A 144179-nucleotide genomic window follows, 5' to 3' on the forward strand; every position below is an offset into this window, starting at 1 on the left:
CAGGTTAGTTAATTGTGAACAGTCACTTTTTCTATGATCATGTTTTTTTCAGGGAGAGGCGAAAAAAAGGAAAAAAGAAAAAAAGGCCGAAAATCTGTAGGGATCAGTGTTTGACAGTTTGGCGGTTTCTTCAAAAGACAGATAGGAGTTCACTGGGGGAGGTCGTTTCTTTGTTGTCTAATATGAATAATATCGGGGTCTTTATGCAAATTTATCTTCGGTTGTTATTTTCTAATTGTTATTCATTGTGAACAAAATGCCGTGAATGTTTTGGTTTCTCCGTACGTACGAGGAAATATTTTGACACAGACCTCCGCAACAAAACAATCTAGAACACTTTACACAGCATAATATACCTGTAAATTTCCGAATAAGGGAACGCTGCGCAAGGCCGCGCGACTACAAGTTACTACGCTATTGGTGTGATCTGAGGACATATTTGGAAGTAAGAACTAAACTGTTTGTTTTTACAGTAGATTTCTTGTACTCTGATCTTCTGATGACGGTCGATGCTGTTGACAGTTTGTAGCACTTTCTTTGTTATTGTTTCTTGATATGTTTTGTTACGTTTGGCGAGAGAGCGACAGTCACTCGAGAATATGATGATTTATCAACCTGCGTTGCGTAGCAAGAAGAAATCACGTCGCGTTCCTCACTAAACTCAACAAATCGCACAAACTTGGAGTCACATAACGTTGATTTCATTCGCTTGTCAGCGATTTTTACACACAATGAGCCCAAATACCAGCATTACACCTTGCCTATTCTTTAGAAAGTTTAATTTACTCGTGATGTTTACTCGGCCATTTAGGAAAGGTGTACCAGTTTGCGATTGACGTCTCGTGTCAATAAGTAACATACGTCATGCGAACCCACTTTCCGGATGAGTTGGAAACATTTCGTTTGATCTCTAAACGAACCACCTAAATAGATCATCGCTTTCCAGTCCTACCGCTGTCTTTAAACAGAATTTAGTTTGATTTTCAAGGGGCGCCGGTAAGACTGATCAAAATGCACCGTCGAGTGAGAGGTAACATTGTTGACTCATGTATGAAATTTACTTGCGAAATTGAATTGTATGCTGGTATCATTTGGCAGTGAAATGGGTTCCTTCGGGTGTAATGGGTTTTCATTTGCCAAGATGTTTTACTTTGATATCAGCTTTTGAGACAGGGAGATAATTTGTTATCCAACATCCACAACTGGTCAATAGAAGGAATATTTGGGTAGCTGAAGAACAACTACAATTGTTCAATATTTTGTAAATGAATAACTCGCAAACATAAAGCTTTATGTTTCATTGGATTGTAATGATCGATGCAAAAGATTGTTGGGTGATAAACGAATTTTGATCAAGTGTTAGCGATCAGGTGATTTGATTTATGTTCAATGCCAATCAAGGAAAGATTTTATTCTTGAAAACCGCACCGTGATTGAATAATTTATCGTTCATTTATTGCATAATTTAGCGGTTTTATCGCGTTTTAAACGAATTTCTGCAGGATTTAACGTTTTGAAGTAAATTTAATTGCTAGTGCAGACAGAATTCAGTCTGGAAAACTTCGTGATATGTTTATTTGTCTTGAAAATCTCGAATGTTGACATTTGTAATGAACTCGCTACGATTTGCATTTCTATCCGTTTCTATTGTTTTGATCGGATAGTACAAAAGAAATGGAAAGACGTTTATCTTTATACACGAAAAACAGGGAAATTGAAAATAGGAAAAACAAATTAAATCGCGTTTGACAACTTTACTTTATTAGTAGTTTTAACTTATTAGTTTACATTTGACGCTCAGTCTAGCAAGTGAAATAACGTTTGGATTTGTTAGAGGATCGATTCGTGGCTATGGTAATCGGAACAAACACGGTTTTAAAAGGACCGCCTGCGATGTCAGGTAGTTTCTTAAAAATTAGATTTTTAAATTTTCTTTAAAGATTTTCTAGATCAGATCTAAGGACTCGAGATACGATACAAGAAATTAAATAAATACAAAAAATATAAAATTCAGCTCTTTTTTTCTGTCAATATTCCTTCGGGTTTCACAGCAGATTTACCGAAAACTGACTAGGTGTCTCTGTTTTCCAGCACATCCACTGTAAATTTGATCAACCTCTTTTGGCAATATTTTAAACGAATTTCAACCTGTTTACTTTACAAAAATTGAATTTTACATTTGATGAAAGGGATAGTTACCCTGCCAGAAGCTTTTTTTGCAGAAAGGCTACTATTTGTGAGCGGCGAAAATAGTGTCTTTTCTGAAAAAAAAAAAAAAAGATCCCTCTGGCACCCAGGGTAAGGGTGGATTTCCACTAACGCGTATTTTTTTTACGTGCGTTTACGTGCGTGAAAAATGTAGAGAAAATGTATAAACGACTTGCGTAAACGTGTACGCAGGTGGTTCATTCATTGTCTCTAATTTTTTTTACGCACGTAAAAAATTACGCGTCAGTGGAAATCCAGCATAAGGGAAATTAGCCCCCGCCCCCTAAGTGGGGTCAAACAGAGAGGAGGGCGTGAGGAAAGAGGACTCAAGATCAAGTTATGGTTTTGGTTTAACATATTTTTACCATTTTCTAATCTTAATACGTTATTTATTTGCAGGATCTAGCAGGATCACCTCCATGCAGACATGTTTCGATTCCTGTTCGCTAAAAGAGGCAAAGGAAACATCTCCCTGCCTGTAGAAACACAACAGCGCAACGCTCAGCTAGCGACAGAGAACATTGACATGCCAGCTACAAAAACATTCCAGGTCTTAAGACCTGTGCTTCTTGTATCAGCAGCCTTAACAGGCTACACACATCAAAGGTATCGAGTTCAAGGGATTATTGGAGGGTTTCTCTGGCTCTCCATGCTCCTTGCACATGGGGCATTAGACTTTCTAGCCGCGCGGCAGGTTTATACCTATGGATGGGCTTCGGTGTCGATAAGTCTTTTTCTTCTGTGTTTCGTGTGCACGGTTTTCTCCAACAGAAAAATGTTACCGTGGCTAGAAAAGGGAATGTCGGTGTTGGAGGAAGAGAAAAGGTATCCGAAAACGCTGGAAAGATCCGCCAAGGTTTTCAAGGTAAGGACATGAAGTTCTTGTTATCATAATTTCCATTAGTTAAGGTAAAAGGTAAAGTCTGCATTCGGGCCTACTAGCCCATCAGGTCGCAGCTATCCTGGTTTTCCTAGGCTTTTAAAGCAACTAGGAGTATTTTTACTCCCCCTGGATGAGGGGATTGTATTTTTAATAAGCAATTCCATTAGCCTAACTATCTACATCGTTTTCCCTACAGTGGATACCACTATTTACTGTTATGTTTGGTTTAATTTGCGGCTCGGGTATCTACGTCTGCCTGCACTTTGACAACACACTAGACGTCAAGATCGACCTCAGCAGGGACAAAACTGAGTTCCCGGATTACGCGCTCGTCATACTCAAAGTGGTGCGATTCCTGTCAGGTTGTTACGTCATGGCCAGCTTGGCGCTGTTTTGGAGCATCTCGGTGTGTGTCATGCACATTACTGGTTACTCTATGATAGAGTTTCACGGTATGTATGCAATGGGCCTTTTGCCGCTTACGGTCACATAGCACAGAAGTGACACCTTGTTGGAGGGCAAGCTACGCTCTTTGATATGCAAAAAAAGGAAAGTCAAGCATGACCGGTTGAAGTAGCTTTGTTTTGGATGTTTCATCGCGTCGGTTGCCCTTCAGCAAGGTTTATTTTTGTACCATGTGGCCGTTAGCTGCAAAAGAGGACAGCATCAATCATCAGCCGGGGGGAGAGGGGACAGAAAAGTGCATGGGGGTGCTCCCGGTTTAAGGAACCCACCCCGTCTCATACATCTGCTATTACCTTTATTTTTGCACATTCTAAAGCGACCATAGATAAGCAGAAAGATAATTTGACATAATTTTTCCCCATTCGGAGACCCTTTCTCAGACTAGGTCAAAACTGAAGCCCCATCGTAGACCTGGAAGGTCAAATACGGGACCCCATCCAGAAGCACATACCTGCACGGCGTACATAAGGTAGTGCGTCCTCGTTCATCTATCCTTGTAATGACATTACATTATCAATGGCGAATCCAGAGGCACAAGGGGGGATAAAAATGGGTGGGAGAGGGAAAGGGAGGACGGAAAAGGTTTGGTCCTAATAATTTTCAGCAAGAAGGCTTATTGAGAAAGAACCAAGGACGTTAAAACGCTCAACAAACCACCCAAAATTAAACAGATTTTCAGATTGAAATGTTCAAAACCGTTTGACAGATGGCGGTAAATTACGAACCCTCTGTACGAACCTGTACCTTCGAAATGGCCGGTGCCACTGAGCACGTTCGTTTGTCCGTTGTGTTAGGGTTGCACTGCACTGTACTTTGTTTTACCGGTGGACGTTGGTATCTCAGTTTTTGCTGTTGCTGGAGTCGAATCTCGGTACTTTTGGTAAGCGTTAATACTTTTGTCCCTTAGATGAGATAACATCGCATCTGATCAACAAAGATTCACCAATCACGTTCAGACAAGGAGTGGTGTCATTCTCGGAGAGAGGAAAATTTGTGAAAAAGTCTGCGTCTGCATGCAGGGTAAGACAAATGTAGTAAATAATAAAGATGGTAAATTTTAAGCTCGGTAATAAATAATGAAGATGAAGTGTTCAACATGACTCGAGCATGGGACAAAGAAAAATTCTGAGTCCCCGACGGGAATTGAACCCATGGCCTCCCAGATACCGGTTGGGCGCTCTAACTCACTGAGCTACGAGAGACTCGTTGTGAGCTGGGCCATTTTACTAGGTTGATAAGTGACACGCGTCCAATGTAATACTAACATTGGTTGATGATTAAATCCTTGACAGAATAAATGTCTAAAAAGCGAGTGAGTAAGCGAACAGGCGTGATTACAATAATCGCCCACAGCAGAATATTCATTGGAGTTATTTAGGTTAAGTAATTATTATAGGTTAAATATATGGGCAGTTCTACCAGACAGATATGGGAAATGATGCACGGTTTTGAACATGGGGCGTTATTTGAACCCTTTTAGTTTACGCTGAGTACAAAAGGGTACTCAAACTTCGCGTATGGGACCGTTCAACAGTACTGACTCTCGTGTGGTAGTGAAGCTATTCAATAATAAGTACATAAATATTTCGGCCTTTCTGTGCTTCTACCTAGTATGTGACCATTCAAATGAAAACCATTGAGCAGTGCTTTCATTTTGCGCAGTTCTTATTTGGTTTAACTTCTGAACTTTTGGAAGCGAAGCGGTTATTATAGGTTGTAGGCCGCTTTTTAAATCAATCTATTTGACTGTTGTTATTATTGTACTCACCATACAGGTTACCCTGGCGGTTCTTTTGGTGTACAGCATCGCTTCCCTGGCAGTGAATGCATTTCTCTTTCTGTATAAGGAGCGGCATATAGTGTTTGCTATCTACGCATTGCTTCCCAGTATCGCAGCTATCTACCCACTATGCATGGCTGCTTGGGTCACAAAGCAATACTCGTGGTAAGGAGAAATTTTTTATACATACATACATAGATTTTATTTTCACTCGAATTTTTTAGTTTTTTTAAATTTAATATTTTTTTTTTAGTTAATATTTTCGAAAAAAAAAAAAAAAAAAAAAAAAAAAAAAAAAAAAAAAAAAAAAAAAAAAAAATTTTAAAATTTAAAAAAAAAAAAAAAAAAAAAAAATTATTTATAAAAAAAAAAAAAATTCTTTTTCTTTTTTTTTTTTTTTTTTTTTTTTTTCTCTTATTTTTTTATATTATTTTGTATCATTTTTTTTTTTATAAGAAAAAAAAAAAAAAAAAAAAAAAAAAAATTTTTTTTTATTCTAAATGCCTTTTCCAGGCTGTTTGTACATTAAAAGAGGAAGAAGGGAACGAAATAACAGTAAGGGCCGCACAAGGCGTAGAAAGTGCTACAAAGGCGCGCGCCTTCCGAGTTGGGCGGCGTCTGTATAAAAACACGCGCTGTTGCCTGTTATATTAGCTCTTTGGCTAATACTCTCATAAGTCACGCAAGGTAGTTTTATGTTTATGAACAGTGTATTGACTCAGCCTTGTTACCCTTTTACGACACTCACACAAAGGAATGGAAATTTTGTGCGTTTTGGTAAGGAACACACGGAAAATTATACTGTTAGTAACAAAGCATTGGTCAATAGATATAACAATTTTTTTTTTCAAACTGATATTTATGGGTTTTTTTTTCCAGGTATCTTGCAGTGGTAGTGAAAGCCTGGGCCGAGAGACCCGAGAGCAGTTCCGAAGACGAAGCCAAAGACCCCGAGAGGTCGAGAAAGAACGAGAAGCATACGAATCAAAAACGGGGACGAAGTTTGTGGAGAAGAGTGCACAGTGCAAAGAAAAGTTATCGCGAGAAAAACCTCGCCCCACTAAAGAAAACAAATTCCAATCCTCTTGCTTCACAATCAGACAGTGAAGCCAAGTCCGGCGTGGAGGAAGTATCAGCGAAGCCAAGCAACGCTGGCGATTCCCGCCTTCGTGCGCCCGTCACAGTAAGCGATCCGGAGTTTTCCGACGACGAAAAACATCGGGGACACGAGCCAGATAACGACATGTCCGAAGATGACAAGCTCAGCGTAAAAGAAGCGGATAAAAATCATTCGGGCAAGGAAACTCCGAAGAGATCCCGACGAGAAGTCATGGATATTGTTCTTCGGGGCGCTGCAAGGGCTGTCGGAAAGTTGAAACACAACGCAAAGAAACCCAGGTTTAACTTCGAGAAGTATATTTCTTATCTTCAGAACGTTTTGCCCAATATAGGGTTTGACATTATGGGAATCATTGTTACATGGAACATGGTGTCCGCTATTATTTTCCTTGAGGTTTCTGTTCTCGCGCTTTTCGTGCAAGAGTCGATTTTTGGTAACACAAAAGCAACAGTTGCGTTGTAGTTATTTTGGTGAATCCCAGCCTCGTCCCCGGCGAGTTTGGCTGTGACGTTTCCCGCCAAACTTGTCGGAAGAGTTCGCCTGGGCCTGGAGGTAACGCTCGGTTCCAAGCCTCCCCCGCTCACTTGCGTAGCGCGGATTGGCCTGGGAACGAGGCTGGATGAATCAAACTTCTTTCACATCAAGATGTAAATTGAACAGCATTCCGTGATTTGCGCCGTTGAACGGCCACGGTGAACGCACAGAGTTTGTATTCCATAAGTAAATTTTAAGATAATATCTTGTGCTTTTCAGAGGACAATTATTTTTAATTTTAGATTCTAAACGGATAGTTATAGTTATTTTTAATTATAGTCAATTGGGGTCTAGCCCAAATGTATCAGCATGTGTAACTAGCAGGAAATGGTTCGTTAGAATAAATAAATACACGTCGTCTATTATAAGTGAGCAGTATTAAATCTGTTGGCAGGCTTTTGATAGTAAAACGGAGGATTTTAAGAGGGGAATGTAGGTCACATTTACTGGTACATCCAAGTGACACCGCGGCAAAACGCACTGCGCATGAGTGGAAAATTAACATCCGGTCAGTTTTGTATTTCCGGTTGACTATGTAATCCAGTCGCGTAAATACAAAATTCCCGTCGCGCGAAGTTTAAACACAAAACTTAAGAAATAGCAAAGAAACTTAAGGAAAATAATGGTCTAATTCAAAAGTTTATTTATTTTTGTAGCTTCATACTTTTGCACCATAGGGTTTCCTGCTTGCACCAACATTGAAAATGATGCTTGAAGTTTACAGGTCGCAAGCGCTCGACAGTCGACAGCGGCATTTTCGTTTTGACTGTGTCTATCACTTTGCCCGCTTTAATTGCTCGCAAATTAAGGCGCGACAAATGAGAAAGAAAAACAACATAAAACCAAAATAAAGAACCACTGAACTTTCAAGTTTAGGCTTTCGATAATTCTTGCCTTCACTGAGAAAAAAGTCACAAAACAAGAAAGAAAACAACATTTGCTCAGTGTTTGCTTGGTTCAACATGATTGAATTGAGTCTTCGATACTCCCGGACTACCTGGAGTTTTTGCTGGATTGAAAGCTGTTAGCCGAGAAGCTAAACAAGTTTAAATTGTGTTTCCATTCAAGACAAAGGCAATTTGATTTTCTTAATCCTCCTCACAACGTCAAATATTCGTCTATTTGGCGGACATGAAACTTGCAGATTCGCACATGGCGTTCAATTAACCAAACTTTCAAACTATCGTACCGGTTATCTCTCCTCAATCTAAAAGGAAAAACAGAATCAAAGTCTATTTAAAAACTTGCTTTAAACCAAAAACCGAATAATTAAAAATCGGACCTCACTACCGGGTGTTATTTTAAAAAAAAACTTTAAAAAGTTTTTTTACCTCTGCTGAACGAAAAACAAACGAAGCGACTGCGTGCTGTCATTTTTTAGGCCGAAGTGTTAGGTTAAATAAATGTAGAACTGAAAACAATTAAAGCTAAAAAATACACAAACATGCAACCAATTACTGGATAGGAAAGTATGAATTTAGTCAAGGTTAATCGATCAAGAAAAACTGGCAAGTAAAACTCTGCCTTCTCGCCTTGTGTGATAAACCTAAGATTATTTAAGCTCATCTGCTGCTCAAATTCAGAATCAAAGCCTCAACGAATCCACGACTTACCTTTTCTAAATCTATCGAGTATTGTTTCGGTCATATTTAGTTTGTAATCCAAGACAGCAGATTAAAACACTGCAATTCACAAAGCAAAACAACTAAAACGTGGGCCACGACTGACCTTGAACCGATCCGAAAGCGTAGCGAGAAGCCCGTTGAGTGACTGGAAAGGTGACCGGAAGTGCTAAATTCAGCGCATGCGTAGACGTTCTGCCGCGGTGCCCATCCAAGTACGTTGGGAAGTAATACCCCCCCCCCCCTCTCATAGCCAGTTCCTCTTGCATGTACCTTGCCAGGTGTAAGTTTATAAACCACTTCTAGGGCGCTTTCTATTAGTTAGAACTGGCCGGACAGACCGGTATATTCGAGCACAGAGTTCCGATCTTACTCAGATCTGTCCTTTCAAATATCACACACTGTTGTTGTGGATTTGTGGGATCATCTCGTGGAAAAGGCCCAATTTACATTTAAAACCACCGGACGAGCCGGCCAGTTCTGACAATTATGCAAAGCGCCTCCAGCTTCTCCTTGCAATATCAGTACATTGGTGAGGAGAATGTTGAAATTTATCAAAATGTGGATATTAGCTTCGTGTATCACCAAATTATCATAACTCACATAAAGAAGAAGTACAGTAAAAACCCGCGTATAAGAACACCTATTTTGGCGGTTCAGGCTGATTTGGTTCTTATATACAGTGGAACCCCAATATAACGATCTTCGATATAACGATATTCCCGATATAACGATGAATATGTTATGTCCCGGCAATAGTAAAATGTATGGGACGGAACCCCGATATAACGATTCCTCGATATAACGATATAATTTTACTGCCCCGTTGGCATATCGTTATATCGGGGTTCCACTGTAAAGGGTTATAATCTGCAAAATCAGCCTGTAAGTGTTCTTAAAAAAAGTTTCTTAAAATAAGGAACATACTAGGCTACCAAATGCACACCATATATGCACACAATAATAATAATATTGTATTTTAATTTTAATAAAGTTGATAAATCAAGGCAATACTGTACTGTAATTGGGGTGGAACTATTATGTGTGCAATGAAAAGTAGTGTTGATCTTTGATATTTTTCCATATAAGAACAACTTTCATTTTTCAGGCTGAATGTGTTCTTATATAAATGGTACTTTATTTCCTAAAATCAGGCCTGGGTGTTCTTAATCCACTTGTTCTTATACGCGGGTTTTTACTGTACATAGCGTTCGGAAAGGAGAATTGAGGTGTCTAGATTGGGACTGAAAAGGTTAACGGTTTAAAAGCATAATCCACGATTTCAGGGTATGGTCAGAAAATGTATTTACCAGAAAATAATTTATAGTGCAATTTTCTCAGCCATATATGTTAGCTGGAGTTTAATAAAACCTAAATTGATTACATTGATACCTTTAAAACTTTAAATATATTTTTTCCTATATCCGGGCCTATCCTACATATTTTAATTTCAAACAAATACGCGTACAAATTTGAAAAATTGCCATACATAACAATTAAGTCTCCATTCCAATTCTGACTAGTTTATGACCAGAATGAGTTGGAGAGATATTAGGACCAGCCGTAGTTTACGTGATAGATCTTTAAAAGCCACTCGAGGTTCACGCACAATGTAAAGTGCTATTTCATAAGGGATTGTTCTGAAGGGCCCTCTTTAGGAACCAAAATAGTACCTAATAGGGGGCCCGGGTAGATCCTCATCGCCGTCACCTTCAAATGACACGGTGAGGTCCACGTAGGCTTTGCCAGGAGCCTTTATTAGTTTGGTCATTCTGTGAGGAGTTCAGAAAAAAAAATGTTTAGTATGTTGACCACTTGAAGGATAATAATAGCAATGCCTTATTTCTTAACAGAGGCTTTATGCGTCCAATGGCGCGAAAAGTACCGATGATGATGATTCCTTAACTACATTTAGTTAATCAAATTGATAATACAGTCAACTCTCTATAAGACGGACACCGTCGGGACTGGCTCTAACTTTCCGTCTTAGAGAGGTGTCCGTCTTATAGGGAGTTTAGTTAAAGTAAAATGACTGAAAAACGGCAGGGACGGAATCAACACCAGGTGTTTGTCTTAAAGAATTGTACGTCTTATAGAGGTGTCCGTTAAGAGAGTGTTGACTGTACTAAGTGTTTTGACCCAATAATAGTTTGGCAACACAAAACGCCACAACAGAACAAAACGCAACACAGTGCAATGCAGTACAGCGCAACAACATACCTTAACAAGAAAACAGCAAGCAAAAACAAAAACAAAAAACAATAAAAAAACACAACAGCAAACACAATACAACAACAACCACAGCATGCTAGCAAACACAGGACGACAACAATAATAAAACACGAAAACAGAAACCACTATCTTGAACTTAAATAGAACGAACCAAGCAAGAGACTTACTTCTGTTCAAGGCGTTTAGAGTGCCCGGGCAGCAGTGGAACATACACAATTTTAACACCATGTACCACAATGGACACATCAAATCCATACTTATCCTAGAAAGGAGAAAATTACAGAAAATATTTTCAAAGACAGAGAATTACGTAAATAAACATTAAATCCGAAAGGATAATGCCTTCAGGGAGGATCTTTTGAGCAAAGTCTGAGTACAAGCCTCTTAACTTCAGTGCCAGTCCGTCACAAGCCCCACCCCCAACCCCACCCATGAGGCATTGACACGTAATCGGTACCCTCCCCTCCCATCGAATTTTGATTCGCTCTAGGGAATAAAGAAACCCCTCCGCCTCAGACTGGCATTAAATTAAGTAAATGCACCTGTGGGCGGAGAGAAACCATGCTAGTCTTCTGTTCAAAACCATTATACATGAACACTGGCCAGGGTATATGCTCCATGGGTAAATGCCATAAGTACACCGAGTAAGAAGTCACCTGTTGTCCAACCATTTGAATTATCGCACTTTACCTTGCTTGGTGTGTGTTTTAACTGCAAGACCTCCATCCTGACTCACTAACAATTAGGACACTATGCACTCCTATGAAAGCTTAGTACTCACCTTGAAATATTTCAAAAAGCTTTTCAGTTTATAATCTTGCGTTCCTTGGACGACCCACTTGTCCCAGTTTGAGAACGACAGGCCTTCCCTTTGGACAATAACAACAGAAGAACATAACTCTGTCATACATTTCTTGCATCAGTAACGCAAAAGCTACAGAGTCAAAGTTAAAAGACACTTCCTAAACCAGTGCTTGGCTTACCTGATGACCGTTACCTCAGGGGGGCCTGGTTCGGAGAAGATGACGTATGGAAGTGCGAGGTTCATGAAGCAGTTTTTGAAGTCCTCCGCTGGACTCTTCATAACTACTTTGACCAACTCGATAGTGACCTAGTACAGAGGCAATTCATTGAACTCGTGTTAGTAAGCATAGTGCCACACAAAACAACATTAAAAAAGCTCATTAATAATTCATAAAGAAAATAAAAAATTAATGTTTAACGAGTGTCTTTATATCTGATAAAGACACGACTAACTTTACGTCCAATTTTCTAGGCCAAAATAACCCCAAATCTAAATATTAGTGCAAGAATGAGTTGATCTACATCAGAAAATTTTTAAGCCGTTCAATAAATTCGCAGTTCGTGTTTTATCAAGTCTAAAACACTCGACTGCGCCTTGTGTTTTAAACTTGATAAAACACTGCTGCTCATTTATTAAACATTAGATAAACATCTTTGTTATTAAAGGGACAGGGCAGAGTGTCCGCGTTATGGAATTGTCCGTATTACAGAGGTAGAATTGGAAGGAATTTTTGTCTCTTTTGGACCAGGTAATCTGTCTGTAATAGGAAGGTGTCCGTATTATTGAGGTAGAGTTTATAGGAATTTTTGTCTCTTTTGGACCAGGTAATTTGTCTGTAATAGGAAGGTGTCCGTATTATTGAGGTGTCCATAAAGAGAGGTTCGACTGTAGTTCTACCAAACTCGACTTACACCATCTTTTCTTGCTATACATATCTCCCACATTGACAAAACTAATCCTAGCAGTATTCGTAAAGTTTGTCACACTTGAACCTAGTCATATGCCCCCCCTCCCGGGGGGTACTCTCTAAGTGGTCAACAATAAAAACGATAAGAGTGTTTTTGTCTCGGAACTATCGCTATGATAGTTTCTCAACAGAAACACTCACTTGTTTAAATAGTGTATGGAAGGTCATAGGTTCGACTTCTGTTGGGAGAACTAAGACGTTTTTTCAGTAGCTTGTGTCACTTCCTAAGTTTGAGTTTTCTCAGCACTATTTAACTTACCAAGCCAGCCACAGCAGCAGTAGTTGTAGCGATAGCGGGAACTATTTTGCCGGCGATTTTCTTCGTTTTTAACCGGTCAGCAGGCTCTATACTGTACATAGTTGCACGAAGGTTCTGCAATATGAAAACAAAAAATTAATGCGAAGAAATTTTTAATCTTTAGTCAAACAGACGCGCAAATATCTATGGTAAAAAACTACCAGGAAGGGCAGGAAAGATGGGAATTAGTAACTGCTAGGAATTAGACAGAGTAAACAGTTCTGATAACCAACCGAAGCTGAAGTAATGAAGTCGATGTGACCATTTGAATCATCGTCTTTTTCAAATTCTTGAGGAAACATGGGTAGCACATCTGAGAGAAAAGATAAAAGACAGTCATTGACGCTACAAGAAATGTCTTGGAAATTGTCTTCATACTTATTAAGTACCAAAGTTGAGAAGCTTAGAGAAAATTACAACACGAACAATGTCAACGACAACAGCAACAACAACAACAGCAGCAGCAGCAACAAACAAAATTGATGCCTGAGCGTCTAGCAGCTGGCCTTAACAAGTCAGTTAAAGTCACAAAACGGTGCTTGCCTACAGAGAAAACGATCAAAAGTACGAGCTCACACATGGAAACAAATGTTCACCTCGAGAAACTATTGGAAGTCCAAAGTTACACGGAAGAACCGTAAAAATGTTTTTGCTCAAAATGTTCAAGTTCGTCATTAAGCCTCCCCCCCATCGGAAAGTTCAATTCTTCAATAAGCCCCCCCCCCCCCCCTGTTCCTCTGACGTTAAATGAAAACAATTTATGACAAGGCAACTTAACGCTGTAAGTATATTATTTTTTTCACTTTATCTCTTTCATTTGTACCTTAACTGATATATGATTTGAACCTCTATTTAGCCCCCCCCCCCCCCTTAACCTTAAGAAATTCTTAAAAAGAAATAAGCCCACGGTTTATGACTACACATCTAACTAATAACTATACCACATAACCCTAATTACATAACATATGTAACTGAGTTTAATTTTAATATTTAAAGTTTTTTGTTTTTTTTTTTTTTTTTTTTTTTTTTTTTTTTTTTTTTTTTTTTTTTTTTTTTTTTTTACTTTTTTTTTTGTAAATAAATTACGGTTAGTGTTCATCCTACCTTTGCTAGATTTTATTCCTTTTGCTATCAAGTCTTTTAAATCTGGTATTAACTTATCATAGTCATCAGCGGATACATCAGACGGCTCAGCAGGCTTTGATGCCGTTTCGTCAGTTTCAATTTGCTACAATTGAAAATAACATCTCCATTTGCACTCATTTGAAATTTGCATACCTTTACAACTCAGTGAAATAATGAAATCCTAGACTGTTTTATTACCTCGTAAAAACACTCCAAGCATAAAATATTTTCACATATTTACTCTCTGCTTTATTTGAATTTTTAGAAGTTGACAACCGATTTATTTTTTCTTAGTCCTATGAACGTTAGGACGGAAGAAACGCATGCTTCAATCAGGACTCAATTAACGAGCTAATCACAGGATGGTAAAGATTCAGAATAACACTGTCCTGTCTGACCTTTGAACTTGGCCTGAATTCTGGAACTTCGACATCTTGGAGTATTTCAATAATACGACTGTCACTTAAATCCTGTTACGAGAAAATCAATCAATCACAGTTCAAAAACGCTAGAAGAGAGAGTCAAAATATAAAAGCTCACTAGACCACTGCAATATTATGTTAGCAAACCTGTTTTGTGTACTTGATGCCGTAAGTGTCAGCGTGAAGTTTACTGCTACTTCTTATGAACAGCATGTGTCTAACGAAAGAAACAAACAAAAAATCTCAACATCAAAATTCTCCCTACTTCTTCCATGCATTTTCTGAAGTTCACCTTACGAGAATTTGGCTTCAGTCTGGAGATGATCAGGTTTTTTATCTTACGACCCTAGTCAAGAAGCTGTAAAAAGCTTAAAAACCGAGCACTCAAAGCCTAACTGCATTTTTGCTCAGTTAAAACAAACGCCCCTGCTGTAGAAGATTGACATGTTTCTGTTTGCTTTCTAAATATTTAATTTAGTTCCGATTAAACGCTTTAATTTCACACTAAAAAAGAGCAAAGTTTTCGGAAAAGTACCAGGTTACAACAGATACTAGGAAAACAAACGGAAAACACTTACAATTCATTTTTAGTGTTGAACTGTTGTGGTATTGGCGGTCTCTTCGGGCTTTGCCAGAACAGTGCTGAAAATGGAGACGATTGTGGTTATTGAAAACACACTAACAAAGCTGAATACAATGAAATAACATGATTCGTAATTAACTTACAGCCATCCTTGACTCTTGTTTCCAAAGGAAATGCGTGAAGCAATTGTTTGGCCTGTAAGGAATTGAAATTTAAAAGTTCTATAAAAACTTCTCGATACGCCGGGGACTACTGTAGAGAAAATATCTCACTTACAGTCATGAAAGCAAATAAAACTCCCAAAAAAGTTCTTAAAATTTCCACCACGCGTTTCATCACAATGCAACCATTTTAAACCATTTCTACCCAATTCCATTTTCAAAGTGCGACCGGTCGGACCAACAGGAACTGTCGTGAAATAGAATGACATTTTTTGCTTAATCCGGACCAAGCGAGTGGAACGGTCTTTTTCCATTTTGCACTCCTTTCCCCAGTTCCCTGCTTTTGTGAGAAACTAGTGAACTAAAGTAAGACAACTGTTAAATTTCGGTCCGACCTCCAGAGGTGGTCCCGAATATTTCGGTCACCCGAAACAGACCTTTCCATTTGACTTCTGACCGAAATATTTGGCTTATTGGAAAGCACCCTTTCTTTTCCTCTGGCATTTTGTAACAACTGCGTTCATGTTCCCGCCATTTATAGGTTTTCTTCCCCGCACCCGCGTTTTTTCCCGCCATTTTTGACACAATTGCACCTTCAGTGGAATCCCGATTTCTCGAACCTCCAAAGTTCGGAAATCGGGGGGGGGGGAAAAAAGGGGGGGGGGGGGGGATTGCAGTGTTTGAATGAGGGAATGGAAGTTACTTTTGGTTCGAGTTTTCGGCCGGGAGATTCGGGATTCCACTGTGTATTAAAGTATTTCCCCGCCATTTTTCTGAGCTCTCACCTTGTGATTGTAGTACTTTTCAAATTCTATTCTGCTACGGGCAACGCAGCTCGCCCAGTCCGAAGGTCGCCGTTTTACCAATTTTATAACCCGATAGACGCCTTCGGGCTCATTTTCAGATTGAAGTGTCTACAAAGAAAACCATAACAAAGATGCCAAGTATCACACAGAAGCCCTATCCACAACATAAGAACACGCTATAATGTGACGGCCGTCAGTATTGTTTGTTAGTTCGGTTATTGTGCTGCCATCTTGAATGTTGTGGTAAGCCCCGCTAACTCTGTTGCATGACAGGGCGAAACACTTCCTTTTCCTTCCCCATCCCGGCAAAAAACCCAGTTTTGAGTTGGAAGAACAAGTATATTGGACTTAAAAAGGCGTGAAACGAGTCTGTTAAATACAAACTGATGATTCAAAGCTTCAAAACACGGATCATGCAAGTTCTCTATTTGTTCAGTTAAGAAAAGCAATGAACAAAAAAGGTCCTTTTCTTTTTTTCACTCTCATTGTTGTCTGTTTACTGTGTTCATCGTTTGAAGCGGTTTGAAGCAAATTAGAACCTGTTATGTTCACCAATCGCACGGTGTAATGATAAAATAAGATAGAATAAGATGATTTTCTCGTAAAAATGCCTTGATGCGGATGGTACTCATTCCACGGCCTTCTTTGACCTTTCTTCGCCTACAGGTTCACTAAAGGCTTATAGCTGGTTAGTTTAGATAAGTAAAAGCTATTTACTTACTTCCAAAAGTTGTTCTGGAGATCCATTTGTAGACCAAAATGTCGTGTACAATCTTGGCTTTTGAGTAAAACAATTTTCAAACTGAAAGATACAAAACAATGTGTCAGCTGTTGCGTTGTTGCTGTTGTTCCCTTGCTTCGCATTAAAACAAAATATATAACAAGGGAAACACAATCAAAACATGATCAAAATGATCTGCTATTAGATGAATAGTGGAAATAATATTTCGCGGTCTTTGTGATCATAGTTTAAGTGTATTACCAAAAAAATTATAGAGCTTACACTTTCCTCCAATCTCTTTATAAAATGTCACCGATCTGTATGATCGATGGCCGAAGTGCGATGCAGTACACCCACTATTCTACAAAGACTATTGTTCCAAAAAAATCCCAGTATTGTAGAGATTAATCACCACGTTCTAACGGCAAACGACAGAATGCGGCTGATTTTGTTTACTTTTTCTCTAATTATTCAATCACTCCATCAGAAAAATGGAAAATAATTTACTCCAAATAATTTACACCAAACCCGATACTATTCACTTTGACATATAAGCGGCAAACGGCTAGCCTGTTCCAGGCGTTTGGTTAGTTGGGAAGCGGCGCGAGGAACGGCGCTTCCCAACTAACCGAACGCCTGGAACAGGCTACAAACGGCAAACAGCATTTTTTTTTTGCCGTTCGCGGAAAAACAAACGTGAAGCTCAATCTCTCTATTGTTACGGACAGAAATATGGGATCACAACAGCCATACCTTATCTCTGGCCCATTGTATTGTGTGCTCAATGACAGCTGGAAATGACTTGAGTGTACAATGCGGTACGTCTTCCTCTGGAGGGTCTCGCTTTGAAGAGAAAAACAAGCCAATCACAAACAAGCATGGTAGAATCATGCACTCCTGCTAAGCCTGCGGTTTTCGGAAAAAATTGGAGAAGAAATGCTTCTACGTAACACAAGTCGCCATGCTGACGTCCTTCTCTGTAATCAAAAACCCACTCCAGGGTTCGTACACTTTTTCAGGCCAAAAATTCAAGGACTTTTCAAGGACTTTCCAGGACCCATCTTGGAAATTTCAAGGACTTTTTTTAAAAAATTTACCCCAAATCAACGATTTCCAGTCTGTTGTGCCACTGTTGTGCTTAGGGTTAGGGTTTTCTCATTGCCTTTTGACGTTCAATAAAGGAATCAAAGACTTTCAAGGACCGAAAACCAATTTCAAGTACTTTCAAGGCCTTGAAATTGATCTCCTGAAATTCAAGGGGTTTCAAGGGTTTTCAAGACGCGTACGAACCCTGCCATTCACATCTAAATGGGAAGTGTTTACATACCTGACTGGCATAAGACTCGGTGAGATCAGGAACAATGACCTGTTGAAAGAAATTCGTTGATCTGCATGAAAATTTACATATTAAAGTAATTTCCCGTACAGCTTTATGTAATTTATCAAACACGAGAGGCAGTGTTTCACCACGATATCCAAACACCGAGAAGAGAGTTGAAAATACGACGCGCAGCGGAGTATTTTTGACGAAATTTGAGGTGTTTGGATAGCCGATGAAACACTGTCTCGAGTGCTTGATATATCTTCTCAATCGAAACAAAAACCAAGGAGTAAACGGAGAAATAAAATCGTAAAAATCTATGCTAATTAAGATCGGGTATCCAAACCACCGTCATTGTGTTCATTGTGTTAGCCTTATGAATTATTAATGAGTTTGAGAAGGAAAAATCATAATAAGATGCTTATGCCTAATAGCCTATTGCAGGGGTGTTCGTTCGTCTCGTAAACACACGTAGTGTTACAGTGATTCTATGAAGACTTTTATTATTGGAAAAAGAAAACATACTTTTCTAAGAGTCTAGTAAAGTAGCTGGAGGTTGATTCTAATACAGCTTGATCGGTGAAACGGAAAAGGAGAATTTTACACTGTAAAGTAAGAGTGACCTAATCTTGTTTGAGTAGGTAGGTTGAATGGCAAACTCATGGGAAATAGCACCAATCGTACCTGAACATGTCCCTTGGGTCCCATAGTTCCTGACTCCAGAAGGGCCCTTTGAGTACTCACGCACCGGCTACAAAACAATGCAAATGTGACGGTAAGTTTCCTCCAGTGTCGCTCTCAGACACTACCTAATGAGTCGTCTCCTTACGAATTCTATATTCAACACAGTAGAGGCAACGATATTTCATTGTTCAGTGCATGTTGTCGGTTAGTAAAGTAATAGACAGTGGTCACATATGGTATATTTATGTACGAACTTTTCTCACAGGCACTAACCTATCCATGTACCGTCGGGCTTCTACATTGTCAAGAGCATTAACCACAAGGTCCTGAGACTCAAAAAACTGATCCGTGTACAAAGTTTCTTCTGTTTCTGGGCAAACTGTGAAAATAGAAGAGAAAGGAAAAAAAAAAACATTTCAAAGGCAATCAAACCATCATAGGGACAACTTTAAACAACAAGAAACTACCATAACATTTTGCTCGCATCTTATCATACACAACATATTTCTTCTTGCCCCGTTTAGAAGCCATTCATTCAAGATATAGTGTCTGAGTGGGGAGGTCTGTTGTATAACCGCTACATTTACTACCGAATTCAATCGGTGAGGTCTCTCCTTACAGAGGTCTGAATGGGTGGCAGAAATTAACACAATCTAGCAGACACTCGGCACATTTGGCCGCAATACCATCTTGGAGAATTGATTGAGCCCGCGGGTTTTCAGCAGGGATGTTGCTAAGTAACAATATGTCATATCTCGATAACGAAAGCTGACGTGATAAACTTCGGAGTGCTCGCGCTATTTTTGATTGGACGCTTAGAATCGAATTCTTCGGACCACTTGTTCGGGGACTAATCAAAATTGGCGCCCTTCACACTTACTCTCAATGTTTAGGTTACACAATACCTTTGTGTTGATGTGGGTCCACATGAACATCTGAGAAGAAAACAAAAACATTAGTTCACAGGCCAAGTGGTTCACACTACCTTTGCTTAACTCCAGCCTTAACTATAGCCAATGCAAATCGCTCGCTACGCTTGGGGATCGCTCTTTTCATGTGGCCGCCCCTAAATTATGGAATGATCTTCCAAGTGAAATAAGAAACATGTCTATTCAAAGTTTCAAGAAAGCCATCACGACCTTTTTATTTTCAAAAGCTTTTTAATTGTACATTTCTTTTTATACTGTTATATACATTTAAACCTTTTTTAGCCTGTGAATTTAAATTTAATTTTTTTTTTAGCTTTTTTTTAACTGTATTGTAAGATTGTAATGCGCAATTGAAAATTTTTAAATTGATAATTGCGCAAGATAAGTTAATAAATTATTAATTATTTATTAGTTTCTGTAGAATAAAGTGACCAGGAGTATTGCTAGTATACTCCTAGATGGGATGAGATGCTAGCTCATTGCTGGTTAGTTCAAAGAATTTTGGTCGAGTTAATCGTCTCGCAATAGCGTTGCATTGTAAAATACAAGAATAACCTTGTGCATCAACACAGAGCGTTTATCTACGTGTTTAAAATGGGGTCCCTCAAACTACCACTGCTTGGTTCTGACAAAACATGACTGCACTGACTGAGTTGCCAAAGTGCAGGCTTACGACTGGCCAAAAGTCTTTTGCTTACCGCGAAGCAAAGATTTATAACAACCTGCCAAAACATATCAGAGACACGGATAGCCTTAACTTTTTTAAAAGAGAATTTTTAAATATTTTTTCAATTTGTAAATATGACTTTATTATTGTAATATACTGTATATAGGTTTTATACTTACTAACCTACTTTTATACTTAATACTTTACGCAACTTTTATTTCGTTTTTCATTTTTTTCTTTCCTGTAAATAGTTTGTATGGCGGAATAGCCCCCAAGGGGGAGCTATCCAATAAAGTATGTAGTATGTTTTTTTTGGAGAGGGGGGGGGGGGAAGGGGGGGAGGAGAGCAGGTTTCGCCGAGGAACATGTTTTCAGTTCACATTGTAGAGAAACCCAACAAACTTGGGATGACTGTTACTTCTAACATAGGTTAGAGAATACGCACGAAAATAAATAATTTTTATTCAGTGGCAATTTCTTTACTGTTAGGGACCATTAATTTTGAGTGTTTACTTAGCCCGTAAGTCAGTAATAACAGAAGAACACCAACGCTGACCATCATCTTACCCGGGTTTATTAATGCAACTGATGAAGCAGCCGTCACAGATTTGGGTTTCTGCAAAGAAGAAAAAAATTTGCAACACAAACTGGTTACAAGCTTCTTTGTCCAAGAACACGCTCAGAGTGCACGCTATCCCCATTCACAGACTTTCTCAAGAATGAAAATAATTGGTTAATTGATTACTACTCCCTTTGGTATCTTCCAATTTGAGCAAGGCGAGCAATAGAATTGAAAGTTTGACTTTCCTACAGCAGTTAGCCCCAAATTTGGCCAGAACCGCAAATAATATACTGAGCCCGCGGTTTCGGTGAAGAAGTTGCTAGGCAACATCACTTACCAATAACCTTATAAGGTCACGCTGACGTAACACTCGCGAATACTATTGCAATTTGATTGGAGAACAAGATTAGGAAACCCTTTTAGAGCTTGTTCTCCTGGCTGTCTCATGAAGGTTCTTTGTCCACCAATATAATTTATTATACAACTCGTTCCCGACAATTTAAGACAAGCACAAGGGCTAGCTTCACTTTAGTCTTTTTACGTACCTGGATGTGGTGAGGCCGAAATAAGAACTGGCGATTTAAATTCGACTTCTCTATGAGGTCATTGTCCGTGACGGTCATCTACAGAGAAAAAACAAAAATAAAGGTTGCCTCAAAATTAAAGCACTACCTCTAATAGATGAAATGCCACCTTCTAACGAATTTGCCTTTGAGCATAGCCGCCACTCATCGCTCTTCTAGGGCGGGTGGCTGCTTTGGGTGTGACAAGAAAAGTCGCTGTAATCGATGAGAGACGGGTGATTTGTGAGCTTCATACGACTGAAATGAATAGAAAGATTAAAGAATTTACCTTGCCATTGTGACCTCCTGAAATTCCTAAAAGAGCAAAATTCTTCAAAAGTTCACATCCTATAGCACCACATCCGACCTACAAAAAGCAAAACAACTCGTGAAGGAAACCGAAATTTTTCGACTTAGGAAAAATAACTCAATGCCATGTTTATGAGCAACAGTGGAAATATAGATACAACAAGCTGTATCAAAATGAAATGATATTCGTTTTAGATGACTCTTCTTCCAAAAGCAATATATATTACTTTGGTCTGAAGCATATTAAAACCATTTTCATTTTATCGAGATTGATCGGCTCACGTTTAGCCACATTTGGTACACGTTATAGCGACCGCCCACCCCCCCCCCCCCCCGAAAGTTTCGATAGGAAAAGGCTGTTTTAAGACGGATTCCGCTGAAAGTTCAAGCAATGAGTGCGAAAATTAAGTATCAAAAATCTACTCATTGCACGACAACATTTTGTATACTATTTAAAAGATATCATCGAAATTCATTTGTCTTAGTGACCCCGCAATTAAATTCTAAAGCATTCTCGAGAAAATTAAAGTCAAACCTCAAAAAAATGTATTAAACGCGCGCCATTTTGTTTTGAACTGGCGCAAGACGTCCGTTTTAACTGAAATAAAGACAAATTCAAATCCATTTTTCTCTCGTGGGGTCAGCTTGAGTGCTAAATTTTTGGCAGGTTTTTGTTAGCTGTACTAAAACTGTTGCCATGCTAAGAGGTCTTTTTGGTAACTTTATTTTTGCTTGTATTGCTCGAAAATTGTGCGGAATCCATCTTAAATGCAAAAGTAATTAGAGTGTAACTCGGCTTATATCCGGAGGGGCCTAGCTCAGCATGAAATAATTATATCTCACCATAAATAACCTCAGATCTGACAGTTTTTTACGCAGTTCTTCTCCGATGCAAATGCGAAGACAGTCATATCGATCTTGCCTAGCAATAAAAAGAAATTATAACAAATAAAGTTACTCCTTTACGTCAACTGTGTTTCAAGTTAAGCTCCGTTTAGGACCTAAATTAAAATGTTGTGAATTGAAATCCCGTTAACCCAACAATGGACCACTTAAATCTGTTTGCATTCAACATAACATAATGCCTTAATGTCAGCTGTCTGGTCAACTGACTGACTGACTGACGGACGGACGGATTAAGGTGCTGTTTTACTGAATTTAGGAATTATGGTTTTTGTTTTGTTGACGAATTCGAGACTTCAGCTGCCCTATTACATCTACACATTATAACAAACATTACGAGAAAGGCTTCAAGGGACACTGTCATGAGCTTCACTTCAAAATCTCAAGAGCCTTAAAAGACGCATGGAAACCTATAGTAAGTAAGTAAGTAGGACTTTATTTAACGAGGGTGACACCTGACAGTAATCAAACTGATAAACTTGTGGCCCTCACAAAAATATAACAATAACGGAAATATAACAATGGTATAAACTTTAAAAATAGATAAAACCTATAAATAGTTGTCCAGTTTTGTAAAAAAAAAAAAAATACTATGCAGGCGTACCAGGGCCGTATCCAGACCTTTCCCACAGACGAGGCAAGATCTTGCCAGGGGGCTCGTAGGGCATGCCTCTAGAAAATGTTGAAATGTAGACGCTCTGAAACTCTTTCAGATACATTTTTCTCCGGGGGGGGGGGGGGTACTCCCATAAATTTCGGCGCCGCCAAATTTTTGCCGCCAAGGTTCTTAAACCCTGACCCTATTTAAGGATAAAGAAAGCGAAAATTGATACCCTTTTTAAGGCCCAAAACCGAAAAATGACACCCTATTCAAGGGGAGGAGAAGCGTTCCATGACGACCCAAATAACGGCTAACCGCGCACGGCAAGACACAAATCTCTATAAAATCACTTGACTAGTACCTGAACAGAAAATTCAGTTTTAAGATACCTTTTTTGGTTTAGCTGGGCGTTTATTTTAGCTTATAGAATTTAGGTACCCTATCTAAGGATCACACCGGGAACTCGTTACAAAAAGGAGCAAAAATGATACCCTATTTAAGGACCGAGAACCTCAATTTAAACCATACCCTATCGGGCGGCACATACCTATATAGGCCACATATGGGAGTACCCCCCCACCGGGCATTTTTCATGAGGTATTTCTTGTTCAAAGGGGGATTACTTTCCCAACAAAATATATTTTGGTTTTAATTTTGGGTAAAAATCAAGACGAGGCAAGTGCCTCGTCTTGCCTCTTGCTAGTTACAGCCCTGTGTACTGAAGCTATAAACAAGTGATCATATTATTGTGATGTCATCAGGAACTTTAGATCTCAACTTGAAAAAGTGAGGCTAACCATAGTTAGTTTCCATTGTTAGTAACTAACTTTTTCAAGTTCTGCACTTGTGACCTGAAAAACAGCTTAAAACTCATAACGGCTCTCCATTTCCTCAAACAACAATTTACTTTATATCTTCATCTTCATGTTCTAGGCGCATTTCGTGAGCGAGAGTACTTCGCTAATTTTAGTACTTTTTACTGAAATGCAGAAAACACCCCTGTGACAGTGTCCCTTTGAGACATCATTCATACCTGGGTAAAAACGATGTTTTGTCTAATTTCTCCTGCCCCTTGAGCACTTCAGTGGCATCAATGTAAAGCTGTAAAGATGGACGAAACTGGTTATACCAGCACTGATTGCAAACGATTTCATGTAACAGACTTGACATGTTTATGACAAATGGTCAGGTTGCCAATGAAAATCTTAGTGTGGTGGTCAGAATTGACATGGCAATTTTCACTCTACTCAGCTTCAATGTTGTTGTTATTGTTACTTCAATGTGTGTACAGTGTGTACATGTAGATTCTCCGTTTATTGCATAAAGCCCTGACCAAACGGCAACGCAAGTTGAAAACTTGCGCCCACTTGCGTCTTCATAGCCTGCGTAGCAGCACACAGCGGTCAAACGCAGCGCGTGTGCGCAGTTACTGTGCAATTCCCGCCAAAATTCTCCATACAAAGTCTTAAATTTTCCGCAAACTTTCGCTTTAAACCCAAAAGTTAACGCCGTCCCTAGAAAGTTAAGGTTTATAGGCCGCTTATGGATTGGAAATTTGATAATTCATCTCCACTGAGTGTCCCAGCTTGAACTGTTCTTTCACCGTACTATTTCTTTATTAATTTCTTGCAAAAGTTTGCCCGCTTTCGAGTCAAAAGTTCGAGGCGGCAAAGACAGGATGTGACGTCAATTTTTGCGTTTGACCGCTGTGTGGCGTAGCAGCCGCCTGTCTTTCCGAGCGCGCGTATTAAAAGGACGCGAGATCGTGAGAGGCCATCCCACGCCTTTCGCGCTTCCCATACGAGCGCTCGAAAATACTACACCAGCGCCTGATACACAGGCTAGCGTCTTCATTTGGCCAGGACTTGCGTGCACCTGCGTTGACTTGCGTTCACTTTGGTCGAGATCAAGTTTGCACTTCAGTTAACGCAATTTTTTCACCGTCACCAATCGCAAGTCAACGCATTTTTTTGCAATTTTTTTTAAATACTGAATTGCACCTCAAAGCATTTTAAATTACTTTTTGCAAACTTGCGTGCACTTGCGACTAAACTTGCGAGTCCGTTTGGCCACCCAACGCATGTCTATACGCAAGTTAAACTTGCAACTACTTGCGTCCACTTGCGTTACCGTTTGGCCAGGGCTTAACGGTTGGTTGAAATATTCTTTAATTCTTACAATACATACCCACTGTTTTAAAGGAGTGTACTTTCCAGTCAAAGCTTTTAATACTTCTTGGCCAACAATTCCACCAAGAGAAGCAGCTAGGGGTGAAAAACACCCTCGTGATGTGAAAGCCAAGTTACGAAGCAGTTTTTCATCCAGGTTATCGGCCTAAAAAACAAGAGCAAAACATACTCTGGTCACAACATTTTTATTACATCAAATCAAATATGATCAAATGCACTTTTATCAAGTCTGAAAATTTCCAACAACTTATTGATCACATTTTCACACCACCTAGACATATAGTCAAGTCTCTCTTAACGGACACCTCCATAGGACGGACACCTGGTGATGGTCCCATCCTGCCTTTTTCAGTCAATTCGCTGTAACTTACAACCCTCCAAGTTAAGACCATTTTAGTCGCCATGGCGACTAAATTGGAACCAAAGTCCCCAGCCTGGCGACTAAAATTGAGAAGAAGGATTGAAAGGGTGAGCTTAATTTAGCGACTAAAATTTTTCACTGGCGACCAAACTTGAGCAGTTAGTGGCCAAATGGCCACTAAGGAAAAAAATAAACTTGGATGGGATCGTGAAAAAAGCGAATAGGGAGTTAAGTCTTAACTCCCTATTCGCTTTTTTCATGATCCCATAATACATCTAGTTTACCCCCCAAAATTTTTGCATAAGCATTGTTTTCAATTTGTCTTGGGACGATTGTATGTCATTGTGAATCCCAAGAGAAATTGAAAACAATGCTTATGCATAAATTATGGGAACGGTGAAAACAGCGAATAAGGTGGACACCTCTCTAAGATGGACAGTAAGAGCCGGTCCTGACAGTGTCCGTCTTAGAAAGAGTTAACTGTATTACTTTGAACACTAAATACTTCTACAGAATCCAAGAATAATAAGTTCACATTGTTTAGAAAATACACATAAGTACTCAGAATGTTGACATAATATCATGCAGCTTTAGCGACACCTGTACTCAGCTTTTCTTTGGTAATCAAAGTTTGAACATTCCAGAAAATATCCATACCCACCCCAAAGAAGGTCATTGGAACTTCCAAGGGGGTGGACTGGAATTTCCAGAGGGGTGGGGTGGAGAGTTCAAACCAAAAAAACCTTCTGTGGGGGGAGGCATGGATTTTTTTCTTGAACAACAAAATATGCACTGGCAACATTCACTGTAACAATGCTCTGAAAAACAAATTTCACGGGGGTGGTGAAGCCAGAAGGGATTCTAAATGACACTTGTGATTAAAAACATTATTAAGAGCAAACAATGTTGTTTTCTGGAACTGATCAACAAAACTGAGGATACTACAAATCTGATGACACTTTATCATTAGACTACTAACCTTGGTAACTGCTTTCTCATTTAGCGATTTTGCCAACTCATACAATTTTGAGGCATCACTGCTGCTTCTAAAATATCAAGAGAAAAGTTGGCATTTTAGGTTCACACCCTCTGATCTCCAATGCAAGGACACAAAATAACTGTCTGGCAAAAAAAACATGACGATTAACCTTATAACTACTTATAATACAAATTATAAAAACAGTACAATGTTAGTCCAGTACTTTTAGTAGGAAAAGTGAGGAAAATTGAAACGGTCATTTGACATCGATTATTTTGTAACTTGAGCTATTAATTAATAAGTAATCAGCAAAAAGAATTTATTGAATAGTTTAAGACCACACTTGTTTTTCTAGTTATTACCTGATCTCTGGTAGCCTTCCATACTGTTCTTGAAATAAGTGTAGAGCATGTATCCCAAAGTGCAGCTGTAAAGGAACCTAAGTAACAAACAGCATTATATCACCCTGTGGGTAACAAGATCTAGAAAGAAGATCCATGGTGCATAGTTTAAGATACTTCAAGGTAGCATACATGTACAAGGTGCCAACCTGAGAACATCCATTTTCAGGAAAATACCGTAAACACCCGCGTATAAGCCGCACCCTGAGTTTAACAACTCAAATGTTGGAAAAAAGTTTTTTGAAAGTAAATCAAAGAAAATCCAAAGTCGAGTCAAAAATCCAAAGTTGAGTCTTTAGGAAGTCTTCTTCATCGAACGTGAACTCAATGAACATTGAAACAGAAAATACTTCAGTCTTACCCACAATTAACCAACTTTGACATATTATGGGTGATCTTTTTCTGGCATTTGTTGACAGGCATTTCTTCATTCAACGCAGTTTTTCCATAGATTTTTGTGTCACAACAACAAGAACACGCGTTTGCAGAACGTTCGTAGCTTAGTAACCAGGCATGTGATCGGACGCGAAATATGGAACTAGGGCGAGAACGTAAAGCAAAACAAGATGGCGATGGAGTCGTTCGGGTTTCGTGGCTATCATATCGACAAATTAAAGAGATTTGGGAGCCATCTATTGGAGATAAACTTGTTGCATAAAGAGAGTTTCGTAATCAGTTCAACAAATTTTCCATCAAAGTGCAAAATGAGAAAGAAACAATTGGCCATCTTACTCGTGAATACTCGTGGTATTTTCTCGCTCGTAAAAGTATCAATATTACTGTTAAAATTATAGGCCATTGTCGACACTGCAAACAGTATAGGAGCTGTCAAACTTGCAAAAGCAATGACCGGTACTCTCTTGTAGTTTTATGTTATATTTATTTACATAATTTTCCATAAATTAGCATCAGTTAACGAAAATTTACGGCACCTTTTCCGAATGTTCCCGCAGATAAGCCGCACCCCCGCTTTCGAGCGAACATTTTTGGAAAAAAGGTGCGGCTTATCTGCGGGTTTTTACGGTATGTCAGGTTTAAATAGCCAAAATGCATGACATGAAACAAACCCCTATCAGTTGATTCAGTTTATTCATCCAGTCCTTGTTTATTGATTCTTCATGCTTTACTACATACATATGTACAAATATCAACTGAACCCTGAGATAAAACTGTTAATAAAATCATACCGTAATAGTACATACTAGATAGATACTACATTAGGTCATACCTCCATTTTACTAAGATCTGCAGTGAGGATATCTGGTTTACTAAGCTGTGTCTCAAGTGACTCCTGCAGAAAGAAATTGTAATCAGCCATGGTCAGTTCTTAAAAAAGAACAGTATTAAATCTTTTCTTTCCAGTCCCATGCTCGCACACACTGCCTAGAAACCAACTGTTTATATAGAATCATTATAACAGGCATGCAATGAATGTAGAAGGCTGAGTGGTTATAGCCATCTGCTGTACATGTAGACACATATTAAATTTAAGTATGTTATAAAAAATAAATAATAATAACAATCTTTTATTAGGAAGCTCCATCACTAAAAGTGGTTTACATAGAGATCCTAACACTAGATATATATTATATTTAATGATACAATTAAATTCTATAAATTAGAGCTAAAACCGAAAATTATAAATAAGAGCTAAAACCGAAATATATTAAATGTGAATGGTTACACAGTGAACTCCCTCTAAGGTATACACCTTGGGATCAACTCAAGCTGTCTACGTCATAGAGGTATCTGCCTTAAAGGGACTGTGTCACGGCTTAGTTAATTTTATGTTATTAAATTTTGCCAAATATTCGATATGAAACGAAATGTTTGCAAATGAATAAATTCAATGATTCTAAATGACAAAACCATAGCTTCATTACAGCCAAATGTGTCTCCTGGCCGTTACAATTTAAAGTTACAAGCAGACAAGATTAATTTTGAAAACTGTTCCGCCAGACCATATTAAAAACCCATATCGCAATCCGTTTCAATTTTCGACACTTTTGGCCATCCGTATCTTCTTTTGCATTTGGTGTGTTATTTGAATATTCCTTCACTGTTTTAAGAGGTTATTTTATATATTTAAACGAATTTGAGGGTCATTTTCTATGCCAAAGTTTGGCTAAAATCCGTGACACGGTCCCTTTAAAGAGAGTTCAGCTACAGACAAAAAAGTGAAATTCGTCCAGAACCAGCCAGCCAACACTGCTCGCCTTACAGTAGTGTCCACTTTGAGAGAGTTGACTTGTACTGTAGCTGCCTAGCTTTCTGCACAACACTTGTGCAAATTATAAAAAAATTCTAGAAAAATGCCAGCAGCTAGCTCAGTTTTGAAACACCGGTAAGTATAACACCTATAAGTGTTTACAAATGCATCAAAATTTATGAGAAAAACCAAGAAGTTGTGATCAGTCACTTACAAATGGTATTAAAGAAGAAGAACTTTTAGCTTGTCTTGCTATTCCGCCATATTGGTAAGCTTCATATTCTGGTCCAGTGGTGTCACAGATGCTGAACGCATATGGAGACAATACTGCAAATTACAATATCCCAGTCTGTTAATATGCCATATCACTATTTTTCATACAGTTACCGTAATGATTCAACTTAGCGCCCGGGGCGCTTATTTACTTTTGGCACCTCAAGGGAGGGCGCTTATTCGAGACAGGGCGCTTATTCGGGACAGGGCGCTTATTTAATTTTTTGAGAAACAACCAAATGTATCTTATAATAACAGGAACTGTAACAGTTAGAAATTGTTAAAAGTTCAGTTACTTTTAAAATAATTCTTCATTTTAACAGTAAATATATACATGAACTGTACGGTGAACGGTCAGGAGTTTATCTAGTTGACGTCAGTGACTTCAGTAGGGCCAGTTATCCACAATAGGGGCACTTATTAGAATAGGGGTGCTTATAAGAATGGGGGCGCTAATAAGAATGGGGGCGCTTATTGGAATAGGGGCGCTTATTTACAAAAACACATTCGAAGGGGGGCGCTTATTCGGAAGGGGGCGCTTATTGGAAGGAGGGCGCTAAATCGAATCATTACGGTAACTCAATATTACACATGTATACACATAAGTCAACTCTCTCTTAACAGACACCTTTATAAGATGTACACCTCCATAAGACGAACATCTGGTGTTGGTTCAGTCGGTCATCGGACATTGGCCGACCAAAATTTGCTAATGTCCGATGAAATCCAAAGTGTGGTTGGACATAATGTCCGGACAGTTTTTTGATCATAAATCATTTTACAGCAACAATGAAAAAAATATCTACATGTATTACAGCTGCTCACAAAAAACCTTACAATAGTAAACAGTTTCTAACCTTTGACTCTCTGCTCCGAATCATTGAGAACTGTCATTCCAACTATTTCTTTGAAAGTAACTTTATCACCAGTCTGTAATCCGTGCATACGATTATCTAATGTCGTCACCACACCGGGATTTGCCTGAAACATATTTTGCAACAAATAAATTATTTTTGACCTGGTTCTAAACCTACAGTGTAGTACAATACTATACAGTATGTCCTTACATGTTATGCAAGAGGGGCTGAATAGGTTTGTGGATTAACGGATTCGGCCTTAAAAAGCACCTGGATTGCGTATTTTTGCGATGGATTTGAGCAAATTCGCATATTTGGAAAATACAGGGGATCCTGATTCTGCTAGAATTTTGGCCCGGATTTCAGACTCTTCATGTCAAGAAACTTTGATCATGGATAGTAATTAATGATTAAGTTTTTATCATTTTGGTTGGTCTCCGTCGGTATGTTGACAGAATTGTCACAAAAACAAGCAATTAATCAAAACTTATTCAAAAATTGGCATAAAAAACAGCATCTACCGTCTGTTGCAGTGAAACTATACCACACAAAGTTTCGAAGTATTGCGGATTTGGATTTGAACGAAAATAATGGCAATTGACAGATTTGGGCAAAAAATAGGATGGATCCATGGATTTGCATACCCCTATTCACACCCCTACACAGCAACATTAAAACCAAATTCATTAAAATTTATTTTATAAATTAAATAACAAACACGCGCTGGCTTTTGCCAAAGTTGTATTACATTTTGCCTTGCATTGTGACTTTTATTGTATGACTGATGAAGTTTGAAGTGGATGGTACCAGGGTTGGAAACTAAAATTTTGGACCACTTGCCATCTGGGCGAGTTACCTTCAAATTGCACTCGCCCAGATCAATTTTCACTCGCCCAGTCAAGAAAATGACTGTATGTATGTATGTATGTAAATTTGTACAAGTACGTCCGTCATGTAACAATCACAAAGCAGAAGCCATTTTTGTCTGTTTATGAACCAGGATTGTTATAGATTTCAAAATAATGGTAAGCTATTTGCTTGTGGACAGTGTAGATTATTTTAAAGTGGAAAGTGAAAAGTTACACTTATTTTGAATAATATATTCTGGATATGAAAATCGTACTCGCCAAACCGGGCGAGTGATCCGTGATTTGTACTCGCCCGACCGTTTTCACACTCGCCTGGGCGAGTGGGCGAGGGCAATTTTCAACCCTGTGGTACCTAGCTTTGCATAATTTCAACTGCAGACTGTAAGTTGAGTAATGACCAAGGTTTTATCACAGTTTTACATCTTGCACACCTTAGTGATGTTCCAAATAAAGAATTCTTTTGGTTCTTCTCCTGTGGAATCAAGTACTTCAAACAAAGGTCCAAAATCACAGAATGCCCAGCTGATTACTCCTTGTACTCCTGCACAGATAAACTACAGAAAAATAAGCTACACGTGTCACAACAGTACAGGTATAATAGGAATTAAAAGAAAAATGAATAATGGCAAGTGTAAATGCCACTTACCTTGATTGGTGGCGTCTGTGACCTGCAAAATGTGTCTACTGCAAGTTGTAGACTGAGTGGTGCCTCTGTAAGAATGACACACTAAAGTAGAGAAAGACAGTTTGTGTAAATTGCTATATTTAGAGAGGAAGCTGGTTTTCATGTGGGTCCTCCATCCAGCTCAAATTGGAAATATTTGAAAATGTTGGTTTTTCAGGAGGGGGTAATACCGGAGACCGTGGAGAAAAATCTCAAAACTCAACCAATAAATGGGCTGGAATCAAACACGGGCCACATTGGTGGGAGGCAGGTGCTCTCACCACTGCATCAGCCCTCCTGATCAAGGCACTTGAAGCCTTCTTTAGCTGGAGTTTTCTTGAAAACTTCATAAAAATAACCTGGCTACAACTTGGTTTAATTTGGTGCCGGTTTACTTGTCAAACCTTACTGAAAAAAAAAAGAGTTATATTTACATGTATTCAAGAGAGGTCAGAGCCAGAACTATGCCATTTCCCTTTACTATGGCCCCCAGGCCAACATTTATACACAATCTTGACTGTTCACATGTACCTGATAGTGAGTTAAGAACTTAAAGTTTTCATCGCTGATTGAAGAAGTTGAAGTCTGAATGCTCACATATGGGTATGTTTATTGTAGTTTTCTTGAAAACTTCATAAAAATAACCTGGCTAAAACTTGGTTTAATTTGGTGCCGGTTTACTTGTCAAACCTTACTGGAAAAAATGAGTTATATTTACATGTATTCAAGAGAGGGCAGAGCCAGAACTATGCCATTTCCCTTCACTATGGCCCCCAGGCCAACATTAATACACAATCTTGACTGTTCAGATGTACCTGATAGTGAGTTAAGAACTTAAAGTTTCCATCGCTGATTGAAGAAGTTGAAGTCTGAATGCTCACATATGGGTATGTTTATCGTAGTTTTCTTGAAAACTTCATAAAAATAACCTGGCTAAAACTTGGTTTAATTTGGTGCCGGTTTACTTGTCAAACCTTACTGGAAAAAATGAGTTATATTTACATGTATTCAAGAGAGGGCAGAGCCAGAACTATGCCATTTCCCTTCACTATGGCCCCCAGGCCAACATTAATACACAATCTTGACTGTTCACATGTACCTGATAGTGAGTTAAGAACTCAAAGTTTCCATCGCTGATTGAAGAAGTTGAAGTCTGAATGCTCACATATGGGTTAAGTTCTGCTAGCCGTGAAGCACTGGCCTCTGCTCTGGAGATTTCAAAATTTCAGATAATTTTAATTGTTACTGTGCGTTTTGATGGTAAGGATGTAAATGGGTAATACTTAAATGAAACCTTTTTAAATGGTAAGTACATAATTCTTTGTGGGATTCAAATTCAAGTATTTGTGAATTTAAAAAATGATGATTTTTTTTATAATAATTCACTCTGTGATGAGGTCACGAAAAACGGGGTCGACCGCGCGAGACTTGGAGAAGGACTCAGTCGAAAGGGAGCTGGAAAAGAAAGGTTTAAGACAGGGGCGTAGCCAGCTTTTAAAGAGTTGTAGGCCTGGTCGATTGCTAGGTTTTTTTTTGGGAGGGGGGAGGGGGGGGTCCACCGGGGAGGTTTTTGAGATAAAGACCATATACTTTCTCCTTCTTTTTTGGTGATTCTGCGTGTATTTTGACAGCTTATAGTTCTAACATGACATGACAAGGAATATTAATTGCACTTATTTTCGCTCGTTCGTAAATAAACGCTCTTTTCTTCAACAGCACATGGAGTTGTGCGTTTGCCTGCCACCTGGCTTACCCAGAAGGTTTCACAGTTTGCACTTTCTAGATGAGCCTTGATCTCATCAGGAAAGGGGAGTTGCGAGACATATCATGATAAAATTGCTCTCTATTTCATTTTAAAAGTGCATCACCTTGAATTTTTTCTACTGTACATTTAAAAAATACGAGTAAGTTGAAAAATTTGTAGGCCCAGGCCTACGGGCCTATAGGCTAGCTACTCCCCTGTAAGAACATGGGCAGCAGCAGCATCGGCTGCGGAGGACAGAACAGCCTGGAGGCAGAGAGCTTACGGCCCAATTCTCCACTTGGAGAACGGATAAATGATGATGATGATGTCACGAAACAAATTACATGTGGACAGTGAGACCCCACAAATTTGTCTAAAATTCTGCAAGATGTCTTTTTTTTAAGGACCATTCGTGAACCACCTCTACTACCACTGTGGGTTAAATATGGACATGACTTTTCTTTTACCAAGTAAGTATTCCCAGGCAATTAGCTTTGAAACATTTCTCCTGCAGTAGTGAATGTTGTTCTTCTGACAGTGGATAAAATGTTTCAACACACACTGGATGTTTGGCTACATTAGAAAGATATTACATTATGTAGAGTACCGGTATACCTGTTTTTCTTGTCCTTGATATCATCTTCTCTCAAGAAAAATTGGCTTCCCAGATCTTCATAAGAGGCAATCTTTGTATCATGTAATGTGATAGACTATTGGATAGAGCAAAATAATGATTTTGAGTAATAATCCCACCACTTAATTAATTTTTATACCAAGATACTGCATCCACAGACCTTGACTGGCTTTGCGGAGGTAACACAGTGCTGGAAATTACTGTCGGTCATCGGACAGTGTCCGATCAAATATGCCAAAATGTCAGGCCAATTTTGAAATATGTTCGGTCAGGATGTCTGAGAACTTACGTGACTGTGTCTTGGAAAATTCAAATGTCTGACCAATTTTCTAATATGTCCGTTCAAAATAAACGTTTGGAAGGACACATGTCCTTTTAAGTAAGAAAAATTATTTCCAGCACTGTAACATAACAAAATGTTAAAAAAAGTAAGGTAAAGCCTGCTGTCGAGCCAAGTGGCTCATCAGGCCGGAGTTTATCCTGGTTTATTAAGCATTAAGTAGCTACAGTGTACCGTAAAGTTCCGTGTATAAGCTGCACCCGTAGATAAGCCGCAACCCCGATTTGGAAGCTCAAATTTTGGCAAAAAAATATACAGACAATAAAGTTTGAAGTTCAAGTGAAGTTTTATTGGTAAACAAACAAGGGCAAACAAGCGCGGTTTCAAAACACTGACATGGCGGTTGTTGCAATGTTTACTATAAATTAAGTCTTATGAAAGCGAAATTTTACTTGTCGTACCTCCTTTTTAGTTTGAGTTCACAATATCTTAAACTTGGATGCTCTCTTCATATCATTTTTTGGAGATTATCACTTCTGAACACTCCTGAAACATTTGTAATTCGCACAAATCGTACGCGAATGATGAATGCTTAGTAGCCAAGCTTTGAAATGTAGAGAGGAGTCTGGGAGAGATGTTTCCGTAGATAAGCCGCACCCCCGAATTCTGACTTGAATTTAGAGGAAAAAGGTGCGGCTTATACATGGATCTTTACGGTACACTGTAAGAGTATTGCTACTCCCCCCAGGGTGGGATGCTTGTCCATCGCAGTGTTACTTCTCAGCAGTAAATTCACCGATACCCATTTTATAAACCTGGGTGGAGAGAGGCACTATGAGAGGCTGTAAAGTGCTGCAGAATGCAGTGCCTAGCCAGGGCTGGAATCTGGACCATTCAATCCCGAGTTCAGCGCATACCATTAGGCCATCGTGCCTCCCATAACAAAATGTTTAAAAAAGCACTCTTCAAATCCAGTATCCCAACACTACTTGGCCATACTTTGGTTAGCCTCCTGCTAGCTGTGTTCATTTAAGGATCTTCATGCAAAAATATACTACTATAACAACATAAATTTGTCTTCGTCAAGTAGCTTTATCAAAGTGGGTCTGTTGTACAGTGTACACAAATAACTGCAGATGGGTGTCATCCTTTTACAGGCGGACCACTTTAATACAGACATCAAAGCAACAGGAAAGTGTGTCCGCATTATGGAGGTGTTTGTATTACCAAGGTAGACTTAATATGAATTTTTGTCTCTTTTGGACCAGGTGATCTATCTGTAATAGGGTGGTGTCTGTATTATAGAGGTGTACTGTACATGTATAAGGAATGGTTGACTAGCATAAGCATAAGCGAAGGGAGAGCCTGCACACAAGCCATTGAATTTCAAATCCGGCCCCCCGAAAAGTGACAACTTGTTGACAACTCGCCACGCTTCCGGTGACAATATATTGATGGCTCTATCGATCGAACGCCCACGCGTTCATTTCGAAAACAGTTGTGAACAAAGCGAGTGCATTCTGCATCTCGTCCTTCTAGAAGACAATTTACCGCATCTTCCTGTTCTTGTTTTAAGTTAAGGAGATCGTTATAGGAATCAAGCGAAAGTTTCCGAAATGTTTCCTGAACGCTGCTGAACGAAAATTACATGTCTATTCACGGATGCCCTAGTTGATTTGGCTTTGATATGGACGCTGGTTTTTCTCACATTAATTGAGCCTGTCATTTTTGACCAATCAGAGTGCTGCGTTCGTGGACGAACGCGCTGGATTTGAAATCGCAGACGAGTTCGCACCTTCAGTACTCGCGGGATCGTGCCTTCGGTGCTCGAAGAGTTCAATTCACGTTGCCCCCGAATAGAGAGCCTGCTCGCAGGCTACCAAGAGCATTAATTGGTGACAAGGCACTATTCAGTAAAAAAAATCATTGTTCATTTTCTTACTTAGAGTGTACACACAATACACAATAATATCTGACTACGTGTTCACCAAGCAAGTACAGTTTTTGAAATTCTTGTAAATGTCATTTTACATAAAAATCTGATGCTTAAAAAATTACCTTAATTCCAGCAAGGACGATGTTTTTGGCTGAAAAGAAATTAAAACAAAGTATTACTGAGTAATAAAAAAATCTGCTGACCAAAAAGAAGACAACAGTTACAAACAAAAACAATAAGACCCCAAAAATTAAGTCCAAAAATTTTGGACACCAAAACTCCTTCCAATGTTTTGTGAGAAAGAAAGAAATTAAAACAAAGTATTACTGAGTAATAAAAAAATCTGCTGACCAAAGAGAAGACAACAGTTACAAAAAAACCCAATAAGACCCCAAAAATTAAGTCCAAACATTTTGGACACCAAAACTCCTTCCAATGTTTTGTGAGGAACAAATCACTAATTAAAAGTCAAAAACTCTAAAATAAAGTGCTGCTATACTTTTAACAACTAATTTAAAAGTATATATGTACAGGCATGCATATCACAAACAGCTTTGATACGTTTTTTTATACTCTGTAACTTTATTGCAATATTTTTTTCCGCTTGGCCCAGCCACTTAGCTCGATTAGCCTTTAGTTAGCTATTTCTAAGTGGCTGTGCTCTTTTTTATTGTTAATTTTTTCTCTTGCATGTATTTACTTATTGTAAAACTCTTCTGGGCACGAAATAAAAGATTGTTGTTGTTGTTGTTGTTGTTGTATCTTACCTATTTCTATTCCCAATCCACCAAGACCACTAAGAAACACTTTGGATTGCGCCATTTTGATCATTGCCCCATCACCAAGCATATATCGCTGGCGACTGAGTAAAAAAAAAACACAGCTACACATGTAAGCAGCTATAATTGAATAAGCTCCCTTGAATCGCTAAACCATTGTAATCTGAACCTACAGTAACTTTAGGTGTCTTGAAGTAACTCAATTAGATTTTCAGACTGAAATTGTGGGTATGGTTTCACCTTCTGGTAAGAAACACAATTGGGGAACAGGTTTAATAATCACTTTTATAAGACTTTCATCTAGTTCAAACAAAAAAAGGGAAAATTAAGATTGGTATGGGAATGATACCAGTATATTTGGTCCAAAATAGAGTCAGGATTTAAAGAACTGGACGACACCCACACCAAAAACTCTAAAGAGAACCTACATGTAAATCTTGGGGCACATGTACTGTTTTATTTTCTGAACAGTCATGATAACTGATCAGTAGCCTATTTCATGACAAAATAAATCTTTTAGTTTATTAAGTGTTTCCTCTTAACAAATAGCATAGCCAATCAAAAGTTATCATTAATATTTAAAAATTATCTCACCTATACAAGGAGTCGTCTATTGCAATGCCAGTTGTGTTCTCCATTTTGTAACACGTCTTTTATTGAAGAAATTTTTTTCCTCAAGTTGTAACACTGTGGAGCCAAAGGGATTGCCTGTGGAAAGATAACTAAACTTCAGTACACCTAACGAAAATCCGTCATTTTTGGCAGTACCTTCCTTCCAATGAACACCCGCTTTCAAATTAGCGCATTGTCACTTCAATTGTAAGTTGTACTGTTTTAGGATATGTTTCAGGACACTATGTATGTACATTAAATTTTCTTGCTGCATGTTATCGTAACCATCCCATGGGGTCACCACCTTATTGTGGTGGGGTAGTTTGTGTGTCTCAGTGACCCCTAGAGCTATGTCGGCTAGAGTCTTGTACTCCTGGTAGGGTCACCCATGCTGAACAGGTCAAAGGGTAGAGGCCAGACAAAGTGTGACCTCCCTGGTCCTCCAGGTTAGTGGTTGGGCTGGGGGTAACCCACTCCCGTAAAAACAAGTTTAATACAGAAACAGAAGACATTTAAATTACTTTAAACATCGGTGAGGCGACGAGGACCCACAGTAGCAAAATGACACATCTGGGTCAAAGCCGAAAGGAAACCCAATGGCCGACAGCTTCAATAGTGAATCCGAAGCTCTAACCCAAGAAGACCAGATCAACCAAAAACAACATGGAGGAGGATGGTTGAAGATGAGAGGCAACCAGCTGGGTGGCAGAGCCTTTGCAGCAAATCGTAGTGGGTGGAAAGAGAATGTCAAAGCCTTATATGCCTTATGGCATGGAGTGATTATAGGTATAGGTAGGTATGTGATCGTTAACAAGTTGTAGGCTTGATTTCCATGAAATAATTTAAGTCATAGACTTTTAAGCTTGTCGCCTGTGACAAAGTCCTATTAAGGTTACGCACATTTACACATGATTGGACTGGAACCTGTTCCATACCAAACCGGACTGAATCAGCTTCTATTAATATGCAACCATTCTAGAACCAGTTTGGTACAGATCCAAAACTGGACCTGCAAAAAACAGCACTAGAGGTCCTGTTTTGAAACTGTTTGGATCCATTCAGGACCGCGGGTTCCAGAACTGTCCCGTGTAAACAGGCCTATCCTGGGCCGATTTATGAACCTATCCATTTACTGGTTGATTCTTTTGGAACTGGTTCGATGTAAACAGAGCCTAAATCACCTCTTAAAAGAGGTTTTGTGGTATTTGAATACCCATAAAACATTTCTAGACAGGTAATTCATCAAGTCGATATTTTTCAATAAATTTGCATGCAACCACCACTGTACATACTAAAAACTCACTAACAACAACACCATTTGAACTTGAAAACTGTATGTGCCATTTAGTAGCGTGCAAATATAAGAAATTGTGCAAACAGCTTGATATTATTTTCCACAGCAGGTGAAATTCCGTGTTATTTATAGCTTGGAGAAAATAAGCTTTCTTATTTTAATCAAATAGTTAAAACAAAGGTCGGAAGGGATAAAAATATAACAAGTCTAGTGCACCTTAAATATTATCGACGAAGAATTAAGTACTCAAATTTAAAAATCAAAGAAATTTTACTGATAATGCATGCTCGAGCTATAATACTGTGGCAGCAGCCGGAAGCTCTCGCCTGAGCGAGATTTTCGAACTTTCACTTCCAATTTTGCGAATAACCAAATAAGATAGCACAAGGAAAAAGTATTAAGATTAATTTACTGTACCTAATATCCAGTTTTGTCAGGAAATTCAGCTCCTAACAAGTCGCATAAGAAGGTAAAAGAGCTGACATATACTTTCTAAAATCCTGCTGGTCGGCCGGCGAACCGGTGGAGTCTGCTGAGTGGTTGAAAAAGACTCGGGCGAGGAGGAGGGAAACATTAGTCCCAGACCCTCTCTTTCAAGGACTTTAAGGGAAATGAGGATTTGTTATTTTTTGTACGCAAAGCCTTTTTTATAGCATTTAGTTTTTTTTTCGTTCAAGACTGCCAGCAATTATCGATCCTTATATTAAGCTATATGAATGCCTGTCTTTTGAATTAATTAGCTGAAACTGCAGCTAAAGACAGAAGCCAGTAGCGGTCCCTTTGCCGAAGTACTTCCCGGGTGTGCTAGAACTGTCCCGTGTGTCCTAATGGCCTCAATAGACGCACTGAACAGTGATCTGTTATATCTTTAGATCGTTATATGAAAGCTAGCTTTAGTTTATTACTATTTTTATTTCATTTTTTTGTCATCTTTTATATATTATTAGTGCGTGTATTTTCTTTATACGTATATATTACACCCTCGACGCTGTATTTTATGCTTTTTCCTTATATGGCTAACGTATTATCCAATTTTAGGAGCCGTTAAGTTTTATCTCACTCCAGCTCTGGCCCTGTAGAAGACTAGTTGACTAGTCGAAATATCGGCCAAATAAATTGTCCAATACCAGTGTCGTCGTACTAGCCGTGCAATTAAAATTACTATTTTATACACCTCGAGTGAGTTCTAGTACATGCAGCTCCAAGCTACGTGAGATCCGACAAAGAATTGTGCCATATATAGTCTTCCTAACGTTGTGTGGCCCTCTGCATTTAATCGTCCCACATATTTGCTAGATTAGTTACCAGGTTTGCAAAACCAAAATGATCCCTCTTTACCTCGACAGTTGGCCGTCATACCAGGGGTCTCAACCAGTCTCAGGAATCTCTTTTTAAAAATACCTAAATTAGATAAAATAATAAATAAACAAAATTAAATTTATAACGGTGTTTAAAGGTTTTTTATTTATTTTTATTTTTGTTTAATTTTGTTTCAGCACCCTTTCCGTCAGCACTATCCACTCAAATGAACAAACAACCTGGACAAGTTTTTAGAGTAGAGAGGGTCAATGGATTAAAACATCAAAATTAGGTTATCAAAATTGCCCCGGGGGGTAATCCCTATAATGACCTATACGGGGAGGCTCCGCCCGAAAAGGGTACCTTTTTCATGCTTCAGATATATAAAAGGGTAGAAATTTCACAAGTTTAGGTATATAAAAGGGTAGGAATATCGGTCATTTAGGCATTTAAAAGGGCCTTCAATTAAAATATTTCGAACAGACGCACCTTAGACCCTGGCATCAATAGTTCCTCTTTTAGGCGTATGTCATGTCGTGTGAGTATATGAAAGGGGTGCCTTTTTCCAATAAAAGGTATACGAAAGGGGTGCCTTTCCTGTCAAAATCGGGGCAGAGCCTCCCTATACAAAACGTTTTTGACTACCCCCCCCCCCCGGGAAAATTGCCCACTGAGACCTTTTTGAGACCAATCCAAACAGACAGGGATTGCGCAAAAGGATATTCTGGCGCGCGAGACTTGTGTAAAAGCAAACTGACTGGCTAACCCACTCAACCCTTGAAACTTGGCTCTAACAACTTCCTGTTATTCTACTGTATTCTGTCCGCATTTTTTTTTCCCGTGATCCCATGACACAGAGAGTTACAAAATGTTACAAGTCACTTTAGAGGAATGCGGGCACGTGAGGAAATATCCGAGTGAATTGTAACAAGCTTCGATTTAGTGATACCAACCAAAGCAGTAGTGCAAGACTCATCTCCGTGATTGCGCGCACAAGGCTGATCTGCCCGCAAAATAATTTCGTCACGGTGGATTGAGCAGTTTGCGCTCCAGCAGAGTAAGACATTGTCTTATGTAACTTATGGGAACGACAGAACGTAAGAGGGGAGCGAAATACATGGAGGGCTATTTAGAGTTCAAAGAAGCTTCCAAGGTAATAGCTATCTCGTGTTTCTCTATGTATTCACACCTAGTGTTCGGATCTGTCTGATGAGTTGATGAGCTATATCAGTAACTAACATATTTGACTGCCCGAGGTGCAAGATAAACAGCAGCCTATTAATTTAATGCGTAGAAAGCTCAGGTTGAATTTCATACTCAAAAGCGTTTCTAATGATCGATGGTCTGCTTGTTATTTGTTACATGAGCGTAGTGGCTGTAATGGCACTTGGGGCTCGGCAAAGGAATGACATGTTATTTTATTGATCATTATCGCTTCTTAGAGGAAACAGTCGACCGCTCGGATCTATGATACGCGTGCGAAAGCTTTTGTGTTTTGATTGTGATTGCAGTGTAAAATCGAGGATATTATACGCACGCGTTGCCTATTCTGTAGCGAAAGGTACAAAATCTACGTTGCATTTTATTCCGAAGTAGAGAGTAGACGGGGGAGGCGATTTGTTTGTTTGGAGTCACGGTTTTTACATATTTTATGCCAATCAGGGCAAATACCTCTCTCGGGTTTCGTGTTCCGCCGTTTCACAACCCGCAAAATATGCAAAAAATGTTCTTTTGAGATCACGACATCGTCAGGTTTAGAAAATTAAAAGGAAGTTCATGCGTTTCAGTCCGTTCAGACAAATGCTTCAGCCACACTTACAAAAAAAATTCAAAAAAACAATTAGCACACAAGAAGTGTTGTAATGTTTATTTTGCTGGATAGCTGAAGTCACTAACCGGGTTGCAATTTATCAGAAATTTGTAACTCGCTCCCATCGGAGCCCGGGTAAGTAGGGGCCGGGTACACATAGACATCACAGTAACAAGCAGTTCTGTCTTTTGTGTAAATCATAAATGCAGCTCATCATTAGCCAAGAATCAGTCGTATTAGTTATTCGATTCGTTTGTCGGAGCTGAAATGTCAAAGGTCGATCGAGCGCCCGGGGGGGCACTCTGAATATTTTTGGGTGGGGGTGTGCCGCTGGGACTTTGAGACCCTTGCCCTATAGCAGACCATGTTCAGCTGATATTCAGTTTCCCGGCAAATGATACCCTTTTGTAGACCAAAACTCCATGATTTCTATACCCTATCCCAGATTAAACTTCTTGAAAACCATACACTTCACAGCGGCACATACCCTACATCGCTCATATATGGGAGTGCCTCCCCCCCCCGGCTGGATCGAGCGACAATATTGCACAAATCATTACATCACCCCTCCTACGCAAATAGCCGCCCTTTTGTCAGAGTGAAGACTGGGCTGCTGTCATGCAGGGTCTAGCGGTGAACAGATGTGAAGTCAGTTGTAGCAGCTTGATAAACATTGCCATAAACATGACAATTTACATGGACAGTTGTTGATCAAATACAGGAAACACAAAAAAGGTTAGCATACAACTAATTTGCCACTAATTGTATTCGAGAGCTTTGAATGCGGATCATCACAAGCTCAGAGCTGCGTTCTACGATTCAGTCATCGAGATTTGGGTTTATCAGCAAGCGCTAAGCTTTTAATGAATTTCAATTATGTTCACAGTAATTTACTGATAGATAGTTTTCTTTAAGACTCAATTCAATTTCTTTCAGCTTTTTCGTGACAAACAGAGCAGATCGTTTGTAGTATTGGACTCCAATGCGCGCGCGAATTCGATGATCAAGCGGATTTTCAAAACCACTGTCCCTGCCGCCTTCCCCTCGTCACGATCAATTGACACCTTTCAGATGAATCATGAATTATTTGCTCTCTCTAGGTAATCTATTCATTGATTCGCACGACATACACGAGAAAGGGGTTAAATTTTCAGTGGTTAATCTTCAGATCAACCTTCTCAGCTACAACTAACCAATTTGCAAACGTCGCACAGCCATGCGTTGAAGCTTTTCTCTTATATTTTGAGTTTTTTCCGATTGTTAATTTCCGGATTGAATTGCAAATCTAAGGTCGGATGTGCGACATGCGGTCTTTTTCTCCAATGCAGAATACCGATACTTCACAAGTTTGATAGTTTTTGATTGTTAAATTTCATATAACTTAAACTCGTTTGAAATCTACTGTACAACGTAACGATGTCAATGCATGCTGACTGTTTGATATTCACCTCACGTAGATTTTCAAATGCATCCATGCACGCAGTTTTGACAAGTTGTGAGGTTTGATCAGATTTTGCAGTTTGAAGGAAAAATTTGTCTGAAATCGATGTATTCACTTAAAGCCAGAAGCCTACAAAGTGGAACAGGAGCATAAGAATTCGAAAAATATATTAAGGTTGACGTAACTTACAGCAGTCTCAAAAATTTAGCAACAATATTACACTGTAGCTCAGTGGCTAGCTCGTCATGCAGTACAAAATAATTTTAGCTTGGCTTCTATTCTGAATGTGATCATCTGTTTCATGTTTCATGTCTTACTGCGAAACAATTTGCTTTGATACTGATCTTAGCACAGGGTGATAAGCATAAAGAAAACCATTAGGCAGCAGGCCAAAGATTGAAGTCTACACTTGCTGTGGTTCAACAATCTGGTATTTTATTTTTTTTACAAGAACAAAGGAAAATAGCAAATTGTACTAGGGGTAAAAATGACCCACAGCACACTAAATTACTCGATTTACCAGAATAAAATATTTTTAGAATTTTGCCAAATGAGATAGATAGAGAGAACATTAAACATGTAATAATAAAAAATTGTTTTTTGTATAATATTTCAATTTTGAGACTGAGAGGCTAACCAGGGTATAAAGGAAAGAAATATTTACGACATTTACATAGAGACCAAAATTAATTTTCACAGAAATTCTTGTATGTGCTAGCAGATACAACCATCTGTCTGATAATTTGTAAATGTCAGATGTTACAGATAGTTAAGTCAGATGGTCATTCAGTATCTTGAGTCAAAATCAGCAAAGAAAAACACTGAAATTAATTACTGTCAATTAGTGTCTAATAATCGTAGTATTTATTTCACAAGTTCCACACAGTGTTACAAAAAATCCTGTTCAATACAGCTACAAATTGCCGCATCTTCTTTGAAGTATAGGGTATCAGTTCTATAGTTTATTTGTATATCAATTAACCTGAACCTGAGGGTATTTCAGATCAGATGGTTATATGTAAAAAATGTCTGTTGGATTGACTTGAATAGATAAAAGGCTAATGGTGTTGTTTTAGTGTCGTGTTACTTTTATAAACAGATTATCAATGGGCTTTGTTTGAGGCTTATGAATTTTTTGTTTGGGTTTGCTTTGAAACCATTTGTGGAACTTGGCATGCTTCTCTTTTAGGTTAACAAAAAAAATTGATTTTATATTAATTTTATCATAAAAGTTTGTAAGCTAAATATTACAATATAGGGTAACTGGTTGTATACAGTATACAGTTGTTCATTTCACTTTTGCTGAATAGTCACACTGTTATAGACTCAACCAAAGGATGCATTTCCTAGCCACTGAATGCACTTACTACATGTTTTTTGCCATGCTGACTGTCCAGTCTGCTATTCTTAAAAAGACATGTTTCAACATCCGTAAGTCATCTTTAGTTTGAAATGTTTGTCATAGATTTTGAATTTTCACTGTACAGTGTGTATAAATATGTTATAAAACTAGTAGTTCTCAATGAGAAGTGAAGTGCTGCCGTAGCCATAGTTAGTAACACTTCACGAATATTTGAATGTACAGAAAAATAACTTCATAAATACAGAATGCCACTTCCCTAATGTAAACTACCAATTACAAATACAAAATAAAACTAAAAGGTCGGTAACATTTTATTTAAATAAGCACGGTACATTTGCCTTTAGAAGCAAGCGACTTTCGACTTCCTTGCATCAATGTTGCGTGCGGGAATACACACATGTTTTTCCCCAGATGCTCACGGAAAGCAACAAAGAATTACAAATACAAAATAAAACTAAAAGGTCGGCCACATTCTATTTAAATATTAAAGCACGGTACATTTGCCTTTTGAAGCAAGCGACTTTCGACTTCCTTGCATCAATGTTGCGTGCGGGAATGTACACGCATGTTTTTCCCCAGATGCTCACGGAAAGCAACAAAGCATAAATTTCCAAATTATTGAATCCAGTTTCAAGAAATCAGCTAAACGATTATAAAGCAAATCAACATTTGAAGACATTTACCATCCATTTGAACTTGATTTTGTTCTGGTTCATCGCTGTTTAGGTCTTGGAAGACCTTGGTATCGTGTTTTTTAGGCGGTCGAGTGTTCTCTAGGGTTAGTTCTTTCCATTTTGAACTCCAAAAATGTGTTTCTTATTTACAAGGAGAGATAAACTTCGTCCTGAATTCACCGTCCGAGAGCCATTAAATAAACTTTCCTTCAAAACGGAGCACATGTGAATTTCATCGATTATAACGGGACTGCTGATTGGCTGGCTTGTATTTAAAGGGGATTGCTGATTGGCTGATTCACGATCCGATAGAACGAACGAACGAACGAACGAACGAAACTTCTCAAATGGTTTCAAGAATATGAAGGCTGCCTATCGGCAGCAATTACGTCATAAATCTTATGTTAACAATTTGAATTTTTGAAATACACTGGAAACAAAGAATTATAGCAATTATTAATAGTAGTTAAAGTGACTTAGGTCCAACATCATAAATCATTAAACCCACCAACCGCAAAAAAAAAACAACAAAACAAACAAACAACAATGACAACAACAACAAAATTGAAACAAAATGGTTGTTCCCTTGTCACTTTAACTACTAATTATTATTTTTTGTTATAATTAACAATTATTCACTGAAGTGGAGGTGAATAGTGGTGGATATTTACCGAGCCGCGAAGCATTGAAAACCACCCTTTTTAACTGGTAAAAATATCTTTATCTTGTAGTGGGTGAATTACTGGGTTGTAATTCGTGGACCCCAGTTGTTTTTCTTCAAGGATTCAAACACTACTGTTAAGGAAAATGTAAGTACAAATGCATTATATTTTTTTATAATTGCAGATTTAATCATTTGAAACTAATGAAATTGCATTTAGAGCCTGTAAATTGTAGACAGACCTTAAAGGAAACAACCTGAAACATACATTTCCAGGGCAAATTCCTAGTAATATACAGGGCTGTCAATAACACCATGTACCAACCAATGCTAAAATTCTATACCTGCCAACTCTCACGCCTTGGGCGTGAGTCTCACGCCTGTGTGTTGAAAACTTCGATCTCACGCCAGCTCACGCTTACGAACCAATTTCTCACGCCTACTACAATGTGAGTTATTACAACCATAAATGGCACACTTTCGAAAAATATATGAACTCAAACCAAAGTGAGAAACGAAAACTCCATGCAAACTGAGTTGATGACAATACATCACCCAAAATCTCAGAGTTTTGACAAGAAAAGCATTGAGAATATAGCCGTGTTTAGCAAAACACGTCCTGGGACTGAGTTTGGGATATGTTCGGAACGTCTTCGGACATCTTCGGGAATCTTCGGAAATGGTCGTGTCCTCTCCAGAAATCCTAGCACTCTCAGGATAAAAATCTCACGCCTTTGACCCAGAAAAAGTTGGCAGGTATAAAATTCCTCTAACTCCCCAATTAGGAGATGTTTTCAGTTATATTTGCTCTCTGACAGGTGCCGCACATAATTAGGGCAGTCACCAACTTCATTATATAGCTCTGTTATACAGTCAAGTAAATTACATGTACAGGGTTTAATTCCATCCTCAAACAGTTTTTACAACAGTAATGTAAAACAGTTATTGCCTCCTCGAGGGTCATACAGGGGGGGTCTCTGACACAGTTCACAGGTAGAAAAAATAATGAATCACAAATCACGGAGATCAAAATTTCATTTTCCCGAATCATGAAAATAAGCGAGTAACAAATTCTCTTTTACTGTACCCTGCTCCTACGTAAAGAAAAGTGGCAAAAGCGGACTGTTTGAAGAAAACAAAATTGAGAAAGGCAATTTTATCATCCGTGCTAGTTGCTGCTGCCTTACAAGACTGCGATAATTTTACGGAGATCATATTTGATGTTTTCACTCATCATAAAGTCTCACAACTCAAAATCATGTGGAATAAAGTGGTTAAATCACGAATATTGGTTATTAATTGAAGTTCTGCCCAGGTCATGAAAAACCTTTGGATCACGGATCACGAAGAATAATTTGTTAAATGTACGTTTCACGGAAAATTAAATCAGCTTATCACGCATCACAAGAATACCGCTGTACTACCCTCCTCCTTGGATGTTCAAATGCCCAACTATTGGTTAACAACTTTACGTGTTGCTTTTAAAATGATTTATAACATAGCAAGCAAAGCCACAGAATCGAATTCAGTATGTACACAAGCGTTCACAAAAATTTATCCAATAGTGCAGGCTGATAGCTACAGTATAATTATAGCGTGAGAAGATCGCTTTGCCAGGATTTTTTTCTCACGCCTTAACTCAATAGTGTACGCTTAAGTTGAACCAGTTGTTATAATAAGTGAAGCATGTACCAATCTTTGACTGAAATAACCTGATGGCTCTTTCTGTACATTAGATTCAAGGTCATCTGGACTTAGGTGCCAACTCTCACTTTGCTAGTGGTAAAAACAACAAGGGAAAATTTGAATTTGAAGTCAAAGTAGACCGTGGCAAGAAATATTTATTCAGGGTAAGTAGATACAATGTTACATGTATAAAGAAAGTGTTGTGAAGAAGATTTTTCTATTTAATAAATACCTTTTATCTGTTTTAGCCCTACTTTCTTGAAACGAGTCACTTTAATTCGAAAAAATTCAAACCCCTCCCATGCGCAGGATTTTATTTTTTTGGTTAACGTCACCCAACTCCTTTAATTTTATAAACTTGACTGTAAAAATTTTGGCTTTTGTTACCCACACGGTCACTGCCTTGGAATTTCCAGTGACCTTAAACCAAAGCTGTGCTCTTGGGATAATTGGGTGCCCGAAGGCTCTTCAGGGACAGAAAAAATAAAGAATTAATAAGAGAAGAGTTTCTTAAGCCCCCCACTTCAAGTCACTAGTCAGCCCCCCCCCCCCCCAGTTAAAATTTTGCTCCGCCGTCCATGCTCTTATTTAAGGAATCTTGGGTGCCCAACTCTTAAAAGCTTTCACTTTTGTCCATACTGTAACATCGTACCATTGTCTAGAGTACGTACTAGTACAATGACTTTTTAAACTATTAGCTGTACACTGTATTTGCCACATTGTAAATATTTCATAATCCTTAAATTTCTGGTCTTTCATGTATAGGCAAATTCAGAGGCTGACCGTCTTCAGTGGATTTACACATTAGGCCTTGCTGCCCAGGTAATAATAAATAGTTTATCACAACCCTTTGGTCCAAAGTCAAAATTCTTGGTTTTCTGTAATCCTCTCTGGGTAAATTTATTTTTTGAATTAGCTTTATACAAAAGTTCTTGCTGAAGGCGCTTAACAATAATATTCTTAAAAAATGCTTGTTATACATGTATCCAGGAACTAAGGGGCTGTGCCGAAATTAGTCGATTCTCCTATGTGTACTTTTTGCAATCTCTTAGAGGAATCCCTCGAGCATCTCTTTTGTAACTGCAACTGTAGCAAAGAATTTTGGATGTCTGTTGTTTCTTGGCTAAATGGTGTAGGGATAAATTTAGATCTGTTAAATGAATGTGATATTCTTTTTGGTCTGTTACAAACAAGATCACACTGGCTTCTGCTTAATCACATTATCATTATGGGAAAACAAGTAATATATCAAAGTCGTCTCAAAAAATCTAAACCTTTACTAACTCATTTAAAAACCAAAATAAAAAGTATAGAAAGAATTGAATGCAACATTGCCATAAGAAACAATAGACAAGAAATACATAACAAAAAGTGGCACCCTCTAGAGAACATCAATTTAATTTAAATTGAAAACAGAAGGGGAACATCAATCTTCAGTTCATTTTTTTTTTTTTTTTTTTAGTTATTCATTTATTTATTTATTTATTTTTTTATCTACCTATTTACTTTTTTATTTATTTATTTATTCTTTTCATCACTTGGAATACAGTCTCCGACTTTGTGTAAATGTAAATGTAGCATAGTAGTTAACGTAGTAACGTCGATGTAAGTAAGTTTTGTAAATGTATTTGTATTTATGTACCCATATGTAAGTCTAAGTAAGTTAATGTAAGCTTTATGTAAGTGTGTGTAAAATTATAAATAAAAGATAAATAAAAGAGCTATAAAAAAAAAATAAAAAATAAAAAATAAAAAAAAAAAGTTCTGTGCCTTTTAATAACCTGCAAACTAGGAAGTTCAAAAACTTACTGACAATAGTATACTTATGACAAAACCCAACTTAACACCCCCCCCCCCCCCAAAAAAAAAAAAAAAAAAAAAAAAAAAAACTCACAAAAAAAGATGATTCAGAAGCAAAACCCTGTATGACCTTTTTGAAGGAAACTTTTTTTCCAGTGTTACAGGGTTGGAAATAACGGCTGGTGATTGGTAATTACAGTGTACCGATCAAATTTACCAGCCAAAAATTAAATAAAATTTAATAAATTTTAAAGAAATATATTTCAGTGGTCAAATCTTTATCATTTGCACCTTAAAAAAAATCACCTATCAATCTGTTTTTCCTTATTTCCAACCCTGGTGTTACTTCTAAGATAATAATGATAGTGGCATACAACACAACCCTTGATTGAGTTTTAACTAAAGAATTTTCATAGAGTAATAAATCAGGAATAATGATAATCATTTCTGAGCTTTCTTTGTTATCAGGGAAAGCTTCCACCACCAACATTGTCTGATTGTGATCCAGAAACTGAAAAGTCATCAACCGATAGCAGAATTACTGTCGCTAAAAAAGTCTCAAACCCCTACTCAGAAGGTGAGTTGTGTTTTTGTTATACATGCAGTCAAAGCTCTCGTAAGCGGACCCCCTCGGGACGCAAAAAAGTGTCCGTAACTGGAGCTGGCTGCTTACGAGAATGGTATTCATAATGGGCCACTAGAGGTGTAGGGGATAGATGGCCGCTTACGGGAGCTTGCCCAGCTAACAATAACCGGACGGACGTGGATGACGCCAAAACAAACACTGAAATGTAGTAAACTGTAATTACTGTAAAATCATTGTGACGAACGGCGGTGTAAAGTTTATTGATAAAAGCAAGATACAGAGGTTGTTACAAGGGTTTTCTTTGGGATGTCCACTTACGGGAGCTTGAAAACAAAGAAAAAGTCTAAGTCGTAATCTCCGAAAGTGTCCGCGGCCGCTTATAGGAATGTCCGCTTACGAGAACGGGATTTCAAACAAGGCGGCCGTAAGTAGAGCGGTCCGCTTATGAGAGTGTCCGTTAAGAGAGCTTCGACTGTATATTTATTGCAGCAGTCTTTTATAAATTGAAAGGAATGAGGCGCTGCCAGGGTAAATTCCGACAAGCGACATGACCCAAAAAGTAGCGACAGCACATAGAATAAAATTGCGACAAATGATCATGACAACCCTTCTGAAAAAACTTAATTCCGACAAGGACAAGTAATTTTTTTCAATTTTACTACCAACAGCGACGTGAAGTTTGATAAAGCAGCGACATGGCACATTATTAAATTTAGACGAGCGACACAGGAACCCCCCCCCCCCCTGGCAGGGCCTCAAGAATGATAAATAATTAATATAATAATATTATAATTATTTATTATTATAGTATTAATTATTGTAGTTGCAGTAGCCAGGTTTAGTGTGATTATAATAATTATAATTGGTATTTTTAATTTAATGATAGTGACTGCATTAGACTCCAGATTGGGTGGTCCAGGTTAGAGCTGTAAAGATAGATCATGTGACCCCTCATTAGTCATTCATTTTAGCCCATGTGTTTAGCAGGCTAGGTTACACAGCAGTTAGTTTTTTGTTGAGTTGTTCACTTGTACACGTATGTGTTGTGTCAATACAACTTGGAATTCAATCAAATGTTTTGTGTCGTCTGAACTACATGTACGCCTTACAAACAAAAGCTAAAGTCCCCTGTAGCTAGCCAGTGTGTTTAGCATAAGGAACTCTGAATTCGATATATTTTGTACACCAACCAAAACGTCACTTTGGATGTGACATTCTTAATCTAAAGCCTTCGATGGGTGACTGATTATATTTAAAATAAGTTTAAAATATCCTTTTATACTAAAATATCCTTTTGTAATGACTTAATATGTAATAGACTTGCAGTTACATGTAATATGTAGGTTAACTTAATTATACAGTTAACTCTCTCTTAACAGACACCTCTGTAAGACAAACACCTGTTATTGGCCCTGTCCTTGGCATTTTCAGTCATTTTAAAGTAAATATACACCCTATAAGTCAGACACCTCTAAGATGGACAGCTGGAGCTGGTCCCGATAGTGTCCGTTTTAGAGAGAGTTGACTGTAATACAAGACTTTTGTCTTAAATGCTCCTTAAATGAGCTCTTAAGAAGTGAATTTTGAATCTGTATGTAAATAAAGATTTTTATTATTATTTTTAGTACCAAACTTTAACATAAGTCCTGATGCTGCTGGGGTGACTGACGACGAGATGCAGAAGAAAATTGTAAACTTCAAAAAACATAATTCATTCAGCAGCCACTGTAAAAAGCTGTGGGGGCTTAAAGAGAAGCTCAGTAATAAGAGTGTCGATGTTGAGGTGAGGAACATTGTGAAAGCCTATACAACGAATGCAAATATAGGGGACCACTCGGTTGGTGCCTGGGACAAGCTGCATGAAAGCGAGGCTAGTCAGGCTTTGGTGTTTTGTTTTGACAATGCTTTCCCACAAAAGTCTTGCTTATTCGTTGATCTGGTGTGTTTCTTTTCGCTGCGCCTATGAGTTGCTGTGTTTCTGAATGCCACGAGAAGTGATAGAGGTGTTCACCGTTTGTGTCTAAGGAAAAAAGTGGATTAATGCAATTCATTGAGACGAAAGAAAGGAGTTCACGATCGCCGCGGGAACTGCTGAGGTTTGTTCGCTTCATTTCAGGTTAGAAGATCTTAGAAAATTCGTTTAAATGATGAGCTTAAATGGTGTCTGGTGGTGTTCCAGCACGAGTTGCATGGCCAGTACCTTCCCCAAGGTAAAGAAAAGCTTCACTTCCAAGACATCCTCTGTCTCAAAAGAAGTTGTTCATGTCAGGCTTTGTCCGCATCCGATAATCGCATGAAACAAATACTAACCATTGAAGTGAATGAAATCAACTGCCCCCATAGTAAAAGCTAGTGAAAGCATTGAGCCAAATAAGAACGACTTGGAGCTAAATGTGATCGCATACACATTTTCTAAGATCTTCAAACCTGAAATGTAATGAACAAACTTTATAAAAAGTTCCTTCGGCAATGTGAACTCCTTTCCATCGTCCTATTTTCCCTCAGATGTGAAAGGGGAAACTGGCAAAAAAGCCTTCTCTGCTGTGAGAGATTCTTTTCCCTTCAGGTGGCAACTCGTAGGAAAGTCAAAACTTAACAGGCCAGATCGTCCACGAAGCAAGGCTTTTTTGGGAAAGCATCGTAAAAGCAAAACATTGAGGCCTGACTAGCCTCGCTTTCATGCGACTCGTCCCAGGCACCGATTGAGTGGTCCGCCATATTTGCATTCGGTGTATAATGGTGCATACATGTACATGAACATGTAGTTGGCTGAATTGTCAATGTGTCAGAACTGTACTAAAGCAATCAAACTTTTGAAGTTACTATGCAGATATTAAAAAAATCCACTAGTCCTTGGAACCAAATATTATTCCTAATTATTAGAAATATTATTTGGGCTACAATTAAACATATATACAATGTGTGTATATGTTGTGGTTCAAATAAATAATTGGTTTAAATTTTTTTAAATAAAACCAGTTTGATTTTTATTTCCCATTGTTTCAGATTATTGTATATAATGTATAGTGAATATGAGACAATGAAACATAAAAATCAAACTGGTTCAAAAAATTCTAAACCGCAACGTATATTGACATGTACTTGTTAATAAAACTGTCAGTTATTTTTATTGTAGTTTATGTAAGTACACAAATCATATCATCCTAGTTTTAAGTTTTGAATTAACTGTAAAATTTCCCAAATCACTCCCCCCCCCCCCCCCAAAAAAAAAAACAAAAAATAAGCCCCCAAATCTCTGACACAAAAGTCCTTCCCAAAATAAGCTCTCCTAAATATAAACAGAACCAAAACAAAACTGAAAACAGGTTAATGGTTTGTGTGCCACATAGCTCTACATAATACTACACAGGTAGGCATTTATATGTTCAGTCTCTTGCCCAGTTTCCGGCCACTTTAGTTTGTAATCGCTATAACTTCTCATTTATGCACAGAAAGTTACTCATTTTTTGTTCAAAGACAGTTCATTTACTTACCTTAAAAATGTACAAAAATTGGCTGTGCACAACAAGTACTAAAGAAATTATGCCATTTTTTACAGAACTACTGTAGTAAGTTGCCCAGTTTCCGGCCGTCGAACTAAAACACATTTTTCCCTACAACCGCTCGACTTAAACCGAATTTTAAATCCCTTGGCAAATAAAAAGTCAGTTTCAATATCAGTTTATTCGAATTTGCTTTCTCACCTGCCGTTTTATGGAATATTTCCTCGTCAATGACCCGTTACCTTTTCTCTCGCTTATTAAGATGCATTGGCAGTGTATACATATAAATGTTGTAGTTTATCACGCTATGCTTGCTTAAACCGCTTTTGTCCTCTTTGCTAGATTTTCATTTCATAAATTTCTCGAGCAAGAGATACTAAAATTCAGTTATTTCACTTAATAAAATTGCTTTTGAGCAATGTGCTACTTGGTGGCCGGAAACTGGCACAGCGAGTCCAAATCTTTGTTAAAACTCTGACTTCTGAAATTCAGAAACAGCTGAATTTTGGCTTGTGATGACAGAACCCCTAATCACTTTCATCTTTAATCTAAATTCTGTCAAATAATTACGAAGCTTCTCGAAAAGTTTCCTACGAAACGAGCTCTTTGTTTATGTACGGTAGCTTTAATGTGCAGTGAAAAGCGCAAAAATTAGTCGCCTAACGTTTACTCGCGTAAAAAAAGCTTGACCTTGCTCGTCCGTTTCTTGACCAAAAAGCCTGCCAAAACCATCAATTTGTAGCGGAAATGTTCCTTTTTCTGTAGGAAAGCTTCGGTGGACGGAAATAAAAGATAACTACGAAAATAACCGACGAATGTATTTTTTGGCCGGAAACTGGTACCGGCCGGAAACTGGGCAACAGACTGTTCTCTCTTATATGAGAGAGAGCATGAACACTGCTATTCGACATGTAAACTGTTACAGTAAGGTATTAAATTTTGCGTCATTTTTCTGCAATTGTGTAAATCCCCAAATTTAAGTCCTGTGAAAATAAGTAACAACAACTAAAGGTATTTATCTCTTTTAAATAATCAGAAAAGCTATTAATAAAATTATAACTACAGTTGAATCCCACTAATTTGAACTCGGTTGCCCGTCATTTCGAACTAAAAGCCATTTCTCTTGGATTTGCCCTCCAGTCATTTATAACTATTGGATATTTTGAACTCCCGCTATTTCGAACTATTTTTTGTTTCCCCTGATGGTTTGAAAAAAAACGGGTTGAACTGTAATTAACTTGTAACTTTTCTGATTATAGGCCCCTATTGTAGAGCTTGTTTTGTATTTTACCTTGTGAGAGATATGCTGAGAGAACTGTAATTTGTATAACGACTTAACCCTTTAAGCCCTGATAGTGCCATTTGGCACATGAGGTCATAACTTGGTCAATATTTTTTTTGTCTGATCAATTTGAATTTTTGTCACCAAAATTCCCTTGGAAAGATCTGCATTTTGAAAACATAAAATTGCTCCTCCCCCCTATTTTTGACTTGATTGTGAGATGCAACATAACTGAAATTAACCACAACACTGAGAGCTGCACAATAAGCTATAGTTTCGGGGTATACCTACTATATACAGAGATACGCACATTTTTAAACTTTTTGTTTTTACGTTTTAAAGCCATTTCTTTCAAGGCCATTACTTTTTATTATTTGTTGACATGTTTTATGAACTTTTCTTATCAATACCTTTCAAATGGTGTATCATACATGGACATCCATTTAATTAATACACTGTATTATTGATTTAGGAAAATAGATCAGTCGCCTTGGGGCTTAAAGGGTTAAGGACTTGTTTTGGGTTTCATATTGTCAAGTTTAGAGAGTTTCACCATGTCATATTCTTGTGTGTACCACATTACTAAAAAGCCCAGTAAGGTAAACTGAATTTCTTCTTCTATTATCAGGAGAGCAGTCGACCTGAATCAGAAGGAGCTGAGGCTTCATCAGAGGGTCCACTGTATGATGAATTTATAGATGAAACACCTCCGTAAGTAAAGCATTACCAGCTGAGCAGTGAATATAGCATTTATGGCATTAAAGCGATTCCCTATAGTATTGCATTGCGCATCCTTACTGCGCAGAATTTTACACGTAATTAGCGTGCGCACATAAAAAAATGGCATTTTTTTTCTATGTGGCTTGGCTCACGAGAGAGATAAATCATCGTTTTCTCATAAACGAGTTCGGAGACTCTCTCTTAGTTTGAAAGTAGTTTTCAAATTTTTTCCATAAAATGAATACAGATCAATTTCTTAATGGCACAATAATACATTATCACAATTTAACTTCCCTTAAGGTAAACAAACAACTGGCAAAGTTTGGTTGGAAATTTATGAGCAGTTCTATTTCTAGGGAATTACCTTCAAGGGGCAGTATCACGAGAAGTCTTCTGAATTTTTGTGTAAACTATGATTGAATTATGAGGGTGCACTCAGTGATCAATAAGGGCATAAAGAAGGGCATAAATTCATTCTCCAAGGCGTGAGTTAACATAATCAATGGTTTTTAAGTGATTTTTTTTTCCAAGTAACACTTTCAAACTTGAAAATGTCGGCCTGACTTTTTCAAGTTTTAGGCCACTACTGGTGGATTTTGAATTACTGCAGAAAAACACTTTGCATGATCCTCAGGCCCTCCTATGGGGACAAAGTCAGGCCTTATAAAAATTTTGGACTCCCACTTTTTAATTCCTGGCTAAAAGCCTGGGAGGAGGTACATTGTATGGATAATTTATGGAACTACACATTTTAGAGGCCCTGCCAGGGGGGTTCTCGTGTCGCTTGTCTGAATTTAAAAATGTTCCGTGTCGCTGTTTCAGTAAATTGAAGGAAAATTGCTTGTCCTTGTCGGAATTTAAGTTTTTCCATAAGCGTTGTCGATTGTCGCGATTTTATTTTATGTGCTGTCGCTACTTTTTGGGCCATGTCGCTTGTCGGAATTTACCCTGGCAGGGCCTCATTTTAGTCTATCACAAATCTTGATGGTGCATGACTGTACTTTGTATTCATCATTTTATAGGTGGTATTTTGGTAAGATAACAAGGGAGGAATCTGAAAAGGTCCTCCAAGACTATACTCCTGGCAGTTTTTTGGTGCGTAACAGTGAAACAGTTCAAAAGCCTGGTGCTTACACCATCTCACTGAGGTAAGTTGCTTTTCAATTGTGTGATTGTGTAATGGCATGCCAGATATTACAGTACAGTAAGAAGTGTTCAAAAATTATTTATTTTATTAAAATGGTCTTAGACTCCAAAGGTGCTGAAATTCTATACAGTCAACTCTCTTTAAAATGGACACAGTTGGGACTGGCTCCAACTGTCTGTTTAGAGAGGTGTCCGTCTTATAGAGAGTTTATTTACAGTAAAATGACTGAAAAACGGCAGGGACGGGACCAACACAGGACCAACATGTCCATCTTATAGAGTTGTCTGTTAAGAGAGAGTTGACTGTACATGTATAGGTATGACAGAAAGTGGAAGGGCACACACGCAGCAGGGGATAATGCGAGGAATAGAAAAAGCTTGCAAAAGTCACTTTTTAAAAGTGCTTATGAAAAGAGAGCAAAATATCCCTGTTGCTTAATTAACTGAGAGCTAACCCCCTCCCCCACCCCCCAGTATAAGAATATGTCACGTTGGGAGAATAATCTGTCAGTCCTTGACTATTTTTGTGTAAACAACGCATGTTGTAGACCTGTCAAGCATTACAATCTAGTGAATATCAAACCGACGGTGTTCTAAGCAAAGTGTCTGATTCCATTTAGGACCCCATTGCTTATAACCCAATGCAAATATGGCAGCTGTTAATTTTTCGGCTCCTAGAAGAATCATTTGTCAACAAAATTAAATTACTCTAACTTAAAGATAAAGTCAAAGTAAATCAGTGTATGAAGTTTAAAGGCTATACTTTCAATCTAATGTGAAGTTACAAGGACATTTATATTGCCAAAAACATGAAAACGAGGCTAGGCAGGCCAGGGTGACTTTTTCCATACAAATCTCTTAAATTTGAATGAGTCATAACTTTGCAGTCATTTAACCCAAAAAACTGAAACCTCAGAAATTTATTATAGCATAATATTTCATATAATTATAGTTAAGTGCCACCATCAGCGTTTTAAGAAACTTGACCAAAACAACAGAAAATAAATGAATGACAACCATTTATGCATAAGGTCTATGATCCAGTGAAACTAAACTTGTTGAAGTCAAAAGCAAAAAGGAAGTACTTGGAGGGCATGAATGAGAGCTAACATTGTGATTGGTTTGTTCTTTGATCACTTCTGCTTTTGACGCAGACAATTTAGTTTTCACTGGATCACAAACAATGAGGTGAGTCATACCAGTAAGGGGAATCGCAAGAATTTAGAAACGTTCTGATTCTTCCTACTCTGATTCGGTTGGGCGCATGACTCCTTTTAGGACTCCAACCCTCCAAGTTAAGACCATTTTATTCGCCATGGTGACTAAATTTTGGAGCTGGCGACTAAATTGGAACCAAAGTCGCCAGCCTGGCGACTGAAATTTATTGAGAAGAAGAATTGAAAGCGTGAGCTTAATTCAACGACTAAAATTTTTAACTGGCGACCAAACCTGAGCAGCCGGTGGCCAAATGGCCACAAAGGAAAAAAATAAACTTGGAGGGTTGGACTCCGATTTTCAATTTTAACCAGATCGTAAGCACTTTCGCTAGTGAAAACCAGCCTAAATTGTTGAGATACATGTACATGTAGTCTCCCCTGTGGATTTGAAGGGGAGCGGGATGGTATAAGAGACAGGTTTTTTAGAGTAGCATTTTTTTCATGGAGAGAAGCAGTACCCCGAGCTGTATCATGTTACTCATGGACAATTGTAGTAGTTGCTATTTATTCATCTTTAAGAAGAAAGGTGGATGGTGTGGATTGAAGTGGAGGGGTGGTAAAAGAAACTAAGGTTTTTTAGAGTACTGTAGCATTTCATTCAAGGAGAGAAACAGTACTCCAAGCTGCATTACCGGTATGTTATGAACAATTTAATTTTAAGAGTGGCTATTTTATTCATCTTTAAGGAGAAAGGTGGATGGTGTGGATTTGAAGGGGAGTGGGGGTATTTATAAGAGGTTTCTTAGAGTAGCATTTTTTTTTCAAAGAGAGAAGCAGTACTCTTAGTTGCATCATGTTATGGACTATGTAGTAGTTGCTATTATTGGCATGAACCACTAACAAGAAGCTGATTTATCTCCTAGACACAGAGAAAAATTCAGACACCACAAAATTGAAACGCTACCTGATGGAAACCTTGTAATAAAGAACCATGAGGTAACAAAAACATAAGCATCTAGCTATCAGTTTGAAACTAGTAATGTTTTGTTTTTCAGTTTTCAAAAGAAAATTATTCAAGTCTGACAGACTTTCTTTGTAGATTCTCACTTAGTTACAGATTATTATGTAGCTTCTACATACTGTATAGTTTTGGAAATACGCTTACCAGTACCTCTTTCTGATAATTATGTTTAGGGTTTTATAAAGAATATGCTGTCTTCTCTGTCTTCTCCCCCCCCCCCCTCCCCTCCCCCTCCTCAACCTCCCCTACTTCCTAAATGTTGCATCCTGGGTCAACTCATCCACTTATGTTTCATTACCCTCGAGGTGAGAGTTGGCAGGTCTGTTTTGTTATCGTTTGGGAGGTTTCACTGCCCCCATAAAAAAAGACTTTCATCCCAATATATAGATTTCAAATGTTTTTTATATATATATATATATCTGTATGCATATTGTTCTTATTGAGCCAAAAATTAATGTTCTTAAATTGCAGGACAAGGTTTTTCCTAATCTTGCTTTGTTAATGAAATACTTCACCAAAAGTCAAGAAAAAGATATAGAAATGAAACCAGTGTTATGCAAGGAACCAGGTAGAACAACTTTGTCTTAGAATTAAGCATATACTGAACATGCCCAGTGACCAGGGTGTTTTTCATGTGCTTTGGTAAAAGTAAGGTAAAGTCTGTGTCTGAGCTAAGTGGCCCCGTAGCATTAAGCGACTAGGATTATTGCTACTCCCCCCTGGATGGGATGCTAGTCAATCGCAGGGTTACCCCCCAGCATTATGTTGCTGGTACCCATTTATACACCTGGGTGGAGAGAGGCACTGTGAGAGTAAAGTGTCTTGCCCAAGAACACAACGCAGCACCCCGGCCAGGCCTCGGACCCGCAATACTACAATACATGTAGCTGCATGGTCACCAGAAAATATACATTTTGTCAAACATATTGCATTGCATGTAGTTTAAGTACATGTATGAGAAAGATGTAATGTTTATCACTACCAAGCTTAAAACATACATCTTTCTTTATCATTTGATAATGTTAATTTTGAAAATTATGCGAAACCTACGCGGTAAAAACCTAGAAACTGGTTTTAAATACTATCTCGTCTGCAGGTATTAGTTTAACATAACTGAACTATTCCCCTACTGAATCCTGGATTTGTTGTTCCAGAAAATATCCTTACCCCTCCTACAGAAGGTTTTTGGTTTGAATCTCCCCCACCCCTCTAAAAATTTCAGTTAATCCCCATACTTTCCTTTAAAAAGTTTGACTTTTGGAACTCCCCCACCCCACCCCTTCAAGTGCTGCAGGAAATCAAACCTAAGTCTACATTTAATCAGCTAAAGATATGTTGTAATTAAACATTCCCTGCATTGTTCTACCGATGAGTACAAAGTGGTCTACGATTTTGAAGCTGGCTATTTCATTGGCTTGGTTAATAATACAGTCAAAGCTCTCGAAAGCGGACACCCTCAGGAAAAAAGTGTCCGTAACTGGAGCTGGCCGCTTATGAGAATGGTTCTCGAAAGCGGCCACTAGAGGTGTAGTGGATAGTTGGCCGCTTATGGGAGCTTACCCAGCTAACAATAACCGGACGGACAGGGATGATGACAAAACAAACACTGAAATATTGTACTGTAATTACTGTAAAATCATTGTGACGAACGGCACTATGAAGTTGATTGATAAAACAAAATACAGAGTTTTTTAATTGGATTTTTTTGGGGGTGTCCGCTTACGGGGCTTAAAAACAAAGAAAAAAGTCTAAGTCGCAATCTCTGAAAGTGTCCGCGGCCACTTACGGGAATGTCCGCTTACAAGAATGTAAAAGAACAGAGTCAGTATGGGAGTGTAAAACAGGGTTTCAAACAAGGCGGCCGTAGGTAGAGCTGTCCGCTTACGAGAGTGTCCGTTAAGAGAGCTTCGACTGTAGTGTTCCTCAAACTGATGTTAACCGTTAAGAACTGAAAAAAGGGCGAAAGCATAGAGTTAAACAAACAAAGATTTCCCTTCCATGATTGTTTGGTTTAACATAGTTGCCTACTTTGACGCCAGATTTAACAATATTCATTCCTTTTTGCAAATTGCAGATGCAGTGGATAATGGTGTCGAGGCTGTTTCAGGAGACAGTTATTTGAAAATGGATCGTAAGTTCATCTATTCACTGTTGTATTATATTGTTAGCCTCGACTCCCATTCAGGCAACTACCGTATTTACTCGAATAAGCTCCGCATTTGGGACCAAAAAATTAATAAGCACCGTAGCCCCGATGCAGCGCTTATTCGAGGAATTCTGTTTAATTAAAAAACTGCACTACAAAGCAAACCTAAAGCAAACTTAGACATTTCTTTCCATCAAAAGCGATGTTTTGCAGTTCAGAGTGATTGTTTTACCGCTCGCCCATTAGTTTTTCTATCCAGCATTCTAACAATAAATGGTTTTGTAAATGTTGTGAAGGCCACGAACTTTGCCAGGACAGCTATCATCGTCACTTTTCTCTTCAGCAAGAGACGAATACTGACAATCAAAAGACGATATTTTCAATCACTGTAAAAGATTACATTCTTTGTGGCGTCCAAATTTAAAATAAGCGCCGCCCTCAAATAAGTGCCGCCCTCGAATAAGCGCTTAAAAAGCGAAAAATTTAATAAGCGCCGCGGCGCTTATTCGAGTAAATACGGTATTCAATTCCTTTCTAAACTGCAGGGCAGCAGGTAGTTTTTTGCACGGTAGAAATAAGAGGTGTTTACAATAATTATTACTGTGTTCACCCAATTTTATTTTTCCCCTGAAATAATTATCATAATAGTACACTCAACAAAATTACTGTATTCCGATTGTAATGCATGAAAGCAGTATTTGTACTCCCTAGGAGTACCTATTGCTTTTCTTTCTAAAGATGACCCGAAGTCGTTCGAAGACTTCCGAAGTCTTATTTCCGAAGTTGACCCGAAAATTTCTGAAGTTGATTCGTAGACTATTTGAGTTGAACCGAAGTCTTCCACAGATTTTCCAATGTCGACCCGAAGACATAGGAAGGTTAAGGAAGTCTGTTTTACATGCAGTTAAGTTGCTTTTACTATTGCAGCACGTCCCCCTGTACCAGGATGTGAAGACAGACTAACACCCGAGAGCGGCAGTGGTCACAGTAAGTAATACCTGTACACCTATTAAGAGGTTTTTGTTTTGTTCTTGTTTTTTTCCACACAACACCTTAGTTTTTACATTCAAATGTCACTTTTCTTTTCAGTATCCCCAAGAGGAGTAACAAAACACTCATATGAAAACCTTCCAGATAAACAACAGAGAGGTATCACATTTAGCGTCTCCATTTCTATTGCATTAAAGGGACTATGTCACGGATTTTAACAGATTTTTGAACAGCCAAAATTTATATTTGTATCGTACGAAACTTAAAAATAATGGTTCATTTTTATTATCAATTGCTATTTTAGAGCACAAAAACTGTTTAAAAGCGCGTTTGGCTGCTGATGACTCGGATGGAAATGGATTGCAATTTGAAAAACGTTAGCCAACCTTTTTCAAATTGTTTCCGCGAGCCTTCAAAAAAAAAATCAACATTTATAGCCGAATCTATCTATTCTTTCTAGCAAACAAAGGTTGTATCTTTAGTAAAATGTTCAATGATAATGTTTTTCATGGGAACAGTTTCTTACCACTTATTTCGGAACAGTTTAGACCAAAAATCTGCGTAATCCCCGTGACATAGTCCCTTTAATTACCTTCCAACAATATGCCTTAGGCCACAGGCTACCCAAGCTCATACGAGGCCGTAAGCATGACTCTTGCCGAAACTAGCAACTCAGTAATCTCGTTCCCAGATCTCGCGGGAAGGAAAAGCCGAAAGCGAGATCAATTAGTAACTCAATGTAGATAATGTAATTTAAGCTGTGTTTTTTTTAATTTAAGTTGTGATTTGCTCAATAAATGTTTTTGCAAACTAACAAAAAAAAACATGACTCAAGCTTGCAAATAAAAGGTATTGTGTTACAACATTACAACACAGCAACAGGGTAGCTTATTTTAATTTGCAAAATGTTAATGTTCAGATCTATATTAAAACAAAACCGTTGGGTTCCCATACAAACCTTTATAAGTCGAATCTTTCTAACGAAGTAAATCGATGTGAATTTTCCAAACAAATTATGTTTCGTAATTTCTTTCTCAGCTAAACCACCCTTGAAAAGTCGTGTGACATCGCCAGATCTTCATAAACTTCATGGTTACGAGAATTTGCCAAACAAAGGTATGTTTTAGTTTATAAATCTCAAGTAAATTATTATGGTGCCTAGGTAACTCAAAAATGTTTTGGTCTGTGGATCAAAGCCTTGTATGTGTCCATCCAATTGAAAGCTAATGAAGAGTAGAAAATAACAGGAACCTATCATGAAGTGAGAGTAAACAAAGATGGCGAGGATGAAAATGGATTACAATATGAACAAACGAGCGAACTCCGCCACGCACCATTGCTGACCATTGACACAGACGATATGGTCGTTTCTTTCCCCGTTTTTACACAGTTTCGAACTTCTCTTACATAAACATCGCTAATATTTACCTTCCAAATGTTGCTGTCACAACCACTCAAGTTCAAAACGGATGCAATTGAAATAAATTGAAAATTCAGCGCCGCCATACGGCCAAAGTTTGTATCGATCTGTTTTCGTGGCGAACGAAGAAGTTGAAGCTAAAAATGTAGAAATCTTTTGTTTCAGTTCTGCTTTGTGATTGGTTAACTTTGTCTGGGTGACCCCGGTTACAGTAGCCGCACTGTAATAGAAAAGTTCTTCTGAAAAGTGTTTCGAGTGTAAATTTCAAGCCTGAGCAATGTTTCTGTGACAATCGTGCTCCTTTAATTTTCAGAAAAACTTCCAGTGGGCAATCGAACTACTCCCCTTGGTTATGAGCTTATGGGTGGACGAGGTGCCGCACCAGGTTTGTATGCGTCTTTGATAAGTAACGCGTCAACGCTCCTTCTGTCACGCCTGGTACGTCACGCTCGTCACGCTTTCCAAACGGTACAAAGACTGTAGTGATTAGTCTCCTTGGTAGCGGTTATTTGGATGGGCACGCAATGCGTAGGAGACTTTGGAATGAATGACATCTGTTGTAAAAAGGCGAAACGCAGCCTAACACAGTCGTTAAAAGAGCTATGCCAGGGATTTTAACAGATTTTAAACAGCCAGAATTTATATTTGCGTCGTAGGAAACCTAAAAATAATGGTCCATTTTATTAAAAAATTGCTATATTAAAGCATTGAAACTGTTATTAAGCGTCTTTGGTTGTGGATGACTAGGATGGAAATGGATTGCAACTTGAAGAAGTGAGGCTAGACTTTTCAAGTTGTTTCCGCGCGTCTTCAGAAAAAAATCGATATTTATAGCCGAAGTTTGATTTCTATCCACAAATTAAGATTATATCTTCCTTTAGATGTTCAAAGATAATGTTTTTCATGGGTTTCATTTCAAAACAGTTTAGACCAAAAATCTGCGAAATACCCGTGACGTAGCTACTTTAAAAGAAGCACTGAACTCGTTATAAAAATGAACCCGATCCATTTTGAACTTATCTTCTACTTTATGGGAGCAGGGTTGGCGCAGTGGTGAGAGCGCTCGCCTCCCACCAATGTGACCCGGGTTCGATTCCGGCCCGGTACCATATGTGGGTTGAGTTTGTTGTTGGTTCTCGTCCTTGCTCCGAGGGTTTTTCTCCGGGTTCTCCGGTTTTCCTCCCTCCGCAAAAATCAACACTTCTAAATTCCAATTCGATCGGGAATCCGAGGGCCACAGGTTTGTCAGTCGCAAGACTGTTACGTGCTACCCTCGTAAAATAAGGACGATTTATTTATTTTTATTTACTTCCATAGGTCCACCAGGCTTGCCCCCTAAACGGCCCGTATCCCACAACGTCCATGGATACGAAAACATTCCTGAGAAAGGAGAAGAGCCTTTACCTCCGAGACAGCCCGCTTCTGAAGGGTATGTTAACCTTCCGCCAAGGCCTGGCAGATCTAGCAGTGAACCTCCAGATCTTCCACCAAGAATTCCGCCTCAAGCACGAGGTGGATATGAAAATGTACCAACGAGAGATGATAGTAGCTTACGAAACGCAAGGACTCTTCCGGCATATCAGAACATTCGACCAGACGGTAAGGTGTTCTGTTTTTTTCCTTAGTGGTTCAGCAAATTAGGAGCGACAAACACAGGAGAAAAGGTGGCCGCGCTAAAGCTATTAAGGTAAAGGCCAGAGCAAAGCCATTTTATCTCCCGAGTTTTTTGCTTCTAGTTTAAAGATCAGTGGTAGAGAAGAGAGACTTCCTTTAGTCTGAGTATATAAGAGTGAACGTTTACTCGCTTAGAAAAATATCACACCTGCATCCGTAGACATAAAAAGTCTAAACGCTTGCCCAAAAAACTCCCATAATTATTCAGGTGGAAAAATCGTCGTTATCCGTAAATAGTGGAAGGCACTGCGGCCGAATGGTTAGTGCGCTGAACTCCGGATCAAGCGGTTCCACTGTGTTGTGTTCCTGGGAAAGACACTTAACTCTCATAGTGCCTCCCTCTGCCCAGGTGTATAAATGGGTACTGGCAACAACAACAACAACAACAACAACAACAACAACAAAAGTTTATTTGAACTGTAAAATTACAGTTTTGTTAAATTACTGTAAAATTATTTGAACTGTAAAATTACTGGCGACATTATGGCGGGGGGGGGGGACCGTGCGATGGACTAGCATCCCATTCAGGGCGGAGCAGAAATATTCCGAGCCGCTTTATATGCTACAGAAACCAAGGTAAGCTTCGGCAGTATGGGCCGCATGGCTCGAGGCTTACTTTTTTATCCGTAATCAGTAGTCTTTCGGATAATACTGTATGAAGTTTGTCAGCGGGTGGTAAACTGGTTCTACTTATTTTCGATATATCCAAGCTGGGTTGTTACTCTGCACAAGAGTACCTTTTTGTAGTATTAGCTACTCAATTGTCAGCATACAGATTCTTCTTATACTGATCTCCATCCGCGTTACTTATAGTAACAGTGATAAAAAAGTCAAATACTCGGAAAAAAGATTTTCCGAGTTCCCCAACGGGAGATGAACCCATGACCTTCCAGAATACCGGTTGGACGCTCTAACCACTGAGCTGTGGGGGACTCATGGTGAGCGAGGTTATATACTGGGTTCTTATGTGACACATGTCCTGCCAACTGCAGGCTCAAATATGTCCAAATGATAAATGTGAATACATGATAAGTGGTGACTTGGATTAAAGTGAAAATAAGTGGAGAAGTGGTCGCAAGTCAAGTACTCGAAAAAAAGATTTTTTCGAGTTATAAGAACCCAGTATATGACTTCGCTCACCATGAGTCCCCCATAGCCAAGTGGTTTGAGCGTCCAACCGGTATTCTGGAAGGTCATGGGTTCGACTCCCGTTGGGAAACTCGGAAAATTTTTTTTTCCGAGTATTTGACTTGCGACCACTTCTCCACTTATTTTCACTTTAATCCAAGTCACCACTTATCAAGTGATAAAAAAAGTTGGGAAGAATTTGATAATAAATCTGGAGAATTTGCCCTTTGTGATTATTTTCTCTATTCTCATGACCTGATGTTTGTCTTGGCACCGATATTGTAGGGAGAATCTTAATTTTAATCACAGTAAGGTTAAAAGTTATTTTTATTTATTTTTTCTACAGTACCATCACGCTCGTCTCAAGGAGCCAGACGCGTCCCGCCTCCGTTGACGCGAGCCGCGACCGTACCGGCTCATATTTTACAGAATACGTTAGGGAAAGGCTAATACTGACAGGCACTGAGGGGAGGGGTAGTAGGGTCTCACAACGCATGCTTAACTAGCACTGGGTTGACAGTACCAAAAGACTACTGAATCAAACAGAATAGCAAACCGTGTGTCGGCCAAGTGATGTCTTAAGTTAGAAAAGTTATAAAAATTCTTGCTAGCGTATCGCAAAACAGAACGTTGTTTTTTTTTTGTAGCGATATAAAATTGTAAGCAGTTACCAATCTTATTTAAAAGGAAGATTGATTTTAGCAGCAGATAGGGTCGTTGGCATGTGCTTCTTAGTGGACAAGCGTCCAAATTCACTTCAACACTAACGAAAGTGTGAGTGCATGAGAATGGCCTGTTAACGGCGTCTCTTTCTTTTTTTGTTCGTCCAAGAAGTAGAGAAATAAGGGGGCACATGTACAGCTGCATTGATAAGCAGGCAGACTAGACAGAAGACCAGTTGTAATCAAATTTACCTTAAGAGTTACTGTTTATTCAATTTCCGGTTGAATAACTCTTAGACAACGGCATAGTTCCTCATTTTCGATGGGTCAGTCGAGTGGGCGTGTAAAGGCTAGTTTACATGAGCAAGTTTTTGTGACAATTTTGATGTCTCGTCTTTATTGTAAACCAGGAAAATTGGCTACTTTTATGTGACAAATATATTTGCTGAGAGGCTGGCGTGTTAGCTTTTACGTGACAAATAAAAGTAGTCACATACGAAAATTGTTCGTGTAGACGACTCGTCGCATGAAATGTGGCAAATGTTTCGTCAGCATTTGTGGTCCCCTATCTGCCACTGGGCACTGTGCGCGCGTATCTCTGCCGTCCAAGGAGGTCATTACTGGCGCACTAGACTTTGAACTGCTGACGATAATTGTTGTGTCACGATGAAATAAATTTATCACATGAAAATTGCCCGTGTAAACCCAGCTTAAGGGAGGACGCCAGAGTATTTCTCGCCTTCGCGCGTCGCGTCTCCTCGCGAGAAATAACTCGCGCGCTCGTCCACTCGAGTGACCCTAAGAAGAATGAAGGAGTTCTTGTAAAGACCATTAGCCTTACAACCCGCCATCTTTATTTTAGCATAACCTAGTGACTGACAGTTGAAAAACTTGCAATCTAATTAGTTACACATAAGTTCTCTATCGATCGATAGAAATTCCCGCTGGCGAGATGTATTGAACCAAATTTTCAAAATAGAAATCACGTATCCAACGAAGACTTTTGAATAAAAGAATGATTTGAACCAGAACGTAAAGGGAGGCAAAGTACAGTCGTTGTTTACGTGTGATGATCAGCCACTGCTAAAACAGTTAGACAAATAAAACAGAAAAAAATAATTAGAATATAGTAAAAATAATTTCGGAACGAACAGTACCACAGTAAAGAGTAGAAATTTCCCAGAAGGATATATAGATGAAATATATTTTGTTCATATATCGACATATATTTTTTAAGATTAAACTCCAGAGATTTTTAAACTGTGTTTTAGTCCTTTTTGCGCTAGTAAAGCAATTTCTCAAAAAAGGTTCTGGAGTGAGTTTAAATGCGAGGCTGCGGCTTAGGGCAAAATGCCGCAACCTCCTGGAGAAAGTATGTATGGTTGGCCAAGAAAAAAATATGAAAAATCTTTTACAAAAAAATTTTGCCCTTAAAAATTACCTCCGCCCAGCTCGTGTTACGTGACGGTCACTCCGTGTATAACAGCGATAGAGCGGGACAGTAACTCCCCTGGAGGGGGGAAGAAGGTCTTTATTCTCTTCACCCTTCACGCGTGCCATAACAAAACCTTCGGAACGTTCTCATATAACTATTTGAAACCCTGGCAGAATACCAAATTTCTGGCAGATTCACACTTAGCCACGTGATGTCTGATTTTTAGCTTTAGTCTACTCCCTCTACTCGTGACGTATCGTTGCGCGCAATGTTGCAGAAGTGCAATCTCTCTCTTACTCTCTACTTTCAGCAACGCTGCGCGCTTGGCTATCTGGTAACATCTGCGCGCGGGCGTTGAAAAGTTATTAGCCAATTTCTGCAATGTAGCTATCCAATCTCTCACCTTAAAAGCACATTGCGTTCACCTTGTTTTGCGAAGGAACTGCGTCATGGGTTTTAGTTAACTTTAGACCAGTAATTAAAGATAATAAAGCTAAACCTATGCACAATGAATACACGTCTGTTTCGCTTTCTTTAGCAAAATCTACAAACTGGGACAACAATAATATCAGAAAATTGACTCGTTTGCCCATTACAATCGATAATTCACTGCTTCACGTAAACAGAGAAGCTTCATTGTTTTGGTTAAGTAACCTTGGTATACGCGTATCCTTAGGGCGCTGACAAACTTTGCTTTAGCGATATGAAGTTTGGAAGTAATTTCACTAATAATTAACAAATAAAGAAGCCTCGACTGTGCTCTGTTCTGTTGTAAAGCACGCAGGATGAGGCTAGAGCACGAAAGAAGTGTAGGGTGAAACGCGAGCCGTAGGCGAGTGTTTCTCCCTACTTCTTGAGTGCTCTAGTCGCTTCCTAAGTGCTTTACTACAGAACAGAGCACAGTCGAGGCTTCTTTATTTGTTTTTTGTTTTGAAAATAATTGCGCGAATTCGTGGGGAAATTAATGAATTTCTTAATTATAAAACATGATAAAAAACACATCTTAACCCTTTAACCGGCAATCGTACATATGTGTACGAAAAACACCAGCAGTGATTGAAAACACTCTAGCTTTTACATATCTGGGCACATGATATTAATGACTGCTTTTTATGGCAAAGTGATAATTTTCATAGCTTTAAAAGCCAACTAACTGACTACAACTCTTAATTTCTGTTGCATATGGTTGTTTGTTCAGCAGCAAATTTGAAAATGCCCGTTTTCTACGTAACAGGACAACAACAAAAAACACACATCTTTGCCTCCATTTTTTTAATGAAAAAATAATTCTGACTTCAAAAATATACATTTGCAGCAAACTTCAACCCTATTCCCTTCCGTTCAGCAAGGAAATTTCCCATCAATCATTCAGAAGACTCAGCAATTACTATTCGATTAGAGCTATGCTTGCAAACCTGTAATTTCCTCGTTGCTGACCGAAAGGGATGCTTGGGAAAAACAGTCAATCCTGCCGGCAAAATGTTGCACCGATTGCATTCTTTGGAAGTCAGAACTCGTCCAAAATGCCTTGGCAGGTCTTGGAATCCACCCACAGAACGGCCAGAGAGACAACTTTACCCATGGACCGCCATCTTTCGATTCGAATATTTCTGGCGTTCCAATCAAGACAAAATCATCTCTCACCTCTGGTTTCTTTCAGATGCTGGCCTCTACCCACCACTCTAGCTTAATGATGCCAGCCTGGGGGCTTCTGCAGTGAAAAATGACTCGAAAAATCACTTATAAACACAAAACGAGCCAAATCCAAGCCCAACAGCTCGCCTACGAACGAAGCAACTGCCGACTACTGACGTCACAATAAAAATCTGAGCCCTCGGTGTTTCGAAACAGCACACATTTTTACTTGGACTTCTTATATGCAATCACGAAGTTCTACAGAATGTATAAGCCCAAAAAACCCCTTAAGAAAGTCACAGAAATCTGCCGGTTAAAGGGTTAAGGAGAACAATAGAGGTCACGTGACCACAACTTTTAACATGACAGAGTGAAAGCTAGGGTTAAACCAAGCCTATAATGGTGTATGGATTAGGGTTGCAGGGTCAGGGCTTGTGGGTTAGGGTTAGGGTTAGATTTTGGGTTAGGGTTGCAGTTTGGGCCTGGGCTGGTCACGTGACCAGCACTCCTGCCACACTGGATCACCTTAGTTAAGGTAACTGTAGCCTTATGATTGCATTGAGCCCTAATAAAGTCTCTGGCCAAGCTACAATGTCAAATTATTTACTCCTCTTGCTTCAATTTTGTGCTGTGGTATAATTATAAAGGTTTTGAGGGGTATTGCCATCTACCCTCCCTCCAACTTCTTGTCCTGCGGTCAAGTTGACACAAAGATTTGCATGAGGACTGGTGTTGATGGGCTTTGCATTTTTGAGTCGTTTGCGAATTCGAAAGATGAATTGACTGGCAAAAAATATTTTTGGTTAAGTGTCCGGTGATGATTTCAAAGTGTGCGTTGTCCGTCTTAGAGCGGTATCCGTCTTATAGGGAGTTTAGTTACAGTAAAATGACTGAAAAACGGCAGGGACCATCAACAGGTGTCCGTCTTATGGAGGTGTCCGTCTTATAGAGGTGTCCGTTATTAAAGAGAGAGTTGACTGTAGACTTTATATGGGTTGATTGCTGTTAGGCTGAGCAATTTTTAAAGTGAATCTCATTTGTTTGTAAGGGACTGGTCATAAAGTACTGGAGGGGGTGGGCCGGAAAAAAAGTGGGGGTGGGCCATCATTTTTGTGCACGTAAAAAGGGGTGGGTCAAGAAACATGACATGCAATTCATTGGGGGTGGGTTATGAACAATTATGCTTCAATTTTATTAGCTGCAGATATGTATATAAACAAAATTTAACACTTAAATTGGAAGTAATGTAGCTTGATAAATGACTTGGAATAAAACTGCTCCTTATTACACCTGGCTACATGGGCAGCTAGTTGTTTTTACAAGATTATGTCAACAACCTCTAAAACATTGCATGCAACAATTAGTATACATCAGTGAAGTTATCCTCAGTATCTGTGTCACAGTGTTTCTAAATTAGGGTTTAAAGTATTACAAACTTGAATAGCTTCTTTTCAAGTGAACATCTTTTTTTCAAAAAGTAATTTTAACCATTTGACATCCCTTTTCCCCATTTTTGATATGGCATCTTAATTTATAACACGCAAAAAAAGCCAACCGACTTGCGTGTGGTAAATATGCAGTAAATCTACATTCATCTTGTGGTGCAAGAATGTCACACAACGAACACGGGATAAAGCAGTATTCCATTAAGGCGGTTTTTTGCACACGTTCATGACTTTCTTTACTTCCAAGACACGTCAATGTATGAACACAAAATGGCAGTAACGCAAAAGCCAAATCGCAAGTTCCGCAAATATGAAATGAATGCAGCTAAATTAAGATGGGATGAAGACAACAAGATTGACGCCAAAGTTGAAGATGTAGCTTACTGAAATGAGGTGAAGGATGCAGTAGTTTCAATAATAGACCATTTAGAGCAAGAGTTTACCAACATCATAGTCGCCAGAGAACAGTTGTGGGAAGTGTATGGTGTTCTCCAAAGAAAGGTGGACCAGACTGGCATCCTGAAGCAGCAATGTAGAAGTGAGATATAGGGATGCCGAGATGGCTAGAATCCTCAATTCTGATCATGTGAATAGAATTCACAGAGCAAGAGATGACAGTGGCCAGAATGAGGCAGAGAGATTGAATGCATGTATTGGTGAAGCACTGGTTGATGGTGGGGCCATGCAGTGGAAGTTCCATGACGCACTTGATGGACTGACACAAGATGAAATTGCTGCACTCTCACTTAATGATATCAAGAAACGCGATGAGCTAGCAATGGAACAAAATGAGCTGGCAACGGAACAAAATGCGTGTACTGTTGCCCAGAATGTGGCTGAAAAAATCAATCACGAGCCAGATCCAGCTGGAGATTACATGCAATCATTTCTGACCCCACAAAAGAATGCACAGTTTTTCTTAAACACAGAACAACTACACCAGTTTGTTTCGGCACCAGATTCAAAGAAGAAAGACGTACCAGGATCTGCATAATTTAAGAAAATATATACTTTTATGGAAGAATATGTCCAGGTGGGAGACCTCTACTTGGAATATATAAAAGGTGACTGCCAAAACACAAACAAAACCCTCTCTGGGTTTTGTGCTAAATTTCCCTGTTCAGCTCCAGACTTGGAAAGAGTTCCAAGGCCAATGCCAGATCACAAAGCTCTACCAGAATTGTGTTACTTGCCCTTTGGCAAGACCCTAAAGCCAAAGATAATGATGGTGATCCTTCTGAATCAGTGGACAGTGATGTCTCTGATGATGAGGATGATGTAATTTTATTTGAATTTGGTGAGCCCAGTGACGACGATGGAAATGACTCACAGAATGACGAGATATAACAGCCTCGTAACTCCAAAACTGGAAGGTCATGTACAACATATTTGACCCGTCATTTCTATGGAGACTCTGATTGATATCATAAAATGCAAGGTTAATGGTATTTTATCTATTTTTTTTTGGGGGGGGCAGTGGTTTTTGTGTCAGGATTAAAGGGTGGGCTACAGTTTTGGTGTTAACTAGGAAGGGTGGGCCACTAAAACTTTGTCTACTGTAAAATCGATTTTTCCGGCCCACCCCCTCCTGTACTTTATGACCAGTCCCTAACTATAAAGAAGGAGGTACTCATGAATTTGAATAAAATTTTGAGAAAGAAAGGGAAGGAAAAAGAAAATTATTTTGGAGCCCCAATCATTAATGCACCTATCAATGTTAAGCCTCAGTGTGGGGGGTAGGGGGGGGGGGGGGGCGCGTTCAGACACAGGGGATTTTGACATTTTTTGGAAGCCAGAGTCGAATTCCCCACCCCTGGGCACCTAGTGAAAGTCAAAATAATTTCACAGATCTCCTCTTAAATTTCTAACCCAGCAGACCATTTTAGATGTCAAAATCCCTACTCTGGGAGAGCTTTACGATGTGAATTTAGGCCTTTCTCGATTATGCTAGCATTTTTTTCGGCATTTTTTGGGAAAACGAGCATTTTTTTCGTTTTTTCTTCAAAAAAGAATTGCTAGCATTTTCTGTCACTTTTCATGACTGTGATCCAGATTTTCAGCACTCAGAACTCAGAAGGATAAATAATCCTAAAGTTTCTCAATTTTGATTACATAATTTGATTGTTTTCTGTCTGTTTCGACTGTTTGTGCGTTGTGTTACTTGTGTATTTGTGTTGTGTTACTTGTGTGTGTTTTTTTAAATTTTTTTTTTAATTATTTTTATAAACAAACAATGTTGTTGTTATGAGCATATAATGTGAAAGTTTGTACGTTTTGTTTGAAATAAAATAAAGCATTTTTTGGAAATGAAGTGGCATTTTTTAAAGAAATCAGGCATTATTTTAGCATTTTTTTGGCTTTATGCGAGAATTTCTAGTAGCATTAAATGCCAGTTTTACTAGCATAATCGAAAAAAGGCCTATGTGAATTCCCGTGGGTTGCCCCCCCCCTCCCCCCCACCCTGGGGCTTAACATGTGCATTAGGACTGAAAAGCGAAATTGGTTATGCTCGTCTACGGGGCCCAAGAACTCATACGCGAACACAATTATTCAACGCTTGCCCATCGAAAACAGCTGCATTGCAGGCGAAATTTCAATTTAAAACAGGCAAGTGCCAACGAAATATGGTCAAATATCTATATATCACACCAAAATGAAAATATTGATCGCCTTTGCCCGAAATTCGCACTTAGAAATTGAGTGAGCGTTCGAACGGTAACTTTACAACTTCAAGAAATTTTAAACTAATTTTGGGGTATGTGAAAAAACTTCGATCGGGAAAACACTCAGTATCATCAATTTAAAAAAATAATTTGGGAAAAAAAAGAAAAAGGTTATATGTGGCAGCGGTGGGATTCGAACCCACGCCTCCGAAGAGACTGGTGCCTTAAACCAGCGCCTTAGACCACTCGGCCACGCTACCAGCGATGGTATATTTGGTGTAAAATATTAATTTATTCCTGCTAAAGCGCCTGTTTGATTTGCAATTTGGTCCCAGGCCTTTTCTGCGTGAAGATAAACAATTTTTGATCTGTAAAATAATCTACATTTCTAACGAGTCGCACGCAAATCTGGGCGACAACGTTAACTTTTGAGCAAAGCAGTATATTATTATTCCAAGATAAAAAAAAATGAATATTTATCCCGTTGAATTCAAAGTCCTCGGCAGAGTTCACACGTTCGAATCCACAGTTAGGAATTGCTAGGAATTCACAACAAAATATTATTAAAAATCTTATAAAAACGATCCAGGGCGTCAGACCGAACCTGTCCCAGGCGTATCATTAGTTAGGACCCGGGGGCTCTTTCCTATATTTAAAAATGACGGGATTCTCGTTGTACGTTTTGGCGCAAAATTTGTGGATTCATGGATACCGCTCAGGGTGATATAAAAACCTAAAATGAATGCTGCTAGTGCTGCCAGGAGTGCTGTCGGTGTATCATGTTTTTCAGGACCTCTTTCAGGGAACTTTGAGGTTGTCGATCTGAAAAATAACGGAAACAGCAACTGTTTTTGTTACGCAAATAATTATTATTTCTAAATGTAATTTCTTGACAGTCATCAAGTCGTCAAATTGACAGTGCAGTTTTTTTTTTTTTTTGGATTAGTACTCCTCAGGGATGAAAATGAATATGGGCCACGCCCAGGAAATGAGATTCTGGTACCTTTTAGGGGTATTATCGAAATTTTTCGGAGAGCACCCCAGCATTTTTATATGGGAGTACCCCCCCCCCCAGAAGTTGGGGAGCAGCGCAAAGACAATCAAGGAGAAGAAATGACGAGGGGCTTTATTTAAATTGACTTTGAATAACTTGCAAGACTGCTGGACTGCCATATAAAAAGAGGGGGGGGGGGGAGTGAGACCAAAAATCCCTCTCCCTTTCATATGAAAAAGTGGGAGGCGTGGTGGCCCTAATGGTTAGTGTGCCAGACCCTAGGAATCGAGCGGTACGGGTTCGAGACCTGGCTGGGGTCACTGTGTTGTGTTCTTGGGCAGGACTCTTCACTCTCATAGTGTATCTGTCCACCCAAATGGGTACTGGGTACAGGTGACATAATGCTGGGGAGGTACTGCGATAGACTAGCATCCCATTCAGGGGGGAGTAGAAATATTCTTAGCCACTTAATGCTACCGAAACCGGGATAAGTTCGGCAGTATGGGCCGCATGGCTCGAGGCTTCCCCCCCCCCCCCCATTTCATATGAAAGGGATATGGGATATGCAAAAGGAGACCATCTTACTCTCCTGGATGATCTAGGAATTACCAGGACAAAGCCAAAACGAATTATATGCAAATCCCCTTGGGTTTATTTTTCCGACCTCCTTCCTTAGACAAATAAGTAAACTCTCAAAATTCCCCCGTATTTGGATTTTTCTAAGGTTTGCATCTATATAAAATAACTAATGCTGACCTAAGGAAGCGGCATGGAACAGTCAGAAAGAATAAAAACATACCGGGTAGTTGAATATTACAGCTAGTGGTTTTCGAGTCATGGGACCTTGCTAAGCATATAAGAATTAAAAAGACTACTACAAGATGGCAAAGAAAACATTTCACTATAAATAAGCTATTTTATTTATTTTGTCCTTTAAATTCAGGCACTTGGAGTGTTTTATTAGGCTTCTGGGTTTGTTACTGAACATCTGATACAGCTTTCCTACTAAATAAAGTTTATTGTACAGTCTGAAACATTCTTAATGTTATCTGCATCCATGCATAATTAATTACAGTCTGACTGCATGAGTTGCTTTCAGTACAAAGCTTAAGAATTCTTTGATGGTACTTTCATCGTAACCTACAAAAAAATGAAAATAAAAGGTAACATCAGTAGAACTGTCATGTAATCCTTCCAGGCTGAGGTCCCCTTCCTCAATTACTATATTAATATTTTATCCAAAATCTGCCAAATAAGTAGACAAGACTGTACAACTCTTACTTTGTTAATGATCCTTATGCTGTAAAAGTAATCAAATTCACATTTATTTGGATATATTTATTTTGTGCTACTCTTAAAATAGCTTTTTTACTGAATGGTCATTAAAAAGGGTGTCATCCACAGACTGGAAACATGAATGGAGAACTGCATGGAAGTAACTGCTTTTTATTGCACTGCTGGATGGGGTGGAGATCACAGGTCAGGGATAAGAACTCCTTTTTATCAAGTAACAATGAGCAAGTCCGATGGGTACCATAAAGATCCATGTATAAGCCGCACCTTTTTACTCAAAATTTAAGTAAAAAATCGGGGATGCAGCTTATCTACGGAAACAGCTCTCCTCCTCAAGACATCACTGAAAAAACATATAACAGCCAGAAAACTTTGTTGTTGTTCAATTTTGCTTTCATAAGACTTAATTCATATTAAACTTTGCAACAACTGCCATGTCAGTGTTTTGAATATACGTGCTTGTTTGTCTTTGTTTGTTTATCAAAAGAACGTTACTTGTCTGTCTGAGTGTATTTTTTTTTTGAAATTTGAGCTTCCAAATTGGGGGTGCGGCTTATCTATGGGTGCAGCTTATACACGGAACTTTATGGTATATACATGTGTAAGGCCCTCTATTATGGGTTATATGCAGTACTAGAATAGAATACTGGGGGACATTGAATGGGATAGGAATGTTTAGATCTTGTCAATGGTCACTTTTTCAATATCTTCACTGATTATCCAACCCCCTGACCCTTAGAAAAACAGACGAACATTTAAGCAACATTATCAAATAAACAACAATAAGGTTCACAAAAACTTGACGTGAGGGTCACGATTGCTAAATGATCAATGTCCAGAAGAGTACAAAACTGAGAACATCAAACATTACGGCAATAAAACATACATGTTTCAACAACAATATCAATTATTAAAAAGATATGTAAACCAAGGAATAATTTGATAACATGCTATCATCGCCACTTACTGTTTTCACTTCCAAGTAGGGCAACAAGCCATATTCACCCCTATTTAAAAAAAAATAAAAATAAAAAAAATCATATGTTCATAAAATTGGCATTATACAGTCCTTTATCAAGCTTGATAGCACAATCATTCAAAAGATGACATAAGCTTAATCCTCTAACTATCAATTTTATTCGTGGAAGGGATGGATTACAGATCAGTTTTGATATAAAAACTACTATACAATAGATCCATGTTTCAGACCACAAGCAAAATTCCAGTGCACTTTCATGGGAAAAGCAGTGGCCTTAAAATATTTAGCATGTTTGACTCTGGATTGAGTAGCCCTGTAAGAGCAATGACCAACTACTGCTCATCATGTTGTGTTTTTCACCAAAACATTTTACTCTGACTAGCAGTGCCTGTCTGTGCCCACCGAGTATAATACAGCCATCTGCATTAGGAACACCTGAAAAAAATACTAGCTAGGGGCTATCCTGTGTTGGGCTAGCAGCTAATCCAGGGAGAGTAGCTGTACTTCTTGTTGGTTCATTATTATGTAAAAACAGTCATACAGTGTAACTAAGTGCTGGCAAATTATGATGTAATAAATCACTTGCATGCGTTTGCAAATTATTGGTTGGAAAGAAAAACCTTTACCTTTTATTTCATACTAACGTTATCTTCTTGGTACTGCAGGTATTTTCTATAATTTATATTACAAAATTTAGCACTTTGCTTGACCTCCATAGCAATTAAGAAACTGAGTAATACATACAAAGTATTTGATTTAATTAAAATTACCATTCTCTGCCAAATCCAGACATTTTAAAGCCACCAAAAGGTGCTTGAGGACCCCCACTATCATAACAATTGACCCTGAAGAAAAATATAATAATTATATATAAATTATATAATTATATAATTTGTAAAATCAGTTTGTTTAATATCTTAACCAGGAGGTTGTGGGTTGAAACACCGATGGGAGAGGAAAGGATGTGTAGTATTAGTTGATTTTTTTGGATGCTAGTGCTCACACATTGAGGCTAAAGTACGTGCATTGAAATGTTCAATCTAAAACTGTATCAAGTTATGGAATAAGAATTAATTAACGAAACCAATAAATACCGGTATATGGCCGGGGAGTTAAAATTGTAAAAAGTCTGACTCTTGAGATAACTGGTGGAAAAATGTATACCCCTCCCATAAAACGTTTTATGGTTAAATTTTCCTGGAATTTCCAGTTAGCTTCACAATTTCCTTAACGTTTAAAATTTTAGGCTGTTGAGACCCCACCCCCTCACAATTCCCAATGACCTACATGTACCATGGGGTGGGTGTGAATGTTTTCTGAAACTGCACAGTACAATAGCAGAAACATTATGGTGGTTTACTAACCAGACTGTCCCAGCTTGTAAACTGTGAGAAATAGTTGTTGCTTTGTCTATGTCTTTGGTAAATACTGCTGCTGCCAGGCCATAAGTTGTGTTATTTGCCCTCTCAATAACCTCATTTACATCACTGAATTTGATTATCTGCTGCACTGGGCCAAATATCTACAATGATAGAACCAAAATAATCACAGTTATTTATAAATGTTTTTGGCATGGCAATTTTTTGAAGCTTTTTTGGTTGACAAATATTATTGCGATGGAAGTATGTTGCTTTAAAATAATTATAGTCTGATCTGATATAGAATTGATGTGTCTTGAATAATTGAATGAATACCCGGTAATTGAATGAAAAACATTGGCAAACACCGGACCTCTTCTTTGGCAATCCTCATGTGATCTTTGACATCTGAGAAAACAGTAGGTTGTACAAAATAACCCTTGTCTCCATGCCGAGCACCGCCACACTCCAGCTTTGCTCCTTCCTTTTTTCCACTCTCAATCAGATCAAGGATTTTGTTAAACTGTTCTTTATCTATCTAAAACAAAATTGATGATGACAGTTAAAAATTTCAAAACATTAGTGTGACTACTGGTTAGTGTTGTCCTACCTGTGGCAGTTAACATTAATAAATATTACTTCAATGAACACATTCAAATAACTATATTTTAAACTCAGGTTTACTTCATCAATCCCTTGACTCAAATAAAACCAAAGACTCTTGCTTTTTTTTTTCTTGGCATGAGTTTTACCATTTGTTGAAAAGAATTCCTGTCATTTCCATTTCCACAAACAGTGTATGTAAGACCATTACTGGTAGGTTTTTAGATGTAAATGTAAAGCCAAAAGCTACAGCTGACAGGACAAAACCTCACTTGCTTGACTCCCTGTGGCTTATTAATTTAACCATGCCCTGTGTAAATACAACAACTAGCACATTAAGATAGCAAATAGAGAAACCTCACACCTGTGGACCTTGCTTGATCACATCATCAAAAGGATCCCCAACTGTACGGTTCTGAGCTCTTAGCACACTCTTTTTTACAAACTCATCATAAATGGTGTCTTGTACAAAAGTGCGACTACCAGCACTGCAACACTGTCCTTGGTTAAAGAACAATGCAGAGTGTGCATACGCCACTGCAATGTCAATATCTGCAGTGTCAGCAAAAACTATATTGGGGCTCTTTCCTCCAAGTTCTAGTGTCACACGCTTTAAGTTGGAGTTTGCAGCTGCTGCTTGTATTATTCTACCGACCTTGAAAAGAATACAACATTCATTATTAAAACAAGATAATTAAATCAATTATAGCTTTAATTAGATGCTTATGCAAAATATGTACTGTACTTATACCTAATCGTACCTTTGGCTGCGCAACAGGCGAGTTTGGCGAGCATGTTCGTATTTTGGCGAGATGCAGTCAAGCCAAAATACCCAATGCGAGACCTTACGAGCCTGATGCCCGCCCAAGGTCTGTATTACCGTACCCAAACACAAAATCTGTGATTTTCGCCCTGTGAAGCATGCTGCTAGTACGTAGTGCAAAATGTGTTGACCTGCTTGTATTGATGTTTGTCTCACTCTTTATCAAGTTCCTCTTCTGCCATCCTTTTTTTTAGTTCACCATAAAATCCAAAGCGGACCCGACCCCAAATGTTCATCTGATTCAGACCGCGGAAAACACGCACATTGCGAGCGCGCCAAGTTTAGTTTTGGGGGAAGTTTTTATCATTCGCGGTACCCACGAGGTTCTTTTTAGGTAAAAACCTCTTTCAATCACATACGGTACACTATTTACTTCAAAGTGACCGAGGTGGCAACAGGCAGTGACGATACGTAGGATCAGGAAGAGACGCGCTGATTGGCTACTGCGAATTGGGTACGGTAAAAAAAATACTGGGATTTGTGATGTGACCCTAACTTGCAAGTCTAGTATTTACTAAATGCATGGAGCTGAACCAACCAATACATACTGCGGTGTGTGTGGAAGGCATTATGGACTAATGGTTAGTGTGCTGGACGCTGGATTGAGTGGTCCAGGTTCGATCTGACTGGGGCAATGTGTTGCATTCTTGAGCAAGACACTTTACTCGCATAGTACCTCTCTCTCCACCCAAATGAGTGTCAATGAACTTAATGCAGGGGATTAACACTGCGATGGACTTAAGCATCTCATCTGGGAGTGGCTGGTAAATAATACTCCTGGTCACTTCAATTGCAACTGCCAAAACCAGGATAGGCTCTGCTGGCATAATGGGCTACTAGACTCTAACACAGACTTTACCCTTACATATGATCTTCCTTAAGTTTGTCTATGGCTCTACAGTAGCTCAATTATGTACGATGCACAGGGAACAGTTTGTTAACAAAATTATACCTCAGTTGATCCAGTGAATGACACTTTGTTGACATCCATGTGCTCAGATATTGCCGCTCCTGCTGTGGGACCATAACCAGAGATGACATTTACTACACCAGGAGGAAAGCCAGCCTTAAAGTAAAGAGTGGCATTCAATTAGGTACTTTATCACCAGTAAAAGAGTGAGTAGAAAACCCCCACTTCATGGAACTGTACATATTACAGACTCAGTACACTAACCTTGCTATTGAAAACCTAATTCAATAACCCATCCAAAAAGTGTCAAAGGTTGGCCAAAAAAGAATAATATTATTGACTTACAATTTTCACAGGAGCCTAAATATCTTGAAGCAGAGGGTCGCCACAACACTCAACATTTTTCTTTTTTTCCCCTACTGGTTCAAAGAAGTCTTGTGGTAATTATGAAATGTTTTAAATTATTAGTTCATCAGTGACTTCTCTGAAGATTGATATGCGGGGGAAAAGTTATGTGATGTTCTGATCTACTGGTCAAAAGTAGCTACCTCTTAAAACTACAACTACAAGTCTTGTAAGTCAGACTCTCATAACTGTAATTTAGCCTCTTATTTACCTCTTTGAACAGGGATCCTAGATATAGAGCTGTTAATGGAGTTTGTTCAGCTGGTTTGAGTACAACAACATTGCCGCAAGCCAGGGCTGCAGAAATTTTCAAGCCAGCCATGTTGAGAGGGAAGTTCCATGGAGTAATGGCCCCAACCACACCCACAGGTTCATGTCTGGTGTAGACAAAGTAAGGACCATCTGCAAAAAAAAAAACATGACCACTCAGGGGCAGTATATTCTGCAAAGATCAAGACCTTTGTATGATTGTTTCTGTAGGTACTTACATGCCTACTATAGCTGGTTTTGGAATGTTGATTTTTATTTCTGGCATTGCATTTATATTTAAACAAAACTGTGGTTTTGTCCAAACCTCCTCCACAGAAGGGAATAGAAATTCCTGGAGGTGGAAGGGGTCTTAAAGACCCAAAACTTCAAGGAGATATATGAAGCTTTGTAATTCGAATTTCCAGAGGGGTGGGGGTCTTAGGAAAAATCCCTTCCATGGGGGAGGTTTGGATAATTTATGGAACAACACATTACATTATGCCTCATCTCATGTGGAATGCATATTCTACAGAAAAATTGCGACATTACAGGTTATTGTCACACCTCCCTTTAACTTTAAAAATTGCAAACAGATGTGTAACGTGGTATGCCACTACCTTACGTATGTGAGGCTCTGCCAGGGGGGGATTTCGTGTCGCTTGTCTAAATTTAAAAATGCCCCGTGTGGCTGTTTTATCGCACTTCCCGTCGCTGTCAGTAGTAATGAATTGAAGGAAAATTGCTTGTCCTTGTTGGAATTTCAGTTTTTTCAAAAGGGTTGTTGTTTGTCGCGATTTTATTTTATGTGCTGTCGCTACTTTTTGGGCCACGTCGCTTGTTGGAATTTACCCTGGCAGGGCCTCTCGTGTGTAACATTTCAGACTGAATTCAAACCTTAGCTGTCTCTTACAGAATGGGATAGACTGAATCAGTCATCTACACTGTATTCGATAAGACAAATGCAACTTAAAGAGAGAAAAAAAAACATCTTGCATCATTAACTTACCAGAAGAGATGGTCTTTCCTGTTATCTTATCAGCCCAGCCGGCATAGTATCTGAAGCACTTCACAGTGAACTCCATATCATCTACAGAATCAGCAAATAATTTTCCACTGTCTATTGTCTCCAGAGACTAGCAATTGAGTCAATAAACAAATTTCAAAATATTGTTAAAAAACTCATTAATAATTCATAAAGAAAATACAAAAGAAATTAATGTTTAGTGAGTGTCTTTATATCTGATAAAGACACGGCTAAACTTTACGTCCAATTTTCTAGGCCAAAATAAACCCAAATCTAAATATTACAGTAACTGCAAGAATGAGTTGATCTATATCAGAAGATTTTTAAGCCGTTCAATAAATTCGCAGTTCGTGTTTTATCAAGTATAATACACGGCTGCGCCTCGTGTTTTAAACTTGATAAAACACTGTTGCTCATTTATTAAACATTACTTAATTAATAAAAATGAATTAAAAATTATTGATTTTAATTTTCTTAAATTTACTGTACCTGTAATGTTAAGCTTGGTACTCACTCTGATGCTAGTGGGTGCACTAAGTATTTTACAGTGTAATGTGCGCAGTTTTTGTGGTAATAAATACAGAGCTTTGCCTCTTTGGAGCAAAGTAATCTGACTAGCTGACTGTTGAAATGTCTGGGAGTATTAACAAGGCTCAGACTCTGAGATTCAATCTTTAGTTAGTTAATAACTTAATATACGGGTGGGAAATTTTTAAATAATTTATTTCCTGTACTGTAAGCTTTCTAAGAATATTTTCAATTAAATTCCAATAAAAAATAAAACATCAATAGGAAACGTGTCTGGTCAATATTTTTACATTAATTATTTAATTATTAATTAAAATGATTTACTTGTTGTTGTTGTTTTGTAGTTTTACATCTTTAGCATGCAACCTTGCTAATCTTCCCTTCATAACATAAAATAAACTTTAACTAAATACAGTCAACTCTCTCTTAACAGACACCTCTATAAGTTGGACACCTTTTTAAGACGAACACCTGGTGTTCGACCCATCCCTGCCATTTTTCATTCATTTTACTGAGAACTAAACTCCCTATAAGACGGACATCTCCCTAACATGGACAATTGGAGCTGGTCCTGATGGTGTCTGTTTTAGAGAAAGTTGACTGTATTGATGCCAGCATTATTTCACACTCACTGCCAGATAGTCCAAATCTCGTTCAATAAGATCAGCTACTTTGTACAGCAGTTTGCCTCTCTGAGAAGCATCCATGGTCCTCCAAGGACTCCCCAGTTTAAAAGCTTCACTAGCTGCCTTGACAGCTTTGTCTACATCTGCCTAAAATGGGAATAAGGAAATATTGTTAATCTAAGTATATATGCTTAAAATTAAAGCTACAGTTGAGCAGCCCAAAAAAAAAGATACAGTGTACTAATGACTCAGGGCTCGAGACTAACTTTTTAACTCACTGGTTTATTGGCTAGTGTTATGTCAGATTGTACTAGCCAAAAGTAATTTGTCACTAGTCAGATCTATTGATTTCTATCAAGAACTTTTGACTTTTCCAAGTTGTTCACTAGCCAAAGTGGCTAGTAGGAATGCTAAGCCTGGTATACGTAGCCAAAACCTAAGTTTTAGTAGTCTTTGGCTAGTTGGCTACCGTTAGTCTCGAGCCCTGAATGTCATAGCTAAAAAAGTTCCTTTTTTTATGCTTCAAAGATAATTAATTATAAACGCAAATTTATAACACAAAAATAATAATTTAAAATTTTAGTTTTGTAAGTAGTGTAAGTTCTTGCTTCTTCGAAGAGATTCGTTCTCCCAAATGACACACGTATTCAGAAAGCCGAAGGATAGACCAGCCATTAACCGAATGGCAGGAATTGTTTACAAAGTGAAGTGCCACGACTGCTCTTTTACGTACATCGGGGAAAGCAAGCGCTCGTGGTCCTCGCACGGAGCCGAACATGATCCAGGGCGCGCGAGCAATAGCGAATCAGCAATTAAACAGCATGCTGAGTCAACGGAACATAATATCCATCCTAAGGACGCCCAGATCCTCGAGCGTGGTGTAGCCAATTACAGCAAGAGGCTTTTCTTGGAGTCGTGGCACTCCACTTTGGACAGAGATGCTATCAACGAACGCAAAGCTTTTCCTCGCGCTTATGTGCCGTTAATTCAAAATTAAAATGTCGCACTAACGCACGGATTGGTAGCGCGAGCTCCAACAAACTTTCAATAACTCTGATGAAGGTGAACGGCCTTGCGCACGGTGTTGGTGATCACGAGCGTAACATTTTGCGTGACATTAAAAACGCTTGATTTTCTCTTATTAATTGAGCTCAGAATTGTATGAAAATTGGCACACTTCTTCTAGAAAGAATGTGCACCTCAAAAAGCTTATAATTTTTCATGACGCTCACGTAATATTAAAGTTATAGCAGTTAAAAAAACAAGATAGCAAATTAGTGCATTACCGCGAAAAACGGATTTTTCGCAGGTGGCTTTAAAATAACTTTTTACGGTGGAATGAGAAAAGTAACGACAAAAATTAAGTGCACATAAACTGTTTCGACTTTTTTAATTCAGTTTTTACCGGTGACTGTTTCGGTTGAAGAATTATCAATACGAATCCAATGTCACTTTGACTTACCTCGAAAAATCTTCGCTTTCGGTCAATTGCGTTCCCATTTCGTGCCCGTTCCTATCGTGCCTTACGTCACTCTCAAGGTTCCATTTAGCGTGCGCATCGTTCCTATCGTGCACATCGTTCCCTGATCGTTCCCATAATCGTTCCTTATCGTTCTTCTTCAAAGAAAGATTTCTACCATGCACTTGGGGTCAACGTGGTCTAGACATTAATTATTCTGCACTCGCTAAATTTCATTACATGTATTTAATACGGAGTCGTGAGTTAAGTGAGTTAAGAAGAGGAAGGTTCGTTCGTTTCATTTGCTTTCTTGCTTTCTGGTCTTGTTCTTTTTGAAATAAAATTTCAAGAACGTACCGGTATAAAGTCAAATGAAAGCCCAACGTGTTTATCGGCGACCGACACGGATGTCTCGATCTCAATCAAAAAATAAACAACAAAGCAGCGTTCGTTCTTCCGTGACTTACACATAAAATTAAATCGCAAAAAACAACAGCAAACGCTAATGAGCTATTAAAGTAATTTGCAGTTTCGAAAATTCAAATAATATCAACTATCATCCCATAGAAAACATTAAAGCGAGCGCGCGTTATAAATTTGTTTTCATTGTTTCTGGTGCTGGAATGAAATTTGATCCGGTTTCAGAACTCGTTGCCTAGCACGTGACAGAAAATCTTCCCATCGCGAAAGTTTTATCGGCGATGAAATCTTACGAATTTGTTCTTCGTGAACGAAAAATGGAGTTTAGATTAATTCTGAAAAGAAGGGCAGTTCGCAATCTAGTAATTTTTAGTTAAGTTTTCATCAAGAACCAAAAGAAATTACCCAAAACGTGCTGTACAAATTTAGCTGTGCAAGGCCATCCCCTTTTTTTTCTCTGTTTAGCGTCGTCCGACCGACCCAGATTTTCGCGTTTTCAAAAAAAAAAAAAAAAAATTATACAGAAGGTATAGAAGGCAATGACACATTATTTTAAATAATGTTTCATCCTTTTTACGCTGTTCTTGTTTGAGTTTAACCACGACGTCGATTTTTCCTTCCTCCATTGCAGCCATGTTGACTTTGTAACCATGTCTTCTTGTTTCCAGGCTCCACGGACATTATGCTGAGGTACCGGGCCTCCTAGTTCCAGACTCCTTATCCACTTTTTTTTTTGAATTTTTTTTTTTTAATTCCGACCGACCGACCCAAAATCAGAAAACACATACGACGATAAATGAAAAAAAAAAAAGGGGATGGCCTTTCTATCCGTCTGTGACGCCGGATAAGCGATCGGAAAGCGGCGCGCACGATAGGAACGATAAGAACGCTAAAGAAACTATATGTTGGGAACGATGGGCACGATTTGGAAGGGAACGATGGGCACGATTCTGGAAAGATCTGTGGGCACGATAGGCACGATATTTGTGGCACTGCCTTCGAGGGAACGATAGGCACGTTTCGCCGTGTTTGTTACGCCGGAAGTGCAGATTTTCGACCATTTTTTTGAAATTCTTTTAGCTCTTACTTCTCACTCTTTTGCTTAATTGCATTTTAACATACAAAATACTTTAGGTCTGTTATCTGAGCAAACATGCTGAAGAAAATTGTAAGATTCTAACGTTTTTGTAAACAGTAAATTAGAATCAAATACAACTGCTTCGGCCAAAATTCGAGTGGTAGGCAACACCGTGCGCAAGGCCGAACAGATGTCACCGAAAATTTAGAAAAGAAAAACAGATCGGCTTAAAAAATCTTCTTTAAATAATCATAATCATCATCATCAAAATAACAATAATAATTATTTAAAATTCTTAACTTGCCAGATCTATACAGAAATGCCCCCCCCCCCCCCCTTCAAAAGTATGAATTAAAATTAAATTAAAATTACTGGTACATATTATAATTACATATTATAATGTACAATGTACTCACTTTGTCACCTTCTGCCACATCACAGATCTTTTCCTCGTTCACTGGATTAACGGTAGGAAATGTTTTTCCACTGACAGAGTCCACATATTCATTATTGATAAATAACTGTTTAGGGCAAAAAGGGATATTATTAAATAAATATTAATATAATATTTATGCCAAGATCAAGCAATTTAATAATATTATACAGTCATGAATAATCCAAAATTACGTGTAACATATGTGTAACATGCAATTTTGGATTATACATGATACGTATTATGTATCATGTAAATGAAGAGATTCGTTCTCCCAAAGTGTCATTATGTACAAAGTTGGATTGCAATGAGGATGAACTTATTGTGGTTTCCAGTGAAATGCGAACTCTGAAATTCAATCCTCGACCAACAGTTTACGCTTTTTGTTGCCGTCAATCATCTTAGCGAACCTCTTGGGAAACAGAAGTTCACTTCAACCAGGTCAAAAGGTCACGACTGTCAGTTGTGATTGGTAGATTTCAATCCATTTTGTTTGTTTCTGTTTGTCACGGTTCGTTGGCAGTTGCCATTATTATGATTGACGGCAGCGAAAAACGCAATCGCTAGTTGGATTTTGAATTTCAGAGATCGCATTTCACTGAAAACCGCAATACACTGTCAATAAGAAGACCGTTTCATATCACTTTTTAATATTGTTTCAAACACAACACTGACTTTATTCCTCGCGAAGCGAGGCCGAAGGCCGAGCGTAGCGGGGTGTATAATTTTGTCCCTCAAAGGGCTCAGGCGGGATGAAATCTCGTGTGGAGTTTACGGTCATGTATATATATATATATATATATATATATATATATATTTGTGAGCTTGGTGTCTGGCGGAAATGACGTCACACGGCCGCCGCGCGCTGGTGGCCTAATGGTAAGGCGTCGAACTTGAAATCAGATCTTCGGGACTGAGGGCGCGGGTTCGAATCCGGCTAGGGTTTTTTTTTTTTTTTTTCCTTATTTTTTTTGTGGGTTCGAATCCTGAGCCTTTCATTTTTATCGTTTTTCTTTTCGGATTAAAATAACACTGATTTCCACATAATACTCCCTCAACGCCTATTCAGGCTATAAACCTTTCATCGCCATCAGGGGCGCGCGGGCGGAGGGTTCGAATCCTCCTGCCGTTCGTTCTTCTTTTTTTTTAATGCCCTCAAATAAATGTCCAAACTGCGACTATCCAATAATTTGTCGATGATTTTGAAAATAGCCTGCGCTTCCCAACGCTTTATACCTCTTTACGAACCTGAAAGAGCCGCCATCTTCAAAGCGGAGTAGACCCTGGGAACGAGGGTGTCACGGCCATGCCCGTTACTAATTTTTAACAAATATATCTTCCTGCCTACTGTGGAAAATTGAATATGTACAATGTTCAACTTCAAATAATCCACTCCTTATTTATAACACCAACCCCCCCCCCCCCCCCCGCCTCCCCAACCCAGAGCTTCGCGAGGCCCTGCGAGTCACGTATTACTAGTTTAATTTAATTATAATTAAATCCATTTTCACTGCACAATTATAAACTTAACAAATTACAAACAATTGATAGACAGAAAAATACAGCTATTGCAGATCGACTTGCAATTTGTTTGGCAAGAACTTGAAATTGTGTGGAGTTGTGTGCAAGCCTGCCTGTAGCACCGCGCGTATGCAGTCTGTTTCTGTAGATAACTCTGTAGTCAAATTTGTATAATTTGCATAAAAGCTGTGACCTACCTTTTTGAACTTAATCTCTGGATTCCTTATGGCTTTAGGCATCTTTTTGAAAGCAAAGAATCGGGCAAAAAATCTACTTCGCAGTCAGCAGAAGTAAATTTCGCAGTAGACCCCAGGATCTGCAGTCCAGGCTCCCTCGGCTCCCCCGACGATCCAACATATTTCCCTCCCCTACTACCCCAGTTGACAACGCGTTTGTATTGGCAATCAGTGAGGTGGTGAGGTGGGCAATGGGACCTCTTTGCATAGATGGACAGATGGCAGACAAGATTACAATTAATTTTAAAATGCAAACGTCTCATGGAGTATAAAATATTGGCCAATAAATCATCCTTTGAACACTACAAAGAACACTACTGTTCAATGTCTCATGAAATATTGGCCAATAAATCTTGCCATCCAGCCTTACAATCAATCTGGTTTTATAAGCACTTAGAGTAACGTCTGGTACGAGCATTTCTTGAACAAGAGATCCGGCAGCAGACAAGCCAAGCAGTTTTTTTTTCTTCGTTGCGTGGTCCCCTGCATCCAAACTGTTTTTTTTTTTTTTAAATTGTTGGCCAGTAGATTCACACAAAGTAAACCTAACCGACTGAAAACGTGAGCAATACCAGCTCATCGATAAGGGTCTCCTAGGGGTTTTACCCGGGGGGGGGGGGCACTCAAAAAAGTTTTATACGGGGAGGCTCCGCCACAAGCTCTTACCCCTTACCCTTTTATATACCATTTTGACAGAAATTGTACCCCTTTCGTATACCTTTTACTGAAAAAAGGTACGCCTTTCATATACCTAAAAGACATGGCATAGACCTGGAACAGAACGTTTTCTTGTCATTTTCATATAGCGCTTAATAAATTAAAATAATACAGCCATAAAGTGCGTCTGTTCGAAATATTTTAATTAAAGGCCCTTTTAAAAACCTAAATGACGGATTTTCATACTCTTTCATATACCTAAACTTGTGAAATCCCTACCCTTTTATATACCTGGAGCCTGAAAAAGGTACCCCTTTCGGGCGGAGCCTCCCCGTATAGGCCATTATATGGAGTACCCCCCGGGGGGGGGGGGGTTTAGGGAACAAGAGAACATGGCCATTTAATAACCGTCTTGGAAAAGGAAAATTAAAATCTGGGAACACGGGAACTCTCAGCGTCACTCTGTCCCGGGGGGGCCATTATAGGGAGTGCCCCCCCGGGCACTCTGTTTATAACTTGAGAGACTCTGAGGGAAAGCTGACGCTACCCAAACCAAATACCAACTATTTAAAACGAAGCTTTTCTTACAGTGGCGCTATGCTCTGGAATAACATGCCCAAATGTCTTAAAAATGCTGCATCAGTTAATAATTTTAAGAAAATTATCAAGAAGGTAGCTGACGTATCGGATTCCCACACGGCAATCATGTAATTATAAAGCAGTTTTAGTTTTAGTTTCTTTAATACTTGAGCTTATTGTAACTGATGGTTTCCCGTGTTTAAATAAAGTTTTTATATTTACATTTACATACTTTAGGGAACAGAGAACACCAAAATCGAAGGAATACTTTTAGGCCCGGGGGGGGGGGGTACTCCCTATAATGGCCTATACGGGGAGGCTCCGCCCGAAAGGGGTACCTTTTTCAGGCTTCAGGTATATAAAAGGGTAGGGATTTCACGCGGTTAAGTATACGAAAGGATATGGAAATCTGTCATTTGGCTATTTAAAAGGGCCTTTAATAAAAATATTTCGAACGGACGCAATTTACGGTTGTATTAAGGTGCGGCTTTTAGGGAACATGCATGGGAACACAACTCGAGGAAAATTTTGAAATAACGCGAAGCGCATACGGCTCGCTCTCGCGCTTCGCGTTCTGCACGGCCCCGCTAAATATTGCCTGTTCTGTAAGCTAGAGTCCCAGGGGGAGGGGGGAGGGTGTACTTCCTATATAGTGGACTGTACAGGAAGTCTCAGACCGAAAGTCGCACCTTTCATATAAAATATAGATTTGCTGTAGGACAATAAAAGGGTAAGGATTTCACACCAGCATTAAATTTGCCAGTTCCCATTTTTAGGGAACATTTATTATTTAAGCCAGGGGTTGGGCTGGCAAGATCCATCATTAAGCAAAACAAAAGTTTTTGGCCCCTATCCAAGGAAAACAGGAAAGGTCATGACCCCTCTACATGGAGGATACTGGGCTCAGTTGTTCGAAGGGTGCATAACGCTATTCACCGGATAAAACACTATCAGTGGATAGCGTAGTCTGCTTTGTTAGCATTTATCCACGGGATAGTGATTTATCCGGTGGATAGCATTATCCACCCTTGGAACAACTGGGCCCTGGCCAAAAACACTGAGGTGAATTGAGATAAAGTAAACCCAAAAGGATGATTTTTAACTCATTTATTCCTGTCAACAATTGCAATTTCCGCATGCGGGTTGCTGGGAGTTTGAGTAGTCGATCAGAGCGTGCCAACAACGCTATCCACTGTTTTAGTATATACTTAAGATAGTTATTAACCAATCAGTGAGAACGAACAAAAATGTTGTTTTCTAAAAAATTCATGGAAAAAGAGGTAGTGAAAGATCATATGCTTTATCTTACTACAGAGGACAAAGAATCTTCGTAAAAAGGACAGATTGGAAAAACCGCAGCAGAGTATAACAGAAAAGTTTCGAGGAATATAATTGCATGGCACTCCTTGTCGCACCGTGAATTCCAGTAGCTAAAAATCCAAGAGCTGGAAAAGTATATAACTCACTTTAACCTTCCGTTGTAAGGCAAGAGAGAGATTAAAAAATAATCAAAAATAAAAAAAAAAATAAAAAAAAGATAGCCCCCCTCCTCCTTGTACGCAGATTCCCTGATGACCCCCCCCTTAAATGTCCTGGATTTATCATGACCCACCCCTTATTCTTGCCAGCCCACCCCCTGGCTTAAATAATGAATGGTCCCTTACAGCTGGGTGGAGAGAGGCACTATGAGAGTAAAGTCTTGCTCAAGAACACAAACCCGAACCCAGAGTTCCAGACCGCTTGATTAACCATTAGGCCACCGCGCCTCCCAAGAACTGTCTAGTGGTGTTCAAGAAATAATTTTCTTCTACCTGCCCCTTCTTAAAACTTCTTAAAATCTCATCATTCAAATTCATGTGTACCCTGGCCCTTTGAAAATATCTCAAACAGACCCACCGAACAGTTGATTCACCAAGTGCAAGTGCTTGTTCAAGAGAAAAGTTTAGAAAAGAGATGCAGCACCCCAGCCTCGTCCCCAGGCCATACCGCGCTATGCGAGTGAGCGGAGGAGGACTGGAACCGAGCGAACTTTTCTAACATGCTTGGCGGGTGACGTCACATCCAAATTCGCCGGGGACGACTGGGGACGAGGCTGCAGCACCCCTACAGTAGGAGTGTAGAAAGGGTACGACGTTTTATGAAAGGGTTATACTACAAATGGTATAGAAAAGGCTAAGGGTTTGGACCTTGGGGCGGGGCCTCTTCGTAAAGAAAATATTTTTGGAGTATCCCCGCTGGGCGGGTTTAGGGAGGGGGTCTCAGTTCGATGGTGAAGAACCTCGATCCCACAGGGACTAACCGCGATCAAAACGCCTGGGAAGTGTTGGTCCCGTTTTGCTTGGAAAAACAAACCTGACGTTGGTGTCAATCTTCAAGGGAGAAAGCTTTGGGCTTTGAATAAAATGAAGTTTTCTTAGTGAAGGCTTGGAGGTGGCTTTCATTCAAGCCGCGCGCCATAGCAGGGTAACCCTCCCCCTGTCGGTGGCTCGCAACAAGTCTGGATGCGGCTTCATAACTAGAAAATCCGGACACGCCGACTATTGGCAGGAGATGAAAATTAGTTATTCAATGATTAAATCACGCCAAAGCTCTGTAAGTTATAAATACTAATTTATTTCATTTCATACAATTCCAGTTATAGGAAAATATCTTGCTTTCTTTGTCATTTGGCTCATTGATTCCTACAGAACATCTGATGTCACATATTACAAATCAACGAACTTTAATTCCTTGTTTTCAAAGTAATTTCCTTGATTTGCACCTACGCAGTTTGACTGCAGTTAAGAATTCTTTGATGGAACTTTCATTGTAACCTACAAGTCAGAAAAGATAGCATCAGTGAAATAAATTAATGGCGGGGATAGAGGACCTGGGCCTGCTTGTATCAAAACCTTGTTTTATAAGCCAGAGAGAAACCAATTTACGGAAACGCTCATCGCCAACTTTTTATTAACTGTTTTAGCCAGTGACAACTTTCTAATTTGTTTTGTATAACACAAGAATGCCAAAACTTAATCAGTTACAACTTACTGTTTTGACTTCCAGGAAGGGTAATAACCCGTATTCACCCCTGCGAAAATAAGCATTGGAATTTGTATTAATGCGAGTGCAATAAATGATTGAGGGAGAGAGGGGTAATTTATAATTCTACTTGTTTTTCCCAAGCTATTTTCTGATACAAAAGCAACTTATATGCATATCACAAACAGATGGTTCAAATGTTAACCTCGCGCTAAAGTATGGAAAGATTTGGTACTGTTGCTATAGTTATTATCAGACTGGGCGGGGGAACAGGGGGCAGAAACTTGGAAGTCAAGGGGGCGGTAACTATACGGGAGTGGGAGTAGAGAGGGTGGGAAGCAAGATTCCTTAGGGATTCCCAAGGTGGCGGGAGTCAGGTGAAATTTGGGAAACATTTTGCAACATTGCGTGTTAGTTTGCAATGGAAATAGCACAAACAAGCAGCTATTTTAAAAAGAACTAGTGTTTCGTTTCCGGATCGCAGAACTATAAGAAAAGCGGAAAAGTTTAAGGAGAAGTGGCTTTGTAAAATTTTGGAGAAGATCAGTAATTTAAGGGTTGAGAGGAGAGTGGTGAGCAACGGATCTGAGAAACTTCCTTTGCCCTTCGCTTAGCTTTCAATAATTCTTCGGTGCTCGCAAACACGAGACAACCAAAGACAGCCTGTGTTTGTGTGCTCTTCCAAGCGCTTTTATTGGTGGAAACTTTCCTGCTAAATAAAATGTTTACATAACAATTAAGCACGGAAAGAGCTCTCCTTATACTTTTCACCAATACATCGCTTTTATCGAACTTAAAAGCATTGCAGTCGTCAGTTACTTCGATTTGTAATCAATCTCAAAATCTTTTTTGTCTTCCCGACGATTATATTTTTAATTTGCTAAAACGTGTTGACATTGTGGTTACGAGCGTTCTTCTAATTGGATAGTGGCCCCCACTGTGTAAATAGTTTATATCGAACTGAGGAAACGAAACAAAAAGCAGGAACAGCTTTGGAAAGTGCGGGAAGCGGAAGTAGAAGGTGTAGGAAGTGGAGAGTTCAGACAGTTGCTATCATGTAGAATTACCATTCTCTGCCAAATCCAGACATTTTGTAGCCTCCAAAAGGCGCTTGAGGGGCCCCACATTCATAACAATTGACCCTGAAGAAAAATAAAACGGTTAAAGTTCAATTGTACATTACCCATTTTGGGTGGTCGCTTAAGGGGGATTCAAAATAAAAATCAACAACAACACGACAGAAAAAAACATTGTGGTTTGCTAACCAGACTGTTCCAGCTCGTAAACTATGAGAGATGGTTGTTGCCTTGTCTATGTCTTTGGTAAATACTGCTGATGCTAGGCCATAAGTTGTGTTATTTGCCCTCTCAATAACCTCATTTACATCACTGAATTTGATTATCTGCTGCACTGGGCCAAATATCTATAATAAATGTATATAATAAAAACTGATAATAAGCCACACAACCTTGCTAGATTTTTAGAGAAGACATATATTTAATTAACATATGGTTTACTGTGAAGGTAAAGTAAAATTCACACAGCCATAACACTTGATTGCTTTTAGGAAAATACTAAAGGAATCAAAACCCGGGGGGTATTCCCATAAATTTTGGATAGGGGTGTGCCGCGAAGGTTCTTAAACCCTGACCCTATTTAAGGATAGAGAAAGCGAAAATAGTACCCTTAAAAAAAAACCAAAAAATCGCTTAACTAATACTTGACAGATAGTTTAGTTTTAACATACCTTTCTTTTTGTTAAGCTGGGTATTTATTTTAGCTGATACAGCACATACCTATATAGCCCATGTATGGGAGTAACCCCCCCCCCCCCCAGAATCCCAACACATGTGGCAATGCACGCAAGTCCTAATGGTCTTTCTTGCGTTGGCCTCTCCTTTGTTCTGTCCCGGATGCATTTCTTAAACAGGATGTCAGGGTATTCATTGGTCCTCAGTTCAGGGTGTGACGGGTAGCAAGTTGGCCCTGTGCAGGAGTGTTTTGACCACGGCCTCTTTGTGCTGCATTGGGTTGTGAGAGGCGAAATCGAGATATTTGTTGGTGTTGGTCCTCAGTTCAGGGTGTGACGGGTAGCAAGTTGGCCCTGTGCAGGAGTGTTTTGACCACGGCCTATTTGTGCTGCATTGGGTTGTGAGAGGCGAAATCGAGATATTTGTTGGTGTGGGTTTCAACGCAAGAAAGACCATTAGGACTTGCAGTCCTGCCATACGTAAGGGGTGCATCGGATCGAGTGGGCCGTGTACTCAAGAAATTCCGCGTTCGGACGGCATTCAAGCCTGTAAGAACATTAGGCCACGTATTCAGAAAGCCGAAGGATAGACCAGCGGTTAACCGAATGGCAGGAATTGTTTACAAAGTGAAGTGCCACGACTGCTCTTTTACGTACATCGGGGAAAGCAAGCGCTCGTGGTCCTCGCGCGGAGGCGAACATGATCCAGGCCGCGCGAGCAATAGCGAATCAGCAATTAAACAGCATGCGAAGTCAACACATAACATCCATCCGAGGGACGCCCAGATCCTCGAGCGTGGTGTAATCAATTACGGCAAGAGGCTTTTCTTGGAGACGTGGCACTCCACTTTGGACAGCAATGCTATCAACGAACGCAAAGCTTTTCCTCGCGCTTATGTGCCGTTAATTCAAAATTAAAATGTCGCACTAACGCACAGATTGGTAGCGCGAGCACCAACAAACTATCACTAACTCTGATGAAGGTGAACAGATGTCACCGAAAATTTAGAAAAGAAAAACAGATCGGCTTAAAAAATCTTCTTTAAATGTCTTCTACCGATCGCACTACTGGTTCCAGTATTTTCAGTAAAATTAGGACAATTTAGAAGTTTTCACTCTTATAGTTAACATAACAATAGCCTGCAAGCGCAAAGCCACTTGAATGAGTTGGCGAGTGAAGCGAGCTTTATGCTGGCTTGCTTTGCTTGCTAACTCGTTCAAGTGGCATCAATTCGCTGCTCATGGCTGTGACCCAAAGGTGAGCTTGTTCAGCACGCTACTATAACAGTGGCAAGCACCTCTTCTTTGGCAATCCTCATGTGATCTTTGACATCTGAGAAAACAGTAGGTTGTACAAAATAACCCTTGTCTCCATGCCGAGCACCACCACACTCCAGCTTTGCTCCTTCCTTTTTTCCACTCTCAATCAGCTCGAGGATTTTATTAAACTGTTCTTTGTCCACCTATACCACACCAACCAGATAAAAGAATGATATCATAAGCTAATAGCTATAAGTAGAAACTCAGCTCCTTTTCTATGAGCGATAAGCAACTCGGCTTATTGTATTGTATTGTATTGGCTGCGCTTGACTATCACTTTGTGGTCTTTTTTTTTTTTTTTTTTTGTTTTTTTTTTTTTTGTCTTGACTATTTGCTCATAGAAAACTCGGGCTCGTAGTCTAATTGTTAATTAGAAGTGAAAACTGCATGTATCATCTTACAAGCAGTTAACACTTTTCTCAGGAGTTTCAGGGACTACTCGACTGAAGGCAGAAGGGCAACACCTATTAAAATGTGAACCCCTGGGCAGAACTTGGCAGCTGGGCAAAATCATACTCTTAGCTGACCAACGTGCCTGGTGCCTGTAGCCAGGAATGAAAACCCTGGCTTTTGTCTTTGACTTCCCCCTACTACTGGGCTAGCAATAATATTACATTGCAGTTGCTTTATGACTCTACTTGCTTGAGTAATCAGTTAAATGGTCTTGTGAAAACAAGCTGTCTATGACTGACATTTCCAAAACCTGGGCATAAGCCGAGAGAGTGGTTTTCACTTGAGTATCAAAAGCAGTTTGCATTTACTTTGGTTTTGCTTTACTACGCTAAGGCCATGGTCAAACGTCGAACTTCGTATGAGTCGATCCTAATGCAAATGACCAAGAGCTATTGTTTTTGATTTTTGGATAAGGTTCGACTCATGTGAAGTTCCACATTTGACCATGGCCTAAGTGTTTGGTTTAAAAAACTTGTGCCATATCCTCAACAAATCAAAAGTAAAACCAAACCCAACTGTGGCTTGCACACACACGTTAGTTTCAGCGCTTCGGGACAGCTTAACCTATTTGCTTCAAGTTCTGGATTGTCTGTGTAGTTTGTGATTGGCCAGACAGTTAAGTTTTGGTTGGTTTTATGATACTCAATTGAAATAATGACAAGTGACTGTCTGGAGACATGTTATATGTCTCTGTTAGTTAATCAGTCACATCGGTGCAGAAAAAGGTCACACCTGTGGACCTTGCTCGATCACATCATCAAAAGGATCCCCAACTGTACGCTTTTTAGCTCTTTCCACACTCTTTTTAACAAACTCATCATAAATGGTATCTTGTACAAAAGTACGACTGCCAGCACTGCAACACTGTCCTTGGTTAAAGAACAATGCAGAGTGTGCATACTCCATTGCATAGTCCATATCACTGTCGGCGAAGACTATATTGGGGCTCTTTCCTCCAAGTTCTAGTGTCACACGCTTTAAGTTGGAGTTTGCAGCTGCTGCTTGTATCATTCTCCCTACCTTGAAAATAATAAATAAAGAAAAAATATTTAATGAATAGGGATTTGCAGTGGCATAGCCTTGAGTGGCTCTTAAATTTACCTACATGTAATGTTTCCAGATTGAATTGGAATTTAGAAGTGTTGGTTAAGAAGGGAGGAAAATTGGAGAACCTGGGAAAACGCTCAAAGCAAGGATAAGAACCAACAACAAACTAGACCCACATATGAAATTGAATCAGTCTGTAATTCAAACCTGGGCCGCACTTGTGGAAGGCTAGCAAACTCACCCCTGCACCAGCCCTGCTCCCAAATAAAAGAATACAACTTTCGGTTTAGATTGAATAAAGTAGAAATATGATCGGATGCTAATTAATGTGTAACATGCAGTGCCAAGGTGCAGTTTACACTTTGCTGAGATATACCAGTCAATCCATTGCTCTGACTGGAAAGTTATGACTTGTTCACTGTATGATCTACAAACACTGTAAGTATTATTGACTACCTGTACCTCGCTTTGTCCTACACTGTAGGGCAATAATTTATTTTGTTTAAATAACTAAAATTATTATACACTTCTCAGTGGCAGATCTATGGGAGGGGCCCAGGCCCTCGCCTTATATTTAGGCCAAATAGAGGCCCATAGGGCTGAGAAAACTTATTTTCAAGAGCGCCCTCCCCCCCCCCCCAACCCCCCTCCTTATCCATCCCACTCAGTACATGATTGAGTACAAGCAACTGACAGTGTATGAACGTATATTTTTAAATTTCAGTCTAGTTACATGCATTACCAGTGTACAAAGCATTGGCGAGAGATAAGTCTGCTCAATTGCAGGCCAAACAAAGTTAATGTCATACAGCACTTGAATTTGCAGAAATATGGTGGAAGACTCACATCAAATACAATGTATTTCATATACCTCAGTTGATCCAGTGAATGACACCTTGTTGACATCCATGTGCTCAGATATTGCCGCTCCTGCTGTGGGACCATAACCAGAGATGATATTCACAACACCAGGAGGAAAGCCAGCCTGAAAAATAACAATGTTCAACCACTTTGTAATAATACAACCAGCTTGTTTGTAAGACTATTGATGCTTCAGAGTCGGACAACTTTATATAGCTATACAGATGATAATTAGACATAAAATGTCAGTTAATGTTTGTTGTTCATCATTTTAAGGAATTCTTTGCATTCGATCAGAGGGTGGTGCTTTGGACTCTGGACTCTAGTTTTGACTGCTGGCTCTGGTCATTGTGTTGTGAAGACTCCTTACACTTACAATAATTCATGTGGGTACCGGCACACTTGAGGCAACCTGAAAAATGCTGAGAGGTAACCTGTGACAGACTAGCGGTGCTCTTGGATGCTACATGCAACAAAAACCTGGATAAACTCTGGCAAAATACTCCACTTTAATTCAAATGCACAAACTTAAGCTGTACCCAATGTACTTTGCATACAAATAATGGCTTTCCAGTTAAGTTTCAAAGCAGTCATCTTTTGCATGGGGCAAAACCAAGAACAATAAATTAAAAATAACTTCAATTCTCTGCAACTTAGAATGTCTTTTTAAGGATGTTCCCGTGAAAATCTTCTAACATTGCATTTTTTCTTTAACTTTCACCACTGCTAGTTTACCAGTTACTTGTGTCAGAAATGTAAAGAAAAATTGGGGTTCACTGAATGCGTTTCCGAGATACGATGTCTGAAAGAAGGCGCTAATATTTGGATAAATTTGACTTCGTCACATCATATGACCTCTGCGACTTCTGGCGACAAAATATTTTAATTAATAAATGAATTGATGCAGACCATCTTTCTTTATCCGAGCTTATTCAAGTTGGTCTATTGAACAGAAATATAATTTTTGCTTTTGAGGTCCCTTAAGGTAAATCTTGCGGTCTTTGAGAACAACATTTGCGAACATTTAAGACTGCAAAATGTGATTGATTTGATCACGCGTGCTCATGCATGACGTGGCGTGACGTTGCGACATGAATTACCGGTACATGCGCGGTAAGGATGCGCATGAATAATTTGCGCGAACGTCCTTAAGCGTTACTGGTCACCTCAGTAGAAGGAGTCATCAACTATCGTTGTTATCAACAATCTGTTTAAAGAATGGTAATCCTAACTGATGAGTGCACGTTTCAACATTTTATCCTACATGTACTGCGTGCTAGTGCTCAAAACTAACAGATTCTAAGTCACCTCTTTGAACAGAGATCCTATATACAGAGCTGTTAATGGAGTTTGTTCAGCTGGTTTAAGTATGACAACATTGCCGCAAGCCAGGGCTGGAGCAAGTTTCAAGCAGGCCATGTTGAGAGGGAAGTTCCATGGGGTAATGGCCCCAACCACACCCACAGGTTCATGTCTGGTGTACACAAAGTAAGGACCATCTGAGGGTAAAAAAGAATAGAAAGTCAAGATTAAACAACCTGAATCAGAATATTCTGCAACAAGGACTTTATTTGAAATTAAAAAAAATAATTCTGTGTAAATCTATACACCAAAGAATCTATTTCTGTGGGTGTGGATCATGTTTAATTTTAGCCTTAGGGAACTGATGGAAAGAGGTACTGACAGACAGGACCCACTGTACCACACTGCATCCCCAGCTCTCACTCTACAAGGAACAAGAACTGAGAAACATGAATCAGTGTAACTTTTAGAGTATAAGGTCCATCAGATTCTAAAGCAATGTCTTGCAGCTTCTTGGAACCTCCTACCCCTAAACTAGGTGCGCCGTCCTCAAGCACACTGACTTGTTACAAACACTTTTCTCAGAGCTACATGTGTACCAGTGTAAACTCTTTTATTGATGAACAACAAGTGACACTGGCTGGCCAAGAGCCGCATCTGAAACAAAAGTAATTTCTTGAAAACTACTGCTACACTGTAGTGTTATAAGTCCTAGCTGCTAGGAAGTACCATTGATAACAATTACTTTTCAGCTGGTAAAAGGAACAAGAAGCAATTCCCTCCCGCCCTTGATATCCCATGCCTCGGGGTGAAAACCCTCATCAGCGAACATGCACCTCTTGTAAAAACCACCTTGACTTAAAAATAATTGGAATTTAAACCCACCCACACCAATCAATTTTTCGTGGTAGAACAGGAGATTTTTTTAGGGTAAAATCAAGTCCATTTCAGTTGGGATATCAGCTTGCCGCACACTAGCCAATTTTTTGTCACAACCAAAATCAAAATGGCATCACAATGCGCTTTCTAAATGGTTATGATGCAACCAAGCCCTAGTCAGGCCTTGTCTACTAGACAAGGCCTGACTAGGCATTTTGAAATCAAGCACTGCAAGATATTGCTTGACAAGGTCCAGTCTTGTCATAGACTTGCCTGAATTTACCACACACTAGCCAACAAGTGAAGATTTTTTGACAGATGACGAGAAATTGGCTTGTGCATGGCAGCTTGACATGAATTGCAGCTACAAAGAAAAGAGCAATAAATTATATTTTCTTAAATCTACTAGTACTTACTTACCAGAAGAGATGGTCTTTCCTGTTATCTTATCAGCCCAGCCAGCATAGTATCTGAAGCATTTCACAGTCAGATCCATATCATCAACAGAATCAGCAAATAATTTTCCACTGTCTAATGTCTCCAGAGACTAGCAATTGAATTACAAATCAATAATAATTTACCAACAGGTATTTAATTTAATGTTTTCAGTTCTTCTCAAGGGCTTAAGGTAGGGTACGTACCAATAAATTCCAACCAAATTTTTTCTTCTCTGCAGAACTTAATTATTTTTGATTAAATGTTAGGTAAGCATAATTTTACTCACAGCCAGATAGTCCAAATCTCGTTCAATAAGATCAGCTACTTTGTACAGCAGTTTGCCTCTCTGAGAAGCATCCATGGTCCTCCAAGGACTCCCCAGTTTAAAAGCTTCACTAGCTGCCTTGACAGCTTTGTCTACATCAGCCTAAAACAGGAAAAAAAATCTTAATTAATCAAAAACTTTGCTAAACCATTGTTGGCATCCCTAACAGAATACTTTAATTCGCCCAAAGACTGCATGCCATTTCCCAAGAGGAGTTTGATTGACGTTGTATTGTCATTTGAATGTTTTTTAGTCTCGTTCCCTCAGTTCAAGTTGTTTTATTTACTCTCTCCCTGCCGTGGGGCTCCTCTTGAGCTCTCTGACCCTTTGTGTTGCTCAATAAATAATTGTCCAAACAGATTCACTAGCTATTTATCCCATGTCAGTATTGTGACCTCTGGAGAGAGAGGTCTGGAATATAGAGCCTGGAAGGGTTCTTGTGATATGCTCTTTGACTTTAGTACATTTGTTGCAAAAATTTTCGGTAATTGTGAAGAACAGCTCCCAGCTCCCACACTCCGATTTCTTTTTAAAAATTTTTGCAGTTGGATAAAGCCAAAAATGCAAAAATTCTGTCTTGATTTATCTTAGAAAGATGGCACAGACAAACATCTTTTATTAAATTGTGGGCACCAAAGGGACAAGGAAAAGTGTCTTTTATGGAGTGGTCCATATTACAGAGATAGAGTTTATAATGATCTTTCTCCAACAAAGTACACTGTCCACAGTAGGGAGGTGAACATATTACAGCAAGGTGCCCAAAAGTGTGACCACTTTTAATTTATTCACATTCTTTCGTGCAGATTTAATCCAATCAGAAGTCAACTGCAAGCTATCCACGGCTTTTGATTGGATTAAATCTGCACGAAAGAATGTGAATAAATTAAAAGTGGTCACACTTTTGGGCGCCTTGCTGTAATAGTGGTCTTGTTTAGGTTTGTCTGTACCTGTACAATACATGTATGATGATGATAATGGTATCATAGGATTAGATTATCATTTACTCCATCAGTGACACAAGCTACTCAGATGAGTCCCGCACATACATGTAGGTCGGATGCTTTATCAATGAGCTACAGTAATTGTATAGGAGGCTTGTGAAATCTTAACTCAGACTTACAGAATAATGCGCAGTCCTTTATAACTTTTATTGCTTAGTGCATACTCACTTTGTCACCTTCTGCCACATCACAGATCTTTTCCTCGGTCACTGGATTAATCGTTGAAAATGTTTTTCCACTGACAGAGTCCACGTATTCATTATTGATAAATAGCTGTTAAGAAAAGAAGAAAGAAGGCCTAAGACATACACCCTGTATCCTATTATGCCCAGATCAACAGAAAATAGCAAGATCAACAAGTTTTTGAATTGGTTGAGATACACTTAATTAAACTACCGGTATTAATTATCAAATTATGCTAAATCCAAGATATTTACTCAAACGTTACTTTTGGGTCACTAGCAAGTTTTGTGAGTAGGATTTCCACTCCCTTGCAAACAGGTAAAGGCATTAGCATTTTTTACAGCTTTTCTCTTGTTGGTTTAGGGCCTGTTTACATGGAAGGCGGGTGCCCCGGCTAACCGAGTTACCAGGCTAACCGAGCTTCCCTGGGCGAGCCAACTTTTCATACGTTTCTTAAGAAAACGTATTGAAGCCTTTACATGCTAGAAGGGTAACCCGCCTTGCCGGGGCACTCGGTCTACTTGCCCGGGGCACCCTTCTAGGCGGGATAGCTTTTTGTCATGTAAACGGTTACGGCCGAGCTATCCCGGCTTGCCGGGATAAGTTTTCGCGCGTGTTTTAAACTAAATTTGAAGTTAATGGCATATTAAAATGTATAAATTCTGGACCCAAACAGTGCTATTTGATCAAAATTAGTTTTATCGGTCGGCTGGAAATATTTCTTTGAGCAAATTCGAAATTTTCGTGGGAATGATTATCCTAATTCACGACACAACAAATTTAATTTCAATTTGGCGGCCAAATACTGTTGAATTTCGATTGAATTTCGCCAAAAATGAACGCAGTAAATTTCTGAGAACTTGCACATCAAATTAAAATAGGTTTGAAGACGAAAAGCCTCGATTATTCAGTAAAAAGTCATATTTTTCTTCAATCATTTGGAGCTACATTGTTTTCCCACGCCGTGACACGCTTCAATGACGCTGTCTCATCTCGGGTAGAAGGGTTGTGAATTCTGCATGTAAAGGCGGGCTAGGTTTTATCCCTTCTAGCCGGGTAACTTGGTTATCCGGGGCACCCTCCTTCCATGTAAACAGGCCCTTAGTTTCATCTATGGTCACCATAGGTCTTTATGGGCAGATTTTTTTGAAATTTGGGAAATATATTAATGAAATGATTAAAAGCTTGGGAAAACACAGATTGAAAGTAAAATATGAGAAGCCATTGGAGAAAGAAGTTACATTCTATTTACATGTAGCTTTATAAAAGCTACAATTCAGTGAGACATAATAACAAGTGCACATGCATGGGACATAAAACCCATGAAAACCACATTGGTGTCATCAATGTTAGCAGGTGCAAGGTCAAAACCCTGCAATAAGGCATGGACACCATATCCGAACACTGACGTGGGTACTTTAAAAAGGTGTGCTCCGTGCCAGGGCACCAAGTGTGAACATGTCCTTAGAGATTCCTTGTTCCTCGATTCCAGATTTCCCGTTCTTCAGGCGGCCGACGTTCCTAAAAGGTTACTTTATGCACCTATCAATGGTTTGCCCCAGGATGGGGGGGGGGGGGGCAAACCCAAGGGAATTTGATTGAGTTCTCCCAGGGTAGGGATTTAACATCTAAAATGGTCTGCTGGGTTAGAAATTTAAGAGGAGATATGTGAAATTTGACATTCACTAGGTGTCCAAGGGTGGGGAATTCAACTCTGGATTCCAAAATATTTCAAATTCCCCTGGGGTTGCATCCCCCCCCCCCCCCATACCCCGCCCCCCATCCTGGGGCAAACCATTGAGAGGTGCATCACGGTCTTTTTAAAGAATTAATACGATTTATAAACTTTTTTAAACCAGAAAATAAACCTTTCGACGGTCTACTTGTATCAAAGAGCTTATTAAAATTTTATTTCTTCTGTTATGTGACAAAACGAACAACTCCGCTGTCGTGAACGTTACCAAAAATATAAGCTTATTATATCAAAGCTTTGACCTACCTTTTTGAACTTGACTTCTGGATTCCTTACAGCTCTAGGCATTTTCAAAGTTAAGCCAAGAAATGGTCAGAAATCGCCGCGGACAAACGGGAGACGGCCGCAAATCGGGACGATCGGAGCCGCTGTTGGACGATCGACGAATGGGACAAGCGACTGCAAGCTCTTTGGTCAGCGGATGTCGAATATGTTATGTACACGAAATAAAGTGTACTCATGCATTTGGCGACCCAACAAAAAGTACTGGCATTGCCCCTCTCACAGGGGCACCTAACGGAATATTTCGTAAAATATCTGTTCGGAAGACGATTGAGATCTAGAATTTTCGGAACATTTATTGTAAATTTTTTGCTTGCCGCCTTCCTAGGATTCGAATATCAAAAAATGGTAATTGTTCATTTTAAAGGATTTTTACTCTAACTGAGGTCACCAGATTTTCGGAGCTCTCTGTCTGGATCGGGTCTTTTGATCCCAACTCGGATCACTAGACTCAGCGGAAATCCGAACAGATAAAAAATTTTAGGGAATAAAAATTCCTATATCTACCGTTTAATACCAATCGTTCACGGTCTTTAAGTGGTTTTGAACTATATCCTCGATGGGTGCCCCTGCTCTCAAAAGAGCATGTTGTGTATTAATTTTTTTTGTAGGTATAATTACACATTGATCTGTTTTCTTTTGGAGGATTTTAGCAATTCAAAAGTATAAAAGAATAATAGCAGGATTTTGGTCATGTTTCAGAAAAAAGAAGAAGAAGCTTTTAATATGTGCAGGAAAGCCATTTCAGCTGTTTGCATGCAGGTAATTTCTTTTTACCGGTCACAAGCACAGGTCACAGTGCTAGTACTATTTTAACAGGCTAAACATAGTGTTCTAGCCCACACTTGTTGGATAGTTGTTCAGGGCTTGAAGACTGTGTTTAGCCTGGCCTAATTAATAGTTATTACTAGCACTGCACAGTGACCTGTGCTTGTGACCTGTGGAATGTGGCCTTAAATCTGCCGGTTTCGTAAACGCAAGCTTATGCCAGGACAGAGATAACAGAACAGGATGAGGGTGATGAACTTATGTAAATTTTTATAGACAGGTTTAGTTGGGCAAATTGGTAACTGAGTAAGGTTAAGTCTGCTTCCAGCCTAGTGGCTGGAAGCAGACTTAACCTTACTCATCATTCCAGGGCTTACTTAAAAACCAAAGCCTTTCTCCTCTGCAAAGGCCTCTTTTATTTTTTGAACCTGGCTCGGAATGTTTTTTGCATTTCCCCCTCCACTGAAGGAGCCTCAGCAGAGGAGAGAGCTGTAAAAGGTCTATTGAGCCTTTCTCTGGAAGTTCAATTTTGTTTAATAGAGAGCTCTTTTAAGGTATCTCCAGTTTCAATGGCATGACTGGATGTATTTCTACGCCCCCAGAATGGAATGCTCGTCCACCACAGGGTTTAAGCCCAGTATAACTCTATTCATACCCCTGGGTGGAGGGAGGCTGGCACTGTGTAGAGAAGTGTCTTTCTCAAGAGCACAACACAGTGACCCCAGTCACTCTGGGTCACTCTATCCAGAGGTGCATGTCAAGCAAGATTCATTAGGCCACCATGCATGACTCCCATAGCTGGGTATGGTACAGACAACAGTCTTTACAGTGAAGGAATGACAATCAAAAACATGAAACCATAGTCTGTTATATTATAATTAATTTTAATAATTACTCATATATTAAAATAATTTGATCTCTCAGATGTTGCATGTTGAAGATATGCCACAGTACGCTTTAAATCAAAAATTGATTATTTATAGTCCCTTTCTGGATAATATTTTCTTAACTATGTATCTTTTGCTTCTATGCAGCTATGCAGTGTGATCGTAACTGCAGTTGGTGCTATGACACTTTAAGAGTTCTTTGTTGGGACTTTTGTTGTAACCTACAAGAAGACAGACAAGTTAAGTTAAGTACCATCAGCATGATCATGCAGGAGAATGTGCCTCATTATAATGGCATTTTTTTAAAAAAAAAAAGCTCATAGAATACACCCAACTTAAAGATGTTCCAGTACCCAGGCCAAGGAAGGGAGGACTCTCATATGAAAAGTGAGGGATGCCTAGTCCTCTCACTTTGGGGTGTAAATTTTGGGGTTTTGGTCTCAATTATTAGCGTGTTCCGAGCAAAATGCCAATATTTTGAGCCATCAAGGTCTTGTTTAGGGTTGCACCTGAAGAAATATACAAATATAAGTTCTATTTTTAGTATTGTGGTATCTTTTAGGGTTCAAAGAAAGCTTGAGCCACGCCCAGTTGGTCTCTTGTAAGGGTTCTTTTCAAAATTTCAGAGGAGCATTCCCACCCCTTTCATATGGGATTCTACACCCCCCCCCCCCCCACCAGAACTCAGGACCTCTTGAATATAAGTCCAGTGCCATTAGACACTTAACCATGCCATGTGGTTAAAAAATTTTCCATAAATAAATAATTTATGTCTATTTGGCAAGGGTGTGGTGTAAGAAAGTTTAACGGACGTTTTAGATCATATGTCACCCCTATATTGAAACTACTGTGATTACTTTGAAAAAATATTTTTTACCAACAACTGAAAAAGGCAATAAATAACAGTCTAACACAATCAGTCTTAGTACAGTACTTTGTAAAATTGTATCTATTCTGTACCATACATGTTAAAAAAGAACAATTAAATGTAACTAGGGTTGTGGGTTGAAATCTAGCAGAGATAAAACATGATAATTAAAAATTGGATAACTACTATCAATGGCATACGTTTATTGTCAATTAATATTACCGCTTACCGTTTTCACCTCCAGGTATGGCAGTAAGCCATATTCACCCCTGAAAAACAAAATAATGTAATTTTTGTGTTAATCATTATTAATTTTATCCAGAATGCTAATTAATGACGATGTTTAACTCTTAAGAACTAAGTGTATAAAAATAACTACATGTAAATTTAAATAATTTTTTAAAAAATTGTTGGAAAATGAATTTTTTTCAGGCTTGATATAAAGATGATATATAACTTTCTTTTTTTTCCTTTTCACAACAGTTCACATTACATATTTCCTCATTTGTAATAATAATAATAATAATAATAATAATAATAATAATAATAATAATAAAAATAATAATAAAAATAATAATAATATCACCACCCTCCCTCTAATATAGAAATTTACAACATACTGGGATTACAATGACTCAAGGTCTGACACCCTGGATATTAACACTGTAAATAAACCAAATTGAGAGCACTTAGATTGTGTTCAGTGTACTTGATGTGATTATGACTAAATGGGATATAATAAAATAAATATTCATTGCATGACTTCCAGGGAGCCATATTTCAAACAATATCCCCCTTCAATTAGTTGCCTTCCTTTCCCCTCGTATTATCTTCCCTTTTTGGAGCAAAAAAAACACTGAAATAATCGCCCCCAGTAATTATTTAAGGGAATAACTAAAGGTAATTTTATATTATTTATCTTACATGTTCCTTATCATAAAATAATGTTACCATTCTCTTCCACATCCAGACATTTTGAAGCCTCCGAAAGGTGCCTGAGGGATTCCAGCCATAAAACAGTTGACCCTGAACAAAATAATTTACATCAAATGTAAGGTAATCAGAAAGAATTATTTTGCAACATCAGACAATGTTACTACACCTTTTCATTTTTTTGCACTAACTCTCTATCCCTATATACCGTAAAATTCCGGTTTCCCCCCCTTTCCCCCTCCCTCCTTCCCCCCCCCCCCCCCCCCCCCCCTAATTTATTATAAGTTTTGGAAAGACAGAAATTTAAATAAATGAACTGCATTATTTTGTTAATTCTTTAGAGGAAAGCATGTGACAAAGTTTGACTGCAAAAATTAACATTATTTTGCAACAAAATAATTATAAAGATATGACACTACAATGTTTACTCTAATAATGTCATAATAAATTATCATCATAATAAATTATTATATCATATCATTAAGGATGCTGCAATATCATTATTGTTACTAACCAAACTGTCCCCGCTAGCAGACTGTGAGAAATGGTGTTTGCCTTGTCAATGTCCTTTGTAAATACTGCTGCTGCAAGGCCATAGGTTGTCTCATTTGCTCTCTTGATAACCTCGTTTATATCACTGAATTTGATTATCTGCTGAACTGGGCCAAAAATCTTTAATGAAAAAAAAAGAATAGTTTAAATCATTGTAATTCATGAATTGTTCACTTGCATCTTTATTCAGTTTCTATTTTGATAAATAAAACGAAAACAATTTCTCCCCCTAGGCATACATGTCACCTTCTAGTAGGGGTGAGGCTTGCGTATCTTATTGATCCCAAGAGCTATGCTGCCTGGGGCTTTTGCCCCTGCTAGTTCAGCCATGCTTGACTGGTCAAGGGAGAGAGACCTGACAAAGAATCAGGCCCTTAGCCTTTCATGTTGGCAGTTGGGCATCAGATAGAGCCAATCACCCCACCCTGTAAAAATATTAATGGCAATTAGAGAATTCCCTACGAGGCCCCAACAACAATTAACCCATCTTTGAGCAAAAGGGGACACCAGAACAGCACCCATGTATGATGCCTGGATGTGAAAGCCAGCTGAAAACATTCTGGCCCAACATTTTACTGGGGCACAAGGAAAAAACTTCACATAGGAGACCTTTAGTTGGGCTCTGGAGGGTAAATGCAGGAGAGAGAGACCAAGGTTAACATGATCGAAGGTCTGCTGCAGCAGAATTGAAAGGAAGATTGGGCCCCGCCTAGAGTGAAGCACCAAAAGTTCATCCAGACAGTGGTGTAGTTAAGTTTTTACATTGTTCACGTGTTACATTGAAGATATCACCCAGGTGTTACAAAAATCCGGGGTTATCAACATGGCCCTTAATAACAGCCCTGCAAGATGAAGTACACATACCAAAGGGTGCGGGGCAGGGGGGGTATGGGGAGCTATATGTGCAAGGTGGGGTAAAAAGGCCTTTATAAAGTAGGTAATTAAAGCAGAATGATTATATGTGCAGGACACTTGCTCTTTCGATAATATTCTCAGATACAGTCAACTCTCTCTATAGTGAAAAACTAAGAACAAGTGAACAAGACAAGCACCTCTTCTTTGGCAATCCTCATGTCATCTTTGACATCTGAAAAAACAGTAGGTTGTACAAAATAACCCTTGTCTCCATGCCGAGCGCCGCCACACTCCAGCTTTGCTCCTTCCTTTTTTCCACTCTCAATCAACTCAAGGATTTTTTTAAACTGTTCATCATCTATCTGTAAGCAAAACAGATAGCCAGTCATTACATTTACACACTTCACAATAACCCTTGTAAAAATTTTACCGCGATCGCGCCGCGATTGCCGCGATCGCGCCGCGAATGTCGCGATCGCGCCGCGACTGACGCGATCGCGCCGCGATTTGTTGTCATCGCGACGCGATCGTGCGTGACGCGATTGTAAATGAACGCGAACGCGCCGCGATAGTGACGCGATTGTAAATGAACGCGAACGCGCCGCGATAGTTGCGATCGCGCCGCGAATGTCGCGATCGCGCCGCGATTGCCGCGATAGTCGCGATCGCGGCGTGATGAGTGCGATCGCGGCGCGATTGATTACCACCGCACCGCGATTTGGGGGGCTGGAATAAATCTCGGGAAGTGTTCCCGGCGAGAACTCACTTCTCGATCACCGGGAGAAAGTCAATATGCTTTGAAACTCTCACAAATCATGCTGTGGTCGTAACGCAAATCATGACTTGTATTGATGAAATAAACTTTAAGTACTAATCAAAGTAGTTATAAAACTAGTTTGATTTAAAATGTCGAAAAACATTTTATTACGTGACGGTGAGCCGTGAGGACGTGATTCCCACGAGAAAAGTTTTATTTAGTTTTAGTCTAGACGAACTGGCGCGACAAAGCGGCGCGTGATAATGAGTAAAGATAAATTAAAAGATAAGAATTTTTATTTCTTAACAGTCCGTTTTTTAATCTTTTCAAACACTTTGTTTCTTTCTTTTCTTATCTTTGAGGAACCTTAATACCTTTGAGCAATCCAATGACAAATTTCTGTCGGCCATTTTCTTCAAATGCAAATACAATCAGGATGCGCTGCAATTGCGTTTTTTGCATTGAAAAATCCTCTATATGGCATTTAATTTAATTGTGGCTCCGAAGAGGCTGTCAGAATGAGCTTTTTTTAGAGCTTTATATAGATCTTTATCCACGATCGTAGACCACACACATCGAAGTCCTTTCCCGCCTTTTGCCGCAAGGTGTCGTGAACTGAGCGTTACGATTGGCTGAGTTAGGTCACGTAGTGCATAGTAGGGACCTTAAGATACGAGGACGGGAAGGCCAGGACGGCGACGGCAGTGGCCGCGGGAAATTCACGCGGGTCCCGTCATGTCGCTAAAGATAAAATGCTTAAGATGTGTATTTTCGTACAAGACGGCGACGTCAATAATTTGAGCTTTATAAAAGCACTTTACAAAACTAATCCTTTCGAGTTGGTAGAAATCATTTCCTATCAAACTTAGACGATTATGAACGGAAAACGCTGAATTTGTTCTTCTTGATTTATATAAAGCAAACACCTAAGTATTTAATAAAGGATTCAACATTTCCGTATGAATAAACTAACACGAAAACACTGCACGAAACGATCTGGCCTGGTTCAGATGAGTGACCTAGAAAAAAGGGTACAATCACATTCTCAAAGAAGCAGTGGCTTTCCTTTTTTCACCAGAGCGTCAAAAATCCTGTCGACAATCCTAACTTCGTGCAAATGTTGCATCTGTAATTGTATTTAACAAGAATTTGTAATAAACAAACACAACATCAAGTTCCGGCCGGGTATTCACAACTAAAGATCGATTTTTTTACTGGTGTACATTTATTAAATTTGCTCGACAGATGCTTTCAGTGCACTCGTTCATACATAATTTTCTCAACTGTACTTACACTGATTAATTTTCTTTGCAGGTTTCCTTTTCCGCTTGATCACTCGCGATACCGGCGTGATAGCGACTGAAACTCAAATGAACAGACGAAGAATATTTTCACATTTTGTCGAAATTCAACGTATTTCTACGCTACAATCACGAAAAATGCGAACTTAATAAACATTCTCGTCGGTATAACCGAAAATAACGTCGATTAAAACATTTTCGGAGCTAAAACAAGCGTAATATACTCACGTTCTCGATACGACGGCAAATCGGGTGAAATGCCGTCCTCGACGAGAAGAGGACGGCCGGGAGATGAGTCGAGAGGTCTCGTGCGCATGCCTGATTGTCTAAATTTACTTCCGGTAGCCGTCCTAGCTCGTCCCGTCCTGGTATCTTAAGGTCCCCAGTACACGCAATCGCTACGCCATCCCAAGCAGAAGAGAAATTTTATTTCGAGAAAGTTGGTATGTTTTCTCTTCACAATCAGGACTGGAAAAATGTGTTCTTTATTAGCTGCTTCTGTTAATAACAAGAGTTTAGAAGCGACCTAACTTGAGGGAAAAGGGTCTCTGTGAAAACTGCTAGAATTTGTTTTGTTAATTCGAGCGATAGTTTATTATAATTTCAACAGCTAGCGCTTCGTCGCTTCGTCATGGACTTTGTTGACTGAACTACAGCTAAACTGTGAATATGAAAAAAAATGCAAAACTCGAACAGTGGAAAGAGGAAAACATTTTGACGGTAAGGACCATTCAATGCAAAGTTGTACCTGTTGATGCTTGGGACTTAAATGTTGTATTAAAAGCTTCGGGGAAAAGAAAGCGCATCTTCGACGGTTCGGCTTCTTCGCAGATGTGAGAGATAGTTCGCTCGTTTGGTGGATCACATCATTGCATCTTCTTTCGCTTGAGCACGAGTAAAAGGTTAGTTGTCGTTATGTATGTGTTGTTCACATTTTACAGAAGAACTGTTCACTTATTTGCTTGTAAACTAAAGACTCAATCACGCTCTCCGGCTTTGCGAAATTTAATTGTGTTCGGCAGCGAAACTGGCCGTCTTTTTCTGTAAGCTTCTGTAAATAAATGATGTTGTTTCGATACAGTCTGTGTGTTTGTTTTGTCGGTATGCAAAACGCCAAGATAATTGTTTTTAAATTTATAGATTTAGGCGCGATCGCGGCGCGATTCAAGCCAAATCGCGGCGCGATTCCCGACCCATCCCGAGAATCGCGGCGGCCAAAAACGCGGCGCGAATCGCGGCACGAATCGCGGCGCGATCCAAGCCGATCGCGGCGCGATCGCGCCAATCGCGGCGGCCAAAAACGCGGCGCGAATCGCGGCGCGAATCGCGGCGCGAATCGCGGCGCGAATCGCGGCGCGAATTGCGGCGCGAATCGCGGCGCGATCGCGCCAATCGCGGCGGCCAAAAACGCGCCGCGATTCGCGGCGCGAATCGCGGCGCGTTCGCGGCGCGATCGCGGTAAAATTTTTACAAGGGAAAGTAAGAAGAAAGTATCCTCACTGTTGTCAAAGGAATGTTCATATCTGATACATCAATTTTGAAATCTTGCAATTTAAATTTATGTTCGCATTAAATGACAACAGTAGCTGGAAAAATGCATCAAAACAATTGAATAAAACATGGACATGCAACTGCATTTTATCACTTCCCATTGCATACGTTTGCATATGATAAAAAAGGCATAGCCACTGTGGCCAAATTATTAGCGCACTGGACTCAAGTTCTCCTGGTTTGAGCCCTGGCTTTTTAATTCAGCCTACAAATGCTATTGCTGGTTTCTAAGTACAAGAAAGTATAGCGTCACCTCCTAAAAGTTGCAAGTACAGTAAACACCCGCGTGTAAGAACCTAGTGGTTTAAGAACCTGCTGGCAGAAATTTGCCATTTTAATACCCCAAAATATAAGAACCTGTTTAGCCAAGCAAATTTCAGCAGGTTCTTTTATGTGGGTTATAGAAAATTTTTATGAACATTTTTAACAGAACATCCCAAACTGTATTTACAAGTAAAGAAAAGACAGATTCGCATAGACTGTAATTGCCTTCTTTAATTTGGACCTTGCATGAGGCTTGAAGCAATACAGTTATGAATAAATGCTGCATAATGAAGGACCAAACTCATTTTTTTTCTTCTCGTACAATCAAAACTATGGCTCCTCCTTAGAAATTAAGAACCTTATTAAGAACCTACTTAGCCTAAATTACCAATAACTACCCCCAAATACAAGAACCTATTTTGCCAAACTTAGAAAATTGTAGGTTCTTACACGCGGGTGTTTACTGTACCCTCAGCTCCAAAAGTACCAAACAGCAAAACGCTAGTTTAAATCCTAAAGTAATGACGGTCCTTACTTTTTAGAACGTAATAAATAAATTATTAATGGTATGTTTTAATGCCACACCTGTGGTCCTTGTTCAACTCCATCACCAAATGGATCCCCAACTGTACGCTTTTTTGCTCTTTCCACACTCTTTTTTACGAACTCATCATAAATGGTGTCTTGTACAAAAGTACGACTGCCAGCATTACAACACTGTCCTTGGTTGAAGAACAAGGCACGATGGGCAAGCTGTACTGCTTCGTCCATATCAGTGTCGGCGAAAACAATGACAGGGCTCTTTCCTCCAAGTTCCAGTGTCACACGTTTCAGGTTAGACTTGGCCGCTGCTGCTTGGATAATCTTCCCAACCTTAAAAGTAGATATAACATTACAAAGAAAAACTTAATTTAGTGCCCTAGCTAGGCATGCAATGTATGTTGATCGAAGTCTATAGCTGCAATTAGCCTTATAAAGGCATTATTGGGGAGGGGAGAGGGAATTTGACAAAACTTTATACAGAAAGGTTCCACCCCAATTCAAGGTCCAACTCTTAGCCTTATATTTTTGACAGAAAAAGTAATCTCATACAAAAAAGGCCGCAACAGGCTGGGGTGTGACATAGTGACTGTTCAATAGATACACTTATCAGTGTTATTTCCTTTGTTTAAGCAATAAATGGAAGATCTGACTACCTCAGTTGATCCAGTGAATGACACTTTGTTGACATCCATGTGCTCAGATATTGCGGCTCCTGCTGTGGGACCATAACCAGAGATGATATTTACTACACCAGGAGGAAAGCCAGCCTGAAATTAATTAAATGACAATGGTGACTTGACAACGGAAGGTTTTTTGGTTTGAATCCTCCCTCTTCTATGGAAATTCCAGTTAAGCCCCATACTTTCCTTCAATTGAAAATGTTTGGCTGTTGAGACCCCACCAGGCTTTTAGCCAGGAATTAAAAAAGTGGGAGTCCAAAATTATTATAAGGCCTGACTTTGTCCCCATAGGAGGGCCTGAGGAGCATGCATGGTGTATTTCTGCAGCTATGAGTGCAAAGGTATCAAAGGTTTCCAAATTTGCTTAAAAAACCTCTGTATACAGTTATTCATATTAATTTTCTCTGAAATAGGACTCCTGGACTCCCACCTGGCTAAAAGCCTGGACCCCACCCCTTCAGAAATTCCAGTGACCTTCCATAGGGTGGGTATGGATACTTCCTAAGACTGTGTCATCTTTGAAATTTTTCTTATAGATCTTCAATAATCTAATTTGCAAAAATCTTTGGTATATAAGATCCTTATCACTTAGGTCAAAGGACTCATTGATCTTTTTGTTTTACCTCTTTCAACAGAGATCCTAGATAAAGAGCTGTTAATGGAGTTTGCTCAGCTGGTTTAAGTACAACAACATTGCCGCAAGCCAGGGCTGGAGCAAGCTTCAAGCTGCACAGGGCAAGAGGGAAGTTCCATGGAGTAATGGCTCCAACTATACCAACAGGCTCATGTCTGGTGTACACAAACAAAGGGCCATCTGCAAAAAGAGAAGTAAAACTGAGATATTAACAGCACAGCTGGGGTTACAGTGGAAATAATCTAGCTTCATCATTGGTGTGCAAATTGTACGCAAAAGGCTATGTAACAGTAGCCCTCTGCACAGATGTACTGTACTAGATGTATAGCCATTGGCATGGTTGACATGCCTGTGATGGTAAGGTTAAGTCTGCATTGGGCCACAGTGTCCCACATAGGTGCTGAAACGTATCCCAGTTTCTGTTTGATCAAGTCACTAGGAGTTTATCTCTACTCCTTCTGGATGGGATTGTAATCCATTACAGGGTATAGCCCACAGCATTAATTTGAGGTGGCAGTGTAACAGTTTCCAGCACTTTTTAGCACTTTATATCTTGATGGATTATTACCATCAAGTGGTATTGTTGAGCCCTGTACCCGCTTATGCCGCCTTATGCACCACCAGGAGGTGCTGCAATGATGATGATGATGATGATGATGATGATGATGATGATGATGATGATGTACCCACTTATACACCTGGTTTATAGAGAGAGGCACTTGAGAGTAAAGTGTCTTGTCCAAGAACACAACAGAGTGACCCTAACCAGGGATCAAATCTGGACCCCTGAAGTAGATCCAGAGTCTAGTGCACTAGCCATTTTGCCACAATCTCTCCCTAAGTAAACAACATACTAGGAGCTAGCTGCTCTGTAGCTGGAGACTGAGGCATTTGTTTGGCATTAGCGTGGCATTGGCATGGCATGGCATGGTGGCATTTATTAGCATTCTTTGGTGGCTTGGCGGCTGTCCTGTGCTTGGGCATTTTGGCCTGTCTTTGCCCCACTGTTCTAGGTGTGCCACAGGGCCACAGGGCTAGGCTCATGGAACTCACAGTAAGCAGTTTGTGGTCACGTTTGTATGCGTGCGTGTTACATGTGCTCATAGTTCTACTGTGCATAGTGCACAAGGCGTTCCTTGTTCAGCATTTTTCGCCTCCCCCACACCCCCTTAATTTTATTTATATATTTTTTTAGTTATGTTGATTTATTTAGTAATGTATTTATTTAGCTTTCCACTAAACTCCTAGTTCAGTGTGACAGGTGCTGGGCTGGGCTGGGCTGGCGGGCAGGGCTCGTGGCTGGAGTGTGGCTAGGGCAGGCTTTTCGGCTGTTCTTGCGACCTGGCAGCTCCAGCGCCCAGGTTCCTAGCTAGGCACTCAACCTCCATTTATGACTTAGGCATTAATAATATATTTATTGCATTTTTTCCTTTGCTCTTGCCTCTGATTCTACCTAAGTGTGGCACAGGTCAGATAGTGTGAAACATTTTCTGCTCAGTTGATTTACATGTACTAACCAGAAGAGATGGTCTTTCCTGTTATCTTGTCAGCCCAGCCAGCATAGTATCTAAAGCATTTTGCTGATATATGAATATCACCCACAGCATCAGAAAATATTTTTCCATTGTCCAATGTCTCCAGGGACTATCAGTTGGGTTTTGAAAGGAAAATGCACTAATTAATTAGCAAAACAATAACATAATGCTGCAGCCTACTTTCTCCTTTCAGTAGAAGAAGGACATGGTATTAAAGTGCCTATGAAGTAAAAAATAACTTTGCTCAATTTGCTTGTTTATGTCTAAGTTAGCACGAATACGCGTGTTTAAGATATCAAAAGCGCTTTTTTCTAGTATTTTTTGAGCCTCGAAGTTTGGATTTCGCAATTTGAAGTGGGCCCTTTTCGCGCGCGGCCAAACGCTCCGGTTTCACCGGAAATGACGTACTTAGTGGTTCTAAAGACACCAGGATTATGGCGTAAAGAGAGCAAAGAGGGCTGGCGAAAGCTATATTTCGGCTTTTGAGTCAAACAAAGGCAATTGCACAAACGAAACTGCATCAAATACACTTATTTCCTTTGGTGAAGCTTCGCAGAGTAAATGGAAGCGAAATTTCAATGTGTATAGTAAAGCTATTCGTTCTGATGAAAACGCAAGAAGAAACGAATTCTGTTCCGTCGGCAGTTCGAGGATCGCTGTTCTCAGCAAAAGCTCTTCCTTGCCACAAATGAAACGATAAACTCATGAAGCGAAGAGGAAATTTATCAAAAGAGTTATCTCTGTAAAGGATATGGTGGTCTCTCTATATCATTCTGCCCTGACTAGCCGAAGAAAGATTTAGCAGTCGCGCCAGGAGTTTACAATGTTACACAGCTGGGTACAGTATACGTGTTATTCTTTTATTATGAGACTTTGTTCCTCAAAATTTAATTTGTATGGTTAGTAGATCGTAAGTTATCATTCGTAAGGTAGCAGTCGTTTCCTTTCCCAAACACTTGAAACGATCGATCGCCAGACGCAAACGAATGCATCTGTGAAAGAAGCAAAAATATGGAATGTAAATTCGACTTGAGTGCCCGGTTAGAAATGCTTGTTTGTTTTCAAGTAGCGCTCTTCGAATGTTGTCATTCACGTCTGCATTTCCGGTAGTATTCTATGGCGAATGCACTTTTAAACAATACACTGAGATCGGCACTTAGATAACGGCTTTTTTCGTAGTTTCGTTTGTCAGTACATACGAGCTATTTAAGAAGCCAAATGGTTGGTCAGAGAGCATAACTTACTTACAGACCTGGAGGAAGCCACTAACCCAGTGTCATAACGGCTGCCTTTGGATTAGAACATAACTACTACCTACCTGAAGGTAGCCACTAACCCAATGACTTAATGGCTACCTTTGGGTAAGCATAATAACACAGGATCGCTAGGTAGCCGTTATCCACATGACTTAACGGCTTCTTTTGGGTAAGAATAATTACACAAGATCTCTAGGTAGCCGTTATCCACTTGACTTAACGGCTTCTTTTGGGTAAGAATAATAACACAAGATCTCTGGGTAGCCGTTATCGACATGACTTAACGGCTACTTTTGGGTAGGAAAAAACACAGAAGCTCTAGGTAGCCATTATCCACTTGACTTAACGGCTACTTTTGGGTCAGTATAATAACACAAGATCTCTAGGTAGCCATTATCCACATGACTTAACGGCTTCTTTTGGGTCAAAATAATGAAACAAGATCTCTAGATAGCCGTTATCGATATGACTTAACGGCTACTTTTGGGTAAGTGAAATAACACAAGATCTCTAGGTAGCCGTTATCCACATGACTTAACGGCTTCTTTTGGGTCAGCATAATGAAACAAGATCTCTAGATAGCCGTTATCGATATGACTTAACGGCTACTTTTGGGTAAGTAAAATAACACAAGATCTCTAGGTAGCCGTTATCCACATGACTTAACGGCTACCATTGGGTAAGTAAAATAAAACAAGACCTCTAGGTAGCCGTTAGCCACTTGACTTAACGGCTACGTTTGCGTAAGTAGAATAACACAAGATCTCTGGGTAGCCGTTATCGACATCACTTCACGGCTACTTTTGGGTCACTATAATGAGACAGGATCTCTAGGTAGCCGTTATCAGTCAAATAAAAACCATTTTTTAAAAGAAATAGGGGCTGAACCGTTAGAGATTTTCTTTCCTAAATTACAAAAGAAAAGCCCTGAAAAAAGTTGGCTGGGTGTCCGTTGTTATTGATTAGAGATAAGTTCACAACAGTTGAAGATTGAAGAAGATCTTAGACTTAAAGCAGACTTAAAAGAAGCCTTAAACGGAAATTCTTTTTCTTTTCGACAGTTATACCTGCAGCCGAATGCGTGTAACCGTGCAGCGGACCACTTAAAAGAGGGGGGTATATAAGTTCGCGGACTGACGGATTTCGCCTTAAAAAGCGGAGTTTTGTAGGCGGAATTGTCGCCATAACAAGCAATGAAACGAAAATTATTAAGAAGGTGACCTAAAACAACATCTAGTGTCGCGTTGCAGTGAAACTATACCACACAAAGTTTTCAAGTAATGCGGATTCGGATTTGAACGAAAATAGTGGTGGATTGAGGGATTTGGCCAAAAAGTAGCACGGATCGGCGGATTTGTCAACCCCTATTCACTCCCCCCTTAAAACAATCAGCAGTCTGTTTTGTCAACAACAACAACCTTTAATGTACTCTTGCACTTACACGAAAATATTTCAGTATTTGTCAAGGAGCGGTCATTAATTATTGGGGGGGGGGGCAAATTTGAGGGGAGGGCTAAGATTTTTTGGGCTCCCATTTGGGAAGGGTCGCAAATTTCTGGGCTACAATTTGGGATAGGGTCACAATGTTTGAGCCCACTTCTTCAAAAATTTACCGGCCCTCCCTCCAAGTAATTAATGACCGCCTATCATATTTTGTTGATTATCACGATACATGACGCAATGGTGAAAAGTACCTGTCTGGTACCTAATGTTATTTTTTTTTATGTTATTTCCTTGTTGAATATTTGTTATCGTCGGCTGCAATCTGACTTAATTGATATTTTATCATTGCCATCTTCGCTGCTTTGATGTTATCAAAAATACCGCAGAGGTTATGCAATCAATCAGAGCAATATTTCTCAATTGCCTTCGTAGCCCATACTTTACGGAACGATCGGCACCAGCGGAGAACAATAGATCTGATGATTCTTTTCTGATGATTTATTTCTTGCAGAGAAATATAAACTATTCCTTGCAACGGCACGCCAAAGGACTAATTAGTTTCGAATCTCGTCAGACAGAACGCAAAATAAACATTGAGACAATTTCCCAAGTGCGAACCATCGCAGAAGAGATAAAGATCTACAGGCCTGTAAGCGCTTGACTGTTTTCTTTCACGTTATCTTTTTTCAGCTCAGTTTTGGTAACCAAAAACGTTTGAAAGTTAAGTCCAGCATGAAAATCCATTATTTCGCTCTAGAGTTAATTGAATACATAGATCTCCGAAATGTTTATTTTTCCTTTAATTTCCAGTTTTTCTCTCGCCGTACGGTTAATGGACACTTTCAACATCTTGCAACATCAGCTTCGACATTGATCATTATCTCGGCGTTATCAGAAAGGTACATGACGTACCATGTCCGGCTGTAACAATTTTAGTTAACGTATAGACAGAAATGTTTTAGGATTATTCTAAATGCTAATCAACTAATTTTAAGAACAATGCTGGAAGATTATAAATTTAGTTTAAAATAAAAAAACGTTAGTTCCATATTAAAAATGGTTTCTACTGGTTAAAGAGGTAGAAAAAGTGTTACGTCATGTAAACCTTTTTTCTCACAGTGTTAGGTAATGTTAATGTCGTTTTTCGCTCGGTTTCACAACTTCCTTCATACCAGATTGTGCAAACGGAACGGTGACGTTAACGCCTTGTTACTGCTTTAGGGTATAAGTACAACTGTCTTTGCCTGTGCCGGTCTATTCGCCTGTGTGTGCGTGACCCAAAAGAAGCGGTTAAGTCATGTGGATAACGGCTACTTAGAGCTCCTGTGTTATTATACTGACCCAAAAGAAGCCGTTAAGTCATGTGGATAACGGCTACCTAGAGATCTTGTGTAATTTTACTGACCCAAAAGAAGCCGTTAAGTCATGTGGATAACAGCTACCTAGAGATCTTGTGTAATTATTCTTACCAAAAAATAGCCGTTAAGTCATGTGGATAATGGCTACCTAGAGATCTTGTGTTGTTATACTGATCCAAAAATAGCCGTTAAGTCATATCGATTACGGCTACCTTGTGATCCTGTGTTATCATACTGACCCAAAGGTAGCCGTTGAGTCCTGTGGATAACGGCTACCTAGCGATCCTGTATCATTAAACTTACCTAAAACTAGCCGTTAAGTCATGTGGATAACGGCTACCTAGCGATCCTGTTTTATTATACTGACCCAAAACTAGCCATTAAGTCCTGTGGATAACGGCTAGCTAGCGATCCTGTTTTCTTATACTGACCCAAAACTAGCCATTAAGTCCTGTGGATAACGGCTACCTAGCGATCCTGTTTTATTATTCCTACCCAAAAATAGCCGTTAAGTCATGTGGATAACGGCTACCTAGCGATCCTGTGTCATTAAACTTACCTAAAACTAGCCGTTAAGTCATGTGGATAACGGCTACCTAGCGATCCTGTTTTATTATTCTTACCCAAAAATAGCCGTTAAGTCATGTGGATAACGGCTACCTAGCGATCCTGTGTCATTATACTTACCTAAAACTAGCCGTTAAGTCATGTGGATAACGGCTACCTAGCGATCCTGTGTCATTATACTTACCTAAAACTAGCCGTTAAGTCATGTGGATAACGGCTACCTAGCGATCCTGTGTCATTATACTTACCTAAAACTAGCCGTTAAGTCATGTGGATAACGGCTACCTAGCGATCCTATATCATTATCGTGACCCAAAAATAGCCGTTAAGTAATATAGATTATGGCGATCTTGTGATTCTGTACTAATATTGTGACCAAAAAGTAGCCATTAAGTAATGAGGATAACGGCTGCGTCGAGGTCGGTATATTAGTAAAATGTATATTCACCGAAAAGGAAAACGGCTTCCAAAAATTTGCGTATATAGACGAAAGAAATAACGAATTTTGTGAATATCATAATTCCCCGGATAAAGAAGTCGACGGTTGAAAATATACCGTAGAGCTAACGAACCATTAAGAGCCAACAACTGCAGTTCTGTTTATTCTTGAAGAGGAAATTTTTGGTTTCGTTCAAGTCAAAAAGTGCTAATCTTGAGTTTGAAGAAGTGTTATCTTGCCGTGTTGTCAAGTTTAATTATGTCACTCTCACGCTTCGGAGAAATATGTCAGTCCACTGTACTTTCCCACACAAGAACACAATCAAAATGAAAGCGAGCAACTGATCGCTACTTGTATTAAAATCACCAAATCGTTATATAATACCGTACCGTACCGTAACCTGAATTCACACATTCGACAAGCAAGCAACCTCGGCGCGGCAAGCAGCGCTCGTGTCAATTCCAAAGCACATTGCGACACTGCGAAACCACTCACAAAATCAAAGCCCGTCGATGTATGTGCTTTTGGAAACAATAAAAATTCTAGTTATTCATTTTTTATAGGGAATTTCTCATTTGAATCTGCTTCGCCGAACTTCGATCGTCCTCGTCGACCAGCGCTTTGTGTGAAAGAGCGCTTGATCGGCTTGCGGCGGTTGGACAGGTCCAACTAGCTACTTCAGTCCATTTAGTGTCACGATATTTCGTTGTGCGATTCATTTATGCTAGAAACCCGCTCTGCCAAGTTCGCAGATGGCAACATATCGTTCTTGTCGGACAAGATTTCGATTTATCAACGAAAAAGCAGCAACAATCTCAGGTGAAGTAGTGAACTTCACTGTGTACCGAACAAAATCTAAGTGTAAACTGATCCGTGGAACCACTAACTACGTCATTCGAGCCAAATTCGTGTCCAGTCTCCGGACCCACTGTTTTGTCTTACCGAGGGCACTTTAGGCGGCAAAAATTCCGATTTCTCTCTCTTTGACATTATTCTTTTTTTAACTTTTCGGAAAGTATAGACATAATAAGCTACCAAAAAAAGCAAAAAAGTTTTTTATATAGCATGCCAACACAAAGTTATGCAATGCTATAGCTGTATGATAAATCTGAGTGTTTTATTAAAAACATCACTTCAAGACACTAACAACAGTGTTGGAACAACAACAATAACAACAACAGAAACACATATAATCTGAAACAAAAGTTACAATCAATAGCTAATTAGGGCTGACGTAAACAGTTTTTCAAACCATGAGAATTAATTACTAGCCACTGCCAATTTCATGTCTTACAACTTGTTGGTTACATAAAAATCAGACTTTCGTAGTACGTATACTAGGCAAATTGATCTTGCTATAGCTCTAAATATCAAGTCTCTCAGTACTTTTTGCCTGCCTACCAAAGTTGCTATAAATAACTGACTATGTCAGCATTATTTCACACTCACAGCCAGATAGTCCAAATCTCGTTCAATGAGATCAGCTACTTTGTACAGCAGTTTGCCTCTCTGAGAAGCATCCATGGTCCTCCAAGGACTCCCCAGTTTAAAAGCTTCACTAGCTGCCTTGACAGCTTTGTCTACATCGGCCTGAAACAGGAATATGAAAATCATTACAGATTCCTGTATTCTAGTATTAAACCAAATAATAAGGAAGACCTCAACTGTTACTGCCTAATGCTAGCGCTAGCTATATATCAGTTTATAGTTGGGTTCTTGTAGAGTGGCAGATCTACAGGCTTTAATCCTGGCTGGAGTCACTTTAAAATGAACAAGAGTTCTGTGATGGTTCTGGGGTGGGGAGGAGCCATGGGGACTGCCTCCTGCCTCCTGTCCTCCCTTCAATATATTTGTTTTCAGGGCTCTCCCTGATTGGAGCAAGAAAGGACCCAGCCACAACTAGTCCTCCCCCTCTCATTTTGAACAATGAAGTGTCCATCTCACTTTACCCTCCTTCAAATGCTATTTACATTGCATTCATGGCTCCAACGGAACATGTTTAATCCCTAGCCATTCCGGCAGTCAGTTGAAATGATATATAACTCTTTGCTAAAGAGAGAGATCATATGTAGGAAACTTTTCTCGGGTCAGTGTGTACACATGTAGGTAAAAAGTCTGCATACAAGCCTAGTGTTCCACCAGGCTGGAGCTTATCCCAGTTTCAGTAGCACGAAGCGACTAGGAGTATTCTACTCCCCTGCCCCCTGGATGGGATGCTAGTCCATCCCAGGGTTACCCACCAGGATTAAAATGGCCGGTACCCATTTATACACCTGGGTGGAGAGAGGCACTATGAGAGTAAAGTTTTTTGCTCAAGAACACAATACAGTGTGCCAGCCAGCTCTTGAACCCAGACCATTCAATCCAGAGTCCAACGCACTAACCAGTACACATGTTAAGAAGTGTGTTGGAATTACAGCAATGATTCAAAAATTTGTTTCGGTGAAAATTTTGTGGGAGTGACTAGAAGTTAGCCAATAAATTACCATTAGTGCTTGTAGCTACAAATGCTCAGATTACACACAAAGTAGAATGGTTATTATGCAGCACTACTAACATTTTAACGGCTATGTTTACTCACTTTGTCACCTTCTGCCACATCACAAATTTTTTCCTCGGTCACTGGATTAATGGTAGGAAATGTTTTTCCACTGACAGAGTCCACATATTCATTATTGATAAACAGCTGAAAAAGAAGGGCAAACAAAAAAAAATAAAAACTTAATAATTTTTTTATCTAATAATATTATTATTATGGCTTGTGGTAGGAGATAATGCATCGATCACCTTAAATCCTAGTACTTAATCTTACATTTAGTTGTATTCCAGTGTTAAGGTGTCAAGTAAATAAAAATTTAAAATTGACATTAACAATATTTTTGTCTTTATCTGATCAGTGTCACTTATTATGCACCTGTCAATGTTAAGCCCCAGGGTGGGGGAGGGGGCGGGCAACCCATGGGAATTTGACATCGTGAAGCTCTCATAGGGTAGGGATTTTGACATCTAAAATGGTCCGCTGGGTTAGAAATTAAGAGGAGATATGTGAAATTTGACATTCACTAGGTGCCCAGGGGTGGGGAATTTGACTCTGGCTTCCATGAAAATGTCAAAATCCCCTGTGTCTGCCCCCCCCCCCCCCCCCACCCCACCCTGGGGCTTAACATTGACAGGTGCATTACTTGTCAATAAAAGAATTAAGAACTAAAAAAAAATAGGTAAAAGATGTTGACAGAACTACACACCCCAAAATGGATTCCTGTACAATTTTTGGTCCCCTGCCCCCATGTCATTTTTATAACATATACATAAGACCCCAACCTCCCCACCAACCACCCCACCCCCCTAGCACTAACACCACCACGTTTTTGGAAATTTAACTAAGGGTGAGGATCTAAAGAATTTTTTTGACACAGGATTGTCACGTGATTTTATTATCGGGTCGCGTTTGCGTGATCCGTCGTTATGAACTTGCATACCTGCCAACAGTGCAGTGCACAGAAAAAATAAAATTTAATAAATGGAAAACGAAGACAAAATCAGGAGACTGTATGTGGGAGCTAGATATTTATCATACACTCCGAGCAAACCTTTCTTTTTGCAGGAGAAGGGCTAATCGATCGGTTAATAAGTGTTTTGACAACAGAAACCGACGTCGACGTCGACGTCGACGCCCTCGTTAAACAAGTTTCTTTCAACCTTTCAAAACAACTGACATCAAAATTCCCAGATCTATAAAGTCAATAAATGTTACAAGATTTAATAAGACAATTCCGCACCATTAAAATTTCTCTTAGACGATCTTGTACCACGGTCCTTTCTCAAAGAACTCTTGATAAAATGAATGCACTAGCTAATCCCTTGCGCGTGACTAACTAGTTAGTGAGAGGGTTAGTTTATAGTCACCCTAAAATGTACCTATGTACCAAATGCAAAGCAGTGGCTTACCTTTGTGAACTTGATTTCCGGATTCCTTATGGCTTTAGACATTTTGGACAATTGAATTTCGAAAGTTAGTCTGGTTTATTAAGGAAAACAAGCAAAAATCGCAGCGACTTCAGGGAAAGAGTGTGAGCACTTGAATCTCCACTGCTCGAGAGAACTGTGCCAGTCGGCGCGAACAAATATATAGCCCCTGCGTGTGACCCCGGACGGACGATAGGAGATTGAAGCTAAAGACACGTGTCTGTGCAAACACAAGATTGCGTGACGAGCCCTTACCCAAAAAGTTTCTGCATAATGACGCGAGGGAATCGCATGATAATATACCTATTTAACTAAAGCCTGGGGAAATTGCTCATAGGAAATGTGCTGTCTGGCTTGTCTCCAAGCTACAGCTACAGAATTTACAGATCTTTCACAGGCTCGGACGGACGGTGGCAACCAGTTGACAGGTTGATAGACATTTTTGGTGCCGTCACGCGATCTTCCTTCCTAAGATTATGTGACGAAACAAAAGATGTCTCTCTGGAGAGAGACAGTCAGCACATCCTTTTGCGTTATAGAAGGAAAATAAAATATAAAATCGAATTTCTGTTTAATGAATTGAAATTGGCTTAGTCGAGTTTGACTAGTTTGTCTGCAAGCAAAGCACATTTTTATTAATAAAACCTTAGGAAAATTTGTAAATATGTACAGAGTCTTTTAATAATACAACAAAGAACAAATAGTTTTTCGGGAATTTAAGAATTGCAAATGGCTTATTTTTCTCACACTCGCGTTCACCGATTTCACCGCAATCTGGGATAAGACCAAGCATTTTCTACCTTATAACAAAAGATTTATGTTACCGGCAGTAACGGGCCAGTGGGGGTAACCTAAATGTCTACATTTTGCACGGTCTTTAAATCGGCTTTAAATTTCGTTTCGTTTGCATGAGACTTTTGCAACATAAGGCAGCAAAGAAACGACCCAAATCCTGCCAGTATTTTGTCAGTTTTCAATGGATAACTCTTTTACTTTAAGTCAGGAGTCCATTATTTAAGTCCTTTTCTACGGTACTCCCCCCTCCTCCACCCACCACTTGCCCTTTGGTGCCCGGGGCCGGTTGTCCAACGGAATGCAGATCTCGCTATGTTGTTGTTCTTTCGGAACACGTACGCAATCCACCTCAATATTCTCCGGACGCCGGTTTCTAAAGGAGGATAACGTTATCCAGTGGATAGCGTCATCCACCCTTATAACAATTGGTCCCAGGGTGATAATGTTGCTAATACGCCAATACGGACACTATTTTCGTAAAGATTTTAGTGTAAATGGCTTCGAAAACTTAATCAGTGAAGGTCTCACACACGGATACATGGCCAGTCAGTTTGTTGAATCATGCATCTGTCTAAACGTTACTTGCAGACTTTCTACCACAAACGACTTCTGCAGTTCGCTGTGCAAATAGTAGGTTAATTCAGTCAAATGAGTTAGGCATTGCAAGCAATGCCTTCGGCATGTTCTTAGGCCATCCCAATAAAATGTTTCGTTTCCCATCGCCCGACCGACCCATTTTTTTCAAAAAGTAAAAAAAAAAAATTGCAGATTCACTAGTCAAAGAAGCAAGTACTTTAATTTACAAGCACACGATATTTTTTATCAACAACAATTGACATTATGTGATGTCCTTGCCTATAATTTCGATCAAAGAAAGAATAACGGAAATAACGAACGAAATAGCCACCTTTTCACATTCGTATTGGGATGGCCTTAACAATTTGGTTCATATTCGAGAAAAAAACCCACTCTGCTGCGCATAGTTCTTACATAGTTCGTGGACTCATGAATAAAATGCGTTGGAATTAACTTGTGGGTGAAGTCATGTTCAATTTTTAACTTATGACGGTATAACCAGTTTGTATAACTAGTTTCACAGGCTTCGCACTTTCTAGGGTTTTACTGGCGTAATAAAACCACGCAGGATGTTGGGAGAACACGAGAAGTCAGCTCGTGATTGACAAGCTTTTCGAGTGTTCTCCCAGCATCCCAAGTGGTTTTATTACGCCAGTAAAGCCCTAGAAAGTGCGGTTTATTGCTTTTATGAAATAACTATAGAAAACGTTCGTCAAAGAAATAGGAATCTGTTTTATTTTTCGAGATCAAATGTCTAATTCTCAACAAGTTGATTGGATGACGCAGTAAACCAATCGCAGCGGCTGAAAACGGAATGCCACGGATCGACGCGACATAAACGTACAAAAGTTCTCTAAGAGCTATAGAAGTCATAAGAAAGAAAAGGAAAAAGGCAAACTGTTAAGGTACAAAATGTATTCAGCGATTTCAAAGCTCTTTGTCGTGGAAATCTAGCAAATTGTGGCCGGAGTCATTCATCGCGAAAGTATTAAAAACACGCAACTAAAATATTGCAAGTTTACAAACTTCACAGACTGACGGAGGTTTTGAGAATAAAGGTTATTTCCACAAACTCTGCTTAAGAAATCTGTTATAAATTTATTTATTCGATTCCCAATCTGTATTCTTTCGTTTTCGCCGAATACCAGACTTGGCAGAAAGCACTGAAAGCACATAAAACTAAAAATATAATTCAAGGACTCGGCGTATTATAAACGTTTCTGCCATCAAAATAATTCAAGTGATGAGCTTTCATCGCGACCAATTTGATGCAATTTTAATTTCTTTCAAATTGCATTTCCGAGTAAATGTTGATTGGAACGATATCCATGTTTTTATTATTTTTCCAGTCCGGTGAAAGCTAGGCTCGATTTCCGCCGTATTCTCGAAAAAGCGGCTGGAAATCGAGCCTAGGTGAAAGCGGACCTGTTTTATATTGTGTTCCTTCTTATAAGTCTGTCTCTGAGTTTTCGTTTTTTGTTCCCTCGCTCCAACTTTGGTGCACGGGAAAACTCGTTTTTGTGACCCACCCTCAGTAAATTTTCATAATGATTATTTACGAGAATCATATCAGATATACCAAAAGAAGACATTAAACTAGCGTCAATTCTTCGTTCTTATGCGTAATCCAGCGTAGTGCGGCCATGTCGGGACGGAAACGGGAGTTTACCGGTACAATAGTACATAGGTTTTTGACTCCAATTTGATTAATCAGAGCACGCGTAGTATCTGAGTTATTTTATAATTTTGGATCGCAGTGGCGGTTTAAGATATTGAACCTTTTTTATTTTACAGTCTATGACGTCACGTACTTAATTTATTCTGCATCTTGTTAATGAGATTCCACCCTAAAAAGGGTCTAAAACATCCCTGCTTTACTACTTACGTGAAGCTAAGCTATGTGATAAACGATTTTTACTTCTATTCAGATTGTCTGTTCATTGCATGAGTAAAGGAATCCCCTGTGTAACCCTAAGCGAGACCTTGCCCAGAACACCCTAAGCGAGACCAAAAATCCGAAATTTACACCCCTAAGCGAGACGGCGAATATCCCGCTCCTTTAATATGGGAGTACCCCCACCCCCCCCCCCCTCCCCGTAAAAAATCACAAGCAAAACATGAAACCATCTGTTATATTTTAATTCATTTTAATTCACATATTAAAATAAAGTTTACATCTCTCAGTTGTTGCAATTTGAAGATATGTCAAAGTTCCTTTAAAATCAATAGTTAATTATATTCATTGTCCCTTTCTGGGTTTTCTTAACTACGTATCTTTTGTTCCTCTGCAACTGCAGTGTACGTGGTTATGACTGCAAATGGTGTTACGACACTTTAAGAGTTCTTTGTTGGGACTTTTGTTGTAACCTACCAAAAAACAGACACATTTCTTCAACAACGTTTAAGTTTTTTAAAAAAGCTAACAACTGAGACTCAGACAATTAATCTTAGGTCCTGTCCACACTAACCTAGATTTATTTAAAAACGCATATTGTTTCTCTCCGGAAAGGCCAACCGTCCACACTGAAACGGCGTTTTCGCTCACCGAAAAGGGTACTCTTTTCGCGCGCTCTCAAAGTGGGTAAATTTAAAAACGCCGGCTAGGTGGTGTAGTGTGGACGGCGAAATCGGGCGAAAACGGGACTTTTGGAAAACGCTGCCGTCAAATAGTCATGTGATCTCTGTCAAAACAAAACGTTTAATTTGCTTAACAATAGCTCTCTGCATGCGTTGCAACTCTGAGTGCGATGAAGCGTATCGTTTTCAAATTTACCCGGGTTAATACGGCCGGTCGGACGGAAAACATTTTATAAGGCGTTTTTAAATTTTTCTGTTTTCAAATTTATTCCATATCTATTCTATTCAGTACACATTCAAAAAGAACAATCCTTGTGGTTGTGAGTTCAAATCCAGCAAAGACAAAACATGATTAGAAATTGGATAAAACAACAAATTAATGGATACTTTTCACTGTCAAGTAATATGATCACTTACAGTTTTCACCTCCAGGTATGGCAATAAGCCATATTCACCCCTGAAAAACAAATGTTATTTTTGTGTTTTTATTCAGGATGCTAATAATGATGATGTTAAATTTATTATATAAGAACTAGTGTATAAAATTAACTAAATAAATTGTTGGAGATCTTTTCAGGCTTATAAATCAACTCATTATAGGTTGATATACTTTTAAAGGTTGATAAATAACTTTCTTTTTGCTTGTTCACAACAGTTCACATAACATATTTCCCCAAACAATTAGCCCTTCATTCCCTGATTAATCGGGTGTTGTCCTCAAAGAATAACCCCCCTTTCGTCAAAATATACGAAAAAAGCACCTCCCACAATTCCCCACTGCTGCTTCTCACTCTCTACCTACCATCTCTCTATAAACTCTCTCCCTCTCAACATAATTTACAACTGGGGTTACAATGACTCAAGGTCTGACACCCTGGTTTATGACACTGTATATAAAACAAATTGAGAACACTTCAATAGCACGTGTTCAGTGTGCTAATGTGATTATTTACTGACTAAATGTCATAATAAAAAAATTATTTATGGCACGGCGTTCGAATTCAGTGACAATCCCACCCCCCCTTCCCCCCGCCTTGACTGGTCGTCCTCTCCCGCCGCCTGATACAATTGCGCCCTTTTGTTGCAAAGAATAAAATAGTGCCCCCCAGTTATTATTCAAGGAAATAAGGTAATTAAGATATTTATTATTTATTTCACATGTCCCTCGTCACGAATGTTACCATTCTCTTCCACATCCAGACATTTTGAAGCCTCCAAAAGGTGCCTGAGGGAGACCAGCCATAAAACAGTTGACCCTGAACAAAATAATTTACATCAAATGTAAGGTAATCAAAGAAAAATAATTTTGCAACTTCTTTAATAAACACAACAAAACATGTTTCTTAGCCAAATGATTTGATTACGAGACAAGATTTTCCCATTTGTCAACTTGCTTTACTGCGCAAAAAAACATGATCATTAACATATTCTGGATACATGAATAAATTGGCAGTAATTAAATGAAAATGTTCACACCAACTTTGGACAATGCTACCTTTTAAGTTTTCATGCTTTCATGCTCTATTCCTAAGCTATTTGTAATTTTGGAGGCAGATTTAAATTTTAAACCACACTTCAGGGAATGACCTTCATTGTTCTTTAGAGGAAAGCAAATGAAAAAGTTGGACTGCAAAAATTAACATTGTTTTGCAACAAAATAATACTGAAAAATATAAATTATGACACTATATAATCTATATGTTACTGCAATTTTATAAATATATCACCATTATATCAAATATAAAGACAGAAAATATATCCCCATTATATCATATTTTCATTCATTGCAAGTGATGGAATAATTGTTACTTACCAAACTGTTCCAGCTAGCAAACTGTGAGAAATGGTGTTTGCCTTGTCAATGTCCTTTGTAAATACTGCTGCTGCAAGGCCATAAGTTGTGTTATTTGCCCTCTCAATGACCTCGTTTATGTCACTGAATTTGATTATCTGCTGAACTGGGCCAAAAATCTTTAAGGTAAAAAAGGGGAATAGGTTAAATCATTGACATGCATGTATTCTTCACATGTATCTTTACACAGTGTGACATTTCATAATAAACCAGAATTATTTCTTTCCCCTGTGGTGGGGGTGAGGCACCCATCTCGTAAAGATAAACTGGAACATTATGGTATCAGTGGTATGTCGCTTCAGTGGATCAAAAGCTATTTTTCTGGGCGTTTACAGTTTAACCAAGCGTACTCATCCAAGCAAATCAGTAAGTGTGGCGTCCCCCAAGGCTCTATCTTAGGTCCTTTGTTTTTCATATTATATATAAATGACCTTCCTAATGCATGTAAATTAACCCAACCTCTGCTCTTTGCTGATGACACAAGTATTTTTTATTCACATTCTGATCCCAATTATTTAGAGTCCGTATTAAATGATGATCTGTGTAACCTTGACATCTGGACGAAGTGTAATATGCTATCAGTAAATATTAAGAAAACTAATTAAATTATTTTTAAATCGAGGCAGAAGCACCTCAGTAAATCCTTTTCTTTATCCTTTGGTAATCAAACATTGAAACAAGTCAGTGATACAAAATTCTTAGGTGTCTACATTGATGAGAATTTCACATGGAAAGATCATATTAGCCTGGTATGTAAACAAATCTCTAAGTCAGTTGGTGTCATATTTAGGTCAAGATATTATTTATCATCTAATACTAAGCTTGCTCTGTACTACACCTTAATTTACCCTTTTATATCATAGGTGACAAATTACTCCTTAATTTTGGCGCGAAATTTTAACGTTAATTTATAATTTCACATGTGAAATTATAAAATTGCCATGGCAACGTAGTTAGCGGCAAGATGGCGTCCGGGATAAAAGATGTTTTAAAGCTTAAACTTTGTATATTTTCGCTTGAATTTCATCTTAGCCAGCTATATTTGAAACTTTTTGTCAACAGCAGAAAGGAATCGAACAAAGGTTTTCTTCAAAGACTAAAAAACTTGCGAATTTAAGCAAAATGTATGCTTTCAACTTTTCACGGAGTTCGCGATGCAGTATACCAGTCAAAAACCTAAGATTCCAAGCGTAATTTGTCACCTATGATATTAATATGAAATCAAATGTTATACTCGTGAAATAAGGAAATAATTTCACTTGCAATTTGTCAAAATTCTTATAATTTCCCTCGCTTAAAGGCTCGGGAAATTATTAGAATTTTGACAAAATGCGCGTGAAATTATTTCCTAATTTCACTCGTCACCATTTGATTACCCATACATATCACTTACTGTAATTCAGCCTGGTCTTGTACATATATAACTAATTTAAATAGAATTTTTTATTTACAAAAACGTGCTGTGCGAGCTATTACCAACTCAGACTATCGAGAACATTCTGCCCCCTTATTTGCTAAACTGGGCATCTTAGAAATCTTCCAAGTCAGTGCATTGCAAATAGCTAAATTCATGTTTTACTAACATAACCAATTATTGCCCCCGATGTTTCTCAATTTGTTTTCTACTAGTAGTCAAATACACAGTTATGATACAAGAATAGCCAAGTGTTATCGACCACATCACTGTCGTACAAATCTAAAGCAGTTTACAATACTTTTCCAGGGTCCTAAAATTTGGAATTCTCTACCAGAATCGATCACTGGTTCGAGTAGCTTCTCTTTTTTTAAGAAAAAAATGATTAAATTTCTAATAAAATGAGTCTGAAATTGGCCTAGCTGCACATTCACAGCGAAATTACTAACTTATTGCTAACCCGAGGTGTCCTCCCCCATAAGCCTTGTGGTTTCTTGGAGGTCTCCTCGCCCTATCTTTTTAAGTTATTTTAATTTGTATGTTTAATTCTGAAGTGGCAAAAAAATAATGATGATGATGATGATGATGATAAAGATCCCAGTGGGGCATTTTTGTCCCTGGAAAGTTCAACTATGCCAGACTCGTCAAGGGAGAGAGACGTGACAAAGGAGGTTGGTTGTGGGACCAATCACGTCACTGCCCCGTACAATAGGACGACCACTACATTTGTGTTAAAAGTGCGCAGCTTGGTTTCAGAGCTGTAGGATTTCCATAGGGGCTGTAGAGTACCAACAGTATTTCTTGCAAGGGCCAGAATTTGCTTTTTGACAGCCTCCATTCCACCTTGCTTGTCCAGCATTGCACCAAGGTATGGGAATGATTCAGCGCCTTCCAGTTAGTTGCCTTTAACAGTGATGGGATCGCCCTAACCTTGCAATTCAGGCACATGCATGGTCATGGTTTTGCTAGGTTTAATGCTAAGATCAAAATGTCTTCCCCTGCATGTCACTGTATATGTCTGCTTGCAAAGGGTGCAACGCCATCTGTGTAGTCCAGATCTTCTAGAACAGTGGTATAATTCTAATGCAGCCCTCTTCTTTTATCAAGCGTATTTCTCATGAAAACCAACCACAATCGCGAAGATGAAGCCAGACGTGACACAGCGCTGCTTTACACCACTTCTCACCTCAAATCAGTGTTATGTTCTTTTTCCCTCAAGGATGCAGCTTGAGCTCTGATCGAATAAATCTTTGATGATTTTGATTTACATGCTAGAAATGCTGTATTCCTGCATTATGGTAGCTGACAATGCTTTTAAAGGCTTTCCTGAAATAGACGAAGTTCATGTAGATGGGGGCCTGCCATTGGATACACCGCTCAAGGATGCTACTCAGTGTAAAATTCTGTCAATAAGAATCCTGCAGAAGATCTTTGATGGCACTGATAGAGACATACCACGTTAGTTGTCACATTATGGTTCAGGATTTTCACAATGAGCGATTTTCCAGTCTGATGAGTCTGATGGGACTTTTTGCTCTGCCACGATCTCGTTGAAGAGCTCGTGGAGCTTCTTGATTGTGGTTTCTTGCATGCACTTATGCATTTCTGCACTGATATAGTCCATTCCTGAGCTTTTCCTGTTTTTAGTCGTGAAATGGCAACTCTAATCTTAGCGTCCGATATTTCTGATGTTGCTAATTTCTCGTAGTTACTGTGCAGGAACAGGGCCAATGCTGCTTGGCATATCCGTCGTTGCAGAGTCTACCTTCATCGAAATGCTTTTTTCATCTTTCAAGGATTTTCTCCTCATCCATTAGCAGCTTTCAATACTTGTCACGGATGGCAGTCATTGTGTCTCTCTTTGCCTGGACAATCTGCTTGGTCAGCTGATAGAGGTCGTCCATGTTCTTGCCCCTAGCTGCATTTTCTGCTTCTTCTGCAATGTTGTCCACCATTCTTCTTCTTGTCAGTCCATGTACTCGCTATTACCTCCTTAGCCTTTCTCCTGAACTTTTTTCTCTTCTGCACTTTCAGTCGCTAAGATTTGACTCGCCCAAGTTGCTCTTTGATCTGCCTTCTCTTGTCCATTCTCCTGTATGTTTTGGCACTAATCCAGTCATACTAGATCCTTCTCCTTTCTTTGAGAACAGCCTCTTCACTCTCATTATATAAGCTAAGATTAAAATGTGTAACAAAATAAGGTTGTTTCAGCTTGCTTCCAAAACGACCAGGAATGGCCAAAAAAGGGCGGAAAAAAGTGAAAGATACGTTTCTATACTGACTAAGATAAGGTGCCCTGCAGGCTTGGGGAATACCTGCAATACCACAGTTCAAGATTAAAATTACTGAAATACCGCATAAAAAGTTGAAACACTGCAATACTGCAAACCCCCTCCATAAGGTATATTGGTATTCCAAGTGAGAGAAAAAAGGTATATTGCTATCCCATTAGTCCCCTTGGCAGGGCCTGATTACTCTTCCTCTAATAACAGATACCGTTCTCTCTAAAACAGACATCTAAGTACACATAAGTTAGAACTAGTAAACAAGACAAGCACCTCTTCTTTGGCAATCCTCATGTGATCTTTGACATCTGAGAAAACAGTAGGTTGTACAAAATAACCCTTGTCTCCATGTCGAGCACCACCACACTCCAGCTTTGCTCCTTCCTTTTTTCCACTCTCAATCAGATCAAGGATTTTTTTAAACTGTTCATCATCTATCTGTAAGCAAAACAGATAGACAGTCATTACACCATACATAGCATAAGAGTAAAGTGTCTTGACCAAGAACACAACATAGTAACCCCGGCTAGGGCTTAAATCCGGAACATTTAATCATGACCCCAGTGCACTAACACTGCACCTCCCAGCCCATAGAGAGCCCAACACAAACATAATTCCACCTGAAAGCGATGTTAAGCAAATATAAGCCCAAGGGTGTCCAAGGCGTTATTTTCAAAGTTTTAATGTTGTGCAGATTTTGCTCCAAATTGGTTTACTGTCTTACCCCAACTAACCACTTATTCCTTAGACACTACCTACAGTACATATAGTACTGTGTTCTGATTAAGATGGATCAGCCTTCAAATGATATGGATTGTTTAAGTACCCCATCTCCGAAACTACCGATAGAAATAAGGATAGTTAATCTTAAGGTAACGTATCTCGTTACCTTTTCAGAGCTACCTTAACAGTATGTTTCAATGCCACACCTGTGGTCCTTGTTGACTTGCATCACCAAAGGGATCCCCAACCGTACGCTTTTTAGCTATTTCCACGCTCTTTTTTACAAACTCGTCATATATGGTGTCTTGTACAAAAGTACGACTGCCAGCATTACAACACTGTCCTTGGTTGTAAAACAAGGCATGATGGGCAAGCTGCACTGCAAGGTCCATATCAGTGTCAGCAAAAACTATGACAGGGCTCTTTCCTCCAAGTTCCAGTGTCACACGTTTTAGGTTAGACTTGGCTGCTGCTGTTTGGATAATCTTCCCAACCTGAAAAGGTAAGAGATAGAAGTAGAGAAAAAAACTAGCATCCTAGGCATGCAATGCATGCTAAGGTCTACAGCTGCATGGCCTTAGGAAGGCGTTGTTGTCCTTGATGACAGATATGAAGGACACGGTGATATGCCTTGGTTGCACTAGGTGGGGGAGGGTAGGGGAGGTATTCACCCAAATTTTAAGCATGGACGTTCCGCCCCAAGGTCCAATCCCCAATCCTTTTATCTACCATTTTTTGAGAGTTTTTGAGGTTTCTCTCCATCAAGATAAAGACGGTGTCTGTTATAACTTTAAATGTATTCACAATAGACTGCAGTTTGTCAGCAAGTGAGAATCCAAATAGCAATGTGACTTCAGAAAGTAATCTTATACAAAAAAGCAACAGGCTGGGTGATGATTTTTCAATAGTTAACCTCATAAGTGTTTCTCTATAGCTATGTTTAAGCATTCAATAAAAGATTAGACTACCTCGGTTGATCCAGTGAATGACACCTTGTTGATATTCATGTGCTCACATATTGCCGCACCTGCTGTGGGACCATAACCAGAGATGATATTCACTACACCAGGAGGAAAACCAGCCTGAAAAATCAAATTAAGATGCTGAACCTTGACGAAATGTTTTTAAGGATCTTTAAAGATCTTTAAAAGGATTTTTAAGGATCTTAACATTGATTATTATTAAGGATCTTTAGGACCTCAAGGATATATTAATTGAATGATGTCAATTTTTTCAATAGACTTTTGTTGATCTTTGCACAAATTTGCAAGGATCTGTGTGCTAAGATCCTCATCACATGAAAAAGAACTTTCAAAGATATTTGAAGGATCCACGTGTTTGAAGACCAGATCCTTGGGGTCTACAGAGACCCTCAACCATCATAAGATTGAAGACCCTTTTAATTTAAAATACAAAAAAACCAAGGTCTATCTCCAGGCTCAGTTATAATTACAAGTACAATATCAATAATGCGATCTAGTGTGTTAATCAAATCATGTTAAATTAATTTTGTTGTTTGGGGTCTCAGAGCACAAAGTTGCAAATTAAAAGAAAACTTCCACCCAAACCTTTAAACTTAACTCACTCACTCACTCATCCTCTTCGCTCCTCTAACTGGAGCATAAAGCTACAAAAAACTTAAAACCTCCAATTAATTTTAGCCACTCTGTTAGAGTTTGTGCAACATTATCCAAACTAACTTATATACATGCATGTGAAATGATTATTTTATCACCTCTTTCAACAGAGATCCTAAATATAGAGCTGTTAAAGGAGTTTGCTCGGCTGGTTTCAGTACGACAACATTGCCACAAGCCAGGGCCGGGGCAAGCTTCAAGCTGCACATGACAAGAGGGAAGTTCCATGGGGTAATGGCTCCAACTATACCAACAGGCTCATGTCTGGTGTACACAAACAGAGGGCCATCTGCAAAAAGACAACTAAAACTGAGAGAATTTATAACCAGTCATGAGTTATTTGTGAGACAGCTAGTTAGTGGTATGAGAATGATGACGACGGTGATGACGACAACGATGATAATGATGATGATGATGATCATGATGATGATGATGATGATGATAGAAAGGTAATGGTGATAGAAAGGTAAAGCCTTGAGTTACAAAAACTTGATCTGTTGTGTTCACTAATTGCCATCACCTATGTTTTAAACACAACACTCTTTTTCTTTTCCAGATATCAGTAAGACAAGTACATAACGATGAGAACTGAGTGGTGCTTTTTTCTTACCAAAAACCAGCTGAATGTATATATGCATTCGAATCTTGCTTGCTTTGTGAACTGGGCCATAAAACGATCTTATCACTTCTCATCAGACATAAATGACTGACAATTTCCTCACTAACCTTGCTTTATGGCCAAATGATGGTATTAAATTTACTTTGCTCAACTTAGGGCAGAAATAAAAAATATACAGACAGATCAAAGCAGGCTAACTTTCTCCCAGGCTCTCCACCAGGCTCACTTCACCTGCCTCCCAGCTTTTCAGTGGCTTTGCTTCTCTTACAATTATTATACTATTTAGCGGTGACCTGATGGTTTAAGTGTGCTGGACTTCATATCGCGGGCACTGCATTATGTTCTTAAGCTTGTGCAAGATTCTTTACTCCTCACAGTACAGGCTATGTCTCTCTTCAGGATAACCTAATGTTATGGACTAGCATCCCATCCAGGGGGTAGAAATACTCCTAGTTGCTTCATGCTATGGAAACTGGGAAACTCGTATGTAGACTTTACATTACCTATCGGCATGACAATCAACCCTCTTTAAACGGGACGCCTTCACGACCAGCTTCAGCTGTCCACCTTAGAGAGGTGTCCGTCTTAGAGGTAGTTTAGTTACAGTAAAATAACTGAAAAACAGCAAGAACGGGACCAACACCAGGTGTCCGTCTTAAAAAGGTGTCCGTCTTATATGATAAGGTCTCTGTTTAGGGAGAGTTGACTGTATAATAATTGTTATCATTACATTTATTATTATTTTTTATCACTATTAATTATTATTATAATTATTTATTATTATTATTATCATTATTAAAATTGTTATTATTATTATTATTATTAAGTACTAACTTACTTACTTACCAGAAGAAATGGTCTTTCCTGTTATCTTGTCAGCCCAGCCTGCATAGTATCTGAAGCATTTTGCTGATGCCAGAATATTACCAACAGATTCTTTAAATATTTTCCCATTGTCCAATGTCTCCACGGACTAGCAAAATATTGGGTAAAAAAAGGAATTCATGGACTAATTAGAAATATTTCTAATCAGTAATATAATAAAAAATAAAAACCATAGAAAACGTGTTATTTTCCACTGGCTGAGTGAAACGAAATAAGTGGAAAATGTTTTTCTCACACACCGCTGGGACCTGGGAAAGGGTCATGTGACTTTTGGCGGGCAGTTGTTTTTGTTGCATCCGCCATTGCTGACCTTTTCCCACCCACCCGCCCTAAGATTTTTAGTTTGTGCAGTATTTTTTGTTAGCTTTGCCATTGTGCAATTTTTCCCTGTGATACGGGATGTACATGTATGGTTTTGTTGAGTTTGTAATAAAGGTCAGGTGGCGGTCGGCCTGGCATGGCTACCAGTGGTGTGTGAGAAGGACAAATCACGCACACACAAGTAGAAATAGAAATTATCCATGATTTGGATTTTTTTCATGGTCATCAAGTTACAAAAAAACAACAATTAAAACTAAAACTGCTTTTGTTGCTTAATAAAGGTGTATGTAGCCTTTTGAATCCTTTTCACCTGTTTTGTCTCACAATTTAACGTGTCAGTCAAAGTGATGTCACGACAAAAAAGTAAATTTAACAAATAGTTACCTTCCAAGGCAACAAACTCTGGAAATGATAGGTAACCAAACCATGCACTCAAATCCCACAGCATGTGTCACATGACAAGGTCATGTGTCAGTACCAAGTGAAAGACCTTCAGGCCAAACCAAGGCCAGCAGGTCCAAGAAAAATTATTTTTGAAAGTGGGCCCCTGCATGCGGGCAAATTATCATCCAAAATTCAGATTTTGAAAGTCTGGACCTGTTACTAGCGTGAGACAAAAACACAATTAGTTTTGAAACAAAGGTTGCAGCCAATTAGCTGAATAAGGGCTGTTAAGAGTTTTCTTCAAAACCATGAGCTTTAATAGCAGCCTATATGTAATTTGTATGACTAACAACTTGTATAATGGTCAGACTTCTGTTAGAAGTAGGCTATACTAGCAAATTAATTTTGCTTCTGATCTATTCCTCTAAATACTAAATAAAAGGTCTCCCAGTACTTCTTTCCTACACACCATAGACTGAATCAGGCTATAGCTAGGGGCTGATCTTGGGGGAGGGTGCAAGGGGTGTGCACCCCCCTCCCCCTGAGATAAACTGTGGCTTTCTAATAAAACTGGTATTTTGAAAGAAAAAAATGTTAGTTACGCCATTCCTTAGTGGAACACCCCCTCCTAAGAAAAATCCTGGATCCGCCCCTGTGATATATTTATTATAAACTCACTCACAGCCAGATAGTCCAAATCTCGCTCAATAAGATCAGCTACTTTGTACAGCAGTTTGCCTCTCTGAGACGCATCCATGGTCCTCCAAGGACTCCCCAGTTTAAAAGCTTCACTAGCTGCCTTGACAGCTTTGTCTACATCAGCCTAAAACAGGAAGTGAACGTAATTTTTAAGCTTTATAGCCATCAAAATCTGGAAACACCTAGATACAGTTACTGCCTAATGTTAGCAATACATTATCAGTTGTTGGGTTCTGGTAGAGTGTGAGGTCTGCAGGTTTAATTCATGGCTGGGTACTCGATGCTGTGATTGATGGCTCTCCGGGAGTTGGGGAGCAATCATCCTTCTTCCATCAGATTTTGTTTTCAGAGCTCTCCCTCATTAGCAAGAAAGGACATAGTTGTGCTTTAGTCCTTCCCCCCCTACCATTTTGAACAATAAAGCAGGGATGTAGGTAGGGGGTGCAATGGGTGCATCCGCACCTCCCCATGGGCCACAAAGGTCCACCTAATAGACTGGTGTGAGGGTTAAATGACTCTCAAAATGCTGGAAATGTGGACTTTGATAACATTAGTTTTTCAAAATTTCTTAGGGGAGAATACCACTGGAACCCCCCTCTCCCTCAAGATGCTCATGCCTCTGGCACTCGCACCCATCTGAGAAACATTCTGCTTATACATGTATATTCCGCCGTGCAAAGGGTCCATCTTCACTATGTCACCCTTTTCTCTCTTTTAATGTTATTTACATCTGAATATATATTCATGGAACCAGTGCAATACTGCGGCCTCATATTTTGCTCCCGCTACTCTGTGTGAAACGCATTAAATGCATGTTCCAGTGGAAGCAAATGAGATTTGCATGTATGGTTAAAGTTTGGACTGAACAGCTAAGGTTATAAAGATGTTAAAACATATTTTAAACCTAAGCTGTTCTGGCTGCAATCGGTTAAAATGATGTGACTCTTCTAGATTAACACAGAGATGGTACATGCATAATTTGTGAGGAAAATAATTTAGAGAAAGTGACAGAACATGAAGTCAGATTACTGTGTATGTTAATGCTGGAGTGTGGCAGAATATAGTTTAAGACCAAACTTAAAAGTTTCAGCAATAAATAGATGAGCCAAGTTTAGACTATAATAGATTACAATGGACTTAAGCTATACAGTGCTGGAGATTACATATTAATATTAGAAAGTTAAAATTCTTCTGAAAACAATTAGAGTAGAATCTGATCCCGATCTCTCTAACCCTCAGTTTCTGGAAACTACCAATTTCTCAAGCCATTATTTTCATTTCCTTGGATGGTACTTATTTGTAATTTTTACCCTACATTTCTTGATCCTTTAGATTTTTTGAAGCCATTTTCTTTTCCCCTGGAAGTTTGAGAAATCAGGACTCTACTGTAGCTTTCTACTGTAGCTCTCCTAATTTCTATGACTCGAGGTTCATGATAGTTGTAGTAGACCTTCAGCCTCATCAACTGTTATCTCTGGCATAGAAATCTTGATGTGTACTTAATAGGTGGCCTCGGTCAACATATTGACTGACTGTCAACCAACAATCAGTCAACCTAATGGTCTTATTCCATCAATACTCAACCAATACATAACTGATTCTTAGTCTATACTTAACCAATACTTGACAAACACTCGACCAAGTTACTTGACCGACACTTCACCAATACTTTAGCTTCACTGATAATTAATTTATTAATTCAACAAATTGCATTATAGCTTTTTTCCACCGCTGCTGTCATTTAATTCTTTAAAAGAAGTATCACTGTCTGGCGACAAAGAGCACACTAGTTTGACTACAAAAGGGTTCAAATATTTTAACCTCAACTTTGAGATAAATACGCCGCAAACAGCAGAGTAAACTCGAAATAATATAAGCCACACTCATTAAGTTTTGATTTTTGATTTATTATTTTTAAGCAGTGCAGTGCACGTGTTTTCAGTAAACATCAGTTGAAAACACATCTTACCCTGTTGGTTCCCATTTGTCCACTGATCAGTCTTTTCAATTGTCCATCTGACCCTTATAAGCTGTCAGTAGTAATTTACGTCAAGAGAAATAACCTCATCTTCTCTTGTTTCACTGTGAAAGGTACTCTTGTGAGGTCATTGTGTTTTTTTGTGTGGACTTTAAAGTCTACACATTGTTGTCATGCAGTTTTTTCCGATTGGGGGGTCACTTTCCGTGATAACTCGGGTTAGTGCTTTCGGAAGTTTTCGATGGTGATCGGAGGATCCGAAGTTTCGGTGAGATGGGCACTGGCAGTAAACCCAGAAATTAGATCAGTATTGAGTAAGTCGCACTTTATTCTTGAATCTAGAAGCCTTTTTTGACACAGCTTTCGAAGAACATGTGGTGGCTGGAAAATATACATCAAGGAACAACTTCAAAGGCAGCGGTGGCGTAGTTGAAAAGTGAAATAACAATCACGACGGCTGAAATCTTCATATCTAATGAGCTGAACAACTGCGGTCATAGGTCACGTTTCTTGTTTTTCACACTTTTGACTCACTTTCCACAGTTTTTGTTTCTCTGTGCGGCTTGAGCATTTTTGATTCGCATATTAAAACGAATCAAATGTCTGGTTATTTATTTATTTCAGCTTTGCCAAACACAATGAATGCACAACGAGTTGTATCAAAACAAGTTCGCTGATCATGTTGTTTTACTTGTCTTGGACTCCGGGATATAATTCACCGGCTCCATTTCTCTCAAGTAGTATATTTAACAAAAGACCGATGTCGAATTCAGAACTGAACTAAAACA

The 144179-nt window shown here is 39.1% G+C and overlaps 7 protein-coding genes and 1 non-coding gene across 11 annotated transcripts in view; 2 read left to right on the top strand and 6 right to left on the bottom strand.

Annotated features, from left to right (window-relative positions):
* The first annotated feature begins 243 nt into the window (after positions 1-243).
* LOC144661632 (uncharacterized) lies at positions 244-7358 on the top strand. 3 transcript variants are annotated; one of them, XM_078522449.1, is made up of 6 exons: positions 244-445; positions 2608-3073; positions 3288-3543; positions 4464-4576; positions 5332-5501; positions 6216-7358. In XM_078522449.1, the coding sequence occupies exons 2-6, from the start codon at positions 2636-2638 to the stop codon at positions 6916-6918; spliced, it is 1680 nt and encodes a 559-aa protein (XP_078378575.1). In that variant the 5' UTR covers positions 244-445; positions 2608-2635; the 3' UTR covers positions 6919-7358. The 3 variants fall into 3 exon arrangements, with proteins under 3 accessions (XP_078378575.1, XP_078378567.1, XP_078378581.1); XM_078522441.1 differs by lacking the exon at positions 244-445 and adding an exon at positions 628-1030; XM_078522455.1 differs by lacking the exon at positions 244-445 and adding an exon at positions 930-1043 and having other exon boundaries at positions 2624-3073.
* Positions 7359-10041: 2683 nt separating this feature from the next.
* Positions 10042-39898, bottom strand: LOC144634643 (ubiquitin-like modifier-activating enzyme 6). The gene is made up of 37 exons (XM_078493700.1): positions 39770-39898; positions 38041-38154; positions 37435-37529; positions 36790-36818; positions 34433-34527; positions 33173-33281; positions 32056-32136; positions 31841-31963; positions 30541-30664; positions 29625-29737; positions 28430-28492; positions 27163-27239; positions 26801-26867; positions 25459-25605; positions 24305-24372; positions 22611-22689; positions 21748-21825; positions 21441-21518; positions 20901-20949; positions 19643-19672; positions 19011-19116; positions 18738-18804; positions 18060-18098; positions 17486-17575; positions 16733-16813; positions 15991-16119; positions 15188-15239; positions 15040-15103; positions 14609-14678; positions 14438-14509; positions 14019-14142; positions 13148-13227; positions 12876-12989; positions 11828-11955; positions 11626-11713; positions 11012-11106; positions 10042-10384 (listed from the first exon to the last, which is right to left on the bottom strand). Exons 2-37 carry the CDS (start codon positions 38082-38084, stop codon positions 10267-10269), a joined length of 3066 nt encoding a protein of 1021 aa, XP_078349826.1. The 5' UTR covers positions 38085-38154; positions 39770-39898; the 3' UTR covers positions 10042-10266.
* LOC144635958 (uncharacterized) lies at positions 38248-68781 on the top strand. 2 transcript variants are annotated; one of them, XM_078495122.1, is made up of 18 exons: positions 38248-38850; positions 40849-40916; positions 46671-46748; positions 48337-48450; positions 49052-49108; positions 50555-50663; positions 52298-52455; positions 56086-56168; positions 57200-57325; positions 59404-59476; positions 59973-60069; positions 61576-61632; positions 62575-62634; positions 62737-62796; positions 63676-63753; positions 64371-64442; positions 65375-65656; positions 67206-68781. In XM_078495122.1, the coding sequence occupies exons 1-18, from the start codon at positions 38655-38657 to the stop codon at positions 67307-67309; spliced, it is 1872 nt and encodes a 623-aa protein (XP_078351248.1). In that variant the 5' UTR covers positions 38248-38654; the 3' UTR covers positions 67310-68781. The 2 variants fall into 2 exon arrangements, with proteins under 2 accessions (XP_078351248.1, XP_078351315.1); XM_078495189.1 differs by lacking the exons at positions 38248-38850; positions 40849-40916 and adding an exon at positions 41348-41804.
* Positions 68782-74877: 6096 nt separating this feature from the next.
* Trnal-aag (transfer RNA leucine (anticodon AAG)) lies at positions 74878-74959 on the bottom strand. The gene has a single exon. It is a non-coding gene; the product is annotated as a tRNA-Leu (tRNA).
* Positions 74960-76691: 1732 nt separating this feature from the next.
* On the bottom strand, positions 76692-89752 carry LOC144661655 (aldehyde dehydrogenase 1A1-like). Its single transcript, XM_078522467.1, has 12 exons — positions 89600-89752; positions 87865-87969; positions 84498-84638; positions 83320-83446; positions 82276-82466; positions 81702-81815; positions 80291-80581; positions 79697-79861; positions 79330-79487; positions 78736-78810; positions 77954-77993; positions 76692-76833 (listed from the first exon to the last, which is right to left on the bottom strand). The coding sequence occupies exons 1-12, from the start codon at positions 89639-89641 to the stop codon at positions 76801-76803; spliced, it is 1482 nt and encodes a 493-aa protein (XP_078378593.1). The 5' UTR covers positions 89642-89752; the 3' UTR covers positions 76692-76800.
* A 3715-nt stretch (positions 89753-93467) lies between these two features.
* LOC144661685 (aldehyde dehydrogenase 1A1-like) lies at positions 93468-105706 on the bottom strand. Its single transcript, XM_078522492.1, has 12 exons — positions 105454-105706; positions 103440-103544; positions 102232-102372; positions 101928-102054; positions 100635-100825; positions 99337-99450; positions 98151-98438; positions 96944-97108; positions 95161-95318; positions 94963-95037; positions 93905-93944; positions 93468-93687 (listed from the first exon to the last, which is right to left on the bottom strand). The coding sequence occupies exons 1-12, from the start codon at positions 105493-105495 to the stop codon at positions 93655-93657; spliced, it is 1479 nt and encodes a 492-aa protein (XP_078378618.1). The 5' UTR covers positions 105496-105706; the 3' UTR covers positions 93468-93654.
* Positions 105707-107119: 1413 nt separating this feature from the next.
* LOC144661666 (aldehyde dehydrogenase 1A1-like) lies at positions 107120-126777 on the bottom strand. The gene is made up of 12 exons (XM_078522476.1): positions 126629-126777; positions 125262-125366; positions 124130-124270; positions 117600-117726; positions 116072-116262; positions 115422-115535; positions 114811-115098; positions 110550-110714; positions 109460-109617; positions 108964-109038; positions 108242-108281; positions 107120-107365 (listed from the first exon to the last, which is right to left on the bottom strand). Exons 1-12 carry the CDS (start codon positions 126668-126670, stop codon positions 107333-107335), a joined length of 1479 nt encoding a protein of 492 aa, XP_078378602.1. The 5' UTR covers positions 126671-126777; the 3' UTR covers positions 107120-107332.
* Positions 126778-130147: 3370 nt separating this feature from the next.
* Positions 130148-144179, bottom strand: part of LOC144661675 (aldehyde dehydrogenase 1A1-like) — a 16451-nt gene continuing 2419 nt past the window's right edge. Inside the window, exons 3-12 of the mRNA XM_078522488.1 lie at positions 141397-141537; positions 139971-140097; positions 138604-138794; positions 137837-137950; positions 137075-137362; positions 136419-136583; positions 132408-132565; positions 131776-131850; positions 131012-131051; positions 130148-130384 (exon numbers count right to left, since the gene is read on the bottom strand). Coding sequence (XP_078378614.1) covers positions 130352-130384; positions 131012-131051; positions 131776-131850; positions 132408-132565; positions 136419-136583; positions 137075-137362; positions 137837-137950; positions 138604-138794; positions 139971-140097; positions 141397-141537 — 1332 coding nt within the window. The 3' untranslated portion in view covers positions 130148-130351. The remainder of the gene's footprint in view (positions 130385-131011; positions 131052-131775; positions 131851-132407; positions 132566-136418; positions 136584-137074; positions 137363-137836; positions 137951-138603; positions 138795-139970; positions 140098-141396; positions 141538-144179) is intronic.

This window comes from Oculina patagonica, chromosome 1, assembly GCF_052425735.1.
Source record: "Oculina patagonica isolate OP01 chromosome 1, crgOcupat, whole genome shotgun sequence".
In the NCBI taxonomy this organism is placed as follows: domain Eukaryota; kingdom Metazoa; phylum Cnidaria; class Anthozoa; order Scleractinia; family Oculinidae; genus Oculina; species Oculina patagonica.

Coding starts and splice junctions, on each gene's coding strand:
- LOC144634643 (XM_078493700.1), bottom strand. CDS start 38,084: ATGGAGAACACAACTGGCATTGCAATAGACGACTCCTTGTATAG. Junction 30,665..31,840: donor TTATTTGGAACATCACTAAG/GTGTGCAAGATG, acceptor AATATGTTTCAG/GCAAATCCCGGTGTGGTGAC. Junction 18,805..19,010: donor GCCCGACGGTACATGGATAG/GTTAGTGCCTGT, acceptor ATTGTTTTGTAG/CCGGTGCGTGAGTACTCAAA.
- LOC144661666 (XM_078522476.1), bottom strand. CDS start 126,670: ATGTCTAAAGCCATAAGGAATCCGGAAATCAAGTTCACAAAG. Junction 116,263..117,599: donor AGGAAAGACCATCTCTTCTG/GTTAGTACATGT, acceptor CTCTTTTTGCAG/ATGGCCCTTTGTTTGTGTAC. Junction 108,282..108,963: donor TCTGGATGTGGAAGAGAATG/GTAACATTATTT, acceptor TTTGTTTTTCAG/GGGTGAATATGGCTTACTGC.
- LOC144661685 (XM_078522492.1), bottom strand. CDS start 105,495: ATGCCTAGAGCTGTAAGGAATCCAGAAGTCAAGTTCAAAAAG. Junction 102,373..103,439: donor ATGTGGCAGAAGGTGACAAA/GTGAGTATGCAC, acceptor TTCCTGTTTTAG/GCTGATGTAGACAAAGCTGT. Junction 100,826..101,927: donor AGGAAAGACCATCTCTTCTG/GTAAGTAAGTAC, acceptor TTTTACCCTCAG/ATGGTCCTTACTTTGTGTAC.
- LOC144635958 (XM_078495122.1), top strand. CDS start 38,655: ATGGCCGACAGCTTCAATAGTGAATCCGAAGCTCTAACCCAAGAAGAC. Junction 57,326..59,403: donor GCTTACACCATCTCACTGAG/GTAAGTTGCTTT, acceptor TTTATCTCCTAG/ACACAGAGAAAAATTCAGAC. Junction 60,070..61,575: donor AGTGTTATGCAAGGAACCAG/GTAGAACAACTT, acceptor TGCAAATTGCAG/ATGCAGTGGATAATGGTGTC.
- LOC144661632 (XM_078522449.1), top strand. CDS start 2,636: ATGTTTCGATTCCTGTTCGCTAAAAGAGGCAAAGGAAACATCTCCCTG. Junction 4,577..5,331: donor AGTCTGCGTCTGCATGCAGG/GTAAGACAAATG, acceptor CTCACCATACAG/GTTACCCTGGCGGTTCTTTT. Junction 5,502..6,215: donor GTCACAAAGCAATACTCGTG/GTAAGGAGAAAT, acceptor TTTTTTTTCCAG/GTATCTTGCAGTGGTAGTGA.
- LOC144661655 (XM_078522467.1), bottom strand. CDS start 89,641: ATGCCTAAAGCCATAAGGAATCCAGAGATTAAGTTCAAAAAG. Junction 79,488..79,696: donor TGAGGATTGCCAAAGAAGAG/GTCCGGTGTTTG, acceptor CTATCATTGTAG/ATATTTGGCCCAGTGCAGCA. Junction 77,994..78,735: donor TCTGGATTTGGCAGAGAATG/GTAATTTTAATT, acceptor TTTTTTAAATAG/GGGTGAATATGGCTTGTTGC.